A 101227-nucleotide genomic window follows, 5' to 3' on the forward strand; every position below is an offset into this window, starting at 1 on the left:
ACCAGTAAAATCACAAACGATGCATCTCTTCATACCTACCAACTTCCAAGCTTAGCAGGACAGAAAACTGGACTACTCCAGGATATTTAACTATAAAAGGAACTAAAGACACTGAAAAAAATAGAAAACCTGGCCTTGGCCTTCTCTGTCATGTGTCTCAGAACTGATTTCTGAGGCTTATTTCTTTAGATGGGATGTGGAAGAGTTCTACACACAATTTGGGACATGCCAAAACAGTGTCTTGAGCAGATACTGACCGATTTACTCGCATTATATTTCAGGAGGACAAGAGTTTGCAAGCACACCCTTCCTTTCCACCTAACATTATCAGAAAATATATGGAGAAACAACTTAGAAATAGTGACAACTAACAGTACTGCTCTTAGAATTGATGTGGGGAGAAGGAATGCTGTGTATGTAACAGCAAAAAAGTATTAAAGCTGTGAGGATTTTTCTTTTTGTACTTGGCTGTAAATTGAGTGTTATCTTCCATTTAGGAAACAATTGCCAGTTAAAAAAAGAGATACCAAGTTTTCCATACACAAAAATGAGCAAGTAAATAAGAGGAACACTTTATTAAAGATTTCGATTAATGCTAAGCTTCTCATACAAGTTATAGCTGTTTTTCCATCTCATTATTTTTGGGAAACTTTCCTTCTTTGTGGTGTAAAGTTTCAGACAACAATTTACAGAAGTATCTTCAATGGCCCTAATTGGTGTTAGGCATCTCTTCTCATCACATCTGCAGTGATGTGTATTTGCTAAACTGTGGCAATCAAAGGCATTAATATGGCAAACTGTTCAGATCAATAACACTCCGATCTGACTAGTGCTCAAGTCTAATTATCTAACTGAACTTGCATTTTAATAAGGAACTTTTTTTTTCCCAGCATAAAAGTTCCTGACTTAAGATATTTTTAGTTAATTTTAAATGTCTTATTCAAAGCCATAAGTCTTTGTCATGTTGATTCAAGAACACAGGAAACAAAACATAGCATAATTCTTGTACTGTTAGATGGAATAAAATAGAAGTCAGTCCTAGTGTAGAAGTGCAAGAAACTCAAACAGACAGTCCATAGCTCTGGACTGGAAAAAGCTTTGCAGGCACTCTCAACAAATACCTTCAATGTAGTTTAAGGAGAGGCAGAAGATCTGCAGTGATATACATTCAGTAGCCAGTCTCAAACATGGAAAGGACTGAGATAGCAACAGCAAAAATCTACTCTAAGCCCTAAAGCTTTTGTATTTGATAGCCCAGGAAGACACTAGATGGACCCCACATTAAATTTCCTTCATACAGAGAATGTGCTGGGCTAGAAAATGCAACTAAAATGAAAACCAAGGGGATGCTTGATGGCCTAGCTAAGCCAGCTTCAGCACCCCTTTTGATGCAGGACAGCTGTGACTAGGAATAAGAGCCTGCTATGTATACTGTCAACAAAGCTTCAAGAGGAAAGAAGGCAAGCGGCCTCTTTTTGATTTTAATTGCCATTGACGATTTGTGAAAAGTAGAATGGGAGAAAAAATATCAGCAGTGCACAATCTCTAAATCTTAAAAGAATTTTGGGAAGTATGAGAGCAGTATTAAAAACAATTCTTTCAATTCCAGATGTGAAATCTATATTATCAATGTCATACGCAGACTGTGTAGTTTGCAGCAAGCTGTCAAAAAAAAAAACTTTTAAAATGATAAAGCACAGGAAATGTTTCAAGAATGTTTAAAATGGGCAGATCAAGGTAACCAGTAGAAGGCATATAACAAATATGAATTGGGAAAGCTTAGAGAAGATGGAAGAGAATAATAATTCCCTGCTCAAATACTTGTATCCTGCGCATCCCTGCACCCATTCCCAGAGGAATAAGCTCTGATAAGGGACAGGAAGAGAAGAGATGAGCAGTCACAAGGATGCTCAGAGCTCTGGATCCTCTCCTCCACACAGAAGCAATCTTTAACAACAGGAGCATAAAGATGCAGCAAGGAAGAAAAAGCTGCCCATCTTTTAAACTAGCTGAAACATTGGCACTTCTCAGTCACTTTATTTTATTGTGATTAGAGAAAAGATGTCCTATTCTTGGAAGGCAACATTCAAGGACTTAATGGCAGTTAGTGAATGGTGCACATCTGATAGCGTCCCATGGATTCATGCGTCCTGTCCTGCACTGCCTTGGCTTCCAGTCTTTGTTCTGTAGCATCACCATGCTGCCCAAATTGGAAGTGGTCCCACTGGTCATAATGTACACACTTACAGAGCATGAACACTTCAAAGCTTTCAGAAGAGTGCTGAAATCTAAAAGCATCCATCATGCTCTAAGTGCTGCATTTCCCATGCATTTATGGGCCTAAAGTGTAGCATCAGTGCAGCTACTTAAAAGTCAGTTGAATGTGGAAGAAGTAGTCATACACTCCAGTATTGCAGCTGTCTCTGAGTACACAATTATTCACATCCCAGGAGCAGTATCTATAAAAGACAAAGGAAATACCACTCAGCTCAAGCCTTTTAGTTCAGTATCCTGTCTTAGATACTGGATAGCAGCAGATACATCAGAAAGAGCATGCGAGAAACTCAAATGTAGTTAAAAACCTGCTTCTTGAGAAAGTGACCTTGTTATGTCATCAACATAGGGGTTTATACAACTACGAACAAAAGGTTTGGGTTTTTTTTCCATTTCTTCTGTGTATTCTTTCTCTCTAGCTCTTCCCTGCTACTTCCCCTCTCTTCTCAGGCCTCATCCCAGGGAGGACAGATACCAAAGTTTCTCATGGTATCTTTTCTCACCAGATGTAAAGGAGGCAGCCAGGAGGGAAGGGTGCCAGGCCCAGTGTGCAGCACTATCCCTTTTAGGGGGAGCATCTATTTCTGAATAAGGCTGGCTTGATGCTTCCCAGCTAGTCGGGAATGGTAGAACAAACAAATTTCCAATGCTGCCCACAAGAGGCTACAATCTTCAATCCTCCCTCTCCAGGGGCCAACATAAGGACAACTGTGCAAGAGGAACCCCAGGCATCTCTGTTAAGGTCATGGGAATTAGAAGATCTTCAGTCATATTAGAAAAATCACCAAACAGCTGACAGTTTAAACAAACATCCCTTCCCGCTTCCTTTCTCTCACTCACACCCCCAAGTATCAAAGTCTGGTGCCTCCCATATGACAGCAAGCTCCAAGCCAGCATCCTTCCTGGAGAAGGCAGGCACTGTTGGGAGGCACAAGCAGGGCACTGTTTTGAGGCACATGCTTCTGGCACTTTACCACTTAGTTTCAGATACTGCCCAGCAAGGAACAGAGAGCTACAGCTATGAAGGGCTAAGGCCCAAACCTATAGGCACAGAGTTCCTCTTTGATCTCCATTTCTGAAGGAGCAAAGAAGTAGTGATCATCCAGGACTACTGGGAATGCAGTTCTCCTGGTGGAGTGAGCTACCAGCACGTGAATGGCTTGTACACATTTCTGAAAGCAAATTTTAGATTTAAGGCAGACAAAAACAGCTGACAGGTAAAAATGCATGAGGTGACATTTTATTATGCACAGTTTGCATCATTCACAGCTTCCTGGTCTGCAGCCATAGAATGTAGTGGATATGTAAAGACATTAAGTGACTTTGCATTGACAATGAAAGTAAATCACATTTTAATGTTAAAATCACACTACTAATTGCATCTCAGTAGACACTGAGGGTAAAATAAACAATAATTCTCATATTTTGATAGCTCAAAGGTCTTCCACTCACATTTCCTGTCTTACATCTAAAGTGCTTGCATTGAGGCTGAAACAAAAACAAGCAAGCAAACCAAAAAATGCAGAAAGGGAGAGGAAGGAAAGGGGGAGAAAAAGAAGAAAGTATATAGTTGAAACAGCCACAGGTCTCAAACTTGCACAAGTGTTAGCTTTTTTTTCTTCCTCCCCAGCAGAAAAATAAATCACTAAGAACTGTGCTGTTTTATACTGCAAGTCATATTTTAACTCATTTAAAAATGGAAAGAAAACCAAAGGAGTTGAAATTTATTTAAATATAGTCAGTTAGTATTCTGTGACTTTTGTCTTAAGTTACTAATAAACTCAACATTTTAGTCATTAAAGCTGTTCATTTCAATTACATTTCTTTGGTGGAAAAGGAATGAAATAATCAGAAAAGAGCAGCAAAGACAGCTGAATAGCTAACAATACAGTGTTTTAATTTGCATTATTAACTGCACAGATTTTACACATTTTGTTTAACAATTTTTTTTTTTTTAATGACAAAACAGTAGAATGTTTAGTTGCTTCACAGAACATTCATAAGGGAATTAGTCCACACTCATTAAAGCACCTATTTCAGTGAAGTTTCACCACTCTGCATCTCCAATGGCTTTTGCAAAAACATAGTCTTTACCCCCAAAGCACATCACTCCATCTTTTAAGTAAAACTTCCATTTGTTCTTACTTCGATGTATCTGATGAAAGAATTAAATCAATGCCCCCCCAAACCCAAAGCATATATTAGACCATGCAAAAAAACATACAGGTTTTTAAGCACAACTTAGTTTATACACCTCATTTTTGCTTTAAAATTCTGATAGCCCCTAACATGTTAAACAGTGTTGCTCTTAGCAGAGCACAAATACTGGCAGCAGATTTCAGTTGCTTATAATGAATTTCCTGCTATCTCAAGTGAAATACTTCATTAATCTTAGCCCTGTCATATTCAAGTTTTCCTGTATCCCTTTCAAAAACAGTAACTATATAAAACACCCTCCTTCCATCCCCTCACAAAAAACAGGTAAGGGTAGCAGTCTGAAATCCCAACACTAGAAGGAAAACAAGACAGTAATGGAGCAATCTGATTATTGTATCTGTCCCAACACATACTGCACCTTGCAAACAAGTATAGTTTAACTGAAATGCAGTAGTTTCCACTTCCCATACACATAGCAAAGCAGTACTGCTGCAGAAGGACATTAGGATAAGGCAAAACCCAGGAAAGCATTACTCAAAAGCAAGTATTATCATACAAAGCAGTACAAAAGAATTTTCCTATTCTGTCTCTTAAGAAGCCTGCAAAATACCTACACTGCAGAACATGTTTTCAGCATCAATCTATTTTCAAATCCAGAAAACTGGACTAGGGGAGAACAGCACAGTCATTTTGCCTGTAGCATTCTTTTATAGATAAGATAATGTATATTTTAACTGTTTACATCCAGTTTTTACCAGACCTAAATGTTTTATTAAATCTGTGTAGAGAAGAGAGAAATAACCAACAACTCCACCAACTTCTGTTTTTTGTTTTGGTCTATACAATGAAAGTAAAATTTGAAGAAAAATCCACAACTGTCAATTTATAACATCTGGTATTAAATTCTCTAAAGGCAGGTCCAATGTTGAATTTCATATCAGTTTTAGAAAGTTTTCAGCTAATTTTTCAGTTCATCACAAAAAAAAGAAAAACTTGTTATAAATAGCAACATCAACTACCTATCACATCCATAACATCCAAATAAGTTATGCTTCGAAACTTATGGTACCAGTACCTTGTCAACACAATGCAGACCAACACTGTGGCTCAATTTCAGATGCATTTTCTACACATATCCCTATAACTACAATTTTCAAAATAACACTCAATCTGTTACACTTTAACAAAGACTAATTTTCCTCGCAACCCACTGCTTCCTGGAATACAGACCCCATTAAGGTGGGTCTAGTTGAACACACAAAAATAATCACAGGTTACTTCTGAAAACATAAAAAGTGACATTCTTAGCAAGCTATTAGACAGTTCTCCATATCTGGTTTCAAAATAAGTGTGCCTTACGGCACAGGTAGGATGGGCCTTTTGTCCTCAAGTGTTTTGCTTTTTAGAAAAGACAGATTTCTGGTAGTAAGATCTTCTCAGGAAGCACTTTAAAGACACACAATATGAAAGAAGGCACACTCCTCTTTCCTATTACCCATTTCAGTGGTCTTAATTCATAGTTGAAAATGCACATATACATCTATGGAGCAGTTCATATTACTTAAAAGCTAAGGATGTGTATAAGCATTTGCAGTATTACAAGTCTGCATTTTTCAAGATTCAGCCCCCTTCTGTTTTCCTTTAGAAAGCTGTTATATGCCCTTTCCCTTTATTTATCCTCATTTCAGAAAAGAGCAGATAAATCTTCTGATTACTGTCAGCTAAACACAATTTAAACACTCAATTATTACAGCATTTGATTTTCTTTAAAAGGCACTGACAGCAGACCAGACATGGATTTGCTGAAGATACTATTTAAAATGATTAAGGAACAAAGATTAAATTTATATACTGTACCTTGTCGTACTGACAAACTATCACATTATCGGTGTCAAACAAGTCTGGAGTGTCCTGTTCACTGACATCATCACCAGAATTTAAGGGGTCCTAGAGAATAAAGCTGTATTTAATAAGTATTTTTTACATTCTTCCAAAATAGCATTGAATATACTTGACATTAAACCCAGTTAGGACAATAAAGGTTACCACACACACACAGAAAAATCAAGACCTAGAAACTCTTAAGATCATGTTGCATCTTTACATGTTTATGTTTTAAAAACAAAAAAGACACAGGTCAAAACCAAGTTAGACTGTTAACTAAGATGACCACAGTACCTAGAATACTAATCAACTGCTCTTTATCCAGTCAGAATTCTACAGACAGATTCTCTTGCAAACCCTGAGGACACAGAGTTGCTTATCTTTAAGAAAAGGCTTTTCCTGGGAAACAAATATACTTGTATCACATATTGTTCTCTTCTCCAGCTAATCCCCTGTAGTTCTTCACAAGGAAAAGCAAGCTAGATTTGTATCTTGATCTCAAATAAATTAAACTCCATTCCACTGAGACCAGGACTTCACCCATAGAACCTCAATTCTGGTAATTAAGTGTTTTAATCTATCCAATAAACAAACAATTCTCAACGTCTCTTTCTTTTGTTCACACTTCTCATAATGAGTTCTCAAATAATTCCTCAGTAGTACCTCCTGCCTCCAGAGGTATGTAGCTTAACTACGTGTTCTCTGTGTTAACTATGTCAGGAGTTATTCTGGGTTTTACAGTTCAATATTTGAGATAAACAGTTGTAACTTGCTTCACAAGGCTTAAAAGTAAATTACCTCCTCAATTATATCTATCTGAGGCTCTTCGTTATCACCACTACTGCTGCTAGACCCTGTGTTTGAAAGGCTGTCACCTTCTTCATCCTCATCCTCCAGAACTTTTAGATCCTCCGATTCAATAATGCCAAGGAATTCATTCGCTTCCATATCTTTTGTATGTGCTATTTCTTCTTTGGGAGAAACATCACCAGTTCCATCTAGCTGAATTATGCCTTCAATGTCACTGCAGATATCCTTCTCTGTTTGTAAATTAGATTCCATCTGCTTAGCAGGTTCCATCTGACAGGAGTAAAAGAGACCAGAGACAGCTTATGAATTAACACTGAATAGCTTTCATTGTTCAGTACAGAGCCTGAGATTTTTGTTTAATACAGCAACAAAATCTGGGGCATTTAAATGGGAGTTTCAAGTCCTAGCCTACTTGTAAGCCCTGAGTACATTTGAAAATGTTGTTCTTACACCTACCTCAAATGGATTCCATGTCAAATTCTTCCTCGATAATACAGAAAGACATTTTGCTAGACTTTAAACACTATTGCACTTAACAAATGACTTCTTTAGAAAGATGACTGAGTTGGCCTTTAGAATTTCTATTGCATAGGAAATTCCAGTATTAAAAAAATAAAATAAACCACCACCTACCACCACCAAAAATAGTACCCTTCATTTTGGAAATAAAAGTCAAGATGAAATCATTGCTCTCTATCAACTCAAAATGCTTTGTTTAAACAAGATACAAAAAGTTGAGAAAGACCAAGAGTGAGTATTTTAGTACTTTAAGTTACTGTTCATAGAAATGTTACAGTTCCTAAGTAGAAAGCTCACAGGAGCATGAGGGCTTTAAGCTTTCAGTCATCTTAAGATTTCTCATTAAATCTTTATTGTAGCACTGAATTCACATCCACATACACTTTCTAATTCAAGAAAATAACACTTCATTTTGACCTTCTGCTCTTCCTACTGACAGTCTACATCATCCTACCATTCAAGTTCAGATGAGCAACATAAATGCAAATGCCAGTAAATAGAAAGCATATTAATAAGTTTGCCTCAATCACATATAAGCAATAAAACTCAAAGTCAGCAAGATAACATGAACATAAAGTATCTGTAAATAATTTCTGGAACAAAGATTAGACGAAGTCAGGAAAGAGGTTTGTTAATGAAATTCATTTAATTTTTCACACAGCTCTAAGCTGAATCTTAGTTTGTTCAGGACTTTTTTCCCCCCTAAGGAAATACGTTTCCTTCCAGCATATTTTCACTTTGATCAAATCTGATTTTTTCAAACTCGGTATGGACTCTTAATGGAAGTTAATTGCTCTTCACATATTTGGGGTTAATATTAATCCCAGGTGATATTCCAAAAGCAATTTGTCCACTACTGGCCAGAATCCACCCACAAATTTAGTGGCAGAATGACCTGGTAGATTTCAAAGGGTCATTCACATATACTCAGAATAAAAAAATTTCTGAAAAATACTTTATTAACCTAGACATGCATTATACCCATTCATTTCTTTTTTAGTGTTTGTTTTTTAGAATTTGACATTCCATTCAATCCAAGTATTTCAGCAATATGTGTGATTGAAATTTTAAATGTGAACATAAGCAGACAGTTGCTGCTATCCAAAATAAGCTCAAGAATGAATTCAAAAAAAAAAAAAATCAAGTGCTATTTGTCACTTACAGATGTGTTTAACAACATCCCTTATGAGACTTCTTCTTCAGACAGTCATCAACAACATTTATATTTTCACCAGGTCCTACCTTGTCACTGAGAGCAACACCATCCTGATCTTTCAGGACAGCAGTATCATCCAAACTGTTGCCCATGATAATCAGGTCAATAATATCATCAGACACCTGCTGCTGCATCAACTCCTGAGGCTCTGTGTTTAACTGCCCCTCCACATCTGGCAGCATGCTGCTTGGGCTGTTTGCCAATGATTCAGCAGGAGAAAACACTTCAGAGTTTCCTGAAGTGAACACAGGTGTATGAAGATTGCTGCACTGGGATTTTTCTGTCAAGTCTGCTTGCTGATTCAATATTGCATTAGTTGCAGTTTGCTGCTGATTCGTAGTAGGCTGCTGAACCAATGTAGAGTTTTCCAAGTGTTTTTCTTCCATGACACTTGGTTGAAATACCATGGTCCGTTGGGCAGCAGGCTCCTGGCATTGCAATGTTTCAACAGTTGCCTGGACAGAAGCTGCATTCACCTGTGCAACACTGGCAATGTTGGCTTGCAGAACTGAAGGTTGCCTAAACTGCTGAAATATCTGCTGAATAGGATGCTGTAGAATACTTGCATCTCCTGGGGCCTGTGCAACCATAACAGGCACATTTACTTTATAAAGGTGCCCTAGAAAGAGAAAAGTTAAGAAACTGCTTCAACAAGTTAAACTACATATCCATACAGACTACTGTCCTGTTTGCTAGTAACAGCCAGTAGCAAATACTCAGGCAAGCCATTAGAATCAGGACATGTACAAAGCAGTACCTTCCCCAAGCACACTTTCAGCCTTTGATATGTAACTGTTTAGAGGCTTTTTGAGTCAGAGGTTCCATCCAGAGCATCATGTTGAATACCCATTCACAGACCTATCAAGCATGACTTTGTACAATGCTTTTGTGAACCCATTTGGCCTTCACAATACCCTGTAGCAATGAGTTCAACAATTTAATTACATATTGGATTAAAAAAAATCCTTGCTTTAAACCTGCTCCCAAATCATTTCAGAAACTAAAGAATACAAGATGAAACAGTGAACAACCATTCCCTGCATAAAGGGATAGTTCACTCTTAAGGACTGCTAGGCACCTCTTCTTAAAGCAGAAGACTCCTAGTTTATCTGTCTTCTCCTTGTATGATAACTACTCCAAATACTGAACCATTAAAATTATCATCGTCAGCAATGTAAGAATTAAGAGCCAAGTTTCCAATTTCATTTAATCATATTATTCCCCATATCTACCATCTATACACACAGAGGATCACTGAAAACAGCCTACAGGTCTCAAACCTTTAGGAGGTATACCTGAAATAGGTATCTAATGGCATGTGTTTCTCAAAGAACAGCATTTTAAAAGGGGGCCTATGACTGAACATATGCTTTCAACTCATCATGCCCTAAGCAGTAGCAGCAAGTGTTCTGTAGTGAAATCAACCTGCTTAGGCAACTCTATCAGCGAAAGAGGGTAAGCAAAAAGAGTAAGAGGCAGCTGGATTTTATCTAAAGAAGAAATAAATTTGATTCTGAAGCATCAGAAAATGTCTTTGCCTGCTTAAAATATGAGAGACTGTCCCTCATGTAAGACAAGGAGATGTCTATGTCTGGACTGACAAAGGTACACACTTGCCAGCACTTTTAAAGCAAAAGATGGCATCATCTGGGCAACCAAGTTAACTGATGCTGCAAGGGTACATAACTGACACATTGTAACTAATCAGTTTACTTACTTTCTTCACGTAGCAACTGCAAGCACAAATTACAAAGGAAGAGAACTGACTCTACCCAACTATACTTTAACTGCACATTTGTTTTATTTACTGTATTTGGGACCATCTTTCAATATCCACATACAGTCAATGCACTGTACCATTTAAGATGTTCTCTTTTTAATCTTACCAGATGCTGTCTGTAACGTCACTCCGGCAGGTACATGTAGAGGATAAGCAATACCCGAAGGGAAAGCAAGAGCTGCACCTGGCCGTGAAGCACCCTAGACACACAGGAGCTTTATTAAGTCATAGTTTATACTTTATCTCTTAGGGCCTAAAACTCACATGTAACATATCTGCTAAGAGACAGGAATGAGTACCTTTTTGCAATCATCTTTACTGAAGAGCTGCTTCAGACTTTTGAGATATAGGCAGATAAAGAATACTCTGTATTGAAAGGATAATGACTTGCCCTAAATGCTTTCTTATTTTCCAGTTATCACATACCCTTTTTCTTTTTGTTAACAGAACACTTTCCTGCAGCCTCTCACCGTACACACGATCCAGAATGCTACTTTCCCACTCAGAGATGCTTTCACCTGAATTAACGCATTACTTCACATAGCACTGACTCCTTGCCTAGGCTTATAAAGTCACTTCATAGTCTCTTTTTCTCCCAGAAAGCAAACAGTTGGATGTAAGTCTCCCTTTCAAACTAGCTGTTCCCAGGAAATCCAAATTAAAAAAAAAAGTCAGGAAGGTATTTGTGTAACATGCAAGTTCCCTAATATTATATTTCAGCTTGGCAAGCAGAATTAGCTTGAGGCTCAGCAGGCACTCAGTGTGCTCATCAAACTCTGACACTAAAAAGAAGAGACACCCCCTCCTCCCCTCTCCCAAAACAAATTTGGCCATATGAAGAGTTTGGAACCTGTCACTCTGAAAACACTCACTTGCTTTTGAATGACTTTTAGGCCTCTCCGGTAATGCTGCTTCCAGCTAAGTTAGTACTGGCATTTCCCAATCATACATTATTTTAACACCCAGTAATAACAATGGATGTGTGCAAATACATTTCCACTACACTCCCACCCCACAGGCAGCCATGTCTTCCAACACACTTCCTGGCTCCACTGCTTGCAAAACCAACTGGTACTTCTCCACCCTTTTTCACTGCTCAAACAGCAGCAGTAGAGAGAGCAGCAGCAGTCTGCTCTCTGCAGACTCTTAATTTTTGTATGGTTTTCATCAAAATAGTATGAGCTAGAAGTGTCAAACTGAGTTTCTCCAGTTGTTGATACTCTCTCAGCAGGATTTCTGCTCTCTTATCTACTATATCACATTGCACACTGACAAAATTGTCATGAGAAATGCTACCTTTTCAGTCTCTAAATGTTGTCCTCAAGTATTTGATATACATGGAAAATATTTAATGTTTGCCTCCTCTCAAGTGACAGACTTAACTTTATCATTTAGAATTCAGTACAATCAAACCAAAAACAAAAATGGCAGTACAGCTACATACCAGGTCTGCTGCTGTGAAATGCTGGAAGCCTCTGCCAGTTGGGATGACTAAAGAAGCTATGCAAAAAAATAATTATACAAAAAATATATACATTTTAAACAGACATATTTGATCATTCAGTATTTTCCAGCAAGCATAACTGAAGCTAAAGTAATCTAAGTTCAGGTCATGCTCATTAGATCAACATATAAATAAGCACATCTACATAATGTTGCTGAATACGCTTTCTTTTATGTTGCTTCACATTCATGCTGAACTCAGTTTTTATTATTATTTTATATCCTGAATTTATAAAACTTGCATTTTGTCAAAGACTGGTCTTGGAGATTTTCTTGTTTTAAGGAGATCAAACAGTTAAATAGAAGTATTTAAGTGAGTTGCACTGTAAAAATTAAGTGTGACATTTCTACTTACTACATCACCTGCAGGGACAGATGTGCAATGCTTCCATTTTAACACAACTGAGAATGTTTATATCAAATGCGCTGCCTTGTCAACATGAGGAAAATTTGTAAGTAATTTTCTGCACCAGTGCTAATCCAGTGGTGTGAATGGTAGCAGCAGTAGGACAGGATTTTCAAAAGCATTCACTATTGAGTTCAGTGCAAGAAGATAAGTCAAAAGGAAAGTTTTCACAGGCTTTAATAAGAGCAGAATTTAGATAGCCCTAACTATTTTGAAAACCTCAGCCATAGGGCAATTCGAACACCATTTAAAAACAAACAAAAAAGTGCACTGGCTTCAACAGATTCTGTTCTGCCTTAGTACTAGCCACCCTTCCAAAAATTAGCGGTAATAAAGTAAAATTCATTAGATATAAGGCCTCTAATAGCTAACAAATGCACAAGTACATCCCCTTTAACCAGATGGAATAAATAAAAGTCTGTCTCCAAAAATAATCCATTCAAACATGAAGAGTGCAAAAAGCAAGGGTGCCTGCTCTGCCTTGAATGGTTGCCCATGGAAACATGCACTATGATACAGATTTTTATTATATCACCATACACCATTTTTCTCCTTCATGAGCAAAGGTCTTAAACGTCCTCTCACACTGAAAGAGGCTTCAACTGAGCATTACATTCTACCTTAGCATCATCACAGTGGTCAGCTGGACTTAATCAAGACAAATAGACCTTGAAGTCAGAGCCTGTGTGAAAATCAACTACTTCTGTGTGATGTGAATTATCTGCTTTTAGAAGAACTAACTAAAAGACAAACAAACAGGAAAATCCCAAAACCTCACACTCTTATATTTGAGCAAGGATTCACATCATTTACAAATACACGTATCTAAGATGTGTACAGATTCAGCTCCAATATGATAGCAGAGCTGCATGGCACAAACATGCCATATAACCCTCAGCACACATCATGCCACACATTGCTATGAGGAAGGGAAAGCTTAACCCTTCTGGTGAATTTGCAATCGAAGGGTTGCATTACAAGACTATGCACAAGGTGGCTAAACTTCTCTTCACATTTCCTTGCTGGAAATAAGCAGCAGACCAAGGGCAGCTAGGTGCAATTGCATTAGTTTACCAAAATTTAGTTTGTCCTCTATTGGAGAAATTCTACTTTCAGATACATACTGTACCCCATCCTACTAGATATACATATCAGCACCGCAAACCAAGATTATTCTAGCACCCTGAAGTCTTCCAAAGAGATTTTGGAATCACTGAGCTATTCTTAAATTGCATCTGTTGTGTTCAACAACCTGTTGTGTTCAATAACATCCAACCTGCTGAAGCCTGCAGAGCACGATGAAAACCGTGTGGCAACTGCAAAGTAAACTGTGGCAAGTGGTGGCTATGTCTGAAGAAGCCTTCTGTTGCTTTAGACTGCATCACCTTGGTTTCCCAAAGCTGCAGAAAGAATATTATTAAGGTCACCAGATATCAGCTTTAAATATATATATGTATATATATATCTCCAAAATGATAATGAAGTATCACTAGTTTTTCAAGAGTAAGCTGACTGGTTCTATCCAATAAACACAGTAACGATCACTACTAGATTTTGAATTCCAGCAGCCCAATTCATCATTCACAGAATATTTGCCACTCTAAGTCAGGAGAAAATTTGCATGTTTCAGAGGGCAAAGAGAAAAACATTTGTTATTAATTCAGGTGAACCCAACAAACCTGCTTCAAGTCTTTCAGAACCTGTTCCTCTATGCCCTCTTCTGCAAAGAGTTCCCGAACACCTTCAATCACATCTTCAATAATGGATCTGTAGAGTTTAGGCTATACAAAATAATTTAAAGCATTTACAAGTTAAGATGAAGATTAAGTCATTTGCAAGGATAGCACAAAGTCTAATCTGGCAGCATGAACTACTGTTACAACATGGAGAGATCAGTGCAATATGTTGAATGCTCTGCCAAGTGCACAGACCTGCAAGTCCACCAGATCTGCAAGCCCCACCCATTCTTCTAAATCCATAGGACTAATGAAACATCCCTGGAAAAGTGTTGACTTTTTAACCTTGAAATATTGGTTTCTGTGGGCCACAGAAATGCGCAAGAAAATCCAAGAAACATTAAGAGAACAGCTACTGTGGTATATTTTCAAAATAGCATATTTTAAATGACTAAAATTGATATTTACTGCATGGTATCATTCTAGCAGCACTGGCTAACGTCAATGCCCCTAACCTGAAGAACAAATAACAATACAAGCTACTAAAAAAAAGAAGTGACAATTCTGTCAGAAGCATGATGTGAATAACCTGTTATGAGTTGAACATGAAACACAGAAATTATCCCTTTGTGGCAATAATCAGATGCTACACAGTAGTTTATCTATGGAAATCACTATAGCTAATAGTTTAACACTACTGTTATCAATATATATCATTTGTCTCATATGAGAAGACAACTATAACATAACATTTTATTCTCTGTCCTGCACATCAGTGATTAGATGCTAATCCTCCTATCAGATCTGAGCAACAGGCACAGCCACATGTAAACGTCAAGGTTCACCCATTCAGATCCAAATAAAAAATAAAGAGCTTTCAGTATTTTAAAGCTTTTTAATCCTGACTGTCATCGCCATCAGAATAATCTGTTAATACAAGGCCAAAGTATGAAGTTAAGATTTTTAGGAAACCTCAGCAGTTAGGACTTCAGGATCTGAATTATTTACATTTGTCTAACTTAACATCAAATTAATATTTCACTGCTGTGAAGTTGTTCTAAATTGCAGATGAAAACCAATTTAATACAACGAGAAGTTATTATTCAGTTACAGGTTATGGTCTTCGCAAAAAGCAATCAGCACAAGATAACGCTACTGTAAGATGACCACACTCATCTACAATTTCTAATGAGAGGCTGGGGATCCCTGCGAATTCCCCCAGCGTGCTTCAGGAGACCAGCTCAAGAAGGGCTGGGGGGAGCACTACTCTTGCACCACTACCCTAAAAAAGAGTTGATGAGTCCACATATCAAATGCTTGGCTTTCACTGCTAATTCAGAAGAGAAATTGAGTTTAAATCAATTTGCTTTCAATGGGCCTGTTCCTCTCCCCAGCTTGGCCAAACTACATTGCATTAAGTACGCTTTTACAGGAAGCACAGATATTACGATATATATTATGTCTGAATTGTACAAAGCAACTATAAAATTCAACCACTGAGTACTTTCAAATCAGAGCAAGAAAGGCCACAGTGCATATATGGAGGCACTGCAGTTACACCCCGTTACGCACACACACTCCTTCACAAGGACGAGGCCGCGTGGAAACGCCCCAGCGTCGCAAACTAAGCACCTCCAGTTTTCCTTATATATAAGCAGACAAGAGAGAAGACACGATTAACACCCCACTCCAGGGAAAAAAAATGGGGGGAATAGTTAAAATCAAGTCCCCAGGAGGTCCCTGGGATCGCTAACACCCAAAGGCTCAGGCTATGGGGAGGCAGCTCGTCTTTATTTCGGATGGGGAGAGCAAGGTGTGTCACCTCTTGCCCTGCACCAGCGAGCGGGGGCTCAGGGAGGCCTACCCTCCTCCTGCAGTGAAGCCCAAGCAGCAACAGCTTGATTAAAAACACATATAGCTCACAGAGGAGCAGGACGCACCACGCTTGGCCCTGGCCTCCGCCGCCCTCCGCCAGCAAACGCTCACAGGGGGCTGAGCTTAACCAGCGCGCTGACCCTGCGGCTACCTAACTCCTCCCAACGGTCGCAGCCCTGAGGCTTTTATCCACTGCCCCACTAAACATTTTCCTTAATAAAACCAAAAAAGGGGGAGAAAAAAAGGAAGTGAGGGGGAAGGAAAAAAGCCCCCGGAGCTTTCCAAGCTAGCCCCGGGCTCCTCGTTTCCCGGGCGGCAAGAGCGGGACCGCCCCGCGCCTCGCCCAACCCCGGCCGTTAGCTGCCGCCACCCGAGCCCCGGCGCCGCCCGGCCACGGGGACGGGACGGGACGGGACGGGACGGGACGGGACGGGACGGGACGGGACGGCGCCGGGAACCCTCACCACAGGATTGCCATGCGCCATGGCTGCTGCAGCCGCCGCCCCACGGCGCCGCCCGCCTTAAGGCGCCGCCGCCGTCGCCATGGCGACGCGGCCTGCCCGGGCGCCGCGGTCCGGCCACCCCGCACGGGGGACGGGGAGGTGCCGGCTGCCCAGAAAGCGCTCGTGTCCTGAGGAGACTTGGTTACGAGATATAATTTGCTAATGTCGCCGGGGTGCGCGGTCAGAAGGTGATGGCCACGCAGAACAAGCAGAGCGACAGTTCGTGCAGGTGTGGGGCCTGCGGGGTTTTCACCGCCCAGGCTTGTACTGGGGCAGTCTTGCAGTAGCACACCCTGGTTTGAGAGGGAAGAATTAAGCTCCCGACTCACCCGTGATTAAACGTTTTCTTTTGATTTGTTTCTTTAAAATGATCAATACTTTGGGCACAGTTTTCCCAACGGAAAATTTCCTTTTTCCACGTACTACAGATCCTGTGGACAATAGTCAAAGGGAAAAACTGGCGGCATCTGTGCAACGGGCATGTAATCGGTTCCAAAGGAAATAAATATGGGGTCAGACTGGATGACTTCAAGAGAAAAGGCAGTGTGGACCAATGGCTAAAGCGCCCGAGAGACTCCAGCTTTATTCTCAGCCCTCCTCAGTGGCCCAGTGCAAGTCACTTTGCTGCTCTTTGTCTCAGTGTCTGCTGTTTCTTTGTCTCAGTTTTGCAGTTTGCTTGCAAAAAGTGGTGATATCTTAAAAGTGCACCATAGCCTACTGACGAAAGATGCTTTACTGTACTGTCATTATTCATAGCACAGACAAAATGTGATAGAGAGCATGTTAAAAATCCCCTGCTTCCCTCCGCTCACACAGGATATCCACAGGATATCCACGGGACAGACAGATCTGCCTGGCAAGTGTGAATGCCTTTCTCTGGTGGGCTCCTTTTTTTCTTCCATATTACCAAAAAAACCCAAGAACGCTGGGAAATAACTGAGCACTGGTTACTAAACCGAGGTTTCTTCTTTCACCTCCATGGGCCAAAGAGGGACCAGCCACCACACGAAGAACAAGGGAGCCAAAGGCCCCACTTTGCATTTTGGACCCTGACCTCTAGCACAACCTGAAAAAAATCTACTGGCTTTTTTGGTCTGAAACATCAGCTTTTGTGCATGGAGGAAAGGAGACTTTGTTTAGAGAACAGAAGGGACCAGAATTACATATGCCACATAGTGTGAAAATATACCTAGGAAAACTGGATGGAAAAGCATATTATCTTGCACTAATAAACTCTGAAGTCATTATTACCTCATAAACAGGAAGATAGCTGAAGCTACCAGTTAAGTAGCAGCAATCTGGTACAACTACACAAATTATTGCTTACATTTGTAGCAATCTGTTCATATGTTAATAAAGAGATTTACCAATTTAGCAGTTACTCTTCTGGAAAAATGTTCATTATTCTTATGTACAAATAGGAAAATACATATTTTTGTCTTACTTTATACACTTTCCATCCCTACACAGATCAATATTTTCTTGACCATTCTGAGAAGCCAGTATCATCATTTTTTCTTTTTCCTTTCTTTTCCCTTTTCATGTAACTATGTAGACATAGTGGTATATGGCCATGTGAAGAGAAGGCTTGCCCTTTAAACTTTAGTCTCTAAGGCTGAGTTATACATCAAGAAAAAGATTTTAGTGAAAATGCTGACAGACCCTTAATTATATAGCTAGACTGATACCTATAACAACAACAACAAAACTTTCCATAAGGACATTGTAAGCTGCATTTTCATGAATGAGACAAAGAGGAAATGTAATTTTCTATTGAAGTAATTTTGCTCTGCAACAGTATATGTTTAATGACACTGCCTAGGTCTTGAATTAAATGGCAATTGCTTATTCAGCTGTTCATATGCCCCCACATCATCACAAGAAGGCAGCAAGCCATGTTGTTTTGCTTATAGAGTAATTTAAATAATAAAGCACATTTTTAAAGCATGGTGTTTATTTGAAACTGTCTGGGATAGTGCATGCCAAGAGAGTCATTATTCTTCTTGTGCCTGATTAGTGCTGTCATGTTAGTGGAGATAGCAGGAAGTTGCAGCCTTCAGGATCTCGCTGGGCCCTGAAGGTTGCAGATGGTGATTCTGCAGCTGGTTGCAACATATTCATGAGACAGATAAACCTTATGCGTAGACATCCATCTGCCAGAATGTTTTACAGCAGCTTTACAGCACAGAAAGAACATTTATAAATGAGCTCCCCACTTTCTGCAATCCTTCCTTTATCTAGGGATTGCAAAGTTCCTTGAAGTCGGCACAATCTCTGTGTAACTTCAAAAGGGGAAAGAGAGGGAGGCTGGGGAGCATTATACCAAGGGACTTCTCAGCTGTCTCAGATAGTGGCCAGGTGACTTTGGCTCTGTCTGCATGGTCATTTGCAGACCAAAGTGAACAAGCTTTGCCTGCACTTCAGGTTGACAGTGTGCACCTGTAGTTGCATACACCTAATACATCCCACCAGCAAAAGGCAGTGTAGACATACCCTGATTGTTGTAAATCATACCTTCTGTATTGCCAATGAATACAGAAGATCCATCACCAAGGTTAATGCATCATTCCCTTCTGGTAAGGGACAGTAGTCTAAGCCTCCTAATAGTACCTGGCTATTGGCATGGGGAAAGTAGAAACTGGGGATAGAATACAACCTTTGAAGCTGCATAGGGAGGTTGCAGAGAGCACTTTCTACTAACCAAGGCATTTATGCTTTTATTTGAGGTCTGGCAACAAACTTTATATAATTCCTTTTAGAAATTCCTAGAGAAGCTGTCTTTTAACATAAGCATTGCGATCAGTGTGTCCATTGAACACATGAGAAAGCCTGTAGAAAAATTAAATCTTCTCTGAACAAGACAAAATAAAAAAATATCTGTGAATAGCATTACTTATTCTGATTGGCTAACTTTGCTATTGTCAACCTTAACATAATGTCCAAGTCTTGCACTATAAAGCACAAATTCATCATGATTTTCATGCTTATGGATTTTGTTGTCATTTAACCCCATTTTTAAGAGGGGAAACTGAGACACAGACATGCTAAGTATCTTGCCCATGGTCACAAATGGTAGTCAGGAACAGCGGCCAAGTTTCATTGATCTTGGTTTTGCTTCCTATCAAATTGTCTGTGTTGTGGCCCCTTTAAGAGCTCACAAGTGCTTTAGAAGTCAGGCTGTCTGGAGATTAGCATGCTGTTCAAATCCTCATGATTTTTCAGGGTTTTGTCAGCATTCGGGGTAGTGCTGCTTAAGGGCACCTCAAACATTCGTTTACTGGACAGGTTTTAATTTGTAATTATTTATATTCCTCTTGGTACATGATGTCTAGAAAAGATTTATTTTTGGATGACGATCCTTTATTAATCATTTAAAAATTTACATTTTCAAATGCCTTGCCTCTAGAAACCAAGATCCTTACCAAATTCAGATGCTTGGTAATGGATGCCCTCTTCTGTTGAAATACAGTACTGTTGGTGTAAATGCATAGCTACTCAACTGTATGAGTATAGAATTCTTTCTAAAAGCATGTTTTATAAATATCATCTTGCCCTTTTATCTAGGTAAAAGTAATCATTCTTAAAAGGAAATGGTTACAGAACATGGGCAGTCCTCACAGAGATGCATTGACACAGGCAGAACTGTAATTTTGTTTTGCAGTAAGCTATTCTCTAACATGCTCCCTTTGTTTTCAGCTGTTGACTCATAGATACACAGTACTCTAGCATCATAACCATTTTTATTGACAGCATGATTTTGTTATAAGCCCCATCATTTCCTTCAGAGTTCTGACACAGATAACACTGGGACCTCTGGTTTGTTCTGCTTTCATTGATCATATGTGACTCCTCCGTTTTTTCAAGTACCTCTCCTTTTTTACCCGATTTAGACCACTTTATCAGAGGAACTGCGGAAAGAACTGTCCCTTAATTTAATTTAATGACAAATTTTCAGGACGCCGGGGAGAATAAGAAGGACTCTGACCTGTACAAACTAGTGTATAAAAATGGCTCTCTAGATGGATTGAATACACTGACTAGTCCTGTATATCTCGGTTCCTTGATAAGCCCAGCATCTTATGCAGTATGACTAAGTCCAATTAAGGATGAAATAAGCCTTGGATCTCCTTAATGCTCACCCTGATACATCTGCCTTATGTGGAGAAAAAGCATCAAAGTGAAAAAAGCGTTAGCAGCAACCTCACTGTCCTTATTCCTGTCCCTACTTTCTACCACCCTCTTGCTCCTGCCCTGCTCAGTGCTTGTCTCCTATTCCTTCTCCTCGACTGTCTGTCCTGATTCCAAGGCTGTTTTTAATATCCTTTTCACCAGGAGAGAGCCCAGCGTCCCTCCCTATGTCCCCAAGAAAAGTTCTGGTCCGGCTCCCTCCCCTTTTGCCTAGTCTTTCCCTTCATTTCTCTCTACTATTGTTTTACCCCTTTCATCAATGGGTGAAATCCCACTCCCTCCTCTCCTGCCCATAACAGCCACCTGTCTGCTCCTGACCTCCCCAGCTCCACTCTGTTGTTTCTAAGAGAAAAGTAAAATGGAGAGGGGATTGCTACAGAAAAGTAGAGAACACATTAAGTCAGGGGGCAGTGGGAGGATAAATGCCAGAAACACTATTTCTCTCTGTCTCAGTTAGCTACCGGGAGTTCATAACTGAGTGGGTGATTGCTGAAGTCCAGACAGTTTTAATGTTAAGTAAGAGCAGAAGAACATGTTCTGGTCAAGGGCGGTTTGCTACGTCTAACTTTGCATTACCTAATTGAAAGAAGAAAAAATTGGAGCTACCACAGTAGCTCCTTTCACCAGCAGCGTTTTTGCAGCACTAACCTTTGCTGTCTTCGAAATTGCTGCTAAGGTCAGGTTGGTACATGACTTTGAGAGACAGGTTCAAGTACAGGTTAACAGTAAGGTTCTTGTGTTTATTGTCTAATTGGTACCAATTTAACTTTACTAAAGAATGACTCAGACATATGAAGATTAAGCTACATTGCCACATTAGTCTTGGAAGCACTTGTGTGAGGATCCCAACATTGGTTAGGGTCTTCTTCCTGACACTCTCTTTCAGGACAAACATGGCTGGGCTCCTAACACCTAACTGTATGCATCATTTCGTTCTTTTTTTTTCCCCAAACTACTTCTGAAACATCCGGATGCAAGTGTTGCACACCCCTTTGACAGTATTAACCACATAATTAGCAGAAAAAATATTCAGTGATTCATTCCTGTAACTCCACAGAAACAGTTTCCATTTGCACACTATGCCTTTCTATGAAAGGGGCTGAAACAGCATTTCACCTTTTCTCTCCAGGCAGTGGATGGCTCCCACCATTTCAGATAAACTGTCATCTAAAGCCTGGTGTCAAAATTTGTATTTAGACAGTAAAACCTAATTAACATTACAGATGAATTGGCAAATGCAGGTTCCTCCTTAGAGAGCAGTCCAACAAGTTTACAGTGGTAGGATACCTCTGGGTATCGCCAGGCTAATACCTAAATTCCCACTTAAATCCTCCCCGTTCCACTGCTGGGGTTTACTTGATATTTTCATTGCGTCTGCTATTGCGTGATGGTGTCGTTGGTCCTTTGCATGAGCAAGGTCTTCCTATCAAGGAATATAGATTATCACCAGCAGCAGCTGCACAGATGTGACGCAGGGATGTCCAAGGTGGAGATGGAGCTAGTCGCTCTGCTCGGTGCTAATGGCACCGCTGAGCATGTGAAAGCTCGGTGCAGAGGCCAGGCAGGCACAGCCTGGCAGGGCTCTTTCTGTACAGCTGGGCAGCAAGCTAGACATGGCCTGGCTCTGGGCTGCACGGTCGTGCAAGCTTGTACGAACAAGCTCTGCTTGCTGCCCTTTCCTTCTGCCGGCTCCCTGGCCCAGCCATGCCTCCTCCCTCCTCCAAGTTAAACATGGGTCCCTTCTGCTCCCAGCATATCTCGAGTTTTGTTTTTTCCCCCCTCCAACCTTTATTCTTAAATAAGGAAATGGAAGTGAAAGGTATTTTTTTTTTTTAGTCGAAAAGGCCATCGCAATGCTATGCAATGCTAGACCGTATCTACCCACAAACAGAAATCTCTAGTCACACTTTTTTTTGTGGGATGGCAAAGCAGAATTTGACTTGGTGCGTTTTATTTCTTTCAATAAGGCTCCAGCATGGATTGTGAACATCGCTTACAACATATTATGATTATTACTGTAAAAAATTACAGGTTGCTTTTACTAAGGAAAGAATAGGGCTATAAAATAGCACATACTAGGCATAGCATACTGGGAAAGTGTCCCAAAAATAAATGCTTTCATGTTATTATTTGTATTCTAGCAATTTAACATCCCACCTTTTCACATACCTCAATCGTATTGTTGACTGATACTTTTAAATATTGCAGTGTTTAAGTTCCCATTCTGAATGAGAACTATACTTCTGCTAGACACATGCTTTCCATTTGCAGATGTTCGCTGAGCGATACAATACCAATGAAGTGAAAATGGATGTGAACTCTATTTCTCCATGCTTCACAGAATAGCCTGTTGGTTTGATATAGAGACAAATGGCTGTTCTGAATGTACACACGCTTTCATTACAGGCAAAATTTTCTCAGTGGAAGATTTTGTGGGTTGGTGGTTGTTACCCTTTATCTGCAAGCTGGTCTCAGCTTTGGAGGTGGAGAGCAAGACACTTGTGAAATAATTAGATCTTGTTTTCACTTGCTTGAATTATTTCAACCTTGGAAGATTCTTGATATTTATTTTTATTTCTGTGGAAATTCATCTCTGGATTTGTTCTCACTTACACAACTGACATTAAGCCGGGGTTAATTTAACATGGGTATTTTATACTTTAAACTCATTCTTTGAAGAATCGCCCCACACATCTCTGCCGTAGTCACAGATTTCCCTACAGAGGTTTCACCGCTTCACTAGTAACAGCTCATTCCAAGAGCAGACTATGAAATTTATGAAAGTCTTAAATGGTTGCCAGTAGTTTATATTCAAATATCCCAGTGAGTGTGGAGGAAGCGCTGGATAGGCAAAAACATCATATTCTTTGGCTTACTGTGTTATGCAAATACGGCAGGCAAAGAGCTGAAATGATCATTAATGGCATATAGTGCACCATCCAGCTTTCTGTGTCACCAATAGTGTTTAAGAGTAGGAGTGATATCCCTAGCCCCACTCACATACAGAGTAAAACTCCTTTTACTAATAAATTGCAACACTTGATGGTACACGATCAACTATTTAATTAGAGTAAATGCAAAATCAGCTTGATAAATTTTTAGTAGGGGGACAAGAAACTGCTAGTCTGAAATACAACTTTATTTTTTTAGTCAATATGCAATCTACAAAATGTTATTACAAGATTATCAGCATGATCTGTTTATACTTATATTGACAAAAAAATCAAATGAGTTGATATTTTCCATTAAGAAATACAGCACTGCTTCTGAATTATTAAAATAACAGCTAAGAACTACTAACTCCAAAAGTTAGTTACCATATTTATTCAATACAAAAGAGAAATAAGTATAGAACAGAGGCATGGACACGAGTACCGCAACTAAGAAATATGTCAAGTAAAATATGCATAACTAAAAGCAACATCTGAAAACACCCTTTTTCAAATGTCAAGCACCTTTGGAGAATTAATATGGAATCTGGAAAAAAAGAAGCAGCATAAAGATGACAGCAGCTTGGCGCTATGTTCAATGGAGTGCAGCATCATCCTCATTTCTAGGGGGCTGCTGGACGGTGACAGCCAGGGACTCGGTCACAGCAAGGCTATAGCTTAGACAGCCAGCAACAGTCCCTTTCCTCTCTTCTGCTTTCTTTTCTGGCTGAGGTAAGCAAGCATTACATGTTGCTTATTTGCTAGTGTCAAGAATCCCCTACAGTTTTTTTTTTCCTCTTCATTACCACTATGGTCCCTCTTTTTTTTTTTTTTTTTTTTTTTTGCTTCTCCTTCATTCTTAGAGACTTTGATGCAGAACCCATTTTGTCAGTTAAAAGACTTCCATTGACTTCAATGGGTGTTTGAATCCAAAATTACATCAAGTACTACGTACATACAGTAATACTATTAGAATGAGAAAGATTAATGCAAAGATAGTTTGTTTGAGCAAATACGACGCTTAGAAAATAAGTCACACTACAAAAATAGCTGTATTCATTGATTTCTGTTTAAAATATAAAATACCCCAAACCCTGCTGCTCCTTTGTGAAAGAAACAAAGATAATACCTAAACATGGCCCTGTAGTAAATGTTAGTAAGTGTTAGCGTTTTCAGTGACCGATGCAGCTGGAAGAATTTCAATGACGCAGGCACAAGCTGCAGCAAGCATGGATCAGGCCTGCACTCAAGCTGGCTCCTTACGCAATGCCAGCGCACCTCAGGGGCTGTTTACAGCTCCAGTCCTGGGCTTCTACTAGCTAAACACTGAGCATCATGACAGATTATACAATCTGTTCCTCACCTCCATTCTCCTCCCAAAATACAGTCAAACTACACATAACCCAGATTTCCAAAGAATCAAAACCAATACATTTATTCACTATCACCTACTGTAGCTTTTGTAGAAAATGTTAGCAAATAAGCTGAAATACTGGGAATATCTGTTCAATAGACTATATTCAAGAGCATCAGGGAATACAAAAGAAATATTAGAAAGGGAAAGCCAGGGTATTTCTGTTTTAGTGTGTTGCAATAAAATGGGAAGGTTAGAATTTGATTTAAAAAAATAGTCAGACAACCCAATTTTTTCTTTCATTAAACCGTAGCATATTTTAAAAATATTCTGACAGCAAGGCATACAAACATCAGTCTGAGACTGTCTGAGACTGAACAGGGCAATTAAATCTGCCTTCAGCTGTGCTAATTGTCAGATTTAAACTAAAAATCATGCCTGAAACAGAGTAACTTTCTTTCAGTGGGGCAATATTTCTGTGGAATGAATTCCCCATGATCCTGATCCAATTCCTATTAAAGTTAACAGAGAGTCTTGCAGGCCTCAGATGTAAAGCCAAGATTCTGCTACATAGATATAGCTGCAACTTGACCTTTTTACATTAGTGAGTTCAGTAAGGCTGAATAATCACTTGCACCATACCAGATACAATATGGACTCACCAGCAGGACAGAATAATTATAGCGTGGCTGTTCATCATTTCGGTCATTCAAAGCAATAGATCATATTTTATGGGATCAAGCCAGAAGAAACTACAGCACTAGACCAGTTTCTTAAGCATACCTTGAGAGACAGCAGAAAGAGGAGAAGATAAAAGCAGCCGTCGCTTCTGCAGGAGCTGTAACAATACCAGGCACCAGGTGCCCAAGAAACATGTGCAAAGAAGGGGGATTCTGAGACGGAAAAGTCACAGAAGAGACTGACCGTCCTCTTACTTAAAAAAAAAGGAACGATGGGGGCCAGGTGGGCAAGACATGCTTTGGACACATAGCACTGCTAACAGATTTACTGAATTAACTGTGTCAATGTCGGTCAAAACAAGTCAGCAGACCTGACAGCCTCAGACAAAGGCTAGTGCAGGGAACTGAAACACATAAGCTTTTGGCTTCCTCTGCCATATGGAGCACAAAGAGGTTAATAGATATTGTAACCCCATAGTTACACTAGAGCTAAGCGAATTCCAGAGCTCTGCCATGATACTAAGTAAATAATTTTGCCCTAGTGTACACTATGTTACTTAGTTCAGCTGAGAACTAAATAAACCAAAATTAAATATGAATAAAACAAACTGAACATGACTTGAAGGTGCTAATTGTTTCTCAAGTCAAAACATGTATGAAAGATGCAACATCCAAGACACATTTGGATCACTACTACACTAAAGCATTTGCTTAGATTTATGATAATATAATCTGCTAATAAAATGGGATATACAGAGAAGCCAAGATACTGTAACAGTCTATTTGGGGCTTTGGTAATGCAATACACATAAAAAACCTACCCTCAGGATTTAGTATAGAATCTATTACCCATTTCATTCTCAGCTTCTAAATGGGGGAAAAAAGTTTATTGCGATGAACTATGTTCATATTATGGCCTTCTGTTTCCTCAGATTGATAATTTTCTCAAGGCATATCCCACATATTTTTACTTTGGGGGAATAACATTTATCTGTATTTTTACTCAGCATTCATATAAACAGTTACAGCTGTGACAAAATATAAAGTGAGACTTAGTGCATTACTATATTTTTATTCTCCAATAATTTCAGTTTGAAGTAAGGAGAATTTTAGGAAAACTGCAGCAAAAACTATCATGAGCATTTTTAAGTTCATCAGATTTTTTTTTCAGACCTGGAATTACCCCCTGCAGAAAATGACAAAGGGGGTAGCAGCTTTGGAAAAATGTTAAAACCCTTCCCTAAATTCCAATATATATTCAAAACCAGTTAACATATTAATTGGGGCTAGTAGTTCAAGTTGCCTGCTGAAGTGTCACAGCTTCACTTCCCTTGCAATAGTCTATTCCAGTGTTCTTACCCCATAGAAAAATCCCTTTAGAGCCAGTAGCATAAGAACAATCTCACTTTCCATGCGTGGAAAGACATGTCCTCTATCTTGAAGTTACTCAAAATGACAACACAACATGGCCTGTGGTTTCCCAACCAACATCTGGAACTTGAGGCCTAAAGGGGGCCCAGAGCAATTGACAGTGACTGGCCTCTTTTTTTTCAGTTCTGCTGGTGTAAATTAGCAAAGCTTCATTGAATTTAAGAGACCTGGACTGATCTACACTTGCTGAGGATCTGTCTCTTGTTTCACTTGCAGCAGTAGTGAAAAACATTTGTCTAATGCTGGTACAGAAATTTCAATCACATCTGCTGTATGTTTTTTTGCCCAAGAGATTACATCGAGCGAACCTATAAAATGCTGGGGAGGAAACATTCACAGCTACAGAAAAATGAGGAATATTATTGCTGAGCAACTTTTCCCATTCCACCAATGAAATCACCCGGTTTCTACCCATTAGTTGAGGTGCTTGCAGAAAGTAATGTTACGACTTGTTCTGTTGACATATATTGAGGTGAGCAGAAACATGGGGGACATAGATTTTCAAACTCCACTAAAAAGTGTAATTGGTCCTGCTGGGCCTTGCACAGATGCTGGTCTGCATATAAGCATTCTGGCAGTTTTTATTGCTGAATATTGTACATCCAAGTGACATGAACTCTTTCAGTGCTGCCATTAGTTTTCAATACAGAGTATGAGATCACTCCCAAGTCATAGGTACGCAACAGAAAAAAATACATCACAATCAGTCAATTATGTGCTCACATCCTGCAAATCTCTACAAGGCAACGTTACTCATACCAGTTCTCCCATAACAGGAAGTTTACTTGAATGCGAGCTAATCAAACGAGTACTGATTTGCAGAATCAAACCCAAAAGCACTAAAAATAATTCAATTATTGTATTTAATCTACACTAGATCATTGCACTTTTTCTAACAATAGAATTTCCCATGGAAACTGATTCCTACTAATATTACATGATGCTGCCTGCTGTCCTTTTCTACTGCATTAGGCAGTTGCCAGCCTTATCTGGATCTTCTCCATCAAGCCTGATCCACTTCTTTTCAATTTCAACCTGTAGTTAGAAAACAAAAACAGGTAGAATTTAGCAAATAATTGGGCACTAAAGCTGTGATCTGCAGTGACAGTGTGAGTAAGAGCTTTGACACAGAATCAAAAGACTCCCAGGCCCACCAGACTTCAAAACTGCTACTCCCAGAAATAGCACACTGAGGAAAAACAATGCTGCACTTGCAGTTCTGTTTTTCAGCATCGTCTTTGAGCAGACAAGGAATTATTTTTTAATGATTCTTCTGCTCAAAGTCATTTCATGAGACCATGCAAGATACGGTTAGAATACAAATCACATTGGCTTTGCAAATACTGCACGGGGTGGGGGAGGAACAGGAGAGGAGAACAGGAGAACTGTGAACGCAATAGTGAAGCTACCTGGCAATTGTAAAAAGCTTTCTGAATCACGTGTTTCTGGGGCTGCACGTCACTCTCTATGCCCAGAGACTTGACTTCTGTTCCTGAGGCACAGGCACTGTGGATGACAAACTGCACAGTAGCAAATGGATACCAGTCAGAAGGTATTTCCTGGTCTGATCCAAGCTCTAGTTTGTAAGACAGACTGTGTGGATGATCTGAACCTTTGAAAAGAAAAAAAAAGAAGCAACCGCTATCAGATAATTATTTTTGTTTACAGTGAATGGTTAATCTGCTAACAAGAGACCATAGCTCTATTTTTTATTAATGTATAGCTGTTATGTAATGCAAGATTATTCTATCTGTAATCTTTTGCTACTTGGGCATAAGATGGCCCTTTACTCCTTTTTTCTCTACTTCACCACAACTCTCACAGCCATCACAGTTTTACAAATTAATTTGCACAAGGTTTACCAGATCCTGCCAGCTTCTTATTAAGCAAAGAGTACTACCAACCTAGGGATTGGCAGCTAAATTCACATTTTTAGGGAAGAATCTCACTTTTCACTTAAAAATACATTTGTTACTCTCACGGAAAGGAAGAAAAACTTGAAGATCTCGGTTTAGCCAAGGCAGAGATGCTGCCCTACGTCCAACAACTGCCCTTCCAGAGGTCTCTGCTGTAAGAATTTCACCGGGGTGTTTATTTCAAGTACAACAGCTATCTTGTGTAACATCATTTATCACAGTATGCCTACAGAAGGAAGATAAAGGTGCAGCTCAGTGTGCTGCTCAAACAAGATATATCCCAGCCACTGGGATAATCGGTCTCCCTTTCTAGCTTTGCTTTTGCTATGGGAAAAGAACATATCCTCTTTCTTTTAAAGGAAAGTACTACTGAAGGAACTATCATGTTATAAGCCAGAATCATGAAGGACTGCCCATGCTCTGCAGTGTATTCCAGATTTCTTTAATCCAGGCTTAGATCCTATTGATCACTTGCTTTAGAGTTTCTTATATGTGGGAAGGGTATAGGAAATCGTTTCGCCTTCTATTGACACACAAGAACACCAGGGCGAAAACCCTGCTTTCTACAGAAATTGAGGTCAGTAAGTTCACTACGTGCATGAAGCCAATATACCAAAATGAAAAGAATCCTTTATATCACAGCTGCCTCTCCAAATTCTTCAGGGCAAAAAATAGTGATTCTGCCTTTCCCCTCCTCTGCAGTGTTTTAAGCATCAGTATAGAAAACTAACTATCATTTGGCTGCAGGCAGAAAACCTTAGCAGAGAAAGGATTGCCCATATTTTGTCAAAGGAAAGCCTGGCAGCATATTTGGTTTTCATCCATTATACTAAATGGACGGCATCTCAAAGTTTCGGCAAAACCATCCCATTCTTTATGTATCCACTTTCTCCAGTGGCAGGAATCAATCTCATCTCAGAATGAGGGAAATGCGCATGGTGGAATTCACACACGCTGAGCTTTATCCATCCCATGCGAATAATCAGTATAACACACCACATCCACAGGCTCACAAGCATTTCACGAAGCAAAAAAAAAAGGGGGGGGGGGGTAGGGCTTCCATAAAAGGTTGTATAACCCATAGCAGTTCTCCCTGGAAAAATGGCTATGTCTACATCGGTCCTGGGAGCCATGAGCTGAGGTCAGGTAGAGCCTGAGGCGCTCTCTGGTCCACACTCCCTGCACACCTATGTGCCTGCAATGCAGGGACTGGAGCCCGGCTTCCAGCAACCCTCACAACACCGCGGCTGTTTGATGATGGCCCCATCTATGACAGATCCCTGCTGGCCTGCCTGGGGAGCCCCGAGCACGGGAGGCTGCTGAGGGAGAACTCAAGTTGGCAGCCAAAGTGGTTCCCCACCTCACTTTTGCTGCAGGCTGAACCCGTGCGGTGGAGTCGCATGTGTCCAAGTGTCCCCCTGCAACCCGCCTTGAAGCCTGCCTGAGCCCAGACCTCCTGCACACGGCGCTGGTGTCCAGGCAGCTTGGAAAGGAGCAGAGGCTGGACTCAAGGGTAGGTTGAAGATACGGTCAAGACCTGGCCAACCTGGCACATATGAGGATTTTTATAAAGCTCTCACCCCAGCCTTAATTCTGCTTCTACTAAAGCCCAATAGGGAGCATATTTTTAAACAATCATTGATGTCTTCAGGAAGAAAACATTTCAGATTTTAGTAGATAAATTACATTTGATCAGTTTTGATGGATAGAGTTCTACTAAACACACTTGACTCTTAAGTTCACCAGAAAACCTAAGTCAATAAATAGCCCTCCAGATTTCATATTAAGTCTGGCATAAAGTTAATGAATCCCCCAAAATCAAGTGTTGAAGAGCTTGAAATTCATACATTTGTCTTAAACATACTCATAACATTCTGTTTACATTTTTTTTACTAGTAAGTTATTATTAATTTCTTAATTAATGATACCCTCCCTCTTCCTTAATATGATGTTCAACAACAGAATTAAAAATTTTTTGTTTGGAAGAAAAGGTGAAGGAAGGGGAGAAAGGAATGGAAAAAGTTCTTTGGAGTATCAGGCCCCTCAGTTTCAGATGGAAGGATCTCTAGCTCTTTATCCTCCTTTCTTCTTACTTCATTTTTTTCATATTTAAAAACAATAATAATCAGTAGCTTAAAGAGCTATTTGCTGAATGCAAGTGTTTCTCTCTGTCAGTTCACCCCCAAGCCATGCACACAAAAACACAGCAGCGTTGCTACGGCCAAACATTCAGGACGAGAGGCACGGCAATGGGTAAGTGCGTTCCTTGCCTGTTTGGCCTCTGTAAATGGTTGATTTAAAAGCATTCCCTACAGGCTTGTCTCCTTTAGTATGCTGCCTTCAATCTTTATTTCAAATGTTTCTTCTTTCTGTAACTATTTTTATTATTCCCAGAAGACCTGAACTGGATTTCAGAAGATTATGCTACAGGCACCAATTAAGAGTCTTTCACCATAGAGCAGCGTCAGACACTGATCACGAAGTCTTATCTCACACCTCTCCCAGACTTCTTTAAAGAAATGTCAATCACGATAGAGCCAGCAACCACTCCACTCCATGGAATTAGCTGCTTCCTTCTGCCAAAGCACAACTCTAATACAGACTGGTTACAGAAATACTGTAGGAAGGGGTAATACAACTTGCATTCATGCATGCCAGGGCCACATCCATAAAAGGGACTGGTAGGGATCACTGCAGCTAATGCCCAAGTCTTGAGTTCTGGGAATAAAACTTCCCTAAATACATCAGGCACAATAGCTCCTTTAAAGGCAAATGGGGAGAGGTAGGAGCCCAACAATGGCCCTCAGAAGTCCCAGCACCAAGTGAGGGAAAACCTAGCTAAACAACAGGAAATGCTGGAGAGATCGGATGGAAAAATCTCTCCCTCCTTGCAGACTTTGCAACCCACCTGGAGCACCAATCAAGGCACAACTCCTCACAACCCCCATACATACTTAAAAACACACAAACAACCTCCCTCCCAAAAAATAAACCATGCCCACAGACCAAAAGCAGCAGTAATGTTGCCTCTACACAACAGCTGCTTACTTCTCTTGCACATGGATTGGGCTCAGTCACCCACGCAGCCATAAGGCAAAGCTGGACATGGGGGCTGAGTAAGATGCTTTTTACTCCTTGCACTTACTGTGATTTGTGCTGAACTCAGTGTTTCCAGTATGTGCTAGACATCAGCCACTCCTCTGCATACACTACAGGATCAGGTCCTTCAAGGCGCTCAAGCAAAAAGATACCTAATTTGCAAGCCCATAAAGGTCTTAGGCAAAGGAGCGGGATGCCACAGGCACACAGCACTGGGCTAAAGTCTCAGGACAATAGGACAATACACAGATAGGTAAAACTATAACGGTAAAGACTTTATTACAGAAAGTGATAAAGTGCCATGTGGTGCACGCCTTGTCCACAATCTGCTGATGGTCATCCCTTCCTGTGGCCGAGCACGTTTCTCCTGCAGTAATGCCCTCTTAGTCCAAAGGAAATTCACAATCCCTCTTCCAGACTGCCTGGACTTGGTGGAACGGTGCTGTCAAGGGTAAGCCTCTCCATCCTGTGCCTGCCATCATCCCAGCAAGAGGTGAAGTGATAGCAACACGAGTGGCAAAGGAGACTGATGCAAGCACTTCTTTTCCCAGCCAGTGAACTGCAATAGTCATTCTGTCTCCAGCACCACAACCTACCTGAGCTGTGTGCATCATGACTGTGAGGACCTGTGCAGTTCTCCAGCAGTGGTGCTGGGATGCAGCTAGGCATTGAGCAGACCATACGTGTGCCTGCACGCTCCTGAGTAGGGCAGCAGTTCGGTAACACACTTGGTTGACCTGTTTTATGTGCTGTTTTCTGGGATGGGATGCACAGACTGCACAACTACATCAACCACAGGTGAAGGGTCCAGGGAAAATAGCAGCAGGCACAACACTGAGGTGGCATGTCATGCCCTGGCCAGGACAGTGGCTCTTTCTTTCTTTGAGTGTATGGTTTGACAGAGGACCTGAGGAGAAAGTTGTTGTCCAAGAATAGCAGCATCTTGTTTGGAGTCCACTTGTGGCAGAAGGAAAAGGATGTATATCTAGGAGCTTGTAGTGATGAAATTTAGCATCTTCTTATTAGAGAAAGGCCTCTGAAGAAATGAGTAGCAATAGGAATTGTCTGGAAAACTATTTTGTCTTCTGAGAAAGGGAATTTAGAAACAACCGCTGTTTGGAATTTCCCTGGAGAGATGTCTGATGGCAGACGTCCATCTGAGCCCAGACAAAGGCATATGGACCATTCTTCTTGCCCTACTGCTTGACAGACCTGTTAGACATGGCATAGTTGTGATTCAGTACCACAAAGCACTTGAAAAACATCAGGGAGGCAGAGCACTCTTGATTTAGTCTGGATGTTGGGACTCGGTAAATGCTGGGATCTTTTCTTTCCCCTAGGTTGTAACCTGCAAAGGCAGAGACACAATAGTTTTCAGAGCTGGGGAAGGCCACTGGCCTGGGTCCTCCGAAGCAGCCTCCACTGGACCCTTTTCTCTACTTGCAAAATGCAGGATCCCGGCCTATGTCCCTCCCATAGCAACATCAAGCACAGAATGAGGTACTTACCACTTGATTTGTGGAGAAGGCTCTCTGTCCAACGCTGGGCCATGGTCAGAGTGCAGAGCAACCTGTTCCTGCCGGCCAACAGGCAATGAAGCAATCGACCAACACTTTGGAAGACAGTGAGCACTGCCTTAGTTTCCACCTAATATTGGCCAGTCCTTGTCATCTCTGCTCTGTGAACCTATTGTTTCCTTGGCCTTATACTACACTGGAGTTGGAAGAAAAAAAGAGACTGCATGGACAAGATCTTTTTGCAAAAGAAAAAGTAATGATGAACAAGTTAGATGTTGGCCAGAAACACAGAAAAAACAGAGGTGTGGAAAGACAAGAGGGTTGGGGCAGGCATGGTGTTAAGTCTGTACAGCTGCCCAGTGGAAGCTAAGAAGACATATTATTCAGAGGTGAGGCTAGCTATCCAACATGTGGCCAATAAGGCACAGAGGAGACATGAGCATCTGGCCGGCTGGAATTGAATAACTCCTGAAAGGGGTGATTGGGATAATTTGGGGAGATAACTGCACTTTTATTAGCTAATTTAGGAGACAAAGATCCCAGGTCTTAAGCATCTAGGCAACTGAATAAGACCTTTGTGAACTGGGAGATCTAAGCCTTCCTTATTTTATACTTGTGAATCTGGCTCTTATTTCCTAAAAATGTTCCAAATTCTTGCCCTCTTCCTCTAAAGAAGAAAAGCAAAAAATGAAACTATGAGATTCAAATTGTCATTTAGCATTCATACAGCACTTCACAAACAATAAAGAATCAAACTTTGCTGCCCTTACTCACACTATTTAGCACTCATTCACCCATAGGAGCAGCAGTCAAGCAAGTCACCTTGATATGAGAAAGGCTTGCGGAGCCAAACAGTTTAGTGCAAAAGATGTGCTGGTAGGGCTACTTCAGTCAAGAAGTAGTTTTATTTTTGCTAAGCTAGTTCCAGTGCTAAAAGTCTTATTTTGAGCATGGGAACATCAATAATTATTAAGAACACATTTTTAATAGGACTGTTAGAAGTTAACGACTCAGTGCAGTCATGTCTAAATGGGTGCATTTACCCATATTCCTGGGAGAAAGGCATAGGAAATAGGGGAGCAGGAAGATATCACTGCCAAAGAGCTGTTGCAATGGTGCTGACACCAGAAAGAGGCAGCTGGGGCAGCGATGGAGCCCAAGTACAGATGTCACGGCTAGGAGTTTCCACCAGTTCAGAAAGCAAAAACAGCGCGAACTCAAGGTTGCTATGAGCCACTTCACCACCTCACAGCTACTAACCGCTACAACCATCTCAGACACCAGAGTCCTTGCTTAGACGCTAAAAAGCAGTAGCAGGGCTCCCAGAAGCCACAAGCTCCCCAGGCTCCATTTCTCTATATTGCTTAATCACTGCTTCCTCACTACAGCTCCTTCACGGGGCAGGAGAGAAGAAATAATCAACAGAAGAATGGCTGCAGTACACAACTGTCCTGGGATGGCTGCGTCACAGCGGGAAATGCCACAGGGCACAAACATACGCAGCAAGAGAGTAAGACGCAGTGACTAGGGGTCTAGTGTCTCCTCGGCTCCCAGGGCTGTGCAGGCTCACGCAGTTTCCTCAGTGCAAAGGCTGGACTCAGTACTGTGCTGGAATCACAACATGTGCTACATCTCCTTAAATGCTGCCCTAGCTGATTTCACAAATGTAGACTCAATTTGCTGAAGTATCATTAGATCAACACTTCAAAGTCCAAGGCTTTTAAAGTATTTTTTTTTAATCAGTGCTAACTTTCAGGCCCCACACCCTCCATTTATATACCTAAATATGCATAGGCAGCTTCTAAAAATCTGGGGTATCTCACGGCTGCCACAGACTTTGCTTGGACAGCACCCTTCCAAGGACACACTTTACTAGGAACTAGTGGATACTAACATATTTTGATGGCTATAAAGGGAGTTACAAGGTATCTGTAGGCAACTTGGTTTTTTCTTTTTTTTTTTTCCTTTGGCTTGGACAAAGGCTTTTTGAAAGCAAAAACATGGGCATATTTTTCTCCCTGCAATAAATGTATTATGAAAGTTTACATATTTCTATTAGTCTGACTGCCTCCAGATTTTTGGCACGCCTCAGGACAGTTCTATTTTTAAAATCTTTACTGCATACAGAATACTAGATGGAAAGCTTTAAAATTTGACCAGGCAGTATTACTACTGAAATATTCTCTAAAACGCACGAACATTTCAAGGATACAGATGATTCTGCAGATCTTAGCCAGAGGAACTATTCAAATGTCAAAAGTTTAAGCTACTGTTAGAAAATAATTTAAAGCTGTAGAATGCCACAGAAAAGGTTCTTACTTTCAAATACCATAAATCTGAGTTTAAATGTGCACAACAAATCTTAAGGTGAATGAACTGCAGGGAATTAAAGACTTTGGAAGAATCACAATCTTCTATAAAATTGCCTGACTAAAGCTACTGACTGATCTTGCAGAAGCACATCTACATTAAATAGCAAAGAATATTAAAAGCTACCCAAGCAGTCAGTCCCATAAGCTTTGGGAAAACACAGAGGCCATAGTAGCACAGTGAGAAACCCAGCAGACAGAAGTGACATCCATATTTATAGACTTGGAAGCCCTAAAGAATTTTATGTCCATCAATTCTGCCACTCCTCTCCATCAGCTCCTCGTCCCGCTCTGTCTATCTTCCCGTGAGCCAGACCCCCTCTTACTGCCCTTACTGCCTCCGTTATCCCCTCTCCTCTACTGGCGCTTTCCACCCCGCTCTGTATTTCACTTCTCTCCCCACCACCAATTCTCCCTTGGCTTCCTGCCGAGCATTAGCTCATCTGCTGGTGCTGCGTCTCCTTCTCGCTCCCGTGACCAATTTCTTGGCAGCCCCTGGCATCCTCTCAGAGCAGAGCATGAGACTGCACAGGTAACAAGCTGAAGGAGGAAGGACGGGCTCTTCATGGGCAGACAGCCAATTCGGGAAGGACTGGGAGAAACCATACAGCCACAGGTCAAAGCCAACCACAGCTTCTCCCAAAGCAAAAGCCGGGGAAGATCAAGACGGAAGGCTAGCGGCATCATTCCTGAACCTGATCACTGCAGAGGTGGTGTCGTCCCTGCCACAGTGCGCACCAATGCAAATGGAAAGGCAAAATTGCTCCAAGTTTGAGAAATCTCCACTCCTAAGCAAGACCCAACCTACAAACAAAAGGCAAGCATATTTCCAAGCAACATCACCAGGAAAAAAACCTAGTTCTACTTTGCCAGTAGCAATGCAGTATCTCATACTCTCACAACTGCTGCATTAGCACGTTGACATAGGATGCTTTGCTTTCAGTATTAAAGTGCCTTTCCAATCTAGTTCACACACAGGCTCAGGACAACATTCCCCATTCATTTGCTCCTGCCTCAGTTTTTTTGTCTATCTAATATTTACGTGACGGAAGTAACAATCAGGAATATTCAAGTACCAGACAAAAAAAAAAAAAGGATATCATAATGACTTAATATAATTTACACTTAGTTAAAATGAGAAAAAATATCTTCATGGGTTCTTTTTTTTTGTAGTTTTGAAAGTGAACTCTTGGCTGATCACACGTCTAGCTATCTGAACCACTGAGTGGATATGTCAAGTTTGTACCAACATGTGTGAAACTTGCACTTAAGAAGATTAAATCTTCTCCGGACATTTTAAAGAGGTAGTTAAGCCAGATAGTTCATACTCTGCAAGTCTAATTCTATCCATTTGTTAATTCCTCACCCTTACCCCAGTCTCAAAAGTACAGTTTTTGCAGATATTTTAGGTAAAATAGTTTAATAGATGCCCTCATCCTACACAGATCCCCAAAGCCTCAAATACATATAATGCATATCCAAAGAAAGGATCAAGTGCCTTCATTCTGCAGCACTTAAAACAGAATAAAATATTTCTCAGGATTTTTTATGCCTTTAGAAAAAAAATATGTAGTTCTATTAATCTGATAACATGACTAAAATGGGAATTTTAAAAACATATATTTATATTTTCCTTCTCCAAAAACAGTACTTTCCTGATTAAATTAGACTAAATTAACTATTTTACTTAGTGGAAAATTACTACTCTCACGTGCATGACTATAAGCTTAACTGGTTTTATTGCTGCAAGTATTTATAGTTTTGTATCACCACCACAGAGAAACAGGAATATAACTGGAGGTATCTTTTGTCAGCATGGTTATTTTCATGATCATACAATCTCAGTGTATGAACCTATAAATGAGGTAGCAGACAGCAGTCTTTGCAAAAGCACAGTCAATTTGCCACAGCAAGTTTGACCACAGCATCTTCTAGTTATGTATCACACCTACCATTTCTTAAAAGGTGCTAGAAAGCCAAGATGCAACAGTTACAATACCAACTTTGCTACTAACTGTGTGACACTGGGCAGGCAAATCATTTCACCTGCCAGTGTTCGCTTCCCATCCCACCATGGCCCAGCTGGTTTATGTAAAGTGTAAACTTGTCCCACTTTCTTACTACAAACTCGAGGTTTGCTCAGGATGATGAGATCCATTTCCATGGTAAAGCCTTGGGATACTGCACCATTATAATGAATGATAATAATACATCTGCCTGGATCAAACAAATTAGGAAAACGCCCTTTGGGGGGGGGGGAAAAAAAAAAAAAAAAAAAGGGGCCATAGTCTCCTTTTTCTTAAAGGTTAGCTCCTATTGATACCACTGCATGGATACAGATTAGAACTACTCAGGCTGATGGAGCTACACAGCATAAAAACATTGTGCGAACCCTGAGAAGATCTGGACCCAAGCCAATATTTTATAGCACAAATTATTTACTTGAGTTTTTATCTGGAAGTCTGTCTATCTTCCACACAACAGCCCTATAGGCACTTTCATATTTTGCCGTTCCAACTGAGACTTGTATCACAGGATCAGATTCAATCTCATGTAAAGAACCAAGGCATGTTCTTCTATTCATTTTTGCTTTTAGGGACTTCTGTCTTTGGAGGTTCATGGTCCAAAGTGCTTTGATCCACTGTGCAGGAACTGGAAAGCGTATCATAACATTTTCACAGTATTTCATAGAAGGTAAACGTGTTGGTATCAGAGCAGTTGAAGACATGTTTATAAAAGCCTGAAGTTCTATGTATGCTCCCTGAACCACGACAGCAGCCTTCACAGAAAACGGAAGGTCTTGTCCATTATACTGCGTCTTGAAACGCATTAGCTCCAGCCTACAGGCATCAGGAGGTGTAAACTTAATAATTCGTGATTGCTTGAATTCCTGTGTTTTAACACAGTTATGGAAATGGTAATCTAGAATATCAATCCATTTCTTCTCCTTCTCAAAGTAACATTCATCCCTTTTCTGGAGCTCTAGATCATTTAAAGTTAAAAAGCAGTCAGTATTTCCATTCACAAAACATAAACAATAAATGTGTGTGATGACAGCACTTTCCACAAGTTTTCCTTCTGCTTTAGTGATTTTACCCCAAAAGTTGTCCACTATTTCTAGAGTCATTTCTTGTTCTTCGTAACTTCTCTTTTGTTTAGAAATGGTGGGAAGTTTCATAAGCTCTTCCTCAACTGTTACAAGAAAATCAGTGAAGTCATGATAATCTGTGGTTCCCAACTTTAACATCTGCTCAGCCTCTGGTTCATGGATCACTTCTACTTTGGGATGATACTTCCTTTTCTCTGTGTAAGACACACACTCAATCTTCACAGTATGGATTTTTCCTGAAACATTATAGCTCTCCAGCTTGGGTTCTGAAAGTTTACAGTGTGGTTGCAGCTGGAACTCTTTGAAAGGCTTCTCAAGGCCCTTTTCGTAATACATTTGTAATATACCCCCAGCTAGGACTTTAAGGTAAATAGGACCCCATTGCCGAGATGACATCATATTCTTCTTCTCGGGAATTCTCAGCATGAATGGCCATCCATCTGCTCTCTGACTCCTGAACAGACCGTGAGCGACAGCAGACGAGAGGCTGTGCCATGCATGCGCGCTGGCGGTGGGCAGGCTCCCCACAGTGTCAGAGCTATTGGTTTGCAAGTGTTCGAGCCTTTCGCAGATGTAGCTGAAGGAACCCTGGTTAAGGCTCTTCTGATCATGGCAAGTTTCTTTTTCTTTAGAATGACAAACATTTCTGTCAAGCGCTTTGTCCTTCCTCTGCGTGTTAACGTTAGCTGGCAATGTGCTGAGTGAACATCCTTCTGTCCAAAAGGGACTGGAAAAAGCACAGTCACTCTGGAAGTACGGGAACTGCTCCGATGACTCTCCTAACTCATCACAGCTTTCTTGCAGATTAGGATTTCCTTCACCTGTTGATTTGGAGACTAAAATCTTAACTGGATTATCATCAGTCGAGGTGTTCACAGGAAGGCTGCTCAGTTTCTGTGAAGTTAAGGCAGAGCAAACCCCAGGTGATGGAAGACAGTTACCTTTTGATGGCCATTCAGGAATAGGATAAAGGACATGAATCCCAGGCTTGGGGATACATGGGCTTCCTGGGTAGTCTCTGGTAGGTGTAGTAAGTGGAGAGTTACTGGGGGGTCCAGGACTTAGGTAAAAGTCAACTACAGGAGAGGATAGCGGAGTGCTGCCTGTAGAAGATGACCTACTTGAGGATTCGGGCATATTAGAGAGATTAAGCTTAAGGACATTTGCTCTACAACTACTCTGATTTTCAGCTGATTTCTGAGGAGACTGGAAGAGCGGCTCATCGTCGAAGGTAACCCAATTTGCTGGATTTGTGGAACACATCTTGTAGGAAAAACTTGAATCACTTGCACATGTATCACCCGCAAACCATCTATTAAGAAAGAACAGACATGATCAGAAAAAAATTCTCTTGAAAGACAAAACAAAGAAACCTGACCCTTATAATATTCAAACCACATGACGCTTACAATTTGATTTACATGTGACTTACAAATCTGACCTACTTTGTGTTTTACATGTATAATCTGAGACAACCATGTAGAAAACAGTGAAATTGCCCCCAGATCCCCACTGCTCTCCCAGGCTGGGGACCTAAGCATTATGCTTTGTTTAGAGCACCTGGTGTATGCAGGCGCTACACCAGAGACAACAGAATGTCCTACAGGTGTGCCGGACTGCTTGCACAGTGTTTTCCACTATACAGCCTATCAGTAGCTTGTAATATGGGCAGAAATATTCCATACTAGGCCTCACCTGCAGATGAAGTCCCCCCACCATCACCAAACAAGGTTTTACTAAAAACAACGCAGCCATTTCCGAAAACCAATTCAAGGCAGAATAAAAGTTCACAATGTTTTCTGTTGAAAAGCTGCAGCAGCTCAGTGCTGATGGCAAAGGCATACATACTGCATCAGTCATGGCAATCTGCTTCCACCAAGGTAACTACGCAATTAACGGCCCTCTCCTGAGGCCTCTGAAAGGCAGACGTCCACATCCTCAACACATGATGGGCATGTGTGGCAGGACAGTCACAAGAGGATCTCCGGGGGAGAGGCAGCGGGGGCATATTGCTGCCATCAGAGCCGGCCTGGGAACATAACCCACTTCACGCTGCTGTCCGACATGCCTCCTGCCAGGAGCAGGATGCACAAAATGGTCCCAGGCGCCTTCCAGAGATGGGCTTCACTTCAGTTCCTCCAGCTCTGACTTAGCCTCTTAGAGACCATGTGCAGGTCGGAGTAGCAAAGTTAGAGGCCAGGGGGGTGGGGGGGAACATTAGACTCATAAACAAGAAAGAGCCTTAAGAACAAGCGGGACATCCCTGTTGAAGGGTAGCTTACAAGCACCCACCATATACAAAATGCTGGTGAAAGACACGTCAAGGACAACTAAGAACATATGCATCTGCTAAGCACCGAATTGGCTGGCAGCCTAGAAAAAGTACAGTTCTTTTAAACCAATTAATAAATTACACTTCATCAAACAAAATATTTTTGGTAAAGGGCATTGTTGGATGTCCTCTGAGCAGGACTGTAAGCAGTAAACAATTAGTCTTGCCCCTGCAGTTTTAAATCATGCACTGAAATTCAAATGCTCACTGTATCCTTTGCAGGATATCTTCTCCTCAAAGTTTTCCTTCCCACTGCTCACAATTGATGAAGTGGCAAAAAATAAACTGCTAATGACTGCAGAGGAATCAAGCACAATGATGATGCTCCGCAGGGCTTATGTACACATCGTTCATTTGGAAAAAAACATCAGGGCATATTCACATCTGCCTGAAAGCACAGGGAAGGCACAGTTTGTATATACAAAACCACCTGCACAGACATTACTGTGTTACTTAGGGTTAGATAATGATGGCTTAAAGCCAGTCCTCTTCTCCCCAGGCACCAACAGCCATAGTCAGGCCATTTACTAATTGCATAGCAAAGGTACATGTACAACAGCTTATAATCCCATAACCACAAAAGCCATTCTTTATCTAATAACATTTAGAGAACAGTTAGTTTCTGGAGATGACAAAGTTCAGCCAAGTGAAATCTTATGCTACGCTACAAGTCGTTATTTTTTAAATTTCACCATTATTTCTCGGCCAGCTTATAGCCTTTAGGAAAGTATCATGAACTGTGACACAATGTGCTCACTTCACTGCTGAGCAAACAAGAGCTTGGAATGGAGATACTCCAGTCCTTCATTATTTTTTGAACTCTCGACCTTTTTGTTCAGTAAAAATATTTGCACTATGCTAGTTATTTTATAGGAATTCCCTCCACTTAAAAAGAGAGAGAAAATGAGTGAACAAGTTACAAATGACTGCTTCACTATTCAAACACAGGCAACTCTGAGTGCATCCTTCACCCACACAATCACTTCATCAAAATAAAGCAATGGAAAGAAAATCACAGCTACTTGGTCTCTGCTTTTGCCACAACTTTTTCCTCTTATCCCACACCCTTGCTTTCCGCACTGTTCAGCAAGCAGTACCTATTGATTATTTCCATAACCAGAAAGTTTCAGAGTTTTCAGGCTGTAGATCTTGCTCCGTCTCAACGTGCCTTGCTCTTCTGTTAACGACAGCTTACATGACACTAACTTAACGCATTGCTTTTTCTGTGATGGCCAGGACAAAAGAATTTGGGAGCAGCCTGGTAAGGCGGGCGGCCGGAGGAAGCAGATTCAGATGCTGTCATTAGGGACTCAGGCATTTACAGCAGACGAGTGACTGTGAACAAGAGAAAACACCGAGCACGCTGAGCAAGAAGAGTGCAAGAATTTCTATCTAAATGGGCTCTTGGGATGAATGCATGGATAGAGCATAAAGTGAAAACGGAAATGGCCGTGAATTCAACAGCCTGACAAAGCAAAGCTATTCTACCAAACTGCAACAGCACCAAACTGGCAAATTGCAGGAAACTAAGATGTATGAATGAGAAAGAAAATACAAAGTGAGAAAGGAAGTAAATATAAACACTGTTGACTGTAAAGAATGCATTTTGCATCATATTCCCCTTTCCCTCATTAGAACTAAAGTTTCTGTGTCCTTTATTATTTCCAGATGTTGGGTTTTTTACCTCTACTTTTTCTAAATGTGATGTTACAGACCATTTTGCAGATATTTTTTTCTTATAAAACACACTTACAAAGATGCTTGAAAGTTACCTGCCAAATATTTAACTTCAGTCAATAAATATCTATGAAGAAAAACACTTTTGCAGGTGCATCTCATATCTGCAGTTACAATACCATTTCTGTACCTGTCAAAGACTGTAGCTTTCACCTTTTATTACTTTTCCAGAAATGTATTTTTCAAAGAAATGGGACTGATAAAACAAAATACATACCCAAGAATCAAGTGTTAAAATATATAGCAGTTCTACTATAATTGCTTACTGATCACCAGAATTGACCACTGGGAAAGGAGAAAAACCCAAATGTATCTTTTAAAACTATTTATAGAATGTAATACTAATAAAAGGAAACACACCCTCTCATATATTATAGGTAGCACTAGTGCCATTCATCTAGCATTTAAAAGAAAACATTTACAGTCTTATGCTACATTATGTAGTTTTTCTCTGATGCTTTTACATCTGCAAAACAAATCAGTATCTTATCTCAAGATCTTTTTTGCCTAGCAAGTGCTGCAACATTCCTTCTTAAGAATTAAGATATTCTTCCCTTAAATGGCAGTAAAACAGAACTTTAAAATAGATCTGGTTTGACTCTTAAGAAGCTACCATGGGACTCTCGTAAACGTAACCCAAAAGTTTTAGGTAACAGGAAAACGATAAAAGATGCCATGGATCTCTGTTATAACATATGTTATGCAGCCCATAACGTTTAAATTACAAGCATATGTGGCATCTCAATCAGAAATGTGACAGGAAATACCATTTTTAGAATATTAAAATTACAAACAAAAACTCCAGCTGAAATAACTATTGATACTAAATTCAATACCGGTGACCCCAAAAGCTGAAACTCAGCCCAATTCATCCTGTTCTGCCTGAGAACAATCTTCACGTTCATCAGGTTAACTCAGCCCTCAGCATTTCATGAATAGTAGATGTGGCTTAATTTCTTCACTTTAATCCCCCAAGGATGTAAGGAAGTGCGTTCCTGTCCTGTTATTGAGAGACTTTATAGGCCACAGCTATTACTGGCTCTGTTGTTGCATCTAAAAGATGTCATCCCTGATGACATCCGCGGGTGAAATATTGCTCAACGCTGGTGCCTTGTTGGAGGATACCTTTACCTGTTTCCATGCAGAAAGCAGGAGTAGCAAGTCCCTGCCTCTCCAAGGTGCAACGCGAGGTACTGGTGTCCAGCAGCCCCGTGGGCTGGTGGCCACCTGGCTGAGGTGCCGCCTGCCACCCCACCAAACGATGGGCAATTTTTATTTATTTATTTATTTTTAAGATTGAAGAGGAACAGGGTCAGCTAATGGAAACGGGCTGCCTGGGAGTGACAGGGATACACTTTCCTCCTGCAAAGCATGAAGCAAGAGCACGTAACGTTTAGTAGACTGTGCTCATACTCCAAGATACAGAGGGAGGCATAATTTTATAAAAGCATTCATTATTACCTCTCTAGCTCCTGAGATCATTGTGGCTTCAACACTATTAAAGCTACATATTCTCTAAATAAGTCCTCGATGCAACACCTGAGCACATATCTCACGCATGCCACTTTCACAGTGGTGTTTTATTGTGTCAACATAACTAATGGTTTCCAATTCGGAAAAAAAGCCAACTCAGCAACACGCATATATCCTATAATTTCCACACACACACGCAGTGTAAGAAAGCAGTTAACTAATCCCTTCAAAACAAGCTGAACCCTCCACACAACCTACCCAAGATCCCACATTTTATATTTAACCTCCTCCTGTGGGAACTAAAGTCAGGGCGAGCAAAGCAACCTAAGCCACTGAGGTAGCCCACGAGGACCCAGGGGTTAAAGCACCCCAGAAACGCGGCATCCGCAAAGACTACGGACCCCACAGACTACTACGCATCAGCACGTGGTACTGTTGAGGTCCCCGATGGACAACGCTGTCCTCTGTGCATACGCCACGCAGAAATTCAGGCGCAAAACTCTGCATGCTGCGCGCGATGGGGTGAAGCTGTCCCATAATGATACCACATGAGCTGTTATGGTTTATTGTACAAACATGAAGACAACTCTTAAAGTGTTTTGCCATAAAGCGTAACGATTTTACAGGAAATTACAGATTTTCTGCAGTTTTAGTAATGAAGGACATATGGTATGTAAAATACCCTAATGTTTGTAAATGCTTGTAATATCTAGGTAAAATATGGCAGATTTATCTCCGCATTTTACAGCCATATTCTTTGTACCGCTGTTTTGTTTATCAGTTAACTATGCGAAGAACGTAAAACATACCTTCCATGTAAAATACTGCTTGATTTATGCTGATTTCCCTCAAACTTTATTTTGAGACTACATATGGCTGCATTTTTACTTAACTTCTCTACTTCTGTTAGACAAAGAAAAAAAAAGTTCGCCAATCTATACTTCTGAAATAAATATAACCAAGAGGCATAACTGACTGCAAAGACATATACATAGATTAAGTCTCCCACTGCATTATTCATTTCATTGCTTTTAGAAAATAAGTCACTGGTGTAACATTCAAAAATGTACACAGACTTCAAAGCATAATGTGAACTTATATTTACATTGCTCGTTCTCTGGGGTATAAGCACATCTGGGAAAAGCTCTGAACTTGTAGCTAATCTGTTTAATTTGGAATTCCATACTCCTGGCCCCAAAAGCTATAGGAATTAAAAGCTTTCAGCTGTTGACAGTGCTCATGTCACCGGAGTGGAGGCGAGGGTAACTCACACAAACACCTCTCACTGTAACTCTTTCTCATCTCAAGTCAAAGGGGAGTTTGCGAACAAGGCGACTGGTATTTGCACACCTAAGTCTGAAAAAATCACTGACATTTTCAAGGGTACCAACATAACACTGCTTCCTTGTGCCCTGCACAGCTTAAAGTTGGAATGGGAATAAAGCAAATCTCCCTGCCAGACCTTGCCTATGCCAGGGGAAAAAAAAAATCAGTACCTATGATGCAAATACTACAGCAAACATAAAAGCATGACAGATTATTATGTTATTAAAATCTGTCAAGTCCATTAATTGGCCCAAATGCTTTATCATTGGCACTCCCACACTTTGTTGGTCAATGGAGCGCTCCCCACCCTCTCTAAATTTTTAAAGCTCACCATATGCCCTTTGCATCACCCTTGTAGGTGAGAACATTTAGCAGCAGTGTGCTATCAGCAGACATCTACCAAAATCAATATGAGAATCTCCAATTTCTGATTGCTGGCAAGGCACAGAGAAAAGGAAATACTGGCCAGCACCATTCAGCACCAACATTTTTATGTTAATAAGAGAGTTTCTCTGATGAATTCCTATACCAAAAACCTAGCTGGGGAAGGGTAATCTTTGTGATGATGTATGTTGTTCCTTCACAGTCCACCCACAGCAGGATTTTCAGGTTTTGGAAAGTCAACTGGCACCGCAGTATGTGAATGCAGTCCAAGTAGACACAAAATTTACTTTTCTTGCTGGGCAAAAGGACAACGCAGAGGCTAAAAAAAGCTTCTAGTGAGCATGGTTTAACACGGTCTGTGGCATGGGGGACTTACTACCATAAGGGCAAATAACAACAGCTACAGCAGCAGCACTTTGTGCACACCAGGCAGAGCACCCAGGGCTCGGGATGGCGGCTGCAGTGACATCCGACGAGCAAGGCCTGGAGAAATGTCTGCTTGTCAACTTCTCAGAACCACATCTGATGCCTTCAAGGATGCAAACAGACAGGAAATTCACATAAGAAGGAAAACCTACAGGAAGCTCTCAAAAGAAAATGAAAGAAAAGCAGCAGTGTTGCCAGATTCACGTCTCTAATAACTATCCTAGTTTGTTCGACTGTTGCTGAAGTGGGTCTTTCTCAAAGAAATAGCTCTTCTAGCTCACGGCAACATAAGACAGGATGACCCTCCAGTTTATATATTAAACTTAGCATTTGTATTAGAAACAACTTCCATCTTTGCCATGGAATAACCACCCCAAACCTCAACTGGTACACACTGCAAACAAACTCCTTTTTATTTCCCGATCCATTCTATTAGACCCTCCCTAATACTTAAATGTGAAGTAATTTCCAAAGCTGCCGCAGAAAGACAATAAAACAGCATGCATGACTGGCCCTGAGTGAGGCATGATCAGCTTGAACGGATCTCCCCATCTATCACAAATCACAATTCCCACACTCTGCCTTGCACTGCTCCCGCAGTCACATAGTCATGGGATGAGTCACACCAGCTTACTTGTTGACTGGAAGTGTGGGTGTAGGGTATGTTAGTTTTAATTTTAAGCTGGCACTATAGAAAAACAAGAATATTCCTTTAGTGTTTTATAGTTGTGAATAAAAATTAGAGCAGGAGAGTCTACAGACAAAATTCAACCAGAAATCTGTGGGCAGGACTCTAGGGGACGTGCCAAGGGCACGCTCTGCAGAAAGGGACAGACCTGCATGAACTGCTGCAATGCCATCACCTAGGGGCTGAACTACCACACCTCTCAAGGCTTTTTTGCAGAGTTTATTATCAGGAACACAACTTGCGAGAAGAGATAAAATAAACTTATAGAAAGCTAATTTAAGTATCACTGGTGAAGATACCAGCACAGTGATTTGATGCAGCTTCTGGAAGTTACTCAGAAGTCTCTCTTCATCAGCGTACATACCAAGCGCAAGCTGCAAAAAGCAATAGTAGGCCTCTTATCCTAAGGCCAGCTTGTTCACCTGACAGGAACTACAAAGCTACTTGCACCAATTCCTGTACTACTTGGTGTGACTTATCCAGTATGCATGCTCATGACAAAACACGTATAAATCAATAAATGCAACAGTTAGCACAGAGAAGTCAATCAGAAGTCAACCTCCAGCTATAAAGCATTCAAGAATAACAGACTTTGAATGAGCACTTCCTAACATCGAAAAAGAATCTTCTCTCAATTCACTGCTACAGTTAACTTTTGTTTGGAGAGGATGCAATCATGTCTTGCATCATACCACCAAATCTGGATAATGCTGGTAAATAAGAAAAGATCCAGAAAGAAGTTTACACTTATGACTGCCCCTGTTGAAAGGAAGGGGAAAGGAAGGGGAAAGGAAGGGGAAAGGAAGGGGAAAGGAAGGGGAAAGGAAGGGGAAAGGAAGGGGAAAGGAAGGGGAAAGGAAGGGGAAAGGAAGGGGAAAGGAAGGGGAAAGGAAGGGGAAAGGAAGGGGAAAGGAAGGGGAAAGGAAGGGGAAAGGAAGGGGAAAGGAAGGGGAAAGGAAGGGGAAAGGAAGGGGAAAGGAAGGGGAAAGGAAGGGGAAAGGAAGGGGAAAGGAAGGGGAAAGGAAGGGGAAAGGAAGGGGAAAGGAAGGGGAAAGGAAGGGGAAAGGAAGGGGAAAGGAAGGGGAAAGGAAGGGGAAAGGAAGGGGAAAGGAAGGGGAAAGGAAGGGGAAAGGAAGGGGAAAGGAAGGGGAAAGGAAGGGGAAAGGAAGGGGAAAGGAAGGGGAAAGGAAGGGGAAAGGAAGGGGAAAGGAAGGGGAAAGGAAGGGGAAAGGAAGGGGAAAGGAAGGGGAAAGGAAGGGGAAAGGAAGGGGAAAGGAAGGGGAAAGGAAGGGGAAAGGAAGGGGAAAGGAAGGGGAAAGGAAGGGGAAAGGAAGGGGAAAGGAAGGGGAAAGGAAGGGGAAAGGAAGGGGAAAGGAAGGGGAAAGGAAGGGGAAAGGAAGGGGAAAGGAAGGGGAAAGGAAGGGGAAAGGAAGGGGAAAGGAAGGGGAAAGGAAGGGGAAAGGAAGGGGAAAGGAAGGGGAAAGGAAGGGGAAAGGAAGGGGAAAGGAAGGGGAAAGGAAGGGGAAAGGAAGGGGAAAGGAAGGGGAAAGGAAGGGGAAAGGAAGGGGAAAGGAAGGGGAAAGGAAGGGGAAAGGAAGGGGAAAGGAAGGGGAAAGGAAGGGGAAAGGAAGGGGAAAGGAAGGGGAAAGGAAGGGGAAAGGAAGGGGAAAGGAAGGGGAAAGGAAGGGGAAAGGAAGGGGAAAGGAAGGGGAAAGGAAGGGGAAAGGAAGGGGAAAGGAAGGGGAAAGGAAGGGGAAAGGAAGGGGAAAGGAAGGGGAAAGGAAGGGGAAAGGAAGGGGAAAGGAAGGGGAAAGGAAGGGGAAAGGAAGGGGAAAGGAAGGGGAAAGGAAGGGGAAAGGAAGGGGAAAGGAAGGGGAAAGGAAGGGGAAAGGAAGGGGAAAGGAGAGCAGGAAAAAACAGAAAAAAGAAAAAAAGAAAAAAAAAAAAGAAAGAAACAAAGATTACCAAAAGACTCTACCTGTGATATGTCATCAGGTCTAACTACAAGAATGGTAAGTACTAGTACAGTGCTCAACACTAGTCTCAGCATCTTTCTCAGGCCCCTCAGTTGTAAGCTCTCCATCAGTTCCTTCAGAACTGACCGAGGAAACCCATCCTACAAGCAGGAAAATGCTGAATATCTGAGATGTTATCCTTTGCATATCCCAGAAAGTAACTGACTGTAGCAGGCCTAAGTAATACGTTTTGCAGCACATGCTCCCTTGCATCTTTGGAGTTCACATTCATAATCGAGAAGACGGGATGGGGTGTACCTATACTCATGGCCTGTGTGCTGGCAAAGAGGTGACCATCAGGAAAGATCTCTCAGGGACTGAGTCTCCTACCCAACGTAGCAGGAGTATTTCTACTAACTCAAATGGGAACACGGTTAAACCATAAGAACCACAAAATGATTCTCTGTGTTATACTGAACATCTTTAAAAGAAAAACTCTCTTTTCTAGAAGAAAAAAAACCAAGTATGATCAAATCAATACGTTAACTGGAAACATTTTAAAAGTTTCTATTCTTTTCCCTCCTGTTTATCACAGTGCCTTCTAAGACAGGGTTTTCTTTCTTCCCAGTATCTGGTTAGAGAAGATATGTAAATCATTTTTAATTCACCTCATCATACATATGCATGGTTCTCTCATTTATACAACACACCTATCTACTGGGCCCTTCTTAATACAAATGAAAACCTCCAATTAAAAGATAATTGGGGGAGAGGAGCACACACAATGAGGCTAAAGTTACTGGGCTGTTTTGCTGTTGAAAAGACTGCCGGTGTATTCGATAAAGGTGCTTGTGTTCCAGTTTTCATTCAGTTTACTTAATCGGTCCTACTTAATGCTTTCTGAATCACACTACTCTTCAGCATTACCATAGTTACTGCATAACTTATGCTCTGTAGGCAGATTTCAGAGAGCCAATGGACAGCTGCAGAAGGGTTTCACGTATACTGTCTATTGACACTAGCTGACATTTTGCAGTATAGAAGTTTTTGTTGTTTTTCTTTTTAAACAAAAGAGCCCAACAAACACACCATAGTGCTTTGGCCTGAAAGAGAGAGGAAAATAAATCTATTTTTATTTACACTGCTTACGTAGGTCACTAAACTATTGGAATGTTACTGAATCCACCGAATTAATTTTAAACTTTGTTTAGGAAACATGTTACTATCAGGAATGCGCAAACATCCCACAAAAGTCCTCCGGTCATGACAACACTGGAGAGGGCTCTGGCAAGTAGCTCAGCATCCCAAACCACTCCCTCTGCCCTCCCCCTTCGCAGAGGGAGAGACTTAGGTTGCGTTACTGAGTGGCAGAAACGCAGTCATGTACGGCTCTGCCTCTCTAACAGCAACAGACTTCTTTGAGAGTTGAGCTGTCCTCTGGATGAAAAAAAGTCCTGAACTCTTTGGCACACAGATCATGTATCAAAACATTGAACAGACTGTGGTGAGAAACAAATCTAAAACTGATCCTAGGCTAGTGTTTGTACCGCCCAAGCGAAGTGATGGATGAAATGGTAAAAACAGAATACATGACAAAAAGGACACTTCAAAAGCTCCTTCCACAAATCTCAGCAGTGAATAAGAAGAAACTAGGAGGCTATTTGAAATACTATCCTTGGAGTTAGCATATTCACTGAACAACATAATAAAGTCTCTTTTTTGGGGTTAGAGTCAGTTTTTAAAATCGGCATTTAAAATTACCTCAGTGCTTTAGTGGCCAATAAACAAGAGCGAGTACCTTCCGACAGACTGACATACTGCACAAGACTTGCAGAGCTCTTTTAAGATGAAAAGTACTATATAATAGCTACTACTAACATTTTTGAACAGAACAACCCTCTTTTAAACTGCAGGAAACTCTGCACTTTCTTACAGCCTGATAAGACTACTAGTATTAATGAGAAGGAATGTCATAATTAAATCCTTATGTATTTAGTTGGATAGAGGTATTTTTAATAGATACTGATGACAGTCATTTCAGAAAGTATAATTCATAAGTCTTTCCTCCAAAACGCTTAAATTGGACTCCTCTCCAAATTATTATTCTTTTTAATATGCGTGTACATTCTGTTTTCCCAAAGTTAAAGACTTAAAGAAATGCATACTAATAAAACCTGTAAGAAAAAAAGTGGTGGAACAGAGGAATCTTGCTACACCAATGCATGAAGTAAAACAAAGTCCATGATAGTGGATCTCTACTTGTTTAATTAAGCGCATTTAAGTGCATTCATACACAGATGCCTCAACTTTACCTGAATTTGGGATTTAGAGACCTACATTTGGGTACCCATACCAAAAAAAAAAAAAAAAAAAAAAAAAAAAGACCATTAAGCCTACAAATCTCAACAGTTACAGAAAATAACATTAATTCGTGTAGAATGAGACAGCAAGAAAGGGAATAATCAGATCTGAAGAGCAGCAAGGAAAGAATACCTGCCTTAACTCAGAATTTCCCAGTGGTTTGATTTACAATGCTAGTACCAGCTAAGTGTAACCTCTGGCCACATTTTCTGCTGGGCAAACTACTTCTGTGCTCAACTACAACTATTTATATATAGCGTAGTACTAAGCATTCATCTCCATAGGGCTATTCATAGCTATTTTCAAGGAAGCAGCTAATCTAACTTTTTTTTCTCGTAACACTTGCTTGCCGTAAGTTCGCTTTCAGAGCAATAAATAGGTAAATCCACGTTTTCTCTTCAAACCACTTAAAACACGGGGGAACGCGTGCGCGGAGCTCACTATCACCAGCCGAGTTACTAGAAAATGAGAAGGACTCCGGGAATTAATTTCGGTTCAGTTATTAAATAAATAAATAAATAAATAAATAACGATTAAAAACCGTCCTGACTGTCCCCCCGCCCCCCCCGCGCGGCAAAGGCCGTGGGAACGGGAGCTCGCAGGACGCCTGGCGCTAACCGCCGAGCCTCACCACCGTTACCGACAAAAACAACAAAAAAAACAAACAAAAGTGGAGCCAAATATTTTTTAAATTAGGTCCTTCACTCGGAACAAAGTCGCGCACCCGCTGGCCCAGCCGCAGCCGGGCAGCTCCCGCCGCCGAGGCCGCCGCTTCCCCGCTCGGAGCCCCAAGAGGGCGGCGGGGTCGACGCCCGCGCACCCGGCAGGGAGGGGAGGGCACAGCCGCCCTCCCGGCCGCCCTCTCTCCGTCCGCGCCCCCGGCCCGGCCCGGCGCCCCCGGCCCGCGCTTACCCGGCCGGCGCGGGGAGTCACCGCCTCGGCGCCGCCATTGGCGACTGGCCGCCGCCGGCGGAGGCAGCAGCCACCGGGTGGCAGGAGAAGGCGGTGGCGGCGCCCCCAGGCCGGCTGCCAGGCCCCGCCTCGGCCTCCCGCTCCCCTACCCGCCTCCCGCCCGGCCGGACCCGCCGCTTCCCGGGGCAGCGGCTTGAGGTCCCCTCGTCCGCGGCGGCTGGGCCAGACCAGGGCAGGCCGAGGCCTCCCCTCAGGGCCGGGCCGGGCTCCCCTCGGGGCTGGGCGGCCTCTCGGGCACCTCCGCACCACCTGGCTGGCGCTCCTTCGAGGAGTTTAAAACCAGAAAAAGGCCAAAACACGAGGGGAACCACCCCAAAATGAGCTAGGAGCAACTGAAAGCCCCAGTCCGGGCTAGTCGCCTGCATCTCATGCCAAGGCCAAGGAGGGCCAGTGGCAGGCAGCCCCCCGGCCCGGCTGCAGGGACCCTGGCGGATGGCCACGCGCACGGGGCAGGGGGGCGCGCTGTGACAGCCAGGCCCCCAAAACAGCCGCGGCAACAACGTGGGACAGAGGAGGCATACGCCAGCGCTGTTACCGCTGCAATGAGTTTGCACTGCGGCTTCCAGGAGCCTTGGTCAGGGACTGAGAGCCCTTTGTGCTAACCCTTGTTCAAAGAGCTCATCCAGCACAAGTCAGTTAAAAAAAGAAAAAACTGGATAACATCCCCTTAGTAAGGCTATTATTTTAATCCTTGAATGAGCAATCAAAGTGATTTCACCCACATTTACATTGGAGTACATCTTCTGCAGGTCTTGGCAAAATTTGAGAAAGGATAGCGAATGCACTGCACAGGAGATACAGGCCAGACGCCATGTACAAAGAGAAAGCAGTCTCTGGAAACAAACACACTTTCTCTTGCAGCGCTACCAAGCACTACCCTGAAGGTCAAGTCTTTAATAGGTGCAAGATAATTTCCCTCTTGTACTGCACACATCCCACAAATTCCTTTAAACAATTTCCTCTTGTCTTGAAATTCAAGCAACAGAACGGGATCTGCTGAATAGCAAGACCATCAGAGCCATTAATCTGCAGTTACAGCCTAATCTTGTTTCATTTCCTGCCCTTTCCCCAGTTTACAGTAAGTGTGCAAACCACTGAACCAGCAAGTCGGTAAGGTTTTATGGGTTTGAACGAGTCTTTTGGTGAAGCTACAATTCTGCTCTATTTAACTCCTCGGCACAGAACTAATTTCTTCAAAGGATAAGTGCCTCCTTTTCAGTGGAGGAAAAGTAAGTATTTATTCTCACATACCTCATTTGTTTTAATTTAAAACAGAAAGTTACTTTCTAGTCTTGTTTGCTAGAATACTGAGATATCCATGCCTCTCTGTACCAACTTTTCTTAGATGTTATAATTTATATAATGCGATATAGCATCTCCAGGTTTGATTTTTCACCACCTCTTGATAACAAGTGACATGCATGCAAATCTTGATCCATGCAGTAAATAATACAGAGCTCTTTTGAAATGCTTCACAATCTTCTTTCAAAACAGTACTGAGGGGTACTCTAAGTGTACCAATTTAATTTAATTTCTGTGTAAGTGAAAAGTAAGGTAGTTATCCAAGCAGCTGTGGAGTCTGTAAAATGTAGAAACCAGGAAAGAAAATGACTGATGAAAGCAAGGTTTTGTTTCAATGGTAATGCGTGCTGCAGCAGCATAGAAAAGTTACTTACCAGTAAGCACAGTTAAAGGATCTTTGTGGGTGTGTTCACACTGCAAATTTTTCAGCCAAAGATAATTTTTTGGTCATAACTATATCCGCAGGGTACCTTCTGGCATGTCCCATCCAGAAGAGTTTCGTGTAAAAGAGCCTCACGCCTCTGAAGAGGACGAGGACTCCAGGATCACTCTCCAGTTGTGCACCCTTCCTGCAGGTCTCCCTGATAGCCCTGTGCTGTCTTGAACACCCAAATACAGCTCCACAGCTTTTTAGCATGTGTCTGAAATAAAAAAATAACTTGCTGGTTTCTTAGCAAGATGTTAAGCTATGGTCATTTTCCAATTTGTGTAGAAATAGCCATTTTCTTCTCCGCATTGTCAATCTTCCTATTCCCAGAAGAGGGAGGTCACCGTCAAAGAAAGGTGAAGGCTCTCCCTGTGCCCAACGGATTCATGCCCCAGGAAAGGGATATCTAAAAGAAAAAAATTACTTGTGTTTTAATGAAGATGAGACTCAAAGCTTGGGATAGAACTTCATGTGTGGTGGACCAGCCACAGGGACATGGGCAGTGAGAAAAGACTGCAGGCTATTAGGTGACTGAAATGATCCCCCCCATCCAGCTAGAGAAAAATCTGTTCCTGTTGTCCCAGACAGTAACAGAAGATAAATTGCAACCAAAGAGCAACGCAGAAGGGTAGACTACTGAAAAGACTGAGAAATTCAGAGGTTAACTATCACTGTTTTACTGAGATGGGGACCTCTTAGGGAACAGGCTTGGAGTAAGCATGCGAGCAGCCTGAGATGAGGACATGAGACACTGCTGTGTAATCTGGGTGAGCCAAGACTGATTTTCCTTGGAGCAGAAAGCTGGTGAGATTTTTTTTTTTTTGCAAGTTCTTACACAGTCAGAAAGTCATCCCAAAGCAAACAGGCCTTTACAGAAATTGAGTTCAGGCAGGCTCCAGTAAACTCAATGCCTTGAGGCAGGATGAGCACTGATTATGAAAAACACAAGGCAGCAAAGATTTCTATCGTTGTTTAAAGAGGGAGAAGGGCAGCGTTCCAGCAACACTCAGCAGATCTCTGTAAAAGACAACCCTTTTTCTTCAGGATAAACCACCAAAATTGCTCAGCCTTCATAAAAACCTGCAGAGAGAGAACAAGGAGGGAGGGATGCCCCTTTGTAACTTGCTTTCATTTATGCTACTTACCTTCTCTGAAAACCAAGCAATCTTACTCTTCTACCGTATTCATGGGAAATAATATTCAGGCTCTGGCTGTTTGCATTTGCAACGCAACAGTGTTCAGTACAGATTTTCCTACAAGTAAATTACTCTGCTAGCTTAATACTATTACAATTATAAGAATTGCACTAGGAAAAAAATTCTTGGTTTAAAAGGTTCCATTTTTCATTAGAGTCTTAATTTAAAAAAAAAATCCAGCCAGCTCCCCATACAGTTAGCCAGGTCTTCATTCATGGTTTCTTACTGTTTATTTTGAGTCCGGTAAGGTACTAGTTGTTAAAATTATATTCCCAATGAATTCTGTATTTATCACACACAATTTCACTTGATGGCCTGTTACCTACTGACTTCTGACAGAATCTTTTTCAATCTCAATAACGCATAAGGGACAGCAATGTTTCATGGAAGTAAGATTTGAGGATCAGCCTTAAGTGATGGTGTAAGTCTTCTCTAAGGAGCAGCACAGCTACTCACGTCTTCCCTATTAAGTCTTACTTTGAACAATGGACTTGCTTTCTGTTCAAGTCACAGACTTACTAAATAATATGATAAACATAGATAATATCTTAAAGTGATAGTATCAAAGACCTATTCTGGTAAATGTAAATTAAAATCACTACAGTTCAGACTGAGGGAACAGGGCAACAGCATTTCAGGAACTATGTGCAGGAGAAGATATCAGTGTAAGATTTGCACTGAAAGTCTCTCCTTAGAAGGAGATCAGTAGTAAATACATAGAATAGGGGAAAGAAAAACAGATGCTTCAACTTTAGTTTTCCTAAGTTAGTGGTCTTTTCTTCTGATACATCAAATTTTTTTCCCCATAATTTAATACATAACTTACAAGCCAGTGAATAGTAACATTCATATTTTTTTCTCTTTAAATACATTTCTTCGTTACTGCCAATCTGAGGCCTCCAGACTCAGATCACGAAACAGCAACCCTGGCAAGCACTGGGTTTACATAGCTTGTTATACCATCCACCACGCCAGCACGAAGCAGCGAAGGTGCCAGAACCTGATTCCAGCCTCTTCCCTTCTGGAATTCCAGCACAAGGAGCCTCCTGTCTCCACATTTCACTTTCTCACAAGATGCACCGAACCTCTTGGCAACGAGATCGCTACCTCCTACTTCATCAGGAGGAGCCAGGAAACTAGAAATACTTCACAAAAATGAGACCTTCAGAATCTCCTGTACTTCTTCCACAGCATTTAATAAATCCTTTTACTCGTTAGCTTCCACGTTAGCCTTTCTAATGGCTTTCAGCTTAAGTGGAGAGGGTATTATTTTGCATCTCTCTTTATCAAGGTCAGCATTTGTCTAACAATAGATGAGATTTTTCCTTTACTGAGGCAAGTATAAGCCCGCTGTTTTCTGTAAGAGCGCTCAGTTTTGCTTCATGCTGATGAACCACAGAGGGACTGGATATGAGAACAGGATGAGACTAATGGCACTCCAGACCACACTCTGCAGCAAAACTGTTTCTTGCCATCAAGGTCATTGTTAAGCTTCAATATCAAATAAGACTGTGTGTGCACATGAACATTGAGGGCAGGGGCATGAACAGAGTTCTGCAAAATTGTAAGAGAGATCAGTATTCTAATATTTAGGATTCATCTTCAAAACAGGACTTTTCTCTAATAAAATTCTGCTATTCTCATCTTCCCCCAGCATCATTTGGAACACTATAAGCTCAAGCAGGAAAAAAAAATTCTGATACTGAGATTTAAAAAACCCTATTATAATTGGGCTTTAATGAATAGCATGTGCAGAACAACTTAGAGCAATTAAAATTATTTCTACAGTAAATAGATTTTGAAGTGTTTTACATAAAGATACAATATATTGCTGCAGGCAGTTATTAAACTCATTCAACATTTTACAATGCTAGCACTAAAGTCAGTTCATATTGCTACTTATACTTATGTTGATCTTAACATGATTTGCAGTATATTAACCTCTTCCACAAACTGTTTACTGTTTATGACTAGTTTGACAAGCGAAACCTGTCAGTTCATATACTGCCAGAACCAAATATTAATTGAAGACAGAAAAGCACTCATTTCTAGACTTATAACTCTTTGCTCTACTTCCTTGCCTTTTATTTTAGCAACAAATTTAATTCTCAAGAAGGATGTTATCTTGTTCATGGAAATATCAGAAACAAATTCTCTCCTTATTAAATTAATTTTTCACTTAAAACTATTGCTACTAAAAATCCCACAAGTTTAGCATATTCACTATTTAAGTTCTGTATATTCACTGTATATAAATTGATTGCAAAAGTATTGCATGGCAGGAATCAAACACATTTATTGCATTCCTTTGTTTAGAGATTCAGTGCCTGTTGCTGCAGCTGGCTTCACATGCTTTTGACCTCCTGGGCTAGGCTTATAACCTAAGAAAACTTGTTTTGTACACTTGCTTGGACTGAAAATAAATCAGACTTTCCAGATCTCAAAACAAATTTTTGGTGAAATTCATTTCCCCTGCCCCAAGGTAAATATTTGCTGTGGCTGACACTGCATAAACTGTACACAGTTTGAAAGTTTCTAGGTAGACAGCTGTGTAAGGGTTGCAGCAACGATGCCAGTATTGTAGCTATGCCTCATAGCAAAGGTTACCGCTAGTGAAACTGCACTGAAGGTCCCAGCTCAGACTTTTTCAAGCTTATAACTTATTTTAAACATCTTTCCTGAGAAGCGCTCTGCGTTTACTCTTCAAGCACAGGCTGAAGTCTTCTAGGTCAGAAAAGAAGAAAGCTTGAATCTCTAGAAGGGGTGGGGAACAGACATTAGAGGGTTTTTTTTCCCTCTCCACATACTTATTTCAGAAGCAATAAACTTTATATGGTAAAAAAAATTGCAAAAAGCTAAATGCTACCACAGACTAGTTTCCAAGTTGGCTAATAAAAGAAAATTTGTAGTGCTTGAAAACACTGGAAATTCTACTCTGGATTTCTAATTCTATGGCCTACATGCTTCTCAAGACCAAGCTCTGTTGTTTACAGAAGAATGTAAATAGGTAGCTTTGATATCAGGTCTGGATTTCAAAGGTTACTTCATTGGGTAAGACTTCATCAATTCATAAGGTCTGGGACTTACAATGTGAATTAGAGTTAAAGTAGTACAGATAAATCATTTGATTTCTGAAGTTATGGAAATATTCATTTTTACAATTTCACATATCAAAATTTTAAAACTAAAATTCTTATAGCAGTGGTAACCTAGTAGCTTGATAGGCAAACTAAGCCCAGTGAGAATCACGTGCTTTTTATTTTGCAGCTCAACTATGTAACCTCAGGATTGGAGCAATGAAAGTATTTGTACTTAAAGCTTTTGTAAGAAGCCAAGCGATTCAGAATTAGCACTGACATGGCTAAAGCTGCCTACATGCACAGGAAAAAAAAAAAAAAAAAAAAAAAGGGAGAACTGCCCCCAGGCAAGTTTCTGTGTGGTAGATTTCATAGCTCCCATGAGGCCGTGGTTTATAAAGGCCCCCTGAAGCTGCCCTCTGCAGCCATCGCTCATTGAAAGCTAGCAATCCTGCAGGCACCCTTTCAGTTAGAACAAGTCTCCAGCTTTGTAACTGAAAGAAATGCTCAGGAATTAGGACAAACATGGCCTCTTAAAACAAACATGGTCTTAATTCACTGCTGAGTAATACTGCAAGTAGCAACAGAAGTAGAAAATGTGAAACAAGCATTCTTAATGGAGTGGCATCTAGCCTTTGTAAGAGAGAGTAATCAGACCTCTTGTAGCAACTAAAAAAAAGTAACTGCATTAAGTTTTGTTTTCATTATGACCATGCTGTTGATAGGCTAGTGCTCTCAAGTTACCTTATATACATACGGCATTAAAGAACACTGTTTGCCCAGATTACAGAGACAGATGGTTCTCCGAAGTTTAATATATAGTTGGATTTGTAAGAAAAAAAGTTCACACTCCCAACCAAAACATCAGTAATTTCTCTAGTCTCACCATAGGTGCTACTTGGGTAAAAGGTTGGTTCCCTTTCCTGTTTGCAACTGGTCCACTGAATGCCCAAGCAAATAATTTCTTTGTAGTTATAGTGAGTACTGTTGAACAGGGACTGTCTCCTGCAGCACCCGAAATCGTGGTTATCAGCATCAGGGAACCATGTCGCTTCCGAGACCTTTCCCCACCAGAAATACAATTCATCTATCAGCAATGCTACAGTAGAGGGGGCAACAGGATTACAAGTATAAAGTAGATGTGAAGCTGGCTTAATAAAAAGGGAAAATACCCTCCATGAATGAACCATGTATTTCAGCAAAGCGAAAGACTGCTTCACTCTTAATACCAGTGCTGCTGGACTGTATCTTCTGTGAAGTTGTCAGCATCACTACTGCTGAAACTTTGACCTGTTTAAGGCGGCATCTGAGAGAATTAGCAAAAACATTATGAATGCTACTGTTCTTAAATGAACAGATTATCACTATTTGTTAAGTCACAGGTATGTATCCATATGTAATTTATATACATAAATTGTGGTGAGAATACCTTGAGGAGCTTCTGATGACCTTGGCCTAAGAATACAGCTTCAGAAGTTAGTCTTCCAGGCAGGTAAGTCTTCTTTGACCTTTGCAATCTTAAGGCTTTCTAAAATAGCCAAGACAATTAATTATTTGGTGCTTTCATGACAGATATCTTTCTTGAGTACTTTCAAAACTCATGAAAGTGTAGTTCCTAAGAGAACAATTATCTTGAAGTTATACAAGTTCTTGACTGTAAAAAATATTTATTTTGAAAACACAATAGTTGCTGGGGATATTTTCAGAATACATGTATAGTTAAGCATAGGTATATTACTACAGTGTTTTGTTTTTAAATCCTGGAAGAGTTTGTCTTTGAAGATCCAAGTATCATTAAAGCCATTAATAGGAAATAGTGCTGTTATCTGAACCAATTATTTCACAAGGATGAGAGATTTTTCATGAGATGCCTAACACTGAAGAAATGAACTACATATGCTCTTTAAAGGACTCCTAAAAATGCTTGAAAACTTGCTTTTGTTATATACATGACCTGATACAATGAACTGTCCATTAAAAAAAGAAAAAACCAGGATTTTTCTTTTGAACTCTGGTTTCAAGCTATGTTGTTCAAGATTTTAGTAATTTACAGTAGTTTGTCATTAGCTTCCTGGTTAACCAGCTCCAAAGCGTAAGACTTGGTTAGTTTTTGAATATTAATTCCAATATTAGAGAAATTTCTGTTCCTGAATTTTGGGCATTTCCATTACAATAATCCGCACAGACTGTTCTGTATGGACACAGTAGTTCAAATTCATACTTCTGGAAGACTTTGTCTCAAAGATTATCATTAACATTGCAGTGAGGAGGTAGTCTTCAACTTTTTAATTGCATAGCAACTGCAATTTAGTTATTTCTATGATCTACAGTTAGAAGCTGGTTCAGAATTACCTGGTTAGCAGGTACATGCATGCTAGTCAGGAATTTCCACTTGCTCCAGTTTATAATGCCACTCTCTTCCAAACGGAATTTAACACATTATACCCTCCTCAAAGCATCACTGCAACAGTATCCAAAATACCTGACTTTATCCTTAACTCTCCTTTTAGTTCCTTCTCATACCTCCAGCAGCTTCATCTTCCAATCTGTAGTTTAAACACACTTTTTACCTGCTGCATCAGACAGGCCTGACCCCAGTCCCTGAGGCATCACAGAACAGTTGATGTCAGAAGTGACCTCTGGACATCTAGTCCAATCCCCCTTGCTTGGAGCAGGGTCAGCTAGAGCAGGTTGCTCAGGGTCACATCCAGTTGGGTTTGAAGCATCTCCAAATACAGACTCCATAACCTCTCCGGGCAACTTGTTCCAGTGTTTGATCAAACTTAATTAAACTCAGTTAAAAAGTTTTCTTAAACAGATTTTCTATTTCAATTTGTGCCTATTGTCTCTTGTCATTGGATACCACCAAGAAGAGTATGGCTTTGTCTTCTTTACACCATACCATACCGTATCCCAATGTTTTTCAAAGATTCTATTTTTGTGTATTGATAGTTTATGACTCTCTAGAACTTATTTGAAAAATTTTCCTTAAAAAACTCAAGGGAGGCAACCTGAGTGATCAAAATTGCATACATGTCCCTTCATGTGCATATTTGTAGCTGACTGGTGAGGCAGATGCTCAAATAGGCTTCCAAATAGGTACTGCGAGGAAAAAATGCTGATGAACTAGCACACATTGGAATTGCACCTAATTGCCTACACATTCTATATTAATTCTAGTTTTTGTGTTGTGGTATACTCTGTTGCAAAAATAGTCTGAGATAACACAGATGGTTTTAACTTTGTTTGAAAATTTGAATAAAAATCTTGAAAGCATATCTTTAACTTATGCCTTTCAAAAAAATGGCATATGCAAAATGCTTTTTCTGAATGTAGCCACCTAAGTAGCAGCATCAGTAGGAATTTTAGCAGTTTGATTCAGAGACTCAAAACAATATCTAAACTTGTACCTTCACTGCAGAGTAGAAATCCTCAGAAAAGGCAGCTTCAAGAGACCTGGAAGAAAACAATCAACTTCCCTGGCTACTTAAAACAGTTGAAGCTACACCTGCTTTAATAAAATGGTTAGAGAGAAAGTAAACACTCTTCCCAGCCCTCATGAGCACCACTATGTAGTTTTTACTCTGTGTGATGCTCTTTCCCCTCTTCTCCTGTTTCATGACCATATCCATTCTGTTTTTAAAAGGAAAACAGAAATCAAAACAGCTTTCACAACAGTTGCAATCAGTGTAGGTCACATACTTGTTTTTTGAAGTTGCCTTTGAGTAGATGTGTGAGAAGTGCTAACATGGACTAAGTGTCCTTTGCGTACTGCAACACTGTGTTGAGAAATGCAGCTTCTGGTGTCAGGGGCAGCTTGCACAAATGATGGTATGGTGCCCTGCTCAAACCAACATACCATGAGAAGCACTAGCAAGTGTGACTAGATTGGTCTAGCACCTCAGCTCACCTCATGGAGAGAAACCTTGAACATCTTACCACAATACCACATTGCACAATCCAGACATAACCAGAATAAAGAAGCAAACAAATCAAGCTGCCTCTGTGCAACTGATTTTATTACATACTCATAATACATATTGATATAGCTGATATCAGAGTAAACCCTTATGGGACAAGTGCCATAATGCAAATTATGGAATAGAAACCCAATGTAAAGTGTTGAGCAGCACAGCATCTGATTTTAAAAAAATGCTGTGAAAACTTGTGGTAATAGACTTCACTTAAAATTCCTAAGAGATTTAGGAGGCTGAAAGTTCACAGACTTCCTGAAACACAGAAAAAGCTACATTCTCACCCACATCACTTCATCGGGATAATGTCTTAATTCCACAAAAGACTTTTTGCAAATTCAGTGTTTAAGTCTTCTACATATTTCATATTCTTTACTGTAAGAAAGCACTGTAAGCTGATCTATTCTACAAATGTATATTGCTTCACTCTTTTGGGGCATCTTATGATCACATTTTGCTCTAGCTTTAAACAGCTATTTCAATCAGTAAACAAAATGCCTAAATAAGGGCCTAAAGCAATTTCATAGACATATCCCAATTCAGCTATTTGTGCTCTTTATTTCAAAATCCAAAGTGCCAAATACAAGCAGCAAGTTTTCATTATTATGGTCTAAAATAAGAATGATCCCATTTACTTGTGTGAATTTATAGAAATAATTTTTAAAGCCACAATCCCGATTAATTCAAATGAGCTGAGAACAGGAATAATACATTTACAGTAACTGCACAGCTTGCATGGCCCCAAAAGAGTCTTCAAACTTCATTTTTAAACTATTAACAAGTAACTGAATGTACACATGTTGACAGTTTAACTTAACTCAGAAATAGACAGCTACTGCACTGATACCAAGTTTGTTAATGCATAATCAGCTCTGAAAATATACAAAATCTGAAGTTATAATATGAAATTAAAACCTGGTTTTAAAAAGTGCACAGTAAAAACTGAAGGTAATTTCTATATAAATTATCCACAGAGTGTATATTTTCTGGTTTAGAGCCAACATTAAGTTCTGTTTCATCTGTTACAAGTTCTAAATGTTTGAAAGCCATTTACAGCACCAAATCAGTTTCTACTAGACCCAATACCACCTCTGCTTCCTTTAACAAACAGGAACTGGACACCGAGCTTTCAGTATCTGCATTCTGTACAGCAGCAGCAGCCTCTGAAGACAGTTGATTAGCTGTGAACTATCGACTTTTGTTCTTTTTAGAATTTCCCTGTAGCAACAAGAAACAAGTGAACAGAATATATAATTCAGATAAGAAAGTATAAACTTTCTTTTACAAACTACATACAAAACAACCTGATGCCTGATAATTTATGTCTTCAAACAAACAGTCAAACTGAAAATAAGCAGTCCATAAGCTTTCAATAATGAAAACCTACAGCTGGAGTGCTTGCTCTGTAGATACCTCTATTCTTACAGGCTTTGGACAGGAAAGTACCAGAGCCTTCAAACAGAAGCATCTTACTTTAACTGAAACTGGGGGAAAAAGACATTTAAGTTATGTCCCCAAAAATCAGTTATATTAATACCACAAATATTGTGAGGGCTGTGAAGACAAGTCAAGTCATATTTTGTCCTTAACTGGTATTTCAAACATAAATCTTAAAGGATAATTTCCTTTCAAATTGAGTTGAACCTCCTCAGATCCTCCCCCCCTTTTGCTTAAAAAAATAATAATTTTAGCTTGGTTCTATACATAATATTTCTAGTTTAAAAAAAACAAAACAAAACTTTTTTTCTAACTAACTAATTCACAATTGACTTTCAACAATTCCACAAAGCAAAAAGCTTAAGAAAAACTTGTATAATAATTACTTGCTGGTAATTCAGTGTTTTCCTATTTCCTTAAGATAATATTTGTTTTTAATCAAACAAGCAACTCTCACCATATGATAGTGGCCTTCACTGTATCACTTAAACTTCAGCTGGATCACTTTCTGCATTTTGGTAGCATTTGAAAACCAAAACCACTGTCTACTGCTGTTAGATTTTGAACTACTTGCTTAGAGACAGACCCCTTTGATTCTTAGAAGTACAAGTAGTGGAAAACCTCCAGAAAACACTTTATACAAAACAGAGTGTTACGGTCAGCATACACCAAAAGCTTCCCTCTAAAAAAAACACACAAAAGATTACACACCAAGAAGTAATCCAAAAGAAAATTTGCAATGCCAAATCAAAACACTCAGACATCTGAAGAAAAACAATTCTGTACATGGGGAGAAGAGTCTAAAAATAAAGATGGCTGTCATGTGACCTCTAATCAAAACATGGATTTTTACCCATCAGTAAAACCTCCTTCTGTATATCCCACAATTAAAGAGAATAATGCTAGTTTAATTTCACAGGCAGATCAGTGAAGGACAAATGTCTCCACAACATCAGATTCCTCCTATAATCTTCAGAAAAGAATATACCACAGTCTAAGCAATGACTGCTCCAAATGGCAGACTTCCAGTTATTGCATCACTCACTAACATAAGGAAGACAAGTCAAAAACTATTATTTCTGATGGATACAGTTTTTCCAAGCAAGGAGTCTAAAGTGTGCATTTTGAGAGAATTCACAAGAGAATTTTAGTGGCAATATTTTCATTTCCACAAAGCAGGGGAAAAAAAGAAAAAGATATGCTAGAACCTGAAAATAACAGGGAGAAAAAGAATAACTGCCAAGAACAGAGTATACTGCAATCAAAAGAGGAGTGCGGGGAGGACACTCCCACCAGTAAGTGAAGCATAAATACCCTGTATCACTGAGTGGATTTGCAAATATTTTTATTTTCCCCAGATGAAAAAAGGTGCTGATCTGCCAGAGGGTACATTTTCAGACCCTACTCTGAATTAGCAACACAGTATCTTTCACACACCTACGTTTTCCAAGAGTCTTTGCTTCACTGAAATACACAGGAAAAGGTTTGGACCTTTCTTTCCAATTGGTTGAGAATAACTACAGCTTGTAACTTGATTTGTTAAAGGCCAGTATTGCATGAATGACAAATGCAACCCACAGAGCTCCAAGCTGCAGTCAGTGCCCAGTGTCAATACCTGGCAACTTACCTTACTACTCATCTTTAGTGTATCGATTTCTTCCCTTTGTTTAGTTAAGGTTTCATTCATACTGCAGAGATGGTCACTCATCATACTTAACTGATCTTCATAACTCCTCTTTGTTGTCATCAATTCATCCTAAGGAGAGGGGGAAAACAAAAAAAAGGGATAACCAGAAGCCTTTGCTTATTAGGGACAACCAGCAAAATGACCAACTTGTATTTCCACTTAGTAATCGGAACTTTTGATGCTGGATGTGTGCAATTAAGACAAGCCATTGGAAAAAAAAAATCACTTAATGAAAAAGAGTCAACAGCTATTTTCTTTTACCTAAAGTCTCATGCATAGTCTACCCTCCCTTTTCCTTTCTTTGGGAAATTTTTTTGCAATTCTTCATGGCTTACCTAGGAGATTTGCAGTTAAATCTTGTTTTCAGCCAAGGAACAGCTAAAATTTAGAGACTTAGAAGACTGCTGTACATGAACACATGCAGCATGGGAAGCTGGAGGAATCAGCACTCCACATGCAGTTGCACAGCTACGATCTCTCTAGGATTAGAGACACATGGTAGGATAGCACGCATGACTAGAACACTGATAGATGGGATACAGACTCTTTAGGAAGGACAAGACAGGAAGGGGAGGAGTTGTGCTCTAAGCAAAGGAGTGGTTTGAACACTCACAGCTTTACTTTAGAACAGGTGACAAGATGTTTAAGACTTTATGGGTAGGGACCACAGGAGACCCACAAGGACAATGCAGTCGGCATCTACTGCCAACTGCCTCATTAAGTAGATAAAGCCTCACAGTTACAGACCCTAGTCCTCATGAAGGATTCTAACCATCCTGACATCTGCTGGAAGGACAATGTGGTGTGACACAAGCAATCCAGGAGTTCTCCAATGTGGTAAAGACAATTTCTTGATACAAGTTATCAGCAGGCCTAAGAGAGCTGCTCTGGTGGACCCACTACTCACAAATAAGGAATAACTGGGCAGGGATGTGTAAACAAATGGTAGCCTTGGCTGCAGTAACCCCATAAGTCAGTGGAATTTAAGATCCTGAGGGAAGCAAGCAAGGTGCATAGCAGAATTACAACAACCCTAGATTTCAGAAAAGCAAAGTTTGACTTTTTCAAGGATCTGCTTGCTTGGCAAGATTCCATGGAAAATTGCCCTGGAAGGTAAAGGGGCCAAGGAAAGCTAGCTGATCCGCAAGGACAACCTCCTCAGAGCAGAAGAACAGTTCAGAGTTCAGAAAATTCAGCAAATGTGGCAGAAGGCCAGCATGGCATACAGGGAACTCCTCATTCAACTTGAACTAACTCAGCTCTGGTCTGACCAAGCAGTGGACTATCTTACCTTTGGAGTTCTCTTCCAGGCTAAACAATTCTCCAATTCAATATTATATAGACTAAGAGTAGTGCACCCACTACTCCTTTATTACGTAGTTTGTTACGTAATTGTGGATTACCATCTCATGTTGAGCTAGATACTGCTTGTGAAGTCTGTTAAAGGGACAGATCAAAAGGCTACTACTGTGTTCCTGAACAGTTTCTCCAAGCATCTATTAACAGTATTCATTCCTTATACGTAGCATCTTAGGCACATACTGTCTCAGGCAAGTGAGCAATAGAGATATGTACTAACTCAATAAGAAAAAAGTGAAAGCATTTGTTTACTGAACACTTGAGAGCCAACAGCAAAAAGGAAAATCCACTTCTCAGCTGTGTGAAGGGGAGAGAAAGTGGTAAGTTTACAGCAAGTCAGGCACAAGTTTAGTATCCACTGTTAGAAGTGATTTCTTAAAGACTACCCCAAATTTATTTTTGCTTATTAAACCATCCATCCTTAAAAAAAACACCCTGACATTTTTAAGACTTTCAGGCCCAGGTGCCTTGAAGGAGTAAGTATTCTGCACTTCATCTGGAAAAGCACATTGGCACCACTTTTCTAGTCCTGTTTTTAAGTTAAATGGACTGAGCTAGCGTAAAAGCTGTCAGTTTCTAGTCTGCATACTGTTAGAAATGAAGATATGAAGAGACAAAAAAGTGGATGTAAATGCTGGTTGTACACAGAGCAGTCCTCCCCTCACACAGGGGGACAAGCCACTGAAGTTAGTTGCACAACCCCACATTTAGATGAAAAAACATTTTCCTAAGTACCTTGACATCAAATGTTCTAAAACACAAGCTGGGCTACTACAACCTTTTCCTTGAAAGAAAGTTCCACTTTATGGATGGATTTAAAATGTACTAGTTTAATCCATTTTCTGCACGACATTACAGTTTTTACATCGCAGTTTTTACATCGCATTACTAAGGACCTAGTAGATGCGTGACCACATTCAATGGCCCTTATTTTTCTCCCTCAACTTCCCCTCACACACCATGACACTATGAAGTGTATCTGCTATGCCATTTAATATTTTACTTGCCTGTAGTCTACTGATGTTTTGACTACCTAGTTTCAACTCTTCCATGAGCGATTCCTTGGACTTCTCTGCTAAAGCCAGTCTTTTAGCAAGCGCTCGACACTGTCCATCAGAGCAGCATGAGGAGGGCAGAAAGAAGGAAAGTTAGTCTCAGTATTTTTTATCTTATGCCATCTTTAACTGAATGTTTTGGATGTTTTCATCTTTCTGTAAGTCATAATCCTTACATTTCAAGAAATTTAATCACAGTTTATACACATTCTTATATGCAAAGACAACAGTTAACATTCAATTTTTTGTTTCATTTCACAGAATCATTATTGTATTGTAGCATTGGCTTGTATTTTCTCCGCATTATTGCTAGGAAATATTTCATAAGTAAAAACCAACACAAATAAGTCACTTCACATGTGGCTTAAGTATCAGAGAAAGATGATTACTCCATATTATGTCATCTATTATTAAAAAAATTTAAATCTTCACATTGGCAGGGCAAATTCTCTACGTATTCCATATTGGGAGCTAATTTGATCTGTGGAATTAACCACTTACAGGAAAAGTTACTTATGGTTTAAAAAGAAAAGCAGCAGCTATGGAGATAATGAAGCATTTGGTCTATTCTTGAAATTAAAATATGACTTATGCCTAAAACCCAATTTCTCAGAAACCTCTTTTTATCACTTTATGACAACATGCTCAAACACTTTTGAATAATGTCAGTGTCACTTTAAAATGAAGTCAAAACTAGGTTGGTAATTAAAACCAGCCACTTCAGCTTGTATAAATAACTATATATGACACTTACTGTGCTTCTCAATACATGCAATTAAGACAAGGCTAAAAAAATGATTTATTTATTTTTAGAAACTTTCTACAGTGCCCATTTTTATGCATACTACAGCACAGCCAAAAAAAATATTCCAGGAACAAGTTTTCTGAAACATTATGTAGCATATATTTAAACCCACTGTTATAACACCTGTCTGTGGAAAATTCAAAAAGGATTTACTGTTTTCAGTACAGGCACTGCCTGCATGCTCACCTCAGCATGAAAGTGTACTGATTTGCTGTCAGCAAGCTGTAAATGGGATGTAAGTTCTGCTATCCTTGCCATATAGTGGCTTTTTATCAAGTCTTCACGAGACTCGTTATCTGGAGCCTGGTAAAGCAAAAAGTTTAAGCAGATGGAGATATTTATATATTTAGTAGAACTAAATAGTTACATCACAACCTTGTCCTCTATACTGACTCTTCTTCTTCCCACCTGAGGTCTGGCTGCCCTCCCCAAAAGCATTAAGTTACCCAAAACAACAAGTTACAGCAGGTAAAGAGTGACTTTCAATGTCAAGCATAAGAAATTGTATAGTACTATCATAAGAAGTACACACCTTTGATTTACCATTTTTTGCCATAACAAAGGGCTGAGTGAACATATAAGAATTGCTCAGTTTAACATGAAGTCTCTGATAAAGACAAAAATCCACTGCAGAAGCTGAGTATTTGTACCTAGCAAAAAACCTGCTGATTTTTCCCAGCAGGAATTCCTGCGCATAACCAATTTTTAGCAGCTCACAGACACTCCAAACCCATATTTCCAATGCTGCATGTTGCCGGTTTGTTTAGACATTTGGATGGTAGTCTTTGTTTTAAACTTGCCAGTTTTCTGTAAATTAGAGTTACCCACTAGAAGCAGTTTTCACATGGCTTCTCATTACCCTGAATTTTAGTATTACACAGTAGCTTTTAAGAACTTGTATCAGCTATTATCTGGCCTCAACCTCTACCCTTTTAATCATTTCTTCAGAAAAAAAGGAAGAGCAAGATAAAACACACATTGGTTTCCTGCATGATCAGGAGAGGAAAAGCACTGAACTGTACTCTGCTGAAGTTCCTGGGAGAGCTCACCAGAGACATTCACCATAGCCTAGGACCAAAAAAATAAAAGGAGAGCCAGAGAAAGGCCTGTAAGTTTTTTTGCAGCTTTCTCAGGTATTAAGAGTTGAGGCTTGGAATCTGGTAGTGTTACTGAAGTACCAACACAGCAGTGCTTTCCTCACGCTGCAGAGAACAGACCCGGACCACAGCTCAAACTGCTCCAGACCGCTTACCCGAATAAATCAGCTGAATATGAGATAGAGTTCATTACACAGAACTCCACAGTTACTGTGCATTCAGAACAAAACAAAATAAGAAAATAGATGGGTTTCAAAAACACATACACAGACTACATGTGCAACTCATACCATTAATAGTTATTGCAATGGTTTAAGTAATTATCAAGATTAAGTTTTAGAAGTCAGAACTGGAATATTTAACATACATAGTTTGAAATGTTCAAAACAAATTACCTTTTCATTATCAGTACTCATAGTCAACATTCCAATCTGGAACAAAGCAGAAAATATGCTTAAATGAGAACTGCAAGAATACATACCATAGATATAAATCATTTTGGCTTCCATCATAAAAGGACTTCAAATTAAAAAAAAAGTTGCAAAAGTTAAAAATAATTCAATGTTTATTAAAGTGTTTTAATTGACAACATGCAAAATCTAAGTATTTCCACCTGCAACATAAGCGACAATAAAAAAAAAGAGAGAGATGAATGCTTTGAGCGGAATTAAAGCTGACACCAGCTATCCAAATAGTAAATATCCCAAATATTTACCTTATGATGTATACTGAGGGGAAAAGACAGCAAGAAAAAAAGCAAGATACAGCTAGCTTGTTCAATTACACAGTTTAATCACACAAAATATTAGTATTTCAATGCATTAAGGTATTCCTTAATTACCCAGTTTCAAGAGCAATGAAATCCGTCTTAGATTTCTTGAGCATCTTCTAAACCCCTCTTTTTCCAGTATGACTGATAAATTGCATTGACAGCCCAGGGTGAAGAACTAACATAACTCTAGCAGAGGTGTTATCTAGCTACACAATGCATGTGAACAACAAGTTTCAAGGACAAGTGTCTCCATAGAGTCAGAATTGGTTTCTGACCTCAACAGGTAGACAGATTTAGGTTTATAAGAAACAAACATGGAATGTTGATATGAGTAATATTAAGCCTTGCTGCTAGAAAAGCCAGCAACACTCCTCAGACACCTAAAGATTGAATAAAGCATCAAAAACTTTAGATGCTAGGTTAGTTCAAAAGTGGGATTTTCAAAATAATCGGTCATTTTTATCCTGGGGCAGGGAAGCAGGGAGAAAAAGAGTTTATTGATTGCTGAGCAGATTATTTTGCATGTCTTAAAGATGACACCCCTCTCAATACCACTTTGGAACTGTTAACTGAGAGGAAAATATAACCCCCTTTAAAACCCTTTTAAGATCTGATAATCGGAGAGGAAGGGGGAGAGGGGGATGAAAAGCACCCCCCCAACACCTTTGCAACACAGAAGAGCAAGGACAGAATGCTTGTAGTATCCAAAAGCAACTTTTTAACCCGCATTTTATATAACCTTTATAGGTTCGTACAATTAGTGCTCTAGAGAACACTGACAACTTTGATGGCTTCTTCAAACTAAAATTAAGTTATACTACATTGACCTGTAGTAAGTCTAAGCCATTAATGGAGAGGGTGGGAAAAAAAAGCCACTGATTACATACTTTCATTTCCATTAATATATCTACAGATGAAAATATTTGGGAAACTCAGAGCTGACCTGAGATACTTACTGCCTGCAAGGCTTAAGAAAAAAAAAAAAAGAAACAGAAAATAAAATAAATTAAGCATCTTTTACTCTTCCCCCTCAGTAATGCAAGTACAAAGTTACAAATGTGGCTCTATACCACTAGTGAAGTTGCTGAACAAAAGGTCTCAAAAAGCCAGCCAGTTCTGAACTCTGCAGAAGCCACTGACAAGCAGCATTGCAAATTTGGGGAGACCAAGTGTTAACTCAGTTCAACACCATCAAAAAACTTCCAGTAATAGTGTTCCATAGATCGAACAGTACTACCAAGAAGTCTTTTCCAAATGAAAGTTTTTTCTCTTCTCTCCTGAAGGAAGGAGTCGCTTACCAGACTGGTACTTTTAACAGGCTCCCTCTGACTCTTTTCTGTGGTTTCCTCCTTCTTCTGTTCAGTTACATTTGGCAAGACAGAGCGCTCTTGTATAGTTTCAGCTAAATGTCCACTAAGCGAGTACTTCAGTTTTTGGTTTTCTTTCTCTAGCTTTATTTTAGCTAGTTGGGCCTCCAACATCCAGTGTTCTTTTTCCTGTTCAAGTTTTGCAATTTTCTCCAGACTCTGCTGGACCTTTAGGAAGAAAAGTTTACAGTCCAGGTTATCGGACAAACAAACCACACAAAATACAGGAACTGTTTGAAGGCAGTATTATTTAGAAACATGACATAAGTGAACTAATTGAATAATACAGCAGGTAAACACCTACTGATCTTAATCGTAGCCTTAAGTATGGTTATGTGGTCAGAAGCGATCATGTTTAAGTAGATACCATGTCTGGACACAGCTACAGCTCATAGAACAGGAAACACCATATTAGATAGAAGTTACAGCTGGTAAAGATACATAGCCAGCACTCTCTTGTTCTATGCTTAAAAAGAAAGCAAAACCACAGAACCCCCCCCCCACTTATCCAGATATGAGAACTATAGGATTGACCAGCATCTGACCCATCATTCCACACATTCTATTTTTCATATTCAAATTCAACTATTATACTTTGAAAAAGGGCCACTACAAATCACAGAAACCTTATAAAAAAAAGAGAGACAAAACCGCGCACACAAAAAAAGCAAAAAAAAAAAAAAAAAAAAAAAAAAAAGGCAAAAACAGAATGACTCAAGCACAACCAGAGCATTCAAATCAAGAACTGACAGATTAGTCTGCAAGTCTCACTTATACAAAGAGATAGGCAGACTGAGTAGAACTTTTAAATACTATTTAACCTCCCTCTGCCTCAGCTTCCAGAAACAAAATACATACAGGAATGGTAAGAATAGCCAAATATATGCAATATATTTTCTGTTGAAAAAAATTACTGTCTGCAACCAGTGCTGATAAATCCTACAGTCTGAGAGAACACTCAAAACAGCATGTAACAGAAATGAATATCTTAATATGTCTTATTCTTGTCTTTATTTTGACTTTATCTAAATTATTAAGTAAAGATTGCCTGGCATCTTGTATTTATACAACAAAGACATCAATGGCACAATCTTGTCTTTCATAATTACATGTATATGCTACAGGTACAGGAGAGCAAACCTTGGATAACATGGCTTGACAAGAGTAATAATTTTACTCTCAAAACTCAAGTAAGATAAGTAAGATACCTCCAGTCTAATGTTAAGCTTCAAAATATATAGAAAGACTATTCAATACTTTTACCTTTACAACATTATTAAATGTTAGTAAAATTAACACCAGAATACCTGTTGTGCAAGGCCTTCTCTGCTTTCTGTGGAGCTCAGAAGAACTCGGCGATTGGCCAAAGCCTCTTTATAAGGCACTGAATCTGAACAAGGCTGCAGAAACATAAAAAGAAACCTCACAACGTTTCACAGTAGATCAGAATATGTATTTTTTATGTTTATTTTCTTATTGCCTTCCTTCCTGTCCCTAAACCTTCAGTAAAGGGCAAATATTCCAAACATTTAACAGCCAGGAGAAAAGCTAGCTTAGCTCCAAATAAAGTAACATATACCTGCTTAGAAAAAACCAACCAACAAAAACACAGAACACTCCATGTGTTACTTAATGATCAAATGCAGCTTTAAGTCCACTTGACATAAATCACAGCAAAGTGATTTAATAGTTGTCAAGTACATCACCACTTATTTGCTAATTTTAATGGGAACAGAGGGGAGATCTGGTACTATTTAATCCTTTGGTTCAGCACATTTTCTCCAGGATACATCCTTTTCAAGTTTTTTTGCTCCTGTTAACCTCCACCATCTTCCAGTCAAAGCAAGTATAAGAGTATAATATCAATCACTCCATATTCCTAGCAATTATGGTAAGAAATGTAAATAAGTAACTATCTTCTCCTGGAAGTCCTGGCATGAAGTTGTTTGTGGAAGTGGACAGCAGAATCAGCACATGCCCTCACAACTGAGGGCAACTACATTCTCTAAAGCAGTACTCCTGCTACAGAATTTAGCGGTCCCATTTCCTCAGGAAAGGGATTTTTCATTCAGAGCAAAATTCATTCCAAATACTGAAAATCCTTAGTTTGGATTCTTTGACGTAACAGCAAATGAATTGTATTTTCTTTACACAAGTATGCTAGCTGAACAAACCTTCTTCAAAGATTTCACATAGGCAGCTGCCTTTTTCTTGTACTGCAGCATACACTCAGCTGAAAGAGGGCTGATGAACTCTGTTCCTCCTTGAGGCCCGTAACTCAATGAAGCAGTGAAGTGATCCAAATTGTTGCTAAAGAATGAGGCAATCTATACACATCAAGGAAAAGTATTGAGTGAAATTGGACTTCACAACAAAAGGAAATTCACACAAGTTATGGCCCTCACTTCTCTTACACATTCACAGACTTTAACATTGCATCTTCTTCATAGTATCTACTCTTATCAAACATGCAGTTGCTTTTAATATATGGCCTGAAAATAGCTTAGAATAAACTGATACTATATAGTACTAGTATCAGAGACAGTGATAACTACATTTCTCAAATCATGCTTTTTTTTTTTTTTTTTTTTTTTTTTTAAAAAGCCTGCTTAAGTTGGGGCATTATATTAAAACAAAAAAATAACCATTACCTTGCCCACTCCATTTGTTAAAGCCACAACAGAGGATAAAATGCAGTCATTCGTTGTTATAAGTTTCTGTGTGGCTGTTGGAACCTCTTGTTCTAAAGTTGCTTTCTGACTGTAGTGCTTGGAAATGTCTAAAAAAAAGAAGAGAACAGTTATTTCTTTTGCCTGTTTAAGCAGCCATTTAAAAGCAAAGCTTTTAAATTCAACTTTTATGGCTCTGGACTTTGAACATTTTCTCTTCTGCAAACAAGTTGTATAAAAGATTAGTCGGGATATTCTCATAATTAATTCTTCAGTAGACTGTCTTGGACAACTGTTTACAAACCTAAGAAATAGACATTATGCTTGTTACAAAAGGCAGAATAAGAGGGCATATTTTCAAGTGTGCTCAGTATCCCCAAAATTATAGTTATACAAGGGAGCCAAGGTCCTTTTAAACCAGCACTTCATTTCAAAAGTATACTTACCATCTCCATATACAGAGATGTCAGGATTTTTACTAATGTTCAATACTCAAGTCTTAAATTTACATGACTTAGAAGGGATGGTGTTTTAATTTTAGTAATTCTTTCCATTAAAAATAGTAACAATCTTAGAGAAAAAGATCAACTTTTGAAAGTCATTTACAAAAAGTGTTAGTTTCCATACACTAATTTCAAGAGCACCAAAATTAAAAAAAAAAAAAAAAAAACAAGTGTTTATCAAGGAAGAACAGAAATTCGCAATTTTAGTTTAGTTAAAAATAAGCAATTATTTCACAAGTAAACTTATTACAATAAAAACTCATTGCCACAGAATGGAGAAATCCCAGGCTATCACCACCAGAAGGAAATTACGTTTTGTGGCAAGTTTAGGAAGCTGGCAATTAGTTTGGACTGGTAAGGAAAGGGGGAGAGAAAAGAATAGTAAAAAAAAAAACCCTGCCATACTGGGATGGGAGATGTCAAGCACAATAATTTGCTTGTTAGCTAATGATTCTACTGACTGTTTTCTTCACTTCTCTTTTCAAGGTGCAAGCTTTGTCTTGAGGGTGCTGTAATTACAGCAACTCTACTAAGAAACTAGAAGGTATTGATCAATAACACATCCTACAGGACATCAAAAAACAAGACACTAAAATAATTTTAAAAAAAAACAAAAAAAAAACCAGAGACTTCTTATAATAGGGACCCTGCAAAATGGGGCAATACTATTAGCTTTTGTTACTAACAGCCTGAAGAATCAAGATACATTTTATTTAAGATTATAAAAGCTTAATGTTTATACAGCTGACTAGTATCAAAATGATTCAGCTATATTCAATATTTTCTCTGTGCACTGCTACATGGTACAGAATATTCTAGAATAAAGATAAACAGAGAAACATTAGTGTTTTTAATCCCTTCTCCCTCTGTTTCAACCAAACAGCACTTGACTGAAAATGTAACAAATCCACATCCTTTTGATAAAGGCTAGCATAAGCCATTTTCAAGGAGGAAGTCAGAATTTCAAAGTGAAAGCTAACTTCTTGGTAAGCTTTGGTTACATATTCATTTAAAAAAGAGCAACTCACCTAAAAACTGTAAGGAAAAATTCCATTTTGATTGCTGAGACTAGGTCAACTGTATACAAGCAGGGGAAAATATGTACATTTAATGGCATTCCATTCCATGTGCTAGTTCACTACAGTGATACAATTCAGAAACTGAAGTGATACTGCTCAGGGTGATTCGAGAGAGCCACAGTTAAGTTTTCCAGCAACTTACAAGAACAAAGCTAGCAGAATGGAGGAATGAAAAACATGCACGCATCTCCAAAACAAACAGTTAGTAGGCTTGACTGTTTTGCCTTTACTGATTAAGATTAGATTTTATCATATATTACAGACCAAACATACTGTTACAGAGAAAATTTATATGCATGTATATATTTATACAGAAAGTAACAAAGCTGAAACATACCACTACTCCACTCCTCTCACCTTTCAGAATGTCATGAAATCCATGAAGACTTGCAGCAATGTTTGTAAATACAAAGCTGTAATTTGTCCTAAGAAGACCCTCTGGTTTTGTACCTAAAGAGTATCATGTAAAAAGTAAACAAATTAAAGTTTAATCATGAATGAAAAAAGTTCACTCTGAAAAAGCATCCTATTTCTGCCTACTAGAAACATTTGCATGGGGTATAATCTTTAGAACAGAAGAAACATAATAGATTCATTGATTAAAATTTCTCCTTCAATATTAAATTTCTCTACTGAATTTTGCCCGAGTAAGCAGGTCAAAGACTTCCAAGCTTTTTAGGTTTCATTTAGACTTTACAAACATCTTCAGCTATTTTTGTCTCAGTTATGCATATCGAAACATTTACATAGTTCCTCCTATAATTGAAGTAAGTATCTCTGTCCTTTTAAGAAGTGAAGGCTGAAATAACCTGAAGCTATACAATAACTACCTGCTCTTATTACTTACAGCGTACAGCTAGATATAGTTCCCCGACCCAAAGATCTGACTTGATTTTATTTAGTTATAACTACGAGTAGTTTAATAACCTTATGAATAGGAACTGAAAGGGATAATTAATAATGAAATTCAGTTTGTTAACAATTTAATTATTAAGTGATGACAAAAGATGTAGTGTCAATCATACTATAAAAATTTACAGTTATTTCTTCTCTACAGTTAACTGTGACTATCTAAAATGTGGTAAATGGGATTGCTTGCTAACTTCCACGCCTGCATCCCGGCCACATGTGTCTGGAAGGGGAAGTGGAGGGGAGAAAGCGGCACATAGAAAGAAAAATGTCCTACAGCACACTCAGTATCCCAGGGCCCCAATATAGCAGGGTGTGCTGCAGAACTCACCTGCCCCATAGTTTAGGCTGTATCTAGAAAGTAGTGATAACCTTGTTTTCCTGCATCTACAGATTTCTTTTTCTTTCAAAAAAAAGGAAAGATAGCTCAAAAGGAACACTAGTACCTTAGAGTCCCGAAGTAACTGAGCTGAAACAGGCACTTACTTGGTAAAGCAAGAAGACTAATGTATGTGTGTAGCTTCTCAAAAACTGCAGTCAACTTTTTCATGTCTCTGTGTAGCTCCATATTTCTAGCTCTTAAGGCAGCTGTGCAAAGAGAAGACTCACACTCTTCTTCCAAACTAGGAAGATATGAATATATTAAAATACATACAAGTATAACGAGAAACAAGTCCACGATTTTGGGGGTAGATAAGTAGCATTCTCCACATCCCAAGCCCAAGGCAACAATAAACTGGGAATTTTAGAAAGGTTAACATATCAGAGTAACTTAGCTATACATGACAATTTGAGTGCATATATAAGCCCAGCTCTTAGAAGACTCAGTCAAAAGGCAGGACCTCCTGAGGAGCAGAGCTGTGTATATCCATGGCAAGGAATTGAGAGCATCAGTTTAAAGCCCTTTTCTTCTACTGCATGAAGTTTTTCTTTTGTTTTTTAAGCTGGAAGAAGGAGAAGAGGCACAAAGGAGGCATAAAACAAGCTCTTTCCTCTTCCTCAATCCAAAACCTCTCTTTAAGCATTACTTTGTGCTGACAATCCATCTCCCCTCAAACCACTCAGGAACAAAGTTTTTTCACTGCAGAAGGGAGTGCATCTGGCTTAGTTTACTTTGCATGTCTAGGTCTTTATGTAGTGTTATTTGCATCTCTAGACGGACGCAGGAAATTAACAATTTCTGTCTACAATATCTGAATACTACCAGTGCTATTGAATAATACGATTAAAAATAAATAAAACAATTCATCTTTCATTAAAGCCTTATCCGTAATTGGAAAGGCGGGCTTTTAAAATGCATGTTTTTAGCTTTAATGCCCTGCTTCCAAAGGATGAAGAAGAAAAGCGCTACCTTTTAAGCCAGGATGCTCTGAGGATTGACTTGATATCTGAGTTCTAGACATTGCTAATGGTGAAAGCCTGACATACTTAGTATCCTTTTAATTTGATCTATCAAAAGTACCTTTTTAATTGGTAAGGAAGAATCTTTCTTAAAAAGCATAAGTATGAAGATAAATGTTCTGTGAAAGCCTTCAACTTCACAGCTGTTTCCTGGAAGGAAAACAACAACATGAGTATTTTTGTAGAGTGGACATCTTTCTCAAGGCTAAAACCAAGAAATCTTACCAGCACTGTCACAGTATCTTCTGTAATGCTCGCAAACAAGTGAAGCATTCCTTCCTCCAGAGGGCGAACATACGATGCATTTTCATGAAGATGCTGTGAGAACTGAGTACAGAGAGATTTAAAATGGTGCTTGCTGTATGCTTTGGCAAACTGTTTCAAATTACCAACTGAACAGTTCACTTTCACATAGAACCTTTAATCTTGGATAATCCCAAAGAGGTCGCTTATAAAATGTAACAGTGAAGTGATGTACAGCCACCTCTTCTACAGGGTAAACTGACATATAACTTGAGGGAAAGTGGGATATAGCGAAGACTAATGGAAGTTCAGGCAAAACCCCACCTACACCTTTCCACAGTACCCTATCTCCCTTTAACTGCCATGCATAGCACACCAAACTTCTGCTTTTCAAGTACAAGGTTTTGCATTCCTCAGAGCTCGACTACATCAAATTAAGGCTAGTTTCATGCACCCATTAAGCTGCCAAAATGAGTTCTCCTACTTTCCTCACACCTGCTGTTCACATACCACCCCTTGTCCTGTGCATCAGCACAAACATTTGCACAGCCATACTGCACATAGTCTGGGTTAAAACTAACAACAAAAAAAAAGGTAAATTTTAATCTGGATCTGTTTCTAATCCAGTTTGCTGCATTAGTCAGAACACGCTTATGCCAATGGAAAGGAGGAAGCGGTAACTAATCAAAGGGAGAACTGCTACTTTCAGTAGCTATGCCAGGTTAGAGCAATTGTGAAACTTCGGCATCATATGGCTGCCTGACTTTGCTAAAAGTCCCTTAAATACCTTAGTTTTCAGGTATATACTTTGGGGGGGGGGGGGGAAATCTATAAGAGTTATTTACTCTTTCACACAATCGAAATGTAGCAGTAACATCAGCTTTTGACTTTGATACCACAGTATTACAAAAAGCTTTTTCCATAGATTAACATACATAGCCAAAAGTAATCTTGGTTTTTATTTTGCCCCACAGGAAGGTACCTTCACCTTTGATTATTTACACTACAAAAGTAGCTAAAGATCCCAGGCAAGTAGGGTATGATAAGTTTCCATTTAATTATTTATTATTATGATGCAGAAACACAGTGTTAACAAGAAGAGAGATGCTTAGCTCTCATTCATGCATGCACAAATCTGGATGGAATTAGGGAAAATTCTTAAATCTAAGGAAGAAATACCACATGCAGAATGCTTCTGACTTATATTGCAAGAGGACTGGAGTTATTTGGTATGATGCTGAAGACCCAATAGAACCCAGCAATCCAATACTTAAAGAGAAAAGGAATACTTGAACCTGGAAGGGAATTGTCCACATCTACTTTGAGTGTTTGTTGGGGGAAATAGCTTGAAAGCGCCAGACAAAACCTGGAGTTAGGGAAAAATAAATCAGTGCGAGTGTGCTAAGCCACTACATGACACTAATGTCTCATTTTCTCTACTGCATTAAGGGGAGATTTTTTTGAACCACTCAGTGGAGGAGATAAGATCGCACTGAGAACACTTGCCAAGCAAATAGATAACCAAAAATATGGGAGCAGCTTCAGTGAGTGACAAAAGATGCTCAGCTGCTGGAAAGCCACAGCAAGAGCCCTGAGCAGTAGGGTGCACTGAGGCAATTTGATTACAGATAAACCAGAATAGGGGCAGACTACAAGAGACAATTATGAGGACAAACAAAGCCTGAACTACTGAATCAGAGTCAATTATCAGAAGAATCAAATTACAGTTCTGATTAAGTTGCAAATTTCAGCTGTGTGAAAGCACTTTTCTCTGCTGAAAAGCAATGGGGAAGTGTTAACCATGACACTAAGAACAAAAAAAGTGCAAGAAGCGATGGCTAAGAAATCTGATTTTTACTCACTTAGTATAAATTGCATTAATATCTGCAGAATCCAATCACCATAGCAGGCCATGTAGATAAGGAGACACAGTTCCTGCCCCAAAGAATTTGGAAGATGACAGAACAGCACAGTTTTCGCAAGAAGGATGTGCTATCTTGAGTGTGTTTAGTGGCAGGAACAAGGAAACCCTGTTCTTTCTCAGATTAAGATCTATGCTGAACCTCTGAGAAAGTATATCCTGATTCAAATAGCTGAAAGGACTAAGAAGGTAAATGGAATGGAATTTCTCTAGTGGATAAACATCTTCACACGCATATTTGTTGACTGCAGAGAGATTAAAGAGGTCCTTCCAAGAACAAGAAAGTTTGGGGATAGTTTACATTGCCACTACACATGCTACAACCATTTAATGAACAAAAATGTCTATTTCTGTGGCTTAAGTCTGAGCCCTTCAAACTACTAAATTGAAATTATCATCTGAATTCGAATATAAACTAGGTTATCTGACAACCGAAATATGCATAGGTCCATTGACACTATGAATTCAACAACTTAGATATTAAAGTAAGTTTACAGCAAAGCATACACATATGCATGCCCCACACATCTTTGTGCATAAAGTTCTATTTTGTGCTTGATGGCACAGAGAAGTCACAGGCAGCAGCTTAACAGCTCTGAGCATGTTCTCAGCAAAATCTTCCCAGAGTTGCATGGAAAAAGCAGGGCTTTTCAAAACAATTTCAACATGCTTTACACACATGACACTTCAGAACACTTACAGGAAAAATAGTAACACAGATAACCCCAAACCATATTATAAAGTTAATGTTTAATGATGGAACAGAGTCCAAGTTCTCTCCTACATAAACCTACCTTACATCCAGTTGATTTCACACTACAGTTAAACACAGGACATTTTGTTCCAACATTTTCCATCCCCCATTCTATTTTTACAGTAACTAAGACAAGCATATACTCTAACAGTGCAATATTTAGGTATTTTAAAGCAATCACCTAAACTTTCCATAAATGCAAATTGAATTAGCACTTACAAAAGAAGCTTTGCTCTATCATGTTGCTCTTGTAGCAAAGGCATAAGAGAAGATAACTCCCAGCAACTATACCCTTGCCGCATTCAAAGAATTCGGCCAGTAGAAAAATCCTCCCATGAAAGACAGGCTGCCCTCAGGAGCATATTTTTAGCATTCCAGTAACACTGGTTGAAGAAGCTTCCATGATCAAAATTATCTGATCTTGAAAGTCTTGAAAAGACTTGAAAGAAATCTTGATCTTGAAAGAAATATAACTGAAGAAATATAACTGAATAAACTTTTAACTGACATTAGTAAGCTTTACCTTCTGATTTAACGGTGATATAGTGTCTGTTGCAGAATCAACAGGAAATATCTGGACTTTCTGCTCAGTGTACGTGTGAAAGTTCAGAAGAGCTGTTACAAGATCTTGAACAAAAGCGAGGGCCTGCCCAGCAAGGTCTCGCAACTTCAGCTGTAAAGACAATTATAAAAAATTATATCTGAGATGTACCTATTTAAATAAATATTCTATAGTTAAATATAAAAAAATTAATTCACTGTGACTCGTTTCCCATTACTAGTCCAGCCCAAAAACACAGGATAACAGCAATTATCTATACCTTAATAATTAAAGTTTACCTAACTACAACACCATTTAGAACTGCATACTTTTCCATGAAGACAGAAACTGTTTTTATTTCATATAACAGGTCTAGCCCACAGTGAGATAAGTAGAAGACTTACTCTTCCACATGAATACAATGCAAACTACCTTCGGAAAGTGCAAAGGCTTTGTGGACAGAAATTCCCCTGGAGTATCACAGTAATATGAAGATGAACTATCTTCTGCCATTTAGAGTCACTAAAATGACTGTTTTTATTCTATACCTGTAGAAAGTTAGGTCTTTACATTTGAAGCCACAAAAGTGCTTACCTGGTATCTTCTGTTGTGTAATGGTACGTTCAGAGCGTTGTACTGATTAGATCCTACAGGACAAAAACCAAGTTACATATACTTATTAAATCATACTTTCCAGATAGAATATTTATTAGTAAATAATGATTTTAAATAGAAATTTTTCAGTGCAGAAGTATTAGTTACTAAAAATACCCAAGCAATTGACTTCAATAAGGTAAGCCTAAACATCCTCATTTAAGAGCTGCTACCATGACCAACAGTGGAAAAAGCACTTCCATACTTGCCTCAGATTGTATCACATTTATCCACCCAAAATCCCTAACGTTTTGATATAAAAACATCAGCAGCCTTATACTGTTATCCAAAAGATCAATATTGTTCACTAAACAACAGTGAAGGGTCTTAAAAATCCTTAAAGAACTCAGCGTGATCTTCAAACTTCAATTATGTCCCAGAGACAGTCAAATAAGACAAATTATTCTTACATGATTTTCTTGTAGTTTGGTTTGTGTTAAAAAAAAAAAAAAAAAAAAAAAAAAAAAAAAAAAAGCTCCTGTGTCTACCTGATTTGTTGATTACTTAGAATTAACTCTACACATTTAAGCATTCTGTTCCAGTTACAGAGCACCTTGGTAATTCCTAAATTAAAGGAAACTTCTATTTTTTTATTTTTATTTTTTAAGAAGAGGCATAAGAGGCATAGGAGTATTTGTATCCAGACAACAGTTCACAAAGCTTTATGCATTTAAATATATCATGTCCAAACTCAATTAAATAGCCACTTTAGATTAAATTTGCACACAAAGAAATCTACAGCTTCTGTAACAACTTCTTACTCTTTTTGTATCATTCATCATTGGCAAGTAACACAAGCAGAGTGCTAAAAAAGCTCTGTCCAAAATTACCACATCCTACTATTAAGGGATGAAGAAAACTTTCTTGCTATCTTTCTACTCTTCAAGTGATGCTAAAAAAATCAAACAGATAATCTGATATTTCACTTTCTTGCACCAGTGCTGCTGAAACTGAAGCCAGCTGTGAGTAACCAGCTACACAGTCTATGGCAAGATATTTCTAATCCACAGTAAACAAACATTCCTGACTTTCTCTTATTCATCTTTCAGAGATCTGTTCATTATTTGCAATGTTTTCCACTCAAGCAAAAACATTATAGCATGTGATCACAGCAGTTGAGTGAGCAGCTAAACAAATTATTTGCATCAGTTCTCACTAAAATGAGAGCCACCTGTCCTAGTCAGCCAATGAAGCCAGAGCAGCATAAATAAGCAGCAGCAGCCGCCGCCAGGCAAATAACGTTTACTGGCAAGAAGGAAGAGAGAAGTGGAAAAGGATATCAAATCAAAGCACCAACACCTAAGCATAATGTGTCATAGGACACACACTTCTTGCAGAGAGGATGATGCCAGCATCTGCAAGAGGAGACTCTCACTGCATTGCCACCCAATCAGAGCACCTGGAAGCCTCACCTCTGCAGCACCCAGCCATATCTGCTTTTGGAGAATCTAAGGCTTGTCAAAACACTCTCTATATCTAGAAATGAAATGGGGGGGGGGGGGGGGGGAACCTGCTACCAATGAACATTTGAAAACTACAGGAAACAACCACCTCTGTTTCTAGTTCTCTGCTCCAGCTCACTACTTTCAACTCTTCCTGTATTCCAGTCCATGCTAGTTTCACTGCCTGCCTACTCAAGAACAACCTACTATTCAAGCTATTTAGGACAATACACAGTACTGATCCAGCACACACAAACCGATTCTGGTACCAAAGTGGTGCAAAGGTTGATCGTTCCTAACTTCATGGTATTCTCCGCACTTCCGTTCATTTATTCACAGTTGGAGAGAAGGAAGAAAAAAAAGGCTAATTCAGGTCACAGTTCCTGTCCCAAACTCAAAATATTTTTTCCCCCCAAAAGATGAATAGACATAGCAAGATAATATCATAGCTTTGAAGTCATATTCAGAAGAACAGAGGATCTGCTACAGAGTGAGGTGTGATTTCTGTTTGCTCTCTAAAACTAGAAAAATCAAAGTAGACTTACTAGAGCTTGAGAGGGGAATATGGCTCGGTTTCTGCTTAGTGAGATTCATTTCATAATTTAGAGACAAAAACATAAAACTGAATGTCCTAAAGAATTTTAGCATTGTTCATAACACATGAAGTTCAACTCAGATGCGTCTGCTACTTTAACCAAGAAAGTTACTGATTAATAAAAAAGTCCAGATTCATTGGAGTGTGCTTGTTCCATTATTTGCTTGAAAACCAATGCAGTACCATTTGTGTTTATTGCACGCAGTACAGAACTGTGTGCAATAAACCATGGATAAGAACTAGTTTAGGTGTTCTGTGATCCAGACATGCTGACAGACTTCCTGCTGCTAATAGTCCAAATTTAAGTATTGATATGACGTTTCTGCATCCACTACTTTATTCCCATCTTAACTTACTGTAACTCTTGAATATATCTTGACAAAATAAGATTCTCCGAGATGACTGCCTAAAGAAATCTTTGTGGAGACACAGGTAAATTGACAGACTGACAGTGTTCCTTGATTTTTTTTTTTTTTTTAAAACAATATTCTGTCAACACTAAGCCAGTTCGATAAAGTACTTGAAAAGCTTCCAGGAGCTTTAATTTGTATTTGCTATATAAATGACAACTTGATATTTTAAGATCACTAAACAAAAGATGACTAGTGTCATGTATACGCATTACAATAAGCTCCAAGAGTCTGTCTATTCAGATGTCCAACTCTTCTTGCATCTAGTGTATTTTAATTCATGATGATTGTATTACCTCCCGATGGGTACCCAAATTCAGCAAGAGCACCAAGAAAAACCCAAACCAAAGCAATACCTACTTGTGTCATTAAAAGGTACTTTTTCATTGATTATGCATAGAGATTCTTCCAGTCTACTGCCCAGAGCTGCTTGAAGATTCTTCAACTGTTGCTGGCTAAATAACAACAACAACAAAAAAACAAATGCAATGTAAATCCTTACAGTTTAATTGGTATCACCACCACTGTAACACCCTAAGCCTCCCTGGGGTTAACAGATCTCTCTTCCCAAAAGTTAGATAGAAGTAAGACAGTAAGAGTCATCTCTTTCGTGTCAAATTTAGAACATGACAGTATTTCAACCCCTAACAAATGCAGCAAAAGAAGCAAGAAAGTGTGGTACATCTTAGATCACTATTCTTGAGAAATTCAGCTTACTTTGAAGTTAATCTTTGCATTACTTTCCAATACTGCACTCATGATATAAGCTATATTAAAGTATTCTATTCACTGGAATACAAATGGGCCTTTAACTTAGTTACCTCATATAGTATTCCAACATACATGAAGTGAGTTTTTGATAGTTCAGTAAGTACGCTACCTCATTATTTGAAAAGCTCATGATGTATTTCTGAGTCCTGTATTTAAACATTGCTCTGTTATGGCACATTCTTAAGAGATTTGACAATTATGTTTCAGCTGCATTCTAAAGTGATTTTTTCCCCCTACATCTGCTTATGTATATTAGATGTGAATCTATGCTATGATGATTACTAATATCATTACTCCAGATGCTCGAGACAAACAGTATCATGTTCCAGCATTATATATGTATGCTAACAAAGATATTGATTTTTCAGACCAAATTCCACACCTTACCCAACTCAGGCCCTCAATTCTTCACCGTTTTGTTTCCAGTCTGACATCTAGAACTCCTGCACATATATTGGATGGTGGAAGGGAAGGTGTCAAAGTGATAGCTTGTTTTACATTCAATATGTCAATGAATACAAATAGGGAAAGAGAATCCAAATAAAGAAATAAAATATGAAGAATTTTACCAATAAGTATCTCGTGTACATTACTAAAGATTTTTCTTGAAGAGCAGTCCAACAAATTGCACAGAAACTGTAGAATATGAAGTGTAACAGCACTGGACACATTAGAAACAGTGGAATATGAACAACATTGGGCATGTTAGAAAACTCAAACTCTAAGACAAACTGCAAAAGTATTGATGTTTCTCGGTAAAGGAATGGTAAACAAGTAGTTTGATATATTTTGTTTCATGTTTTGCCCTTTCATTTTCAAGGCACATAGGCTGGATTAAAGCTTGGATCTCAGAGGCAAAGGGATCCCTTCTCACTGAAAAAGTGGGGAAAAAGCAAAACCCAGCATTTTCATGAAGTTTTCCTCTCTGTCAAGTGTTCATTAGATATCGATTTCAGCATTTGAAATAGCATCAGGAATTTATTTTTAATTTTAAAAGCCTCCTGTCTTAAATGGTAGACACCTTGCCTTACAATGACATTAATTACCCAGTAATCATGGAACTTCCTATGACAGACAAGCTCTAAGTTCCATAGAAACAGAACAGAACAATACTACCTTTTAAACCTATGCTATGCCTCACAGAAGAGTGAAAGCACGCACACGCAAACAGGAGTAAAAACTTCCACCCTCTTTAAGTCATAATATAAGTGAAACTGATCTATATTAGAAGAGAATTATTAGAATTCAAGGATGTTCCTATCTATCAAAATAACTAAAATACATGATTCAGGGTTACCATTTGAAAGGGGAAAGGAACTTCTCATCTGACCATTTACCATACATTTTATTCATTACTTAAAAAGCTTTACACTGTGCATAAGTTTAAGAAAAAAATGTATCTTAAAAAAAGTACTGCCTAACTTCATTTGACTCACAGTCCTCAACCTCTTCCTGTTTTCTATAGCTTATTTTCAAGACAATTTAAGAAATCCAAAACTAACAAACTTAAAATATTCTAGCTGAGTATGCATTATACCTGAAGCAAAAAATATTGTCCAAGGGGCATTTGAGGCAGGGGGATTTTTGAAACTGCCTTTTAGCAGGTCAAGTTTCAGCATATAAATACCTCACCCAAACTGTTTTTAAAAGCAGTGTGTAAAAACTCACACATCTATGTTTCATACAAGTTCAACAGTTTCTTTCCAGTTGATAGTGTTCCACTGCAAATAAAACCTGCAATCATTCATCAGCTTTACAGCTACCTGCAATAGCCTGGCAGCTCTTACTAAGAGGGGTTTTGTCTACATCTATGTAAGCAACTGTCTAGTTACATACTCAGCAGAAGGAAAAGGGATCCAAGCCGCATAGCCTTGATGTTAACGTGCTGTTGCCCTGTGCTTTTGGTTTTATCAGTATTGGGTTTTTTTAAACCAGTTATTTCTCCCCTCAAAGTAACCCAACTTATTTTTTAAAGCAGCTATTTCTTTAAATCAATTTTTTCATTATATTAAATAAAAACACTTACCATTCTTCGGTTCGAAGCCTACAGTCCTTAGCTTCTCTTTCTAGTGTCTGAGACTTGATCTTTATGTAAGAAGATAATCTCACAATGTAAGTACTGACACAGCAAAATATTTAATTTCAAAAATTTCAAGTTTATCAAGTAACAAAAAAGCCCCTTACTTCTAATTTGGCTTTATCATTCTGCAGCTTTTCTATGGTATCCATGTATTTCTGCGTTAAACCGTCCACCACAGCTTGATGCTGGGCAGCATCAGTTTCCAAAACCTCAAGTCTGCTTCTCAGCTCTGCTTCTAAACGTTTATGCTGCTCATCTGCTTCAAAGAACTACAATGAAAAAAGCAAGTCTCATGTGCAAGAGCTTCACCTTCATTTAGCACTGTGGAATCTAGCCCTATCAATTATACCAATTAAGTCCACATTAATAACAAGTATTCCCTTACTAACTCTCAGATGAGTTTATGTTGGTATTTGCAGAAAAAAAGATTGAGGAACAAAGTACTTAGAGTTTACAAAAGTTCTGCAGTATCAAGCATTCTTTAAAAATACTACTGATAAATAGACACTTGCAAAAAAGATTTCTTGTTCAGCTTAATTTTCCTGAAAGTTTTTCAGACCAGTGAAACATTCTATTTTGACAAAGTAATTCTTGCCAGTTTGCAGAAAATATTTTCTAAGTTTTAAAGCAATTCTGAAACTGTGAGTGAAGAAAATGCTTCCACCCAATACCAACTATATAGCTATTTTCAATACAGTACCTGAGTATCACCAAGAGTTACAAAACTAAATGAGAGAACCATCTATTGGTATGTGAATTATTCCACATACTGCCTTAAGAATCTGAAGTCAAGCTACTTTCATTTGCCAAGTGAATATCTTTATAAACAATCCTGGCTAACCTAATCCACTATTCTGCACACAACGAAGCTTCTAAATGCACTAATTTTCAAGTGCTATTTTATTTTCTCCAGCTTGGTTTGCATGACCATTTTTCTGAAAGAAAGAGAAAGATTCAGAGTTTTACTCACAAGTATATGCAGTCGTTCATTCTCTTCTATCTTCTTCTGAAGATCTTCGTTGAAGACACTTTTCTGCTCTTGACTCAAATGAGATGAAGATTCTCCACTTTTCTAAAAGAAAGCATGCATGCATTATCACATATCCCCAGATATCTGAAAACACTTCCTATCACTTAAATTCCTTCTGTAGAGGCACACAAATATATTTAACTTAAACTAACATACCTAAGTATCTTGCACACAATATGAGCCCAAAAGCAGCATTTGTTGTATAGTGGTAGAATGCTCATTAGATATGGGTTAAGAAAAGAAACAGTCACTACTCAGACCTCACATTCATAGACACAAGAAATTGGTTATATGGGCAAGTTACCACCATTTGAATCTTTCATGATTCCAAGCAGTCAGTGGTATTAAACCCCATGCAGAATGACTTACTGGGTTACTGGAGCTCTGTGTATGGCATGTCCCCCCTTACCAGTGCTCAAGCATCAGGCAGCCTCATCTCACCAGGGACCAAGAACAGTCCCTGAAAGGGCACTGTCCCAGGGCAGGCTGTAGCACTGGGTGACACTTAGCCTTCACTGCCTGCTAAGTTCCTTGAGAATACAGAACTCCCCACCAACAGTTCTTCCTTTTTCACCCATTTCATTCAAAAGACTCACAGACCACCAATGAATTCCATACAGACAGCTGCTCTGCTCTACCATTCTGCTGAACAAAGGTAGTATCAGCGCTGAACAAAACTGATGACGATTTACATTTAAACTTAACACTGAAATTCAAATGCCTGGGACAGCTGGCATAGTTAAGCCACCTACACTTTTTGATGCCAGCCTGTGAACTGGATCACCCGAGACATGGGCACACAATCCATTCCTTCTAGAAGGACCGCAGTCTGACGCAGATCATCTATCAGAAGCTTGTTCTAAATAGTTGTAGATACGATTTACTTGGTCTCTCAGTGACAGGAGATCTAAAGGTGGCACAGAATCTAGTAAGGGAGTGTTCAGTAACACATACTTGCTGAAAAAGGCTCTATATGTAGAATTAGAGGGAACTAATTAAAGGGAACTACTTAAAAAGTAGTACAGACACTTCTTAAAAATAATACAAAGTTAGGTTTTCTCACAATTGAGCAAGAAAGGAAAGTCAGTGGCAGCAGTCTGCAAAGCTACTCAAGACAAACTACGGTCCTTCAAAATTTGGAAATACACCTGGTGAAGAAGTTCCCAGAATTTCTGGGAACAAGTAAGGAAGATGAGCATATTTCTAATTAATTGAATATCTTTACATTTATGTCTTTATGGAGTATTGGGAGATGTCAAAAAAGAACAGATCACAGTAATTAAGAGGTGGGTTCCTCATAAGAGAAAGGCATCATAGGATACTTGAGAAAGTTATTCAAGTCCAGATGGAACATCCTTGGGAATTCTGATGTTATCTAAAGAGGAAGTGGCTGAGCTGAGACATCTGAAGAAGAACATGACAAACTAAGTTTAATCTGCAGGTGTTTTGGCAAAGATAGATCTCACCACTCTATTCTGTCATTTTTGAAACAGAGTACTAGCTAAAAATGTAGATTTTAAAGTATTTGATGAGATTCACATAAGAGCCTATTGGAAAAGCTACGATCACAGACTGAAGAGCTATATACTGACATCAAAATTACACAGCAATGAAAGCAGAGGTGGATAAGAAAGATCAATTTTTTTCACAGCAGCAGATTCATCAGAAAGCTCCAAGATCTTCCCCAGTTGTTTAAAAATTTAGTAAAGACCTAGTGTCAGTGTCAATTAGCAGTCACACTAAAAAAAAAAAAAAAACAACTACTTAGCATACAATATAGGTATCAACATCTGTTTTGTGGATATTTTCAGTAACATTTTATCAGTTAAGAACGCAAGTTCCAGCAAGAACATTTAGCTCAAGCCTTGACACAAAGCAACTGCTGCTAGAAATCAGGATAAAACAGTGACAGGTGAGGAAGAGACATTTGCTAAAAAAAAGTTGTTTGCTTTTAGCACATACCTTGTTCTTCTTGCCCCTGGCTTCACTTAAAGCAAGTTCATCTTGAAGCAACTCCACTCGTTTCGCAAGCTGCTGATTTCGAAAGGTCAAACTGTCCATTTCCTGTTGCAGTTTTCTCAGTGATTGATCCTTCATCTTCAGTTGCTCCTGAGGGACCAAAAAATTTTAAAACTGAACTTTCACATTTACTTTCACACATTAAAAAAACCCTTTTGTTCAGCATTTTATCACTGAAGAGGCAAAAAGCCTTGCTTTTAAACTAAAAACAGATTTCCTTGACTTGTTCATGGACCATGCTTGATTAGGTACTTCATCCTATAAATCAATCACCAAGAAGCAAATTTCCACTTTTACAAAGTCAACACGTATAAAGAACAATGAACACAGTAATTGCAGAGCAAGAATTCTTACTAAATCAATTTCTTTCACTGTTCATTTAATCACCATTCTCCGAATTAAAAAGAACAACAAAAAAATCACCCTCTCATTTACCTATTTTGTCAAAACTTAACACAGTTGAAGTTAACAGTCTCTAGACATTACCTTCAGAGAAGCAGAATTTGCTTGCTCATCTACAACCCCTTTTTTCAGCACCTGGTTCTGAGCTCGAAGCTGAAAAATAACAGATGCAGATAACTATGTAAGACAAAAGAATCAACAAAAAACACTCACTAGGAAAGACATACGCATGCAAAAAATATATCTTTTCATGAAAAGATTAGATATGTGCGCTTTTTAAAGTATTCTATTCTGGTAAGTAGCAGTGTTATTAGGTTTAGGGGAAAAAAAAAAAAAAAAAAAAGCAAGTATCAAATTTGTATCCTGAGTTGTCAGGAAACAAGAGTTATTTTACCAGTTGAACTTTCTTCTCAAATAGAACATAGTTCTTACTCAAGAAAGTGTTTTTAAGATTAATAACTTAAACACAGTTATTGTTTGAAGAATGGTGAACAGTTATGGAAAAGTTAGAATTTCTTGACTAATCGAGTTCTTCCACACAGTCAATGTTAATTTCTGCCTTTCATTTCTTACTCCCAAACTGTTCATGACTGGTTCTGGAACACGAATATAACTCACAATAAAAAGTCAATCTGTACCAACTCAAGAAGTTAACCATATTCTAATAGAAAAATTACTTATTACCAGTAACAGTAGATGATCCAGAGAAAACTGCTTGACAGACATTTCAGGAGAAAGCATAAAAAGCATAAAGGAAAAAGCCCTTTTGTCGTACTTATGAAGTTCAGAAATCTGGGATAAAATCACTGAGGTGAAATGTGTCACTAAATAAAATGAATCCTGGCTTCTTCAGTAGTAGCTTGAATTCATTTGACATGCTTTAATCCAGCTGTTGCAGATATAAATTAAAAGGATTTGTATTGGGCTTGGGAATACCTCTGGCAGAAGCATAAAAGGCAAGATTTAAATGTAAAGAAGCAATGGCTAATCTTTTCAGTAGGATGACTGAATATATTTCAGAAAGGTCAAAAGACAATTGACACTGCTAAGCACAGTTTTATGCCCTGCAGTATTCCCACTGTGTTGCTCAGGCATTATAAAGGCAAGAGAAGAAACTTGCAAGAGCACCATGGAAAGACTTCCAAGCATAAGGTGTCCTGAGCAGGAAAGAGCAGTGCAGCAATTTTCTGTGCCTTTTTCCATCACAGTTACTAATTCAGAAACATGTCAGGTGCAAGGATGAAACAGAATGAACTAGCTCAACCATGATGCATCAAGATGCCTAAGCTAACTGTGATCCATCAAAAGCCATCACAAGCTGAAAAAGTGTTTTGACTACTTCTTCCGTTCAGCCCCAGTGAGAGAGTCAGAAGCTGTAACCTGAGGGGAAGAAAAGCATTCTGAAAACAAACATCCTTCTCCTGGATTGCTCTGTGAAGCAAGAAGGAAAGTGATCCTTTGCCAAGTACTTCCTTGGCACTTCTTGAGTCTATCAAGCTCTTACCTACCCCTTTCCTTAGCTTCCACAACATGACTAGCAAGCAGGCAAATAGCTTCCCAGAGCTACTCTCCTTTCTTGCCTGCATACAATAAATAGCCAGTTGAACAGCTTATCATTTGCAGGAAAAGGACAATTATCTGCAAAGGTAATCACACAATGCACTGGAGGTGTTCCACAAGAAATGAGATGAGACAAAAAAGCAGCTCCCACAAAGAACCAGTGAAACACTGCAGGCTGAAAGTTGCAAGATGAAGTCTGAAGAAAACTTTGACACCATGATACTAAAGGAAAGAGAACCCAGTAGCTAGAACATTCAGAAGCTACAGTCAGAAGGTCTGCATTTCAAAGATTCGTTCAGGAATCAAGTCCCTCAGTTACCTTATCCCATACCATTTTTAATCTCCAAGGTACACAGAGCAGCTCCCCTGTAGAAAGTGGCAACAAATATAAGCTTTCTGTGACTGGTAAAATGCTGAAGTCAATTCAGTTTAAGTCAACTTGCAGAAGCATTAAAAAGAAAAGTCTGAACAGTTTAGATTCTGTACAATCCTCTACAGCTGTCACACAGAGAACAGAATTTAAAGATGCATTTTCTTCTAATCTAGGGAAAGCTGTCAAGTACAGTCAATGCCTTGTGCCAAACACTTTGTTGTTGAGATATACAAAAACCAAGTGCTGGCTTTCTTTCCCACAACTGTAGAACTATGCCATTCAAAACCAGTGGCCTTCTTTTCTTTCTAGCAAACAACAAAGAAGAGAAGAAGCATTCTAAATGAAGTACAGCTCCAGCATTTAGGAAATCACCTCAAACATCAGAAAGAAACAGCATTTCTTGTTATGGCACAAAAGCATCTGCAAATGCTCTCTTAAGCAGCTTCAGAAACATACAGCAGTCACCTGGGGTAGCTGTGGAAGAATGGGAACAACACGAGGCAAAGGTGGAATCAAGTACCCTCACTTCTGAGGTGCTGCAGCATCGCCGCAAGCACCAACATCACTGAACTCCCATTTCCACCAGCTTGAGCAAACTCTCCTCCACGGGCAAGAACAAGGGCAACAGCTCATCAATCATTCATACTCAAAGAGGTACCTAAGCCTCATGGCTGGCTGAGGAGTGGAGGACCAAGGACAGCTGCAGCTAGTTTCACCTCCCCCGCGCGGCAGAGCCGGCTATCCGTCCTCCCGGGTGCCCGGCGCTGCAGGTGACCGAGCCGGCGCTCTGCGAAACGGCATCCCCTCAGTCCTGCCGGCCGGCCCAAGCCCGCCTTCCCTCCCAAGAGGAGGGACCTCCTGGGCCCCATCAGCGCAAGCCGCCATCGAGATCAGCCTTCCAGCACCCCGGGGCCGCCGGCGGAGCTCCCCACCCCCCGCAGGGCCGTTAGCGCGGGCCGCGTAACGGCTGCAGGGGGGCGGCAGGCGCGTGCCCCGGGCCAGCAGCGGGAGAGGCGCGGATCGAGGCCGGGCCGGGCCGCCCGGTACCTTGGAGTATTCCTGCGCCAGCTTCTGGTACTTCCCCTGCAGCTCTGCAGCGGCCGCCATGGCCCGTCTCGCGGCCGCCGGCTCAGCGCCGCCGACCCGCACACCCGCTACCTGCGCAGGCACTTCCTGGTTCAGGCGGCGGGAGCGCGCTGACGCCACCGCGCTGCCCCGTCCCGCCCCGCGGCGGGAGGGGCAGGAGAGGCGGAGCTTAAGCCGCCGGCGCCACCATCTTGACGCAACTTCCAAGATGGCGGCACGGGGGGCGGGGCCGCGGGCCGCCTGCTGAGACCCCGCCCACAAGCGAGAGGGCACGAAGGGGCCACGTGACGTCAAAAGGCGTCGTTCGCTCGGCAGCAACGGTCACCATAGCAACAGTTACGCGCTCGGCATAGCGCGGCCTAGCCCTAGAGGCTACGGGGCGCCACCCCGCCCAAAAAGTCTCGGCGCCGTGCAGGTGTCACGTCCGCTTGCGCCGCAGGAAACGAAAGCGGCGGGGCGGGAGGATGGAGCGAGGGAATCGTGGCGGTGGGTTAAACAGCGGGGCGCTGCCGGCCGGCGGGGCGAGGCGGCCCGGCGCCCCGCGGCCGCCTCCCGGGGCGGTGGCGCGGCGCTGTCGCTAGGGAGCGCGCGGCGGCCGCGGCCGTTGGCGTCGCGACCGTTGGCGCGGCGCGACGCGAGGGGCGGTTGGCCCCGGCTCGTGTTGCGGTCGCTGCTGGGCGAGCGGGTCGCGCCTGCGGGGTCGCCCGTGACGGGTGAACCGGGACTTGTTCGCACTGCGCCGCAGCTGTGGCCTAAAACGGTTGTTGTAACACCCACAGGGGTTGGGGTGAATACATACGTGCAGTTTTATGGCTGGAGAAACGAAACAAAAAGCAATCAGGCATTTTCTCATGGTTCGCAACAAGTGAGTGCCCGGGCTGGAGTTAGCACTCACCGGCCCTGGGTGCTTCCCGCCCCGTTCAGCCAATACCATTACATTGTAGTGAAGGGGAACACAGGAAAAGCAGGTGGTGTTGCAGTGCCATCCGTTTGCTCCCAGCCCACAGAAACTCTCTTCGCCAGTCTCCTGGGTCATTCCCAGTACCGGTGCTGTCAGCCCTGTGCTCCCTGCGAGGCCCTTCCCTGCCACCTCCTCAGCTGCCTGTGGCTCCCTTTGTTCTAGAGCCTCCCTTTGGCTTCCCAACCATTCAGCCTTGCTTTTTGCAGGCCACTGAGAGTGTGCTTATTACCTCCTATTTTCTTTTGTTTTATCCTCACAGTTGCCAAATGTTTGAATGCATGCACCATCAGCGCTCTTGAAAAAGAATCTGAAGGAACTGATTTATTTCGTCCTGCCAGATACCCATCCAGTGCAGGATTTTGTTTCTGAACAGGAGCAAGAACAGTTGTGTAAGGAAAAGAATAGTAAGGCAAGAATGAATATAATAATACTTTTCCAGTATATGCTGAGCATCTGCTGATTTTTCTGATTCAGTATGGAGATGTAACAACAAATTATTATTTTTGTTCAGTTTCCATGGCATCATTTTTTTCCACTTGATTTCAGCATGATATTTTCATAGCTTTTTCTCAGTGGTAGGTAGTGCTACTTCTCTTTTTGTTCCCTGTAAGTAAGAGTAGGTAGTAGCTGCTTATAATGGAAGCTAGTCCATCCACAGTCTTGAAGCTTTGATGATGTTTGCTATTGTTTTGCTTGTCACAGCAGTGGAGTTGGCAAGCACTAAATAAGACATGGTGGCCGGATTAGTAAATATGTTTGTATCTCCACAGGAAGTCTTAATGTTGGAGGACATGTTGCTGATCCATATTGCCAAGAACAGAGACTGCACATTTTTAGGAAGTCTGAGGGGAAAAAAAGCAAAGTATCATTCACTATGTCACTATGCAGGCAAATGATCATGCTGCTGTTCTTTCTGCATGACCAGAAGGACTTAAATAGTTATGTTGGAATGAGCAATAAGGAAGCTCTACTTTTTAACATGAGAGCCATGATAGACTATTTATTTCCTACTCCTTCCGCTCCAATTTGTATTCCCTATGGAAGTTCCTAACAAAGTATACAGAGTTTTGCAATTACTGTTCAGCACACTCGGATTAACAGCAGTACACCTCTCATGGTATGCCTTCACATGTCAATGTGGTAAATTTTATACTGAAAATGATTTAAAACCTTTAGACTATAAGCCTATATTTTATGTTTGAATTATCTAGAATATGCCTTTCATTAAATGTTATACTGAAGTGCTTTGGACAGACTTTGCAAAATACAGTACTCCCAGTTTGTGCTGTTTTCAAAGATGCTTTTGTGGTAAAATTTTCTCCTTGAATCTGGTGTAGTGAATGCTGGCAGAGATATTTCACAGCTGAGAGCTGGAAAGGGAGCTGAGGGAATCACAGTGCCTAACTGTAGCAGAATGAATTGCTTTCTCACTGACTAAAACTGTGTTTCTGACTGGGCAGCTAGCATTCAGGGTGGAGGAACATAGAATTTATTTGCCTGCATCCCTCCTTGCCCTTGTTTGGGCAAGACCCAAACATTCATTATATTAGATGTATCATAGGAGGTAATGCCAGTTCCTCAAAACACAGGCAGACTGAGTGAATCAAAAGATGGGTGCTTTTATTGCTTATCGGAGGCTGAAGGCTGAGAGCTGATTGCTGGATTTTTAGGCTTATCAAAACAGATCTGGAGCTCAGGGATCCTGGAGTCACTGCTGTCCCATATAAAGTAACATTTGTAATTTATGATCATCCTATGATGGTATTTGGTGAACAGGTTGAGCCAAACTTCCCCAAACATACAGGTAACAAAACCGTTATCAGTCTTTTTACTTTCTCATAGCAAATTCTCAGAGTCATCCTTTTGACATTGCATGTCATTGCAGTCGCAATGCAATTTCCCCTCTCACAGCTCTGAAAAATGTCTTTATTTTGCTGTTTCCTCTCAAGCACTTTCTTAATACTCATCTCTCCCTAGAGAGCAAGGTTGTGTAACTGCTGCACCAGAAAGGTGCACAGTGTATGCTGCTGCAGTGTGCTGTGTAAAGCTTGCTCATTGGTGACTCAGTGTGTAATTGCAAAAGGACTGATCCTGTCATCAAAAATTCAAAACAACAGAGGTCAGACGGGTAAACAGATCTGTCAGCCCCATGGAATGCCAAGCAGTGTGGGGTGGTTGCCAGAGGACCCCCAAATACTGCATGGTGCAACTGCACCCACGTGATTACAGTACGCATTACCACACTGCCAGCTAAGCGTGTGGGGCAGTCGCTGCTGAGAGGTGGCTCCTATCAACACAAGTCACTTCACTCAGCAGCAGCAGAACTTAATGCAAGCTAGTACATCACGTGTTGAGCACACAAACCCTTACAAGGGTCACAGCGGTTTTGCTTGTTTTTGGGTTTTGTTTGGGAGAACAGGGAGCAAAGAATATGCAGTGGAACAGACAGTTGGTTGTCCTTTTCTTATGTGTTCAGCATCTAGTATAACGGGTGTTGAACTTCAGATGCTATCTCAAGACAAATAATTTATTTAAAAATTATAGTGATTATTTTGATACAGTCTATTTTCAAGCTTATTCATCCTCCTTCCCCTGCTCAAACGGTGCTTTCTCCTCTGTCTGATTAATTAGAACTTGCACTCATATATGCTGAGAATAGGTGCAGGTAGAGAAATAAATAAAGAGTGTATTTTGAATCATCCAGGATGTTTTCTGTGCTGTGTGAAAATAAACTTCATTGTCATCGCTTACATGCTTGTAAGTATTTACAACAAAAAGGCTTCTAAGATCTGGAAAAAATTCAAAAATGGTTGGAAGGAAGCCATCTTCAGTCATCAGACTATCACAAGAAACGCATAAACCACATCCTCAGAAGCTGCAAACACCCTAAACTGGTGTTTTGTTTCTGTTATCTTAGCAACGGCAAGTATGAACAGCAGGATATGTGCTCGTTAGTTCTCATGATGACTTTGTAACAAACCTTTTGTTATATATAACCTTTCACCTCCTTTACCTCAAAATCTGATCATTCTGATAAAAACATCAAGCCAAGTACTCTTAAAATAGGTATAATGCATGTGCGGATATGCACTTCACAGAACAAATTCTTTCATTATTTGTAGTCTTCATTATCATAATTTCAGTGTTCATAGCATTTAAAAATAGAAATGAAAACAAATCTCTCTGCTCTTGTGTCCCTTCCCAACTCATTGGATAAATAGCTTGAGTCATCCATAGGGTGTGTGCATGACTCGGGGAGTGGTGTCTTTGTGTCTAAAGAAATTACAGAGAATGAGAGGACGGAAAAACGGCTGTCTGTGATAATTTGGAGTTGATTTCACAGCTTGTGCAAGTTTTCTTCACTCACTTGGAAGCCGTCTCCCTGGGGAATTGGTTCCCCTCTAGCAGGACATATACAAGCTCTTGGTACAACAGGAGCAGCTTTTATATCTTCGTAGCAAATCAATAATGATATTTGCTCCATAAAACAGGAAAACCATAACAGCTGAAAAAATTTGTTCCATTTTTTAAATGCTGAATTCCACCTCTGCCAGGAAAATGAAATCTCTTTCCTAGCTCTGCCATGTTTTGTTACAGGTCTACACATATTCTACAGTCACATTTCCTGCTTTCCAACCTTTCGTACTTGCAGGGCCATATCTGAGAAACATTGACCCAGATAAGACTGCTTGCACTCAGATGCTAGTCTTTCACATTTCCTAGAGAAATAAATATACAACCAATGTGCATAGTTTTCAGTATTTCCAGTGAGACAAATGATCCAATTTCATAGAGAAAGATAAAAGATGAAATTGAGACAAAGCATTGCGAAGATGATAAAGTGAGTAGTGAGTGCTTTTTCATGTTTACCAGCTGTGGACACAGTCCTGCAAGCTTCTGAAAGAAATCTCCACTCACCCATGCGAATAATGTCAGCAAAACAGGACCTGTTACCTGTAGCAAAGATGACATGTTTGTCTTTTAATATTTTTTTGCTCTCCAGAGACAGAGACGTGAGCAGAGAAAGGAGAGAGATCTAGCAGTTACTGGTAGTTTAGGAAACATTTTAACTGGAGCTATTCCTACTCCTAAGCATTTTTTTTAAAGATTGTGATACCTCCAAAAATAATTTGGACCTTTGTAATGAGCCAAAGCCGCATCTTTGGTGCATAAAGACTACTGTAGAAAAAGGAGTGGTGTGGGGGGATAAGCGGCCAGGGTTTGTCAATGATACGGCACCGGGAGAAAGCGCAACACACAGTGCAAAAGGAGACAGTGATACACAATTATCGTGCATCACCGGCAGCAGTGGGAAACATGAACTTGAAGCAGTGGAAGAGGGCATGCCCCAGGAGAATTGCAAGGCAACAGGGAAGCATTACAATCAAATTGACTGCTGGAAGAAGTGCTTTGGCAGAGACAGGTTTGTCTTCGTATATTAGTATGAACTAGAAAGGCGAACCAGCATCAGAAGCAAAGCCATGTTGGGTTTAAATCTTAACAATGAGAGGGTGAAGAACCTCAGAGGAGATTGCAAGGCTGAGATACACTAGTTTAGCATTTTAAAAAATATGATTGATCCAATACCCTTTCATTTTTTTTCCTTGTATTTTACTGCTTTTTTGTGTGTGCAGTCTTCAGTGTTTCTTCTTTTTGTGGTTATGATGCTGAACAGTAAAAGCAGCAGCATTTGAGCTGAGTGAAATATCAGATACTGTTAAGCTAGCACTGAACATTAGTGCACTTACAGAGCGCTATGTAGTAACTAGTCAAGGAATGACAGAGCTGGTCAGAAATACTTTCTTTTTTCTGAAATATGAGAATAGGCATCCAGGTCTCTATACTTTAGAAAGAAATAAAATGTAGCAAACTATTTACAAAAAAACCCAACAACCCTCAATTGTTCATGAACTTCTGCAAATATTCTATGTAATGTTTTAAAACAGTTAAAATTTATATAAAAATAAAATAGTGTAAAAAATCCCTAGATTTCAGAATGACAGCAGTTTATTGGTGTGATTTTAAATAAGACATGCTTCTTTGCCTACATGAAAGTCATCTAAAATTAAGAAGACACATATTATTAATAAAAATCAAAACTTAATTGTTATGGCCAGCTACCCATCCATCCCTTTTCACAAGTATTCATTCGTCTGAAAAATATCCCTCAGAGAGAAAATAGGTGCAAGCCACTTGTGCAAGCCAGAAGAAATATAATTCACAGAATGGCAATGCACTGTTTTTCCACCCCAACTGTATTTATTTCTATGTATAGATCAGCACTAAAATGAAATTTTGTCTCCAGATCTGCCAGGTGTGCTCCTCTTCATTATGAGACACTACCCATTATTAATAAAACAGCAACACTGACAGAACCAAGGTATTTCTAAAGTTGGAATTCTTCGGACACCAACAAGTA

The 101227-nt window shown here is 39.9% G+C and overlaps 2 protein-coding genes and 1 long non-coding RNA gene across 6 annotated transcripts; 1 reads left to right on the forward strand and 2 right to left on the reverse strand.

Moving 5' to 3' along the window:
- Positions 1 to 3408: 3408 nt before the first annotated feature.
- Positions 3409 to 52955, reverse strand: LOC112980510 (stonin-1). The gene is made up of 11 exons (XM_064509785.1): positions 52791 to 52955; positions 38530 to 40508; positions 28596 to 28798; positions 14229 to 14330; positions 13826 to 13949; positions 12085 to 12140; positions 10747 to 10840; positions 8887 to 9479; positions 7114 to 7395; positions 6289 to 6378; positions 3409 to 4429 (listed from the first exon to the last, which is right to left on the reverse strand). Exons 2-11 carry the CDS (start codon positions 40457 to 40459, stop codon positions 4322 to 4324), a joined length of 3582 nt encoding a protein of 1193 aa, XP_064365855.1. The 5' UTR covers positions 40460 to 40508; positions 52791 to 52955; the 3' UTR covers positions 3409 to 4321.
- A 98-nt stretch (positions 52956 to 53053) lies between these two features.
- LOC135327941 (uncharacterized) lies at positions 53054 to 58225 on the forward strand. The gene is made up of 2 exons (XR_010388599.1): positions 53054 to 54079; positions 54618 to 58225. It is a non-coding gene; the product is annotated as an uncharacterized LOC135327941 (long non-coding RNA).
- Positions 58226 to 62850: 4625 nt separating this feature from the next.
- PPP1R21 (protein phosphatase 1 regulatory subunit 21) lies at positions 62851 to 94991 on the reverse strand. 4 transcript variants are annotated; one of them, XR_010388597.1, is made up of 22 exons: positions 94809 to 94991; positions 91913 to 91981; positions 91370 to 91516; positions 89348 to 89449; positions 88482 to 88646; positions 88324 to 88382; positions 85887 to 85981; positions 83020 to 83072; positions 82408 to 82557; positions 79192 to 79293; positions 79028 to 79116; positions 78052 to 78188; positions 77014 to 77106; positions 75057 to 75184; positions 74580 to 74732; positions 73713 to 73805; positions 72337 to 72573; positions 70662 to 70697; positions 69356 to 69472; positions 68317 to 68415; positions 64721 to 66019; positions 62851 to 64044 (listed from the first exon to the last, which is right to left on the reverse strand). XR_010388597.1 is itself a non-coding variant. In XM_026095398.2 (22 exons), exons 1-22 carry the CDS (start codon positions 94866 to 94868, stop codon positions 64015 to 64017), a joined length of 2343 nt encoding a protein of 780 aa, XP_025951183.2. In that variant the 5' UTR covers positions 94869 to 94989; the 3' UTR covers positions 62851 to 64014. The 4 variants fall into 4 exon arrangements, 3 of the variants coding, with proteins under 3 accessions (XP_025951183.2, XP_025951178.2, XP_025951179.2); XM_026095398.2 differs by having other exon boundaries at positions 65891 to 66019; positions 94809 to 94989; XM_026095393.2 differs by having other exon boundaries at positions 62851 to 66019.
- Between the last annotated feature and the right edge of the window lie 6236 nt (positions 94992 to 101227).

The sequence above is a fragment of the Dromaius novaehollandiae genome, chromosome 3 (genome assembly GCF_036370855.1).
Source record: "Dromaius novaehollandiae isolate bDroNov1 chromosome 3, bDroNov1.hap1, whole genome shotgun sequence".
Classification (NCBI taxonomy): domain Eukaryota; kingdom Metazoa; phylum Chordata; class Aves; order Casuariiformes; family Dromaiidae; genus Dromaius; species Dromaius novaehollandiae.

Excerpts from the sequence above, each read along its gene's own strand:
- PPP1R21 (XM_026095393.2), bottom strand. The coding sequence starts at position 94,868 with ATGGCGGCCGCTGCAGAGCTGCAGGGGAAGTACCAGAAGCTGGCGCAG. Across the intron at positions 88,647-89,347 it reads ATGAACGACTGCATATACTT|TTCTTTGAAGCAGATGAGCA; the intron begins GTGAGTAAAACT and ends TTTTCATTGTAG. Across the intron at positions 79,294-82,407 it reads TATCACCGTTAAATCAGAAG|TTCTCACAGCATCTTCATGA; the intron begins GTAAAGCTTACT and ends CTCTGTACTCAG.
- LOC112980510 (XM_064509785.1), bottom strand. The coding sequence starts at position 40,459 with ATGTGTTCCACAAATCCAGCAAATTGGGTTACCTTCGACGATGAGCCG. Across the intron at positions 7,396-8,886 it reads GTGTTGCTCTCAGTGACAAG|ATGGAACCTGCTAAGCAGAT; the intron begins GTAGGACCTGGT and ends TACTCCTGTCAG. Across the intron at positions 6,379-7,113 it reads AGATAGATATAATTGAGGAG|GACCCCTTAAATTCTGGTGA; the intron begins GTAATTTACTTT and ends TTTATTCTCTAG.